Here is a 114,987-nt window from a genome sequence, read left to right as displayed (position 1 = left end):
GATAGGACATAAACACCAGGCATGAATAATCACTCAGATCACTATTTTTTTTGTAGCAGGAAATAATTACATGATGTGGAGACATGGAGGGAAGGGCTTTGGGGGGGGGGGAGACAGCAGGTGCTTTAGTCCACTGGCCTGAGATCGCATTGACCAAGGCTCATCCCACTGAATGCCAGCTCTCCTTTTTAGCATGGGCTTAATACTACTCAGACAACACAGGGTAAGGGTCAAAAAATACTTTATTGAACCACCAAACAGACAATAACATATAGAACAGTCCCAGCAAGATACCCAAGATGGTACAAAGTTACAGAGTTTAACCCTTCCGCTGACTCATCTGGATTAGAATTGCTCTGGCAAGCCAACCCCGATAGTTTTTGTTGCAGCTGCATGATTTACGCCTGCTAGGGAATCCCCACATTTGTTCAAGCTGTCTAGCAGCCGCAAATCATGCAGCTGCATCAACAAAAACTAAATCTCCAAGCACTCACAAATACTCAGAGACCATTTGAGCTTGCTCGGGAAAACCCGAGCAACGAGTATACTCGCTCATCACTATTAAATACCCAACAATGCAAGTTAATCTCATCACACATTCCTCTGGACCTGTGGGCGATGGCTTGAAGACCATTGTGAACTATATAAAGGGGATATGCCTCTCTATCGGGGTTGGCTTGCCAGAGCAATTCTAATCTGGATGTGTCAGTGGAAGGGTTCAACTCTGTAACTTTGTACCATCTTGGGTATCTTGCTGGGACTGTGCTATATGTTATTGTCTGTTTGGTGGTTCAATAAAGTATTGCCACACTGTTTTACCCTTACCCTCATCACTAGTATTTAATCAATCTGCATAGTTTGTCCTTCTGTTTTTTTGCAGGTCAACAAACTTGCTGGCCTGGTACAATGTGTAATAAACATTAACAAACATCTATTGTTCAATTACCCTACAGTCCATCAGTATGACTTTAAGCACATACACGAATGTAAAAGGTCTCACCTTCATGAGAATGAAACTTTGTATCATGCAATTTCCTCAACGCATATTCCATGTTTTCCTTACAAATAAACTCCACAATCTCCATGCCATCCTTGTGCAGACATCTCCAGCTTCTCTCATATGATCTTTTAGATCCTGTCAACTTACCAAGGGGGAAGCTCTGAGACAAGGTCTCTGTATTCAGTTCATAGGGAAATGGGTGTGTTCATCCAGCAGGGTCCTGCATATCCTCCCCCTGGTCTCCGACTTGACCTGGGAAACTCCTTACTTAATTGACGAGACCTGACTCCTATCCATGCGTCCCCACATGGCGTCCTCCGCATCCCGTGGTTCCTGGATTAAATCTGATCGAATGTCGTTGGCCTGGTATTAAATCCATAGAAGTTGGTACAGCTCCTGTAGTTGCCATTTCTTGTTGCGGATATACATCCACTCCGATCTTCTCAAGGCCAAGATGGTGCCGTCGGACATAGTGACATCCGAATCCTGCTGTGCATGCCTCATTAATTGTCTGCTGAGTCTATCTTTCTGCCTTTCTAGTTGTGGAACCTTGGATGGGGACTACAAACTCCCGTCCCCTGCAGCTCCCCCATATCTGTCGGGCTGAGTAGCAGCCCACTGGGGGTCAGCGAGTGCTCTAGTCTGCTGGTCTGAGATGGCATTACCCAGGGTCATCCCACTCAATGCCAGCTCTTCTTTTTACCATGGGCTTAATACTACTCAGACAACACAGGGTAAGGGTAAAACAGAGTGGCAATACTTTATTGAACCACCAAATCGACAAAAACATATAGAACAGACCTAGCAAAATACCCAAGATGGTGCAAAATTACAGAGTCTCCCCCTTCCGCTGACTCACCAGGATTAGAGCAGCTGTGGCTCTGCGGCTTCCAGGGCCGACTACCCCCTAACAGTGGCACCACGCTTTTGGCAGTCACCCACAGAGAGGTGGTAATGAAAAGCCATTGAGGCACATGGCTAAGCGACTGGATGGTCCCAATCTGGTTTCTTCGAACGTCTCCGTGGAGCCAGGTGACCGTCTAGTTCCAACCTGACTTCTCTGAACATATCCATGCGGGTCAGATGACCAGATGGTCCCAACCTGGTTTTCCCAAATGATTCCATGGTGTCAAGTGACCTGAGTGTCACAATTGTAGCTCCCACCACCTGGCCATGTGCATCAATGGACTGTCAGCTTCCTAAGTTTGTCGTTACCTCCTCTCTGTGGGTGCCCGCCAAAAGCGGCATGACATTGGTGAGGGTAGTCGGCACTGAAGCCCCGGATTTGCAGATTTGCAGCTGCTCTAATCCTGGCGAGTCAGAGGAAGGGTGAGACTCTGTAATTTTGCTCCATCTTGGGTATTTTGCCTGGTCTGTTCTATATGTTATTGTCTGATGGTTTAATAGAGTATTGCCACTCCGTGTCTCCACACATGACCTTCTAAAATACATAAAGGGAAATGTCCTCAGAAAATTACCTGTTGCTTCAACAAGTTTTTTTAAGCATGTCTTTTTTTTACTTTTGGTAATGTTTATTTTTCCATATCACAACATTTATTAAAGTTGAAGTTAGAAATCTAGCAATTTTCACATTGGCCACTTGGGCTTTGATAGACTCAGCTTTCAGCAGGCTCCTTAACACAAGAGGCAGAATTACAATGGACAAATAACATCTCACTTTACAGACACAATCCACCAATCACAATAGGTGGTGATCTCACAGCGGACCGTGCTCCCCTCCCTCCTCAATGACCTTTGCACACGCTCATTAGATGCTTCAATATAAAAAATAGGGTCAGAATCTGTTCATTGCTGCTAATGTACATGTGTTATTCCTGAAAGGACAGGAAGTTGGAGTCTAAAAAAAGCCTTAGTGGTCAGTGAGAAAATTGCAAGATTTATCATTTTTATTTGTGATATGGAAAAAATGTTTTTTTTTCTGATGACACGTTCCCTTCAGGGGGTTTATATCAAGGTTACAAAGTTATCACCTGTTCATAGGATCCGTGACAACTTGTTGATATCTGAGTGCTGTGATCAGCTGTCTCCACAGTTCTGTATACAATAAATAAAGAAGAGTTGCGAATGCAGAGACTTCGCTTTTTTCACTCACTGTTCTCTGGCCCAGAAGAGATCCCAGTGGTTGGACACTAACCAACACAAACCCATTAAATTAAAATTTGGTGGACATTGATGGGGGGGACATACCATATGTGCATTACAGTATGTCCAGCTGCAAATGGGCTCAGTAGGTAAGGAGGCTCAGGGAAGTAGATGCAGCTTGGGGCAGCACTGTGAAGAGGATGGGTAGGGTGGTAGACAGAGATGAGGGAGGAGATGTAGGGTGGTGCAGCACTGTGTAGGGGACATGTAGAATGTTAAACAAAGATGAGGAACAAATGTAGGGCGGTGCAGCACAATGGAGAGGATGGGTACGGTGGTAGACAGAGATGAGGAGGAGATGTAGGGTGGTGCAGCACTGTGGAGAGCGTAAGTAGGGTAGTAGACAGAGATCAGAGAAGAGATGTAGGGTGGTGCAGCACTGTGGAAAGAATGGGTTGGGTGGTAGACAGAGATGAGAGAGGCGATGTAAGGTGGTGCAGTACTGTGTAGGGGACAAGTAGATTGCTAGACAAAGATGAGGGGCAAATGTAGGGCGGTGCAGCACTATGGAGATGATTGGTAGGGTGGTAGACAGAGATTTGGAGAAGATGTAGTGTGGTGCAGCATTGTGGAGAGGACAGGTAATGTGGTATACAGAGATGAGGATGAGCAGTAGGGGTGGTACAGCACTGTGGAGAGGACAGGTGGTGTAGTAGACAGAGATGAGGAGATGTAGGGCAGTGCAGCACTGTGGCGAGGACAGGTAAGATGGTGGACAGAGATGAGGCGAAGTAGGGTGGTCCAGCACTGTGGAGAGGATGGGTAGGGTGGTAGACAGATGAGGAGATGTAGGGTGGTGCAGAACTGTGGAGTGTAGGGTTGAGCGAAATGGATCGGACATTTTCAAAAATCGCTGACTTTCGACAAAGTCGGGTTTTGTGAAACCCGACCCGATAATCGGCCATGCTGTTGGCGATCTTCGCACCAAAGTCGTGTTTCGTATGACGCTATATTCAGCGCTATTTCTCAGCCAATGAAGGTGGAGGCAGAGTGTGGGCAGCGTGATGACATAGGTCTCGGTCCCCACCATCTTAGAGAAGGGCATGACAGTGATTGGCTTGCTTTCTGCGACGTCACAGGGGCTATAAAGGGGCGTGCACGCCGACCGCCATCTTACTTCTGCCGATCTGAGCATAGGGAGAGGTTGCTGCAGCTTCGTCAGAAGCAGGGATATTGTTAGGGAGGAAATATTAACCCCCAAACCGCTTGTGCTGTAGCGATTTCCACTGTCCAACACCACCTTTTCTTTGCAGGGACAGTGGAGGCTAGATTTCTGTGCATCAGCTCTGTAGCTTATAAGGCTCCCTGATAGCTGCATTGCTGTTTGCACGCGTGCAAACCAACTGCTTTTTTAAAAGCAAAAATCCTGTTGCTCCTTTCTGCACAGTTCTATTGTTTATTTGTCCACACTTTTGTGTGCAGCAGTCCTTTTTATTGCTGGCTGCCATACTTGTCCTGAGATCATTGTAGGGAGATTGTTATTGTAGTACAGTTCCTTTTTTTTATATATATCTTCCAGCCACTTTCTGCCACTTACACTGTGTAGTGTAATACGGTGGGCCTGTTTTTTTTTTGCAGCAGTCTCCCACACATAAAAAGGGAGATTTATATTGCCACTAAGTGCATCTGCGTCCGTTCTGTTTGGCGTATATCTGCCAGCCCCTTTCTGCCACGTACACTGTGTAGTGTAATACAGTGGGCCTGAATTTTACAGCAGTGTCCCACACATAAAAAAGGAGATTAATATTGCCACTAAGTGCATCTGTGTCAGTTCTGTTTGGCGTATATCTGCCAGACACTTTCTGCCACTTATACCGTGTAGTGTAATACAGTGGGCCTGAATTTTGCAGCAGTCTCCCACACATAAAAAAGGAGATTAATATTGCCACTAAGTGCATCTGCGTCTGTTCTGTTTGGCGTATATCTGCCAGCCACTTTCTGCCACTTATACTGTGTAGTGTAATACAGTGGACCTGAATTTTGCAGCAGTGTCCCACTCATAAAAAGGGAGATTTATATAGCCACTAAGTGCATCTGCATCAGTTCTGTTTGGCGTATATCTGCCAGCCACTTTCTGCCACTTATACTGTGTAGTGTAATACAGTGGGCATGTTTATTTATTTGCAGGAGTCTCCCACACATAAAAAGGGAGATTTATATTGCCACTAAGTGCATCTGCGCCAGTTCTGTTTGGCGTATATCTGCCAGCCACTTTCTGCCACTTATACTGTGTAGTGTAATACAGTGGGCCTGTTTTTTATTTGCAGGAGTCTCCCACACATAAAAAGGGAGATTAATATCGCCATTAAGTGCATCTGCGTCCGTTCTGTTTGGCTTATATCTGCCAGCCACTTTCTGCCACTTATACTGTGTAATGTAATACAGTGGGCCTCTTTTTTATTTGCAGGAGTCTCCCACACATAAAAAGGGAGATTAATATTGCCACTAAGTGCATCTGTGTCAGTTCTGTTTGGCGTATATCTGCCAGCCACTTTCTGCCACTTATACTGTGTAGTGTAATACAGTGGGCCTGTTTTTTTTTTGCAAGAGTCTCCCACACATAAAAAGGGAGATTTATATTGCCACTAAGTGCATCTGCGTCAGTTCTGTTTGGCGTATATCTGCCAGACACTTTCTGCCACTTATACTGTGTAGTGTAATACAGTGGGCCTGTTTTTTTGTGTAAATCTTTTATTAACGCAAGTTGTATACATATATTCATTGTGATTCAAAACATTAATAGACATAAATATGGGTAAGACTTGATGTAGGCATTTTAAGCAATAAAATGCATTAAGGTTTGAAAAGTCTCATGTAATACAATTATTTCTAACGTCCTAGAATGAACATATGGAATCAACTGAATTTTAAGAACAGAGATAGCTATAACTTAATATCGAGTAATAACCGTGTATTAGCTTAAACTTAAACGTGATTATGTTTAAGAGAATATGAAGAAGGAAAGAGAAAGAGGAGAAAAAAGGGAAAGATGAAAGGAACAGGGGGGGGGGGAATTTGGGTTCCTGGTTTCTCGTCCACGATCAACCGTGTCCCATCCAAGATGTCAGATCCGAGGTCTCCCTGAAAATGATCCATGGAGACCATATATTCAGCACTTTGTCTAGGGCTCCCGTATCCTGCCCGATCAACTGCTCCATTCTATAGATATGGTTTAATTCTAAAACGAGATCAGCACGTGATGGGGATTTGGATTGTTTCCAGTACCTAGGTATTAAATTTCGTGCGGCTGTGAGGAAGTGTCTAAGAAGACCTCTCTTGAACCCGGCAATGGAGAGATCGCATATCGAAACAAGGCCAGCTCCATAGTCGGCTGTATACTGTAAAAGGATAATTTGTTGTGTAAATCAAAAACATCCTTCCAGAATTTATTAATGGGGGGGCAAGACCACCAAATGTGAGAATATGAACCCTTTTCCGTCCAGCATCTCCAGCATACATCTGGGATGGATGGAAACATGTTATGGATACTGTCTGGGCATCTGTACCACCGTGACAGTAGTTTGTAACTTCTCTCCTGGTGGTCGGCACACAGCGAAGATCTGGAAGTATGAAGAAGACACTTTGATCTATCCTCTTGTGATAAAATTTTGTTTAAATCATTTTCCCATTTCGTGAAGAAAGCAGGAGAGCCAGACGCGGATACCTGATGATCTTGGAACATCCTATACAGGAATGATACCGACCGTGTGGGAGGACCCACACCCAGGCATGCCGACTCAAAGGGAGTGAGGGGTCTAAATATTTTGGCCTGCCTAGAGATCACGTTAATGAAACTTTTGATCTGTTCATACAAAAACCATGAGTCAGGAGGTGTATCTGATTCAGCAAAGAGGGACTGAAGGGGTGTTATTGTAGATTGGGTAATATAATCGTAAACTATCGGATGACTGTCTCTGTGCTTGTGTAAGAAGAAGGTTTTGCCCTGTCCAGCCGGAAAGTCTAGGTTATCAATAATCGGGGTCATAGGGCCGGGCATTGAGGAAATATTGAGTTTTTGGCTGCCATTTTTGATGAATAGCGCTAAGTTTCTTGTGAGGAGGGGAAGGTCCTCTCTCCTTTCATGAGCGTTTTTCTTTTGCCAAATGGTGGTAATGGGATTGGTCGCCGAGAGTTTAAGTTCTAAGTTCACCCATTTTTTGTTGTGGGCTTGATGGAAAAGGTCCATAACACAGGTGCCCAGGGATGCATAGTTGTAAAGTTGGAAGTTTGGAAGCCCCAATCCCCCCACCTGTTTGGCCCTGCTCAGGAGTAGGTATGATATCCGTGCGCGTTTGCCAGACCAAATATACCGTGTGATCATGGCCTTAAGCCTGGAGAAAAAGGAGGGTGGGAGGGCTATAGGGATAGTCTGGAAGAAGTAGAGAAGACGTGGCAGCAAATCCATCTTAATGGAGTTTATTCTGCCTAGCCAGGATAAATGAAGTTTATTCCATCTTCCCAGGTCTAACTCCACTCTTCGGAGGGCCGGTCTGTAATTGGCGTCGTATAATTGTGATGATTTAGAGGTCAGTGTAATGCCCAGGTATTTGAGAGAATCTGTTCGCCATCTAAACGGAAAAGATGAGCTCAATTGGGAGACCAGGGAGGGCGAGAGAGAGACATTTAGAACTTCAGATTTATGAGAGTTTATCTTAAAATTACTCAGGAGTCCGAAACTCCGGAGCTCTGAGATGATATTGGGGATGGTGGTTATAGGGGAGGTGATATACACTAGCACGTCGTCTGCAAACAAGGCCAGTTTATGTTCTTCTGACCGAATCTCTATTCCCTTTATAGATGGATTATTGCGTATCGCGTTGGCTAAGTGCTCCATGGTTAAAACATATAGCAAGGGAGAGAGAGGACACCCCTGCCTGGTGCCATTGCGAATTTGTATAGGGTTAGACAGAGACCCGTTTACTTTGATCTGCGCCGAGGGAGCCTCATAGAGCGCCATGATACCTCTCAGCATCTTCTTTTTAAGCCCTATGCCCTCCAGAGCCCCGTGCATGAACTCCCACCCCACCCTATCGAATGCCTTCTCGGCATCAATTGAAAGTATACACATAGGATCGCCTTCTCTATTGGCCCTATCGATCAGAGAGATGGATCTTATGGTATTATCCCTTGCCTCTCTTCCCGGAACAAAACCAACCTGGTCCTGATTAATCAGATGGGGCAAGAGACTATTTAGCCTCTTGGCTATCATTTTGGCATAGATTTTGACGTCTATATTAATAAGTGAGATAGGACGATAGCTGCTACAAAGCGCAAGATCCCTCTCCGGCTTTGGAATGACCGTTATATGCGCAGCCAAGGCCTGTGGTGGAAATGACCCCCCCGATGCCACATAGTTACAAGAGGTTAGGAGCGGAGTACACAGCAAGTCTGAGAACTGTTTATAAAAACTAGCTGTGAAGCCGTCAGGTCCAGGGCTCTTCCCCTTCTTCAGGTCCCCAACCACTGCAGAAATCTCCTCCAGAGAGAAATCGTCCTCCAATCCCGCCAAGCACTCCTCCGAGACAGTAGGCAGTCGATTTAACTGGATATACGATTTAATTTTATCTCGAAGTAAGTGCGAGGGCAGATCGTTAAAATGGCCCTTTAAGTTATAGAGAGAGCTATAATAGTCATGAAAGCTAGCGAGTATGTCCTGTGTACTGTAAACTTTTTTATTCCTAGCGTTTTTAATGTATGGGATGAATGTTTGGGGACCTCGGGGGTGTAGGGCCCTTGACAAAAGCCTGCCACTTTTGTTGCCCAGATGGTAGAAGCGACTCTTTATCTTTTCTCTCAAGCACCGGGACTTTTGATCTAGGATAGTGAGTAACTTTTGTCTAGCCGTGGACAGGTCCGACAGGGTGGACGGGGAAAGGTCTTGTTTGTGTTTTGTTTCAAGTTTGAGAATCTGGGAGGACAACTCCGCAATTTCTGCAGTACGTTCTCTTTTAAGACGAGCACCATGTGATATAAACACACCTCTCAAGATACATTTTAGAGTCTCCCATTTAATTGAGGGGGGCGTGGGATCGTTGGCATGGTCCACCACGAAACCGGTAATGGAGCGCTTCACTTCTGAGACACAGATCGGATCCTGTAGGAGATTTTCATTTAATCTCCAGGAGAATCTGGATCTCGCAAAGGGGTCCATTTGCACTGTAAAATAGATAGGAGCGTGATCAGACCTCAAGATCGACCCCACGTCAGCCTCCACCCCGCTGTCTAGCAGGGAGTGAGAGACAAAGAAGTAATCAATTCTACTATATGTAGAGTACAATGGGGAATAGAAGCTATAGTCCCTCACGCCTGGGTGCAGCGCCCTCCACACGTCTATCAGCCGCAAATCACTCAGCTGCCTGTTGTGTATCCGCTTTTTGGGCTCCCCTGGTGGTTGCTGGTGGTACTGGTGACTTGTTTGCACTTTGCTTCTTCTGTTCACCTGCTTCCATCAGTGTTTGGGAGTTTCCTATTTAGCCTTGCTCTCCTGTCATTTCCTTGCCGGTCATCATTGTAACCAGAGCCTTCGGTTGCATGTTCCTGCTACTAGTCTGCTGATCAGCTAAGTGGACTTTGTCCTTTTGTTTTGTACCTTTTGTCCAGTTTGCAGTTTTTGTAATTCTCTGTAGCTGGAAGCTCTTGCGGGCTGAAATTGCCACTCCTGTGTCATGAGTTGACACAGGAGTCTTAAAGTAATTTCAGGATGGTTTTTGAAAGGGTTTTCAGTTGACCGTGAAGTCCTCTTTTGTATCCTTCTGCTATCTAGTAAGTGGACCTCTCTTTGCTAAATCTACTTTCATACTGTGTATGTCTTTTCCTCTTAATTCACCGTTATTACATGTGGGGGGCTGCTATCATCTTTTGGGGTATTTCCCTAGAGGTAAGCCAGGTCTGTTTCTTCCTCTATCAGGCGTAGTTAGTCCTCCGGCTGGCGCGTGGCATATAGGAAGCCGTAGGTATGCTCCCTGGCTACTGTTAGTTGTGTGGTAGATTTAGCTCACGGTCAACTCGAGTTTCCATCACCCGAGAGCTCGTTCGTTACTTATGTGTTTCTTACGTTCCCTTGCCATTGGGAACCATGACAGCTGCCTCCCCACTTTTTTGATAGAGGATACAGGGTATGAGGACTTACCTGACGACACGTCAAGCAGAGGATTCATTGGAAGATTGAAGTCGCCTCCGAGGATTATTGGAGCACCTCCAGCAAATCGTTCTAGAAGCCGTTTACATGTGAAACCGAATCTGTGCTGACCCTGATTAGGGAAGTAAACATTTGCCAATATGAGTTCGCGAGATCTCCAAGCCAGTTTCAAAAAGATAAATCTCCCTTCTGTATCAATTATGGAGTCCAGGACCTCCGGGAGGAAAGACTTATGGAAGCCGACAGACACCCCTTTAGATTTTGAGTGGGGATTGGTGCTGTGGAACCATTTGGGGTAGTGGTGCGATATGCAATTCGGAGTCACACCTGACTTAAAGTGAGTCTCCTGTAGCAATAATATTGAGACACGTTGCTTATGGCTAGAGTATAGTACCTGTCTTCTTTTTTCTGGTATATTGAGCCCCTTAACATTGAAGGAGCAAAATTTAATTCTAGCCATAATCAAGGTAATGGATGAACAGCAAACCGCGAGGACAACGAAACCAGGCCCAAAGGGGGTCCATGTGTGTTGTTTGGGTTGTAAGTGGGGTGAGGGGTTGGGAGGGGAGGACTAAGAAAAGAAGGAAAGAAAGACCTATATAGTTTAGATTAAGAAAGGAGGATGAGAGAATAGAAAGTGAACACCTAGATAAGGAAGTCTTAGTGCAGCAGCGCCTCTAGGTATCGCCGCTTGCACCAATTTGGGTGAGGTGGAGCCAGAAACGAAGTTCGGTCTCCAAGGCACCCCCCGGCTTAAAGAATAAATCAACAGTTGTGTAACATTATATAAAAACAAACATCAAGCATTTAGTAACTAAACCCATTTAGGTTAAGCTGTAACTTTAACCAGAAGATATAGATGGTATAGAAAGGAATTAGATCAATTAAACTCCAATATTATATTAGACAACATAGTGAACAAATAAATTTAACTTATGTGGAGTCAAGTAAATAATAAAACTCGGTAATTCCTGTAACAATCAAGCCCAGAAGTAGGGAGGTTGAATAGAATGTAGTAGAACAATGTAAGTCGTAATAAGGGTAGGTAGAACATCCAGAAAGAGATCTCAGGTCTGGTCAGGAGACGGATCATGTTTCTTATGTTGCTTAGCTCGCTGGACCCTTGACCATCTCGGTGAAATATCAGGGAGCTGAGGAGAGCTAGGCCAGTCAGGCAGGGCAGTCATTGGCAGATCAAAAGTACCTAGGAAATTGGGCAAGTCCCCCAGGTTGCGGAAGTTAGCTGTTTTCCCACCTTTGAAGGCGATCAGCTGAAACGGGAAACCCCATTTATAAGGGATGTCCTTTCCCTGGAGTAGAGATAGTAGTGGACGCAGAGCTCTTCTCAACTGTAGGGTCCGTCTGGATAAGTCTGATAGTATTAGAATCTGCGTTCCACAAAAATGAATTGAGCCCTTCTGTCTAGCAGCTAGCATTATGGATTCCTTGATTTTGTAATAATGTACTCTGCAGATGACGTCCCTGGGTCTGGAGTCTGATTGTGGTTTCGGGCCGAGGGACCTGTGGATTCGGTCAAATTCTATGGAGCCCGACCCATCGTCATTTAAGATTTCAAGAAATAGCTTCTGTACTGTGGGATCGAGTTCAGCTGAACCTATGGACTCCGGCAAACCACGTATCCTAATATTGTTGCGCCTATTGCGGTTCTCTAAATCCTCCATTCCAGATGCCAACTCCTCCAATCTCAGTGCATGACTTGATATGACCTCTCTATGGGTTTGCAGTTCTTGTAGTACAATATCCTGTCGTCACCTTCCTCAGATGCTCTTTCAGGTGAATTGTGAGGGGTCAGTGAGCCTTGTGAGGGCGAACGATCCCCAGAGACCTTAATGGAGGACTGGGACCTGGTGTTTCTGTGCTGCTTATTACCAGTGGGCCTGTTTTTTATTTGCAGGAGTCTCCCACACATAAAAAGGGAGATTTATATTGCCACTAAGTGCATCTGCGTTAGTTTTGTTTGGCGTATATCTGCCAGCCACTTTCTGCCACTTATACTGTGTAGTGTAATACAGTGGGCCTGTTTTTTATTTGCAGGAGTCTCCCACACATAAAAAGGGAGATTAATATTGCCATTAAGTGCATCTGCATCCGTTCTGTTTGGCATATATCTGCCAGCCACTTTCTGCCACTTATACTGTGTAGTGTAATACAGTGGGCCTGTTTTTTATTTGCAGGAGTCTCCCACACATAAAAAGGGAGATTAATATTGCCAGTAAGTGCATCTGCGTCCGTTCTGTTTGGCGTGTATCTGCCAGCCACTTTCTGCCACTTATACTGTGTAGTATAATACAGTGGGCCTGAATTTTGCAGCAGTCTCCCACACATAAAAAGGGAGATTTATTTTGCCACTAAGTGCATCTGCATCTGTTTTGTTTGGCGTATATATGTGCCAGTCAGTTTCTGCCACTTATACTGTGTAGTGTAATACAGTGGGCCTGTTTTTTATTTGCAGGAGTGTCCCACACATAAATAGGGAGATTAATATTGCCACAAAGTGCATCTGCGTCCGTTCTGTTTGGCGTATATCTGCCAGCCACTTTCTGCCACTTATACTGTGTAGTGTAATACAGTGGGCCTGTTTTTTATTTGCAGGAGTCTCCCACACATAAAAAGGGAGATTAATATTGCCACTAAGTGCATCTGTGTCTGTTCTGTTTGGCGTATATCTGCCAGCTACTTTCTGCCACTTATACTGTGTAGTGTAATACAGTGGGCCTGAATTTTGCAGCAGTGTCCCACACATAAAAAGATAGATTTATATTGCCACTAAGTGCATCTGCGTCAGTTCTGTTTGGCGTATATCTGCCAGCCACTTTCTGCCACTTATACTGCGTAGTGTAATACAGTGGGCCTGAATTTTGCAGCAGTGTCCCACACATAAAAAGGGAGATTTATATTGCCACTAAATGCATCTGCGTCCGTTCTGTTTGGCGTATAGCTGCCAGCCACTTTCTGCCACGTACACTGTGTAGTGTAATACAGTGGGCCTGATTTTTGCAGCAGTCTCCCACACATATAGAAAGGGAGATTTAAATTCACAACAAGTTTACATACACCTTCTACCTTGTTTTACAGTACCATATATCGGTTGTTACTTTGGTTACATTTTCCCAAGAATGAGGAAGTCTGGTGGATGAGGTCATGGCCGTGGGCGGTCATTGCCAGCTGGTAATGATGGTGGTGGTGGTGGAGCATCTGGTGGTAGTGGGAAAAGCAAAATAGCACCTAAGGCTCTAGTTGTTGAGCCAGCATCATCGTCTGGCTACACAAGGCCTTGAACGCTCCCTTTTCTGGGAGTAGGAAAACAGCAGCAGCCGTAGCAGCAGGAAAAAGTTTTGGCTTTCCTTGCTGACTCAGCCTCTAGCTCTTTCGCCTCCTCTTCGGAAAGTTCAAAATTTAAAAGCAGCGAGTCGTCAGTGGATGCTCCCAGTCAGGAACAAGTCGCTTTCTTGTGTCCTTCACCCAGAACAACAGTGAAGCATGCGTCAGGTGACACAACAGGTTACTCCATGGAGCTCTTTACACATACCGTGCCTGGATTAGAAAGGGAAATTGTTAACAGGCCATTACAAGATGAATCGGACATGGAGTGCACAGATGCACAGCCACAGCTAGATTATTATGCTGTTCCATTGACTCAGATCACATTATTGCCCTCGCAGTGTACTGAGCCAGAAACTGACCCTGATGAGACTATGGTGCCCCGTCCCGAATGCTATAGCACCTTACACGGTGACACAGAAGAAGGTGCACAGGACATTGAAGAGGAGGTGATAGATGACCCAGTTGTTGACCCCGATTGGCAGCCATTGGGGGAACAGGATGCTGCTGGCAGTAGCTCTGAAGCGGAGGAGTATGAGACGCAGCAGGCATCAACATCGCAACAGCTTTTATCTGGCAGGCCCGTATCTGGCCAAAACCGTGTGTCAAAACCAAAAACAGTTTTCGGACAGCGTGGCCATCCGGTGAATGTAGCACAGCGTGCAATGCCTGAAAAGGTATTCGATAGTAGGAAGAGTGCAGTCTGCCAATTTTTTAACCAAGATCCGAATGATCAGTGCAAAGTTATCTGTAAGAAATGCTCAAGGACCTTTAGCAGAGGGCAGAATGTCAAAAATTTAATTACAACGTGCATGCGTAGACATTCAACCAGCATGCACTTGCAAGCCTGGACTAACTACCAAACGTCCCGTAACATGAGTGCACCCGCTCTGCATGAAGCTAGTCAGCAACGCTACATTGCTTCCCTCACTGTAAGCCACCGTTTAGGACACCACCTGCAGCAAATGTGGAGGTATCGTTGCAAGGCCAAAGCAGTCAGGGTAATCACCAGGTTGTTGGTAGGAAACACTGTATGTAGGCCAACAGCAAGAATACCCTCACCAACCCTCTCTCAATCTGCCATGTCCACCACCACCCCCGCTAGTTCCACCATATGCAGCTCTCCAGTCCAGCTCACCCTACAAGAGACTTTCGTTAGGAAAAGGAAGTACTCATCCTCTCATCCGCGTACACAGGGTTTGAACGCCCACATTGATAGACTAACCTCGTTAGAGATGATGCCCTACCGTTTGGTTGAAAGCGAAGCTTTCAAAGCCCTGATGGCCTACGCAGTACCACGCTATGACCTACCCAGTCGACACTTCTTTGCGAGAAAAGCCATCCCAGCCCTCCACAAGCATGTCAAAGACCGCATTGTCCATGCACTCAGGCAATCAGTCAGTAGAAAGGTACACCTCACAACAGAAGCATGGACCAGTAGGCATGGCCAGGGATGTTACGTGTCCATCACGGCACACTGGGTTAATGTTTTGGATGCAGGGCCCACAGGGGACAGCCATAGTGGTTCAGTTCTGCCTAGCCCACGGTCTAGGAAACAGTTGGCTGTAAGCGTTCGCCACCCCTCCTCCTCCTCCTCCAGCAGAAGTGAAAGCTCGTCCACAGAGTGCAGTCGCACTACCATTCCATCCGCAGCTGCCAGTGTTGCACGCAAGGTGTCCCATTATGGAACAGCTAGTGGTAAGCGTCAGCAGGCTGTGTTGGAAATGAAGTGTTTGGGCAACAACAGACACACCGCGGAAGTTCTGGCTGAGTTCTTGCAGCAAGAAACTGAGTCATGGCTGGGCAGTGTACATCTTGAGGCAGGCAAGGTAGTCAGTGAAAACGGATGGAATTTTATGGCTGCCATAGCCCTTTCAGAACTGAAACACATACCTTGCCTCGCTCACACCTTGAACCTGGTGGTGCAGTGCTTCCTGAAAAGTTAGCAGGGGTTACCAGCCCTGCTCCTGTAGGTGAGAAGACTTTGCTCTCACATCCGCCGGTCGCTCGTACACATCGCTGAATCTTCCCCAGCAGTGCCTAATAATCGACGTTGCAACAAGGTGGAACTCCACACTGCACATGCTTCAGAGGCTGTGCGAACAGAGGCGTGCTGTAATGTATTTGTGGGAGGATACACATACACGGGCAGGAAGTTGGATGGCAGACATGGAGTTGTCAGGTGTGCAGTGGTCGAAGCTACAAGACCTCTGTCAAGTCCTTCAGTGTTTTGAGGAATGCACAGAGCTGGTAAGTGCAGACGACGCCATCATAAGCATGAGCATCCCACTAATTCGTCTGATGATGCAAAGTTTAATGCACATTAAGGAGCAGGAGTCTGCAGCCGAGGATGAGGGAAGCCTTCATGACAGTCAGCCATTGTCTGCTCAGGGAACTCTCCTGGACGAGGTGGCGGACGAAGAGGAGGAGGAGGAGGATGATGGGGATGAATATTTATGGGAGGAGGAAGCTTCTCAGGGGGCAATAGAAACTGGTGGCGTTGCAAGGTCAGGTTCAGGGTTTTTGTGGGAGACAAGTGATGTTGATTTGCCAGAAAGTGCTCCTCAACCCAGCACAAGCAGTGAATTGACACCTGGAACATTGGCCCACATGGCTGATTATGCCTTGCGTATCCTAAAAAGGGACACTGTTGTGAATTTGGATTCTGGGCTCCCCCGGTGGCCGTTTGTGGAATTGGACTTGTCATCCTCTTTCCTGTTTCACCTGGTTCCATCAGTAGTGGGTGTCGCTATTTAAGCTCATTTCTCTGGTGGTTTCTTGCCGGTCAACAATGTTATCTGATGCCTCTCAGTGCTTGTTCCTGCTTCTAGACAACTACTAGATAAGTTGGACTTTTGTCCATGTTTTGTTTTGCCTATTTGTTCCAGTTCACAGCTGAAGTTTTGTTACTGTGTCTGGAAAGCTCTCGTTGATCAGGGATTGCTACTCTGGCGTTATGAGTTAATGCCAGAGTTTAAGGTAATCTCTGGATGGTGTTTTGTTAGTGTTTTTCTGCTGACCATGAAAGTATACTATCTGTCTTCTGCTATCTAGTAAGCGGACCTCAAATTTGCTAAGACTATTTTCCTGCTGCGTTTGTTGTTTCATCTGAACTCACCGTCATTATATGTGGGGGGCTACTGTCTTCTTTGGAATATTTCTCTAGAGGTGAGCCAGGTCTTATATTTCCCTCTGCTAGCTATTTAGGTCTTAGGCCAGAGCTGGGCATCTAGCTATAAATAGGAAATGCTACCTGGCTATTTCTAGTTGCGCGGCAGGCTTAGTTCATGGTCAGTATAGTTCCATCTTCCGAGAGCTTGTCCCTCTATAGGCTTGCTATGATCTCTGCCTGCAGAGATCATGACAGTTTGACCGGCCAATAAAGTGTTAAAGACCCAGGTTGAGAAAGGAGAGTTATAAGAAGTCTGCTGGAATTTTTTTTTTTTTTTTTCCTCCAGTCTGCCTTGCTGCAGTCTTTTTTCTCTCTCTCCTCCTAATCTCTGTATGCTCTGTGTGCACCTGACAATAATGGATCTCCAGAGTGTAACTGCGGGTTTGAATAATCTCATCACGAAAGTACAAAATTTACAAGATTTTGTGGTACATGCTCCGGTATCTGAGCCGAGAATTCCTTTGCCGGAGTTCTTCACAGGGAATAGAGCTAGCTTCCAGAATTTCCGAAATAATTGTAAGCTTTATTTGTCCCTGAAGTCTCGTTCAGCTGGAGACCCTGCTCAGCAGGTTAGGATTGTGATTTCCTTGCTCAGGGGTGACCCTCAAGATTGGGCCTTCTCATTGCCAGCAGGGGATCCTGCGTTACGCGATGTGGATGCGTTTTTTCTGGCCTTGGGCTTGCTTTATGAGGAACCTCATTTGGAACTTCAGGCAGAAAAAACTTTGATGGCACTATCTCAGGGGCAAGACGAAGCTGAAGTTTTCTGCCAAAAATTCCGCAAATGGTCTGTGCTTACTCAGTGGAATGAGTGCGCCTTGGCGGCAACTTTCAGAGAAGGTCTCTCTGATGCCGTTAAGGATGTTATGGTGGGGTTCCCTTTGCCTGCAGGTCTGAATGAGTCCATGACAATGGCTATTCAGATTGATAGGCGTCTGCGGGAGCGCAAACCGGTGCACCATCTGGCGGTGTCTATGGAAAAGACGCCAGAAAGTATGCAGTGTGATAGAATTCTGTCCAGGAGCGAGCGACAGAATTTTAGACGGAAGAATGGATTGTGTTTCTATTGTGGGGATTCTACTCATGTTATATCAGCATGCTCTAGGCGTACAAAGAAGCTTGATAAGTCTGTTTCCATTGGCACCATTCAGTCTAAGTTTATTTTGTCTGTAACCCTGATTTGTTCTTTGTCATCCATTGCCACGGACGCCTATGTTGACTCTGGCGCCGCTCTGAGTCTTATGGATTGGTCCTTTGCCAATCGTTGTGGTTTTGATTTAGAGCCTTTGGAGACTCTTATTCCTCTGAAGGGGATTGACTCCACCCCATTGGCTAATAATAAACCACAATACTGGACACAAGTAACCATGCGTATCAATCCGGATCACCAGGAGATTATTCGTTTCCTGGTGCTGTATAATTTACATGACGATTTGGTACTGGGATTGCCATGGTTGCAGTCTCACAACCCAGTCTTGGACTGGAGAGCAATGTCTGTGTTGAGCTGGGGATGTAAGGGTATTCATGGGGACGTACCTTTGGTTTCTATTTCGTCGTCCATTCCCTCTGAAGTCCCTGAGTTCCTCTCTGATTATCAAGACGTCTTTGACGAACCCAAGCTTGGGTCGTTACCTCCGCACCGTGAGTGCGATTGTGCCATAGATTTGATACCGGGTTGTAAATATCCAAAGGGTCGTTTGTTTAATTTGTCTGTGCCGGAACATGCTGCTATGCGGGAATATATAAAGGAGTCTTTGGAAAAGGGACATATTCGTCCATCTTCTTCTCCCTTGGGAGCTGGGTTTTTCTTTGTCTCAAAAAAAGACGGCTCTTTGAGACCATGTATTGATTATCGGCTTCTGAATAAGATCACTGTTAAGTATCAATACCCATTGCCATTGCTTACTGATTTGTTTGCTCGTATAGAGGGTGCTAAGTGGTTCTCTAAAATTGATCTTCGTGGGGCGTATAATTTGGTGCGGATCAGGCAGGGGGATGAGTGGAAGACCGCATTTAATACGCCCGAGGGCCACTTTGAGTATTTGGTCATGCCTTTTGGTCTTTCTAATGCCCCTTCAGTTTTCCAGTCTTTTATGCATGATATTTTCCGCGATTTTCTGGATAAATTTATGATAATATATCTGGATGATATTCTCATTTTTTCTGATGACTGGGACTCTCATGTCCAGCAGGTCAGGAGAGTTTTTCAGGTTCTGCGGTCTAATTCTTTATGTGTGAAGGGGTCTAAGTGCGTTTTTGGGGTCCAGAAAATTTCCTTTTTGGGGTATATTTTTTCTCCCTCTTCCATTGAGATGGATCCCGTCAAGGTGCAAGCTATTTGTGACTGGACTCAGCCCTCCTCTCTTAAGGGTCTTCAGAGATTTTTGGGCTTTGCCAACTTTTACCGCCGATTTATTGCTGGTTTTTCGGATGTCGTTAAACCACTGACTGATTTGACCAGACAAGGCGCTGATGTTGCTAATTGGTCCCCTCATGCTGTAGAGGCCTTTCAGGAGCTTAAGCGCCGTTTTGCCTCTGCCCCTGTGTTGCGTCAGCCTGATGTGAATCTGCCTTTTCAGGTTGAGGTTGACGCTTCGGAGATCGGAGCTGGGGCAGTGTTGTCGCAGAAAGGTTCCGACTGCTCCGTCATTAGGCCTTGTGCCTTCTTTTCTCGCAAATTTTCGCCCGCAGAGCGGAATTATGATGTTGGGAATCGGGAGCTTTTGGCCATGAAGTGGGCGTTTGAGGAGTGGCGCCATTGGCTCGAGGGGGCTAGGCATCAGGTGGTGGTATTGACTGACCACAAAAATTTGATTTATCTTGAGACTGCCAGACGCCTGAATCCTAGACAGGCGCGCTGGTCTTTGTTTTTTTCTCGCTTTAATTTTGTGGTGTCATACCTACCGGGTTCTAAGAATGTTAAGGCAGATGCCCTTTCTAGGAGTTTTGACCCGGACTCTCCTGGTAATTCTGAACCCACAGGTATCCTTAGGAAGGGAGTAATTTTGTCGGCCGTTTCTCCTGATCTGCGGCGGTCCTTGCAAGAGTTTCAGGCGGATAGACCGGATCGTTGTCCGCCTGATAGACTGTTTGTTCCGGATGATTGGACCAGCAGAGTCATCTCTGAGGTACATTCTTCTGCATTGGCAGGTCATCCCGGAATTTTTGGTACCAGGGATTTGGTGGCAAGATCCTTCTGGTGGCCTTCCCTGTCTCGAGATGTGCGAGTCTTTGTGCAGTCATGTGACGTTTGTGCTCGGGCCAAGTCTTGTAGTTCTCGGGCTAGCGGACTGCTGTTGCCCTTGCCTATTCCTAAGAGGCCTTGGACACACATCTCGATGGATTTTATTTCAGATCTGCCTGTTTCCCAGAAGATGTCTGTCATCTGGGTGGTCTGTGACCGTTTCTCTAAAATGGTCCATTTGGTTCCTCTGCCCAAGTTGCCTTCTTCTTCTGAGTTGGTTCCTCTGTTTTTTCAGAATGTTGTCCGATTGCACGGTATTCCTGAGAATATTGTTTCTGACAGAGGTACCCAATTTGTGTCTAGATTTTGGCGGGCATTCTGTGCTAGGATGGGCATAGATTTGTCTTTTTCATCTGCTTTTCACCCTCAGACTAATGGCCAGACCGAGCGGACTAATCAGACCCTTGAGACATATCTGAGGTGTTTTGTCTCTGCTGACCAGGATGATTGGGTTGCTTTTTTGCCATTGGCAGAGTTCGCCCTCAATAATCGGGCCAGTTCTTCCACCTTGGTGTCCCCGTTTTTCTGTAATTCGGGGTTTCACCCTCGATTTTCCTCCGGTCAGGTGGAATCCTCGGATTGTCCTGGAGTGGATGCGGTGGTGGAGAGATTGCATCACATCTGGGGGCAGGTTATGGACAATTTGAAGTTGTCCCAGGAGAAGACTCAGCGTTTTGCCAACCGTCATCGTCGTGTTGGTTCTCGGCTTTTTGTTGGAGATTTAGTGTGGTTGTCTTCTCGTTTTGTCCCTATGAGGGTCTCTTCTCCTAAGTTTAAACCTCGGTTCATCGGCCCTTATAGAATATTGGAGATTCTTAATCCTGTTTCTTTCCGTTTGGACCTCCCTGCGTCCTTTTCCATTCATAACGTTTTTCATCGGTCGTTATTGCGCAGGTATGAGGTACCTGTTGTACCTTCAGTTGAGCCTCCTGCTCCGGTGTTGGTTGAGGGTGAGTTGGAGTACGTTGTGGAGAAAATTTTGGACTCTCGTGTTTCCAGACGGAAACTCCAGTATCTGGTCAACTGGAAGGGTTACGGCCAGGAGGATAATTCTTGGGTCAATGCATCTGATGTTCATGCTTCTGATCTTGTTCGTGCCTTCCATAGGGCTCATCCTGGTCGCCCTGGTGGATCTGGTGAGGGTTCGGTGCCCCCTCCTTGAGGGGGGGGGTACTGTTGTGAATTTGGATTCTGGGCTCCCCCGGTGGCCGCTTGTGGAATTGGACTTGTCATCCTCTTTCCTGTTTCACCTGGTTCCATCAGTAGTGGGTGTCGCTATTTAAGCTCATTTCTCTGGTGGTTTCTTGCCGGTCAACAATGTTATCTGATGCCTCTCAGTGCTTGTTCCTGCTTCTAGACAACTACTAGATAAGTTGGACTTTTGTCCATGTTTTGTTTTGCCTATTTGTTCCAGTTCACAGCTGAAGTTTTGTTACTGTGTCTGGAAAGCTCTCGTTGATCAGGGATTGCTACTCTGGCGTTATGAGTTAATGCCAGAGTTTAAGGTAATCTCTGGATGGTGTTTTGTTAGTGTTTTTCTGCTGACCATGAAAGTATACTATCTGTCTTCTGCTATCTAGTAAGCGGACCTCAAATTTGCTAAGACTATTTTCCTGCTGCGTTTGTTGTTTCATCTGAACTCACCGTCATTATATGTGGGGGGCTACTGTCTTCTTTGGAATATTTCTCTAGAGGTGAGCCAGGTCTTATATTTCCCTCTGCTAGCTATTTAGGTCTTAGGCCAGAGCTGGGCATCTAGCTATAAATAGGAAATGCTACCTGGCTATTTCTAGTTGCGCGGCAGGCTTAGTTCATGGTCAGTATAGTTCCATCTTCCGAGAGCTTGTCCCTCTATAGGCTTGCTATGATCTCTGCCTGCAGAGATCATGACAGGACCCCCGCATTATCAAAATGATGACCGATGACGATTACTGGTTGGCCTACCTCATGGATCCACGCTATAAAGGGAAATTGCAAAATATCATGCCACATGAGAACCTTGAGCAAATATTGGCTACCAAACAAGCAACTCTTGTAGACCGTTTGGTTCAGGCATTCCTAGCACACAGCGGCGGTGATGGTTCTCACACGAGCTGCAGGGGGCAACATGGCAGAGGTGTTAGAGGTGCACAAATCAGAAGTGGCGTTGGACAGAGGGGTTTTATGACCAGATTGTGGAGTGATTTCGCAATGACCGCAGACACGACAGGTACTGCTGCATCAATTCAAAGTGAATTTAACAGAAAAAAAGGGAGTTTTTATACGAATAAATATGTAGAAAAAGGAAGAAAATTACCAAATGAATAAATATAAAAATGTAAATTTTATTGTAACAATGATAAAAAACACATGACATATTTTAATACAAAGATGACAGGAAAAACCCTAGTAGCAAACATCCAGGTCACAGACAGAAAAGAAAAAGTAAAGAACACATCAGGGTATTATCACAAGTCAGCATAAGTATCAGCGCCAAAAGGCATGGTGTGACTATATTATATGGTTTAAAGGTCCATGTGGACATGCATCTCCCTAAGGGGGTATTCGGAGCCCCAGGCAGAGTAACTATTCCATCATGGGTAAGCAGTCTTGCATTAGGTAGGCACAGTAACTAGCTTCACGCATGGGAGATGCATGTCCACATGGACCTTTAAACCATATAATATAGTCACACCATGCCTTTTGGCGCTGATACTTATGCTGACTTGTGATAATACCCTGATGTGTTCTTTACTTTTTCTTTTCTGTCTGTGACCTGGATGTTTGCTACTAGGGTTTTTCCTGTCATCTTTGTATTAAAATATGTCATGTGTTTTTTATCATTGTTACAATAAAATTTACATTTTTATATTTATTCATTTGGTAATTTTCTTCCTTTTTCTACATATTTATTCGTATAAAAACTCCCTTTTTTTCTGTTAAATTAAGTTATTTGGAGTATACGTTACTAATTTCCATTTATATACATGGGTAAGGACAATCAACCGCTTACATTTACACACAGATGGTGTGGGGCCCATGTGATTTCTGTTGGTTTTATTTTATTATCAATTCAAAGTGACAGGAGACAGTATTTGTACAGTGTGGTTAAGAACTATTTTTCCTGCCTTATCGATGTTCTCCCTCACACGTCATTCCCCTTTGATTACTGGGCATCTGAAATAGACACCTGGCCTGAATTGGCAGAATATGCATTACAGTAGCTTGCTTGCCCAGCTGCTAGTGTGCTATCAGAAAGAGTATTCAGTGCTGCTGGTTCAATACTGACCGAAAAAAGGACTCGTCTGGCTGCCCAAAATGTTGATGATCTAACCTTCATTAAAATGAACCAATCATGGATTTCTAATTATTTTGCCCCACCTTCCCCTGCTGACACGTAGCTTTCCTGTAAAAAGGTCTTGCTTTTGGCCTCCTCTTACTGACTGCTCCAATTCCTCCATTTGCAGCTGCTGAATGTCCACCATAGGCCATTTTTACACCTCCTTAAATGGGCTGACTCCCCCACAGGGCCGTGGTCACCACTTGGCGCAAGCACCCATGCGAGTGCCGTTTGCCTGGACAGGTGGGTGTGCCCACCTTTGGCCGACGGCACTGGCACAGGGTCCCTCATAGTACAATGAAGTGTCTCTGGCGGTGGTGGTGCACACCCAATGTCAGACACACCATCGTAATATGAGAGGCCCTGGGCCAGTACCGCCGCCCACGAGAGAGTGTTCCCCCCCAGGTCAAACAGTGCTCTACCACTTGCAAAACTTACCTCTCCCGGCTCCACCACTGTGTAGTCTGTGCTGTTAAATCCTTCAATGGCACTGCCAATACAAATTTGTTGAAATGATAGATGATAGTAAAAATATACAGGGGCCCTGCCCTCCATTTGGACCTGTGAATACTGTGCGCGAACTACCACTGTCTGCTACTCAGCAGAGGAACCCACCCCTGTACCTAGCTTTGCCACCTGTTTATTTAGGAACATTTTTTTTGCAGACATTTAGCCCACTTTACTATTTTGGCCAACGTACTGTGTCAGCCACTTCTTCCAGTTGTCCTCCACTGAACAAAGCAGTGCCGCCAGTTTACTCCTGTTACCAGTTTAGAACTGCATTGAGCCTACTTTTTTATTTTAGGCCTACTAAGTCTGTCTGTCTCCTTGCAATCGTCCTCCGCTGACCAAACCAATGCTGCCTGTGTACCCCTGTAACCTATTTTAAACTGCATAGAGCCTACTTTTTTATTTTAGGCCTAGTAAGTCTGCTCCACTCCTTGCAATCGTCCTCCGCTGACCAAACCAATGCTGCCTGTGTACCCCTGTAACCTATTTTAAACTGCATAGAGCCTACTTTTTTTTATTTTAGGCCTAGTAAGTCTGCTCCACTCCTTGCAATCGTCCTCCGCTGACCAAACCAATGCTGCCTGTGTACCCCTGTAACCTATTTTAAACTGCATTGAGCCATTTTTTTTATTTTAGGCCTACTACCTGTGTCTGTCTGCGCCACTCAATACAGCTGTCCTCCACTGAACAAAGCTGAGCTTCAGTCTTCAGGCTTTCGGCCTATATTTTGAATATGAAACTGTATTTAGCCTACTAGTTTGGTTAGACCTACTAACGGTGTCTGCCGCTCCTTGCTTTTCTCCTCCACTGAACAAAGCTGAGCTTCAATCTTCAGGCTTTCGGCCTATATTTTGAATATAAAACTGCATTTGGCCTACTGGTTTGGTTAGACCTACTAACGGTGTCTGCCGCTCCTTGGTGTTCTCCTGTGCTTTTCTCCTGTGCTTCAATCTTCAGGCTTTCGGCCTATATTTTGAATATGAAACTGCATTTGGCCTACTAGTTTGGTTGGGCCTACTAACGGTGTCTGCCGCTCCTTGCTTTTCTCCTCCACTGAACAAAGCTGAGCTTCAATCTTCAGGCTTTCGGCCTATATTTTGAACATGAAACTGCATTTGGCCTACTAGTTTGGTTGGGCCCTACTAACGGTGTCTGCCGCTCCTTGCTTTTCTACTCCACTGAACAAAGCTGAGCTTCAATCTTCAGGCTTTCCGTCTATATTTTGCATATGAAACTGCATTTGGCCTACTAGTTTGGTTGGGCCCTACTTATGTCTGCTGCTCCTTGCTTTTCTCCTCCACTGAACAAAGCTGAGCTTCAATCTTCAGGTTTTCGGCCTATATTTTGAATATGAAACTGCATTTGGCCTACTAGTTTGGTTGGACCTACTAACGGTGTCTGCCGCTCCTTGGTGTTCTCCTGTGATTTTCTCATGTGCTTCAATCTTCAGGCTTTCGACCTATATTTTGAATATGAAACTGCATTTGGCCTACTAGTTTGGTTGGGCCTACTAACGGTGTCTGCCGCTCCTTGCTTTTCTCCTCCACTGAACAAAGCTGAGCTTCAATCTTCAGGCTTTCTGCCTATATTTTGAATATGAAACTGCATTTGGCCTACTAGTTTGGTTGGGCCCTACTAACGGTGTCTGCCGCTCCTTGCTTTTCTCCTCCACTGAACAAAGCTGAGCTTCAATCTTTAGGCTTTCGGCCTATATTTACAATATGAAACTGCATTTGGCCTACTAGTTTGGTTGGGCCCTACTAACGGTGTCTGCCGCTCCTTGCTTTTCTCCTCCACTGAACAAAGCTGAGCTTCAATCTTCAGGCTTTCGGCCTATATTTTGAATATGAAACTGCATTTGGCCTACTAGTTTGGTTGGGCCTACTAACGGTGTCTGTCGCTCCTTGCTTTTCTCCTCCACTGAACAAAGCTGAGCTTCAATCTTCAGGCTTTCGGCCAATATTTTGAATATGAAACTGCATTTGGCCTACTAGTTTGGTTGGGCCCTACTAACGGTGTCTGCCGCTCCTTGCTTTTCTACTCCACTAAACAAAGCTGAGCTTCAATCTTCAGGCTTTCCGTCTATATTTTGCATATGAAACTGCATTTGGCCTACTAGTTTGGTTGGGCCCTACTTATGATGTCTGCCGCTCCTTGCTTTTCTCCTCCACTGAACAAAGCTGAGCTTCAATCTTCAGGTTTTCGGCCTATATTTTGAATATGAAACTGCATTTGACCTACTAGTTTGGTTGGACCTACTAACGGTGTCTGCCGCTCCTTGGTGTTCTCCTGTGATTTTCTCATTTGCTTCAATCTTCAGGCTTTCGGCCTATATTTTGAATATGAAACTGCATTTGGCCTACTAGTTTGGTTGGGCCTACTAGCGGTGTCTGCCGCTCCTTGCTTTTCTCCTCCACTGAACAAAGCTGAGCTTCAATCTTCAGGCTTTCTGCCTATATTTTGAATATGAAACTGCATTTGGCCTACTAGTTTGGTTGGGCCCTACTAACGGTGTCTGCCGCTCCTTGCTTTTCTCCTCCACTGAATAAAGCTGAGCTTCAATCTTTAGGCTTTCGGCCTATATTTACAATATGAAACTGCATTTGGCCTAGTAGTTTGGTTGGGCCCTACTAACGGTGTCTGCCGCTCCTTGCCTTTCTCCTCCACTGAACAAAGCTGAGCTTCAATCTTCAGGCTTTCGGCCTATATTTTGAATATGAAACTGCATTTGGCCTACTAGTTTGGTTGGGCCTACTAACGGTGTCTGCCGCTCCTTGGTGTTCTCCTGTGCTTTTCTCCTGTGCTTCAATCTTCAGGCTTTCGGCCTATATTTTGAATATGAAACTGCATTTGGCCTACTAGTTTGGTTGGGCCTACTAACGGTGTCTGCCGCTCCTTGCTTTTCTCCTCCACTGAACAAAGCTGAGCTTCAATCTTCAGACTTTCAGCCTATATTTTGAATATGAAACTGCATTTGGCCAACTAGTTTGGTTGGGCCCTACTAACGGTGTCTGCCGCTCCTTGCTTTTCTCCTCCACTGAACAAAGCTGAGCTTCAATCTTCAGGCTTTCGGCCTATATTTTGAATATGAAACTGCATTTGGCCTACTAGTTTGGTTAGACCTACTAACGGTGTCTGCCGCTCCTTGGTGTTCTCCTGTGCTTTTCTCCTGTGCTTCAATCTTCAGGCTTTCGGCCTATATTTTGAATATGAAACTGCATTTGGCCTACTAGATTGGTTGGGCCTACTAACGGTGTCTGCCACTCCTTGGTGTTCTCCTGTGCTTTTCTCCTGTGCTTCAATCTTCAGGCTTTCGGCCTATATTTTGAATATGAAACTGCATTTAACCTACTAGTTTGGTTGGGCCCTACTAACGGTGTCTGCCGCTCCTTGCTTTTCTCCTCCACTGAACAAAGCTGAGCTTCAATCTTCAGGCTTTCGGCCTATATTTTGAATATGAAACTGCATTTGGCCTACTAGTTTGGTTAGACCTACTAACGGTGTCTGCCACTCCTTGGTGTTCTCCTGTGCTTTCCTCCTGTGCTTCAATCTTCAGGCTTTTGGCCTATATTTTGAATATGAAACTGCATTTGGCCTACTAGTTTGGTTGGGCCCTACTAACGGTGTCTGCCGTTCCTTGCTTTTCTCCTCCACTGAACAAAGCAGTGCCGCCTATTTACTCCTGTTACCAATTTTGAACGTCATTTGGCCCACTTTATTATTTGGCCCTACTAACTGTGTCTGCCACTCATTACAGTTATCCGCCACTGAACAAAGCAATGCCGCCTGGTTAGTCCTGTTACCAATTTTGAACTGCATTTAGTCCACTTTATTATTTGGGCCTATATCTGTGTTCCTCTTCATCCTGCCCATTGCCCAGCCTGTGCTAGATGAGTCTGCTGGTACATTGACCCAGACCACTACATTCCCCTTGCACTCTACACAGCCAGAATCTGACCCTGCTGAAAGTCAGGTTCCCCTTCCCGCATACTATACCACCTTACACGGGGACAAAGAGGAAGGTGCAGATGAAAGTGCAGGCTCCTTCATCAGGTGGGGGGGCATACTCATTGGCGACGTCACTGGCACAGGGCCCCTCATAGTACGCAAAAGTGTCTCTGCTGGTGGGAGGCGCCCCCGCCGTCAAACACACCGCCGTACTTTGAGGGGCCCTGTGCCAGTGACAATGCGAACGAGTGTGCCCCCTAATTGCTCAGGATCACAGCACTTGCAAAGTTGAAATACTTACCTCTCCCTGCTCCACCGCCGTGACGTAATTCGCGTTTCCTGGGCCCACGAAAAACTTGAGCCAGCCCTACCCCCCCACAACTTTAGCCAAATGACCCCCAATTTTCAATGCCTAACTATTATTATAAGGTAAATTAAGATTGACAAGCTTAAGTAACAAGAATTGATGTTTTTGGCATTAAAATGGGCACTGTAGGTGTTTTCCTGTCCTCCACTCACTGCCGACTTTGCTTCCCCATTGACTTGCATTGGGTTTCCTGTTTCAGTCGGATCCCCGACTTTTTGCAATAATCGGCTGATTTTACCCGACCTGACTTTTGACAAATTCGGGTTCCGCGAAACCCGACTCGATCCTAAATAAGTAAAAGTCGCTCAACTCTAGTGGAGAGTATGGGTATGGTGACAGACAGAGATGAGGAGATGTAAAGTGGTACAGCAGTTTGGAGAGGATGGGTAGGGTGGTAGACAGAGATGAGGAGATGTAGGATATTGCAGCAGTTTGTTTCTACCAAACAGTTCCACTTTGGTTTCATCAGACCACATGACATTCTCCCAATACTCTTCTGGATAATCCAAATGCTCTCTAGCAAACTTCAGATGGACCCGGACATGTACTGGCTCAAACAGGAGGACACATCTGCAGGATCTGAGACCCTGGTGGCGTAGTGTGTTACTGATGGTAGCCTTTGTTACGGTGGTCCCAGCTCTATGCAGGTCATTCACTAGGTCCCCCCATGTGGTTCTGGGATTTTTGCTCACCGTTCTTGTGATGATTTTGACCCCACAGGGTGAGATCTTGCGTGGAGCCCCAGATCGAGGGAGATTATCAGGGGTCTTGTATGTCTTCCATTTTCTTATTATTGCTCCCACAGTTGATTTCATCACACCGAGCTGCTAGCCTATTGCAGATTCAGTCTTCTCAGCCTGGTGCAGGGCTACAATTTTGTTTCTGGTGTCCTTCAACAGCTCTTTGGTCTTCACCATAGTGGAGTTTGGAGTGTGACTGTTTGAAGTTGTGGACAGGTGTCTTTTATACTGATAACAAGTTTAAACAGGAGCCATTACTACAGGTAATGAGTGGAGGACAGAGGAGCCTCTTAAAGAAGAAGTTGCAGGTCTGTGAGAGCCAGAAATCTTGCATGTTTTTAGGTGACCAAATACTTATTTTCCACCATAATTTGCAAAATAAATCTTCCCAAATCAGACAAGGTGATTTTCTGGATTTGTTTTTTCATTTTTCATTTTGACTCTCATATTTGTGGTTTACCTATGATGTCAACTACAGGCCTCTCTCATCTTATTAAGTGAGAGAACTTGCACAACTGGTGGCTGACTAAATACTTTTTTCTCCACTGTACATGGTGCAGGTGACATGAGCCACTGACTGAATATAAGGAGTGAATGAAAGATCTGAGACAGCAGTCCTGCTGCCTGGTAAGCACTGCACATAGAAATAGAAATACGAGATGCAGGCAGATCAGTACAGGAGGAATCCCAAGAAATTCAGTTTTGGAAAGATTACGTTTCACCTAGAAAGAGACCATGAAGTTAGAGACAGCAGACAGACAGTCACTGGGGTTCTGTAATAACCACTGAACAAGCTTGGGCTGGAGCGAGACATGTAAGAGGATCTCCTGCTGGAACAATATATGGACCCCCTATGATTGTGAGTCGAGAAATCCATCAGCTCTGCACCGTCTCATAGACAGTGAGCAACTGTTTATAAGGGTGGAGTCAGTTCCCTTACCTACTGAGCCACTGTGCATATGCACACTAGTATGTCTTTCCCTATCAAACTTCTGGATTTTCAGAATGTTTTCAAAACTTAAAAAGTCTGAAATCAATAATTGATGATAGCTAACCAAAATTACACAATCTCTAAAAGTCCCAATTTTCAGCAAATCCTTTAATTTCATTAAATTGATTGCATTTATTTGCTATAAAGTAATTTTCCATCCACACATAAAAGAAAAAAAAGCCACGGTATTAGGAAATACCTGACAGCCTTCGACTTGCAGAATTATTTTGACGTGTCTGGTGCTATCACTCGCGGCTTACTGCCTGCCATGACATCGAATTACATGTTACGACCCAGCGGGACTCTACGGTGGACTTGGTTCTAGAGCCGGACGATCTAGTATGGTGACTATTCCCGTGTGAGGAGCCTTGGGGCGTCACAGAAAGGGTTAACCCCATGTCATTTACTCCTTTGTCAGTGTCTTTCTCCCTTTTTCACCCCTGTCTACAAAGTTCTATTCTTTCCTGAAAGTGAGAACCTTGCTTCGGCTTCCCTCCCCCTCACCTCAGGTCATCTCATTTCTGCAGGAAAGAGAAACAAGCTCGAACTGAACAGGAAGCTCTCTCTCCATTTCACACTACCGGTTTGTGAGTTTTCGAGCAGATTTGTCTCTGTCCAGCTCTCTCCTTTCCTCACTGATGTGATTTTGAGGAGGAAGGATGTGTGAGGCAATCTCACATCTCCCCATATCTACTACTCGCCTATGTGAGGCTTGGTGACTGTCAGACTCCTACCCGTCAAGTCATGGGTTGCTGCAGTGTGACAGCGCGGGGTACCAAGGAGAACAGCAGTGATGGGCACGAGGAAGCAGAGTTGCTTCAAAAAGACGAAAGCAGGTACGTGTCCATTATCTTCTATCGGAGCATACTTTGCTTTTTTTCTGATGATTCCCATATGGTTGTAGCTAAGTTTAATATTTAACTCAACTCCTGGTACTTTACAGTAAATCTTCTGCGTTAAAAAAAGTTTTCCATTTTCAGAAAACCCCTGTGCCCAATCTACAGTTTATTTTAAAAATCAAGCTATGCTTTACTCACCCTCCCTGGGTCCAGTTCTGAGTCTCCATCGCTGCTCCCTGTGTCCAGTTCTGAGTCTCCATCGCTGCTCCCATGGGTCCAGTTCTGAGTCTCCATCGCTGCTCCCACTGGTCCAGTTCTGAGTCTCCATCGCCGCTCCCATGGGTCCAGTTCTGTGTCTCCATCGCTGCTCCCATTGGTCCAGTTCTGAGTCTCCATCACTGCTCCCTGGGTCCAGTTCTGAGTTTCCATTGCTGTTCCATTGGGTCCAGTTCTGAGTCTCCATCGCTGCTCCCATGGGTCCAGCTCCGAGTCTCCATCGCTGCTCCCATGAGTCCAGTTCTGAGTCTCCATTGCTGCTCCCATTGGTCCAGTTCTGAGTTTCCATCGCTCCTCCCATGGGTCCAGTTCTGAGTCTCCATCGCTGCTCCCATGGGTCCAGTTCTGAGTCTCCATCACTGCGCTCTGGGTCCAGATCTGAGTCTCCATCGCTGCTCCATGGGTCCAGTTCTGAGACTCTATCGCTGCTCACTGGGTCCAGTTCTGAGTTTCCATTGCTGCTCCCATGGGTCCAGTTCTGAGTCTCCATCGCTGCTCCTATGGGTCCAGTTCTGAGTCTTCATCGCTGCTTCCATGGGTCCAGTTCTGAGTCTCCATCGCTGCTCCCTGGGTCCAGTTCTGAGACTCCATCACTGCTCCCTGGGTCCAGTTCTGAGTCTCCATCGCTGCTCCCATGGGTCCAGTTCTGAGTTTCCATCGGTGCTCCCATGGGTACAGTTCTAAGTCTCCATCACTGCTCCCATGGGTACAGTTCTGAATCTCCATCACTGCTCGAATGGGTGCAGTTCTGAGTCTCCATTGCTGCTCCCACGGGTCCAGTTCTGAGTCTCCATCGCTGCTCCAATGGGTGCAGTTCTGAGACAACATTGCTGCTCCCACGGGTCCAGTTCTGAGTCTCCATCGCTGCTCCAATGGGTGCAGTTCTGAGACAACATTGCTGCTCCCATGGGTACAGTTCTGAGTCTCCATTGCTGCTCCAGTGGGTCCAGTTTTGAGTCTCCATCGCTACTCCCATGGGGTCCAGTTCTGAGTCTCCACCGCTGCTCCCTGGGTCCAGTTCTGAGTCTCCATCACTGCTCCCTGGGTCGAGTTCTGAGTCTCCATTGCTGCTCCCATGGGTACAGTTCTGAGTCTCCATCGCTGCTCCAATGGGTGCAGTTCTGAGTCTTCATCGTTGCTCCCATGGGTCCAGTTCTGAGTCTCCATCGGTGCTCCCATGGGTCCAGTTCTGAGTCTCCATCACTGCTCCCATGAGTCCAGTTCTGAGTCTCCACCGCTGCTCCCATGAGTCCAGTTCTGAATCTCCATCGCTGCTCCCTGGGTCGAGTTCTGAGTCTCTATTGCTGATCCCATGGGTACAGTCCTGAGTCTCCATCGCTGCTCCAATGGGTGCAGTTCTGAGTCTTCATCGTTGCTCCCAAGGGTCCAGTTCTAAGTCTGCATCGGTGCTCCCATGGGTACAGTTCTGAGTCTCCATTGCTGCTCCCATTAGTGATGTTACGTTGACTGTGCTGCAGGCTGCAGCCAATAACTGAGCTCGAATTAACGGCATGAGCAGATCAGATACGCTAAGCTCACTGATTGACCGCAGCGCTGTTGACGTGACGTTAGTGCTGCAGCCTGCAGACAATAACAGACACCAGGAGCAGTGACAGAGAGTCAGCGCTGGACTCGGCGAGAGTGAGTAAAGAAAAGTTTTTTGTTTTTTTTAAACAAACTGCAGCTGGGGAATATGGATTTCCAAAATTTGGAAAACCCCTTTAAATGAGGGGGATGGGCCCATTCTCGACCCTCACACCATCCAAATTCTTCCTCATTGCAGTTCTATGGAGAGGAGATGGAGGGGACACAGGATCATGTTCTGATCACTAATCAGACACTCATTACCTACCCAGTAGATGTTAATAATAATAAAAAACGGAATTTTCCTACTTTTTTATAGGAAACATATTAATAATATTAGTAAATATCATTACTTCCAATTCCGTGTCTTCCCGTTCCTCTGTCATTCCTCCTAGAAATTTATGAAAAGAAATAGACAACTGGGTGTTACCATTCTTCTTGTAAAAATAGGTGTGTCTTACACAGTCTAGTAAGGTAAGCACTGATTGGTCAATGTCAGATTGGGCAGGGTCAGACCCCCACTGGTACCACCCTGTTGTCAATGTATTTCTTTATTTCTAAGAGGAATATCAGAGGAACGGCTCAATGCAGAGCTCTAAGAAAAATTAATCTAGAATCATTATTCCATTAGGAATTCAAGTATTTAATAAAATAGGCATTTAAAGTGACAGATCCGTTTGTTTTTTGTTTTTCAGTGTGAATTTTCTTTCTTGATTTTGTCAGCGAGGCCATCATTGTAGAGTACATCACATTGATGTGCAGAGCAGAATCTTGTGCTGAAGATGTAGCAGAGCTGAGTTTGTTTTTTGACATGTAACATAATATGATAATGTGTCATCAGGTTACGTGGTCTTTTAAATGAGGGCATCTGTATAAAGGGCTATGCTGAATTGATGGCTCATACACTTTATTCATTGATATAAAACTTAAAAACAAGTAAAAACAGGGAGGAGACAATTTTACAATAAGATAGTGATACATTGCAGGGTTCCCTTGATGGAGCATCAGGCGAAACATGCATTTGGGGGAACGTTTATAATATAAAGTATTTTGCCTTATATTATTTTTGCGCATTTATTATCACATTATTACATTTATTCTTATGATTAGTTTATAATCATTTTGTTTTATATTTTGCCATTTTGTACAAGTTTTTCTTACATAATTCCAACATTCATACACTTCTTATAGCGTGTTGCTGTCTGTTTGTGAAGTATTTATGCTGATCTGATTTTGGGGCATTTGTTCCTTTTTGTGAATGATGAATATACTTTTTAAGAATTTTTTACTTGGTTGTTTTTTTAAATTTGTAGGACTATCACTTTTATTTTTACAAATAATCCTGAACTCTTGCAGTTTTCACTCTGAACACTTCAGTTAATCTAAGCAAATGCTTCCTGTTCTGCAGAGATCACTTTTTATTATGCTGCTTCTTTGAAGCTTCAGGAGGCTGTACAATATGCCCAGAAGATTTACCAATTCTTCAAAGGGTCCAAAAATTATCCCCTTTTTTGAGAGATTAGAACAAATTTCAGTAGAGGTGAAAAGATATAGATAATGTGATATTAAATATTCACACAGGTTATAAAATAGATCTCCTCTTCCTTCTCTCTGCACCATGACCTCTGCCCAGATCACAGAGCATGCCCACAAACACCCCCTCCATAAAAAGTCACTAAACATCTCCAGACTATTGTTTCCTATGGTCCATGTGACTCCTGTTAAGCAGATCTCTAGATTCTAATAATAGTTTAAAAAGATCAGAATAATAAAACAGACTCTTGTACAACTAGCAGGATACTTCTGGAGTATCATGGGGTGTCTGTTTACTTCAGCTGAATATGCCTAGGAGGAAAGTTAGTGTTCTTCATGTGACTGTGCCTCATTTCCTTGCCCTATTATGCAGAAGCCGTGATGGAGCATGTTGAACATTTGACCCTAGTACATCCATTCTTCTGAATTCTCCAGGAATCATGGCTATCATGATGACGATGTAATGGCTGACCTAGGACCGTTCATGGTACAGCCAGTACAGGAGTTCTGCTATCATACACACGAAACAGTTTGCAATTTACAAGATATTTCTGCAATTTCAGAAGTTTTACCGAGTATACAAAATGACACATTCTCGATTACACTGACCGCATCTCATACAGATAGGAAACAGTGGCCGCCCTGAACTCGCCTCGTGCTAAAGCTAGAAGATAACTATCACCCCACCCATCATGTCACAATGAAGCTACAGTACGGCTGGGGTGATTTCTGGGCAGAGGCGACTTGTTTGGCCATTTCTAGTAAGGATAGCTGTTGCTACTTTGTACTCTGTATCGTTAGTAGTGATGAGCAAGTATACTCGTTACTCGAGTTTCTCCGAGCATGTTTCCGAGCGTGGTCTCCGAGTATATCGGCACACTCGGAGATTTAGTTTTTGTCGACGCAGTTGCATGATTTGCTGCTGCTAGACAGCTTGAATATATCACAAAACCAAAATTTGGAGCATATAACCACAAAAAATGTATCATAAAAATGATGTATTTATTAGTACAATCAATTATGACACAATATTACAAGACAAATATTTAAAACAGAGCAATCAATTACAGTTAAGGGTGCACCAAAACTCAGTAATACCCCAGAAACAGATACCTGGACATGAGACTATCTCTTATGACCCACACATGGTCATGTATTCCATATATAATATAAAGTGGCAGTGCAATCTATCTTATCCATAAGTTAAAGTCTCCAAAATAGGGTAAATCACATTTAGTCTCTAGATTAGACTCCCATTACAGGGTTAAATTCCATTAGTCAGTGACCATATAGATATTATACCCCAAGTGAGGGGAGAGACATGAGACCACCCTCTAAATCATACCCATACCTGTGTCCATGGGGGTGACCACACGCCCCTACGCGCGTTTCACAACAGCTTCCTCAGGGGGCAGAGTGACAAAGCAAAGTCCCTGCTGTCTTCCTTAAATACGCTTCTAATTATCACATTTAATGGCGCATGTGGCCGAACAGGTGGGCGCAGCGACGCTGCATCACCCAGGCGCCAACATGGCGGTGCGGGTCACGTGGGAACTCCCCGATTACGTCACTGACCCACACACGACACCAATAGGCGCCGGACACGATGCAGCAACGGAGCACACGTCGGAGACATGCGCATCAGTGACACCACTGAAATATAGCTCCCCCGTTACTGCCGAATGGAGCTTGCTGTATCCATCAGAAGCATTAATAAAGGTGCAGGTGTCATTACATATATAATATTGATAGCAGAATCAGCAATAAGACCCATGAATATGTAAATACCTCCAATATGTTTCCGCATTGCAATGATTAATACTATTATTTAAAGTGACAGTGCATAAAAGTGACCGAGCAAAATTGATTATTTTTTTTTAATACATGTGGGGATTGCCTGTTTGTTAGGCAAAGAAAAAGTGTCCATCAGAATGTTGTCTCGGTTAGAATTTTTTTTTTTTAATTTACAGTATTGGAGAAAAGTTTTAGGCATGTGTCGATGTGACGTGACCGCAAGTATGCGATTTGTACACTTCCGGCCACATTCCGACTAGACGTGTCCACGCTGGCTCCATTCACTTATATCCAGTGAGGCTGCTTATGTCTAGTAGGCATGTGACTGCATGTATGCAAATTGTATACTTGCTTTCATGTGACCGCCTGTTTTCAGCAGCGGCACCTGAGAATCGTCACATCATGTGGTACACGCAGGTTGATGATTCAATTGTCTGCAGTCTCTTTTATTGACATTGGTTCTATGTTTGGGGTCAACGTCCTGCTGCAGAATAGATTTGTAGCCAATCAGACGCCTCCCAGATGGTACTGTATGAAGGATTTGTGTTATTATGATGTATGATGGATAAATGCAGGGGTGGACATATCACTGGTGCAACCTGTTTGTACGCACAGGGGCTCCAGAGGAAAGGGGGCTAGTGCCACCTCCACATACTATGATGAGCTACTAGTCTGCAAAGGGCCCATAAACTATTCTTGAACAGGGGCCCTCTCCTGTGTGTGTCCTCCATGGGTCAACGATATAATATGGATAGGTCCTCCAGAGTCAGATGCTCTCTGTAACCGCTCTCTATTCCGGCCAACAGATCCTGAACAATGGACCCCCCTTGAGCAAGTGCATGAAAAATGGGTATTCCTACACATTTAAAGGGGTACTCGTAAAAGTAACACATCAACTATCTACAGATTAGATAAATGGGTCTGAGACCTCCCACCGATCATGAGCTTGGGGGTTCCAAAATTTCCTGTGTGAATTCATCATTACTGAGCATGTGCGACTCTCAGTATTAACTCTCTATAACTCCTCTATGCAATTAGCAGATAGCCAATGGAACTGTGTAATGCTTCATTTACAAAGGGGATTTTGGGATCCCATCGTTATGATTTGTAGGGGTCCTATTGATCATATATACATATATGACTTGTCTGTGTACAGGTTATATATGTTATTTATGGGACAAATCATTTAAGGTGAACTGTTGTGATTGGGAACAAAAGTGGATTAATGTATTAAAGGGGATAGGGATGTAAGAAAGCAGAATGTCCCTTTACATTTTTTAATTCCAGGGGTTGTATCATCATCTCTAGTCTTTGGGATCCTCATCTGCCTCAGTTCATTTACCTCTTGCTGTAACCGATGATTGATCTCAGTTGTCTTGTCACGTCTGCAGCTCCTTTATTAGCGCTTTGTTTTACGGCGATACGACGCCGGCTTTATAGAACCATTTTTCATACGCGGATAATGAATTGTATGAATGTTAATTAAAGTAATAAATGTAACACTAATTACCGCCGAGCTCATTTATCCTGCTGATCAGCGACTCCGATAAAAGTGACGGAAGAGAAAGACGAGTTTCTCTTTTTGAGCTGAATTGTTATTTTTAGAGATAATTTATTTTATTATCCCCTCTGGGTGTTTCTGCAGTCACGGGGAAGAGCTGGAATCTCAAGTTACACGCAGCAGCAGCAGAAAGACATGGAAGGATTTACACTTTAGTTTCTTTTTGACTTGATACGCTTTTTAGGATTTTTTTTTTTTTTGCTGCTTATAATCTTAGAGGAAAGTTGGAATAAAACGAAAATTTTCCATCCTGCTGTGTAGAAATGAATATTCTACAAGAAGCGAAATAAATATTCCCAGCAAATCAAAAAAGCTGCTATCTGCCTGCCAGGTTTAAAGGAATTTTCCAGGCTTAGAAGAAAAGTCTGCAGGAACTCTGTGAATACAGTGGAAATTGCACTCGCTGCACAATGTCACCATTCAGTTACATAGAGTGCCGGCAGACTTTTCATTTCAAACTCCAATTTTCTGCCTCACTTCACAAATATCAAATTAAAGGTGCCTTTTGAAGTCTATGGAGGGGGAAGAAGGGAGGAGCACAGCAATGAAACATGCAAAGATGATGCTACTGCTTTCTAGTAAGTGTTTTATTTCAACCAGATGCTGGATTCACAGCTGCACAGCTTAATACTGCTGTATAATGTCCTCCATGCTGCTGCTACTTCTGAACATGTGCTACAAAGAAGCAGCAGATCAAGGATCAGTCATATCTGTGTGTGCTGTGTGCATCCATTTTTTCCAAATAATAGTAAGGGGTATGGTATCGCCAGTTTATCAATTTAATCATTTATATCTAGAGGAACACCAGAGGAATGGCACAGTGCTGAGTTCTAAAAAAATACTCTTCTTTTCATCGAGAATATGAGCATTTAACCCCTTCTTGATATATGACATACAGTTACGTCATATGTTAGGTTCCTGACTTTGATGCAGGTTTGAGCTCATATATTTCAAGGCAGATGATGACTGGTTTATTCAGCCATCATATGCCTAAAACAGCTGCGGGTGGTGTGGATCTCCACCAATGGCTGTTAACCTGTTAAATCTAGCTGTGTGATGAGTTTGCAGAGTGTTAATTGATAGCCATGACAGCTGGGGGTGTGCTGAAGACCCCTATGCCTGTAATTACGATACTCCTGTGAAAGCCATCGTTCAGCTAGCGTTCGTAGGAGATTGTGATTTTAGCTATACATAGCAGGCCTGATCAGATTATCATAGCTTGAAGTCCCCTGAGGGGACTATTAAATTCAATAAAAGGTGATAAAAAATGTTTTTAAAACTATGAAAAATAAAAATAATGCAAAAGTTCAAATCACCCCTCTTTTGTTCCATTAATAATAAAACAAAAGACAAATAAAAAAAACGCGTATCTGGTATCGCTGCGTTCAGAAATGTCCAATCTATCAAAATATAAAATAAATTAATTCGATCAGTAATCAGCGTAATGTGAAACCAATCGAAACGCCAGAATTACGGTGATCAAAATATCGATCTACCCCAAGATGGAGTCAATAAAAATATCAGCTCAGGCTGCAAAAATAATCCCTCATATAGCCCCATATACTGAAAATTGAAAATGTTACGGGTCTCGGAAAATCGCTGCAAAGGCAAAAAAATTATTTCACAGATTTCTGATTTTTTATTTTTTTTCACCACTCAAATGACTAAAGAAAAATGCATGTTTGGTGTCTGTGTACTCATACTCGCCTGAAGGATCATATTGCCAGGTCAGTTTTACCATATAGTGAACATGGTAAATAAAAAAATAAAAATAAAAAATATGAAATTGCACTTTTTTATTACAATTTCAAAACGCTTGGAATTTTTTTTGCCACTGTCCAGTGCATTACAAGATAAAACGAATGGTGTTATTCAAAAGTACAAATTATCCCGCAGAAAAACAAGCCCTATTAAAAAGTTATAGCTATTGGAAGAAGGGGAGGAAAATGCAAAAAAACAAAAAAAAGGAAAATAACTTGGCCATGGATGAGTTAATGATCAGAAGCGTTAATCTGGATCTTACCTTATTTCTTTGTTTTATAGGAAACCATCAGCAGTCAGCACACCATGCGGTCCGTCCTCTAATGGAGGTCCTTGCTGCATACCTCAAGATCTAGCTGTGAGTTAACTAAACATTTATCATAAAAAAAAAAGTCGTTTAATATTAAAGTTGTTGTCTGGTCAAGATATATTGATGACTTATCTATAGGAAAGATCGTCAAGAGGACTGGCGTATAGCAAATGTGGTGCCAATATTCAAAAAGGGGACAAAAACTGAACTCGATAATTATAGGCCAGTAAGCTTAACCTCTACTGTGGGTAAAATCCTGGAGGGCATTCTAAAGGATACTATACTGGAGTATCTGAAGAGGAATAACCTTATGACCCAGTATCAGCACGGGTTTACTAAGGACCTTTCCTGTCAGACTAATTTGATCAGCTTCTATGAAGAGTTAAGTTTCGGACTGGACCAAGGGAACCCAGTAGATGTAGTGTATATGGACGTTTCAAAAGCTTTTGATATGGTGCCACACAAAAGGTTGATACATAAAATGAGAATAATAGGGATAGGGGAAAATATGTGTAAGTGGGTTGAGAGCTGGCTCAGGGATAGGAAACAAAGGGTGGTTATTAATGGAGCACACTCGGACTGGGTCGCGGTTAGTAGTGGGGTACCACAGGGGTCAGTATTGGGCCCTCTTCTTTTTAACATATTTATTAATGAACTTGTAGGGGGCATTCAGAGTAGAATTTCAATATTTGCAGATGACACTAAACTCTGCAGGGTAATCAATACAGGGGAGGACAATTTTATATTACAGGATGATTTATGTAAACTAGAAGCTTGGGCTGATAAATGGCAAATGAGCTTTAATGGGGATAAATGTAAGGTCATGCACTTGGGTAGAAGTAATAAGATGTATAACTATGTGCTTAATTCTAAAACTCTGGGCAAAACCGTCAATGAAAAATACCTGGGTGTATGGGTGGATGACAAACTCATATTCAGTGGCCAGTGTCAGGCAGCTGCTACAAAGGCAAATAAAATAATGGGATGCTTTAAAAGAGGCATAGATGCTCATGAGGAGAACATAATTTTACCTCTATACAAGTCACTAGTTCGACCACACTTAGAATACTGTGCACAGTTCTGGTCTCCGGTGTATAAGAAAGACATAGCTGAACTGGAGCGAGTGCAGAGAAGAGCGACCAAGGTTATTAGAGGACTGGGGGGTCTGCAATACCAAGATAGGTTATTACACTTGGGGCTGTTTAGTTTGGAAAAGCGAAGACTAAGGGGTGATCTTATTTTAATGTATAAATATATGAGGGTACAGTACAAAGACCTTTCTGATGATCTTTTTAATCATAGACCTGAGACAGGGACAAGGGGGCATCCTCTACGTCTGGAGGAAAGAAGGTTTAAGCATAATAACAGATGCGGATTCTTTACTGTAAGAGCAGTGAGACTATGGAACTCTCTGCTGTATGATGTTGTAATGAGTGATTCATTACTTAAATTTAAGAGGGGACTGGATACCTTTCTGGAAAAGTCTAATGTTATAGGGTATATATACTAGATTCCTTGATAGGGCGTTGATCCAGGGAACTAGTCTGATTGCCGTATGTGGAGTCGGGAAGGAATTTTTTTCCCCAATGTGGAGCTTACTTTTTGCCACATGGGTTTTTTTTTGCCTTCCTCTGGATCAACATGTTAGGGCATGTTAGGTTAGGCTATGGGTTGAACTAGATGGACTTTTTATTATTATTGTTTATTTATATAGCACCATTAATTCCATGGTGCTGTACATGAGAAGGGGTTACATCAAAATACAAATATCACTTACAGTAAACAAAACTAACAATGACAGACTGGTACAGCGGGAAGAGGACCCTGCCCTTGCGGGCTTACAATCTACAGGATTATGGGGAAGGAGACAGTAGGTCGAGGGTTGCAGTAGCTCCAGTGGTGTTGAGGTGGCCGTGTAGTCTTTACAGGCTGTAAGCTTCTTTGAAGAGATGGGTTTTCAGGTTTCTTTTGAAGGATCCAAAAGTAGTGGATAACCGGATGTGTTGGGGCACTGAATTCCAGAGGATGGGTGATATTCGGGAGAAGTCTTGGATGCGATTGGGTGAGGAGCGAATAAGCGTGGAGGAGAGGAGGAGGTCTTGGGAGGACCGGAGATTACGTGAGGGAAGATATTGAGAGATTAGTGTGGAAATATACGGAGGAGAAAGATTATGGATGGCTTTGTAGGTCAGTGTTAGTAATTTAAACTGGATACGCTGAGAAATTGGGAGCCAGTGAAGGGATTTGCAAAGAGGGGAAGCAGGAGTGTAGCGAGGAGAGAGATTAATTAGACGGGCAGCAGAGTTAAGGATGGACTGGAGGGGTGCGAGAGTGTTAGAAGGTAGGCCACAGAGGAGTATGTTGCAGTAGTCGAGGCGGGAGATGATTAGGGCATGCACGAGCATTTTGGTAGAGTGTGGGTTGAGGAAAGGACGGATTCTGGAAATATTTTTGAGCTGGAGGTGACAGGAGGTGGCGAGAGCTTGGATGTGCGGTTAACATCTGAAGTCTTCCTTCAACCTTAATAACTATGTAACTATGTAACATGACAATGGTAGGAACATGATACCACGCATCTCCTTCGTTATTTCCTCCAGAGCTGTTCTGGGGTAACGGCTCGCGTCTTGACATCATGAATGATGTGGTGACCTTCCTCATCCTTGCACAGAACAGTCCTGATTCTCAACCAAGCTGGAAGTCCAAGGACTTCAGCTGGAGCGGTAGGGATCAGAAGTTATCACAAGTACTAGAGGGGTAACAGTGAGGAGTGGAAGGGCTGCAGAGGAGCGGTGAGGTTTGACTATTCTTTTATTTTTTACGTTTTGTGTTTATTATGCTCTTGGGTCTTAGGAGGCCCCAAAGTCTAATAAGGGATATTACATTTTTGGAAAATAACTTCTCTACTAATCAAATTTCCTTGGAATTCAAATTTTGCCTGATCGGCTCATCTCTATTGGAGACTTATTTTCAAGTCAAAAAGTAGCTCCTACCAGCCAATCCAATTATCTACAAACATCTGAAGGGCCATCACAGTGTAGAGGGATCATCATTATTCTCATCTGCACATGGAAAGATGAGAAACAATGGAATTAAACTGAAAGGGAGAAGATACAGATTGGATATTAGAAAAAACTTTTTGGCAGTGAGGGTGATCAATGAGTGGAACAGGCTGTCACGAGAGGTGGTGAGTTCTCCTTCAATGGAAGCCTTCAAACAGAGGCTGGACAGACATCTGTCTGAGATGGTTTAGTGACTTCTGCATTGAGCAAGGGGTTGGACATGATGACCCTGGAGGTCCCTTCCAACTCTAACATTCTAGGATCCAATGAAACCAGAGCCCCAGCTGTAGAGAGGACTGTTTGGGGGTTCTTGCCACTCATCAGTACAGAACAAGGAACTGATTGGCTGAAAGACATGTTATAGGGGGGATAAGAGCTCTCCAACTCAGCATGGAGACTTATAGAGGATATCCGGCCCAATGTGTATCTAGGGTCCCTCGAGATTAAGTTCTCTGATTTTTCAAAAATAAGTGAACCATAAAAAATGCTAGAATAATCCACAATGGGCTTTTGATCATCTTGAGCTCCTCAGTCTTCTCAGTCTTCCTCTTTTATTTCTGGTCAGGAAATATAACTAGGATGGTATAACGTACGGCACAATGTAAAACTTCCTCATCCCCAAAGTGACAGGCCCTGGGAGGATAACAATGCTGTGTCTGTCCTACATCCGAGCAAATATTTATCTAAGCCGCCTAAAGCCTAAACTTCATAAAGGCCTTTATGTAAAGTTTTCCCGGACACAGAAAACTTTTAGTGAAGAAAAGGGCGAGTGTGCGGTAGCAGAAGTGATCGTCGAAATACAAAGAAATAAAACCATCCTTTCATTCTGATTCCAAAGCGATATGTCAATAGTTGAGATTTCATTGTTTCTTCTGTCTGATCTGCATCAGTTTATTTGGCCTTTAAATGGAATCTGTCAGCAAGTTTTTTTTCAATGCAATCTGAGAGCAGCATGATGCAGGGACAGAGACCCTGATTCCAGCGATGTATCACTTAGTTTATAGGGTGATACAATCCCAGTTTTCTCTATGCCTGTGAGTCTATGGGTCGGTGAAAATCACGTACAGCACCTGGATGGCATCTGTGTGTATCTAGCACTGTAAAGTATAGGAGAAGCTTTGAGCTGTATTTATTAATGAATCTATCCGTATAAAACATGGATGACCCACTGAGGGTAAAAAAGGATATAAGGTTTGCAATTTACTGCTTGCTAAAATATTTAACCGCTTTAGAAATATTAACACTTTTCTCTCGTTTTTACATCTCGTTGCCTTGGAGACCGACCACCACTTCTAGACGGCAAAACATGCTCATTGCTTACAAACTGTTTTCTATTGAGCTTCTGACCGGTATTTTTGAAGTGCGATCAAGTGCGCCGTTTTCTCCTGAACCCGGTCAGCTTCAACGCAGTGTTTACAAGCTAGACATCAACGGTGGTCAGTAACCATGGCAACGTTCTGTAAACAAAAGGAAAGTGTTAATATCTCAAGAAGGGATGAACATTTTAAAGAGCAGTAAATTGCAAAAGTGCATTATCCAAAAGTATCTATTATTTATGAAAACGAGAATACCGCTTTGAGCAATGTACCACGTAGTTATCGCACCCATTGCCACGTTGTTTCTAAAGAAAAAGATAATTTCTGATTAAATCTTGTATTCAGGCTGACTCATTGGCAAAATATTAAGAAACTTCCGCATGGAAATGTTGAAATTCTGATAGTACGGGTTGATATTATTTTATTTCTCATTAAAGAGGCTGAATGGTTTAGAAACCCTATTTACATCACGCACCCTACCAGGGAATTCAGAGTTAATCTTTAGTTTAGGATCTTTATCCCTTGCGGAGTTATACGGTGTGTCAAAAATGATGTGTTTTCTAGTGGAAACCATTTCAGGACGCTCTCATTCTTAAAAAAAATTCTTAAAAAAAAGTTTAAAAAATTACGGCAAAACCACCAGTTGTGCTGGCAACCTGCGTACATAGCCAACGAGCGGAAACTCTCCAAATCCTTCTTGAAAACTCCTCAACAACTGTGTAGCTTTGCTCAGCTTCTGCTCCAAAAACTCTGCAAAAAGACCCCATTTAGAAGTTTTTTTCTTCCTGAAGAATTTTTTCTAGGTCAGATGTTTGATTTTTTTGTGTTTTCCATTAGGAGATGCTTCAAAGAACTGACACAAACCCTGTGTTTTCCTGCAGGCAACAAAGTGGTTTCAAAACATAAATTAATAGACGTGTCTTTCAAGCATTTTTTTTAGCAATTTTGTAGGCGTTTGTAATAAAAAAAAACCTCAGTGTGCACATTCCTTTACTCTGATTCCTAAAACTTCGACTCCAACATAAAAGGCTAAGTTCCTACGGTGGGAAAACACAACGGATTCTCTGTCACATACTCACTTGCGAAACCAACGCATTTCACAGTGACAACATTTGCATGAGATTTTTAGAAATCTCATAGACATGCTGCGAAATATATCCGCAACTTAAATTGACAGCAGCTTCCGGTTTGAGAAAGGCAGGAAGCCAATTTATTCTCGTGGCCATGAATTTCTAAATTTGCAGCTCAAAGGGATACTGTTCTGCTGCAGGAGGTCTGCAATGGAGATGCTAGGTGGGAGCTTCAAGATCTTGCACTGGTTGTATTGTACCAGGGGCGTGGAGGACAGTCATGCACAGCTTTCATCTAAACCTACTTCTTTCTGAGATTTGTGTAATTGTCACACCAATGACTAATGAATTTAATGACCGATATTAGATAAAGTCCCCAACCAAGATGTTTATCTTTCCGCAGATCCTGTCCCCTGGCAAAGCTGATATCCACACAATACACACACAGTATGTGTCTAAGGTCGGTAATAATCATTTGTAGAACTATCAATCACTGCAAGAAATTATAATTAAGAGTTTGTATGGTATTAAAACTAACAAACATTGTTACAAATCTCAAATTATGGGATTTACTAGACTATGTAGTTGTGGTGGAAATCCTTGAAAGAGGCAATTGACAGCCAAAGACATGCCGGAGAGGATAGAAAAAGCCCCGGTGACCAGATTTAAAGTGAAGTCATTATAAAAAATGACTTATTGTATCAATCATGTTTTTGTATTAAACGTATTATTTAAAAAATAATCAGCAATGTTTTTATTCAATTTGACAATCTGTATTAAAAAGAAAAAACATAGACATCTTGAAATTCTCACACTGGCCACTGGAGCTTTCTTAGACTCATACTTCCTTTTGTTTCAGGAAACAACACATGTACATTATTTATTTATTTATTATTTACATTAGCCACAATGGACAGACTTTATCCCTATCTCTTGTAGTGAGGCATCTAATGAACATAAGCAAAGTTCCCTATGTAGGGAGGGGGATGAGCAGTGACAATTGGGTTTGGTGGATCCTGTGTCATCACTTGCAGTAATTCAGCCTCTGATGATAAGGAAACTGCTGTGAGCTCTTCTTGAAAGGACTGGAAGCATGAGTCTAAAATTCCCCTGTGACCATTGTGAAAATTTCAAGATTAATTATAATTTTTTTAAAATAAAGATTGTGATATGAAAAAAATATTGTCAAAATAATTTAAAAAAAACCCTGAAACACTGAAATCTTATTTAAACAGTAGGTCATTTTATGATTAAAGCTTCCGTTAAAAAATGTGAACAATTTCTCTTACAATATTCCATTTCTTGAACCAACAGGGCTCCATAAATGGAGTTCACAAGGGTCACTATTTTGTTGGTTTCATTTTGGCAAATGTTATATTCTAGGACCGTGCTGGATGGTTCTAGATAGTGACTGAGATAGCGAGTGTCAGATCCAGAAGCATCTATCCTTGGACCACGTAGGGTAGCAGTATGGAGACACAATTGTACTGGTATTGGACCCATGGATCATTGCACATACAGTAGTTTAGCTTTTCAAAGTGTAGTTATCTACATGTATGGCAATGTTATTTATGTTCTTCATAAATTTCAAGACACATCTTCTGCTCTATCCTTTCCTGTTTTACTTATCTACAAACCATAAGTTTAAAACAATGTTCACACCCTTTTGACCAAAGAATGAGAGGCCGAAAGGCCCTAAATTACCAATAAACTCCAAGAGCTAAATCTCAACCTTCATCCTTGCCTAAACTTCAAAACTCCCATAACTGTACTTTTGGGTTGGACATGGGTCATCCCAGACTTAAACATCTCAGACCTCCTTCCAATCTAAAATACCCAACGACGACTCTCCCCTTTGTTAGATAACTGGAAAAGACCTGAAAACTTTCTATAGATTTCTCTCTATGTCCTTTCTCTCTTAAGGGTCATAAAATGGGTACATTCCCAAAAAATTCTGGTTTCAAATACAGCTCAACTCAAGCAGACCTAATGCATTAACTCTACGGGCTAAATCTCAACCTTCGTCCTAGTCTAGACTACAGAACTTCCATAACTGTTCTTTTGGGTTGGACATGGACCTAAACACCTCAGAACTCCTTCCATCCTAGGATATCCAATGAAGACTCTCTCCTTTATCAGATAAATAGAAAAGACCCTGAGATCTTTCCGTAGATTTTATTCCTTCCACTCTAAGGGTCATAAAATTCCTGGTCATGTGAGTCAAGAGGAAAGCACCTTAAAGGCATATACATGGCCCCACTGGGAAAGTCTACCATCTTCTTTTGGTCAGAAATGATCTTCACATCATTGCTGGTTACTGATTCCAGCTGCTCTATTTTGGAGCTCAGTTATTGTCAATGCATAGTAGAGAAGGTGGCTGGTTTAGCTACTGAAATGAGAACTCAGCCAGGCTCCTTCGTACTGATACCCTACTGATACAAGAGGTTCTCCCATATAATTACGCCTAAAGTAGGCTAAGTATTGCAACTTGTGGCCAGATGGTCTCAGCACCATGGTACTTGAGAGCCAATATTAGTCACCGCCCTTACCATGTGGTGCCTGTTGGGCAATCAGACTGGTGGGTGCCATGTTTAATAATTTCTTTACACTGTATTTGTCTTTGATTTGTTGCAGCCTATTCTATTTTGGGGGAGAACACGAGAAGAACTAAATCAGATCATTTTAATAGAGCCAATCCAAGGTTGGGAAGGTCAGGGAATCAGATCGTATGGAGATGTGGTCATGTCGTCGCTGGCTGTCATGCAGATCAGTCACACGGAGGTATTTTGTATTTTTTTATGGATGTTTTTTATTTGACCTGAATGATCGTGTTTGGTTTTATACCCCAAAAAGCAGGCATGTTGCTAGCACTGGGCTACCAGGGAAACAATTTAACTTGCCCAAGCTTTTTAGTGCACAAATAGGGCAGCAAACACAACCATTGCAAAGGTGATAGGAATCCTCCACTTTGTGTAAAATCAGTGCAGGGCAAGAAGACGAAGCTGAACATGAAGATCGCATGGCGTTCAGCTTTCTGTCAGGCTTTCAGGACACAGGGGACATCACTGGAGCTTGAAGATGTGTGAAAACCACTGGTCAAGTGTTAATTTGTCATCTACCCTAGACCACCCTGGAAAAAAGGAAACCCCTCCATTGACCTAGCACTGAGCAATAACATCTCAATTATTTTGGACTACCATTAACATTAACATCTCCACTTCCCTAGACCACCATGGAAGCTAGAATGAACAGCTTCACTATTCTAGTCCAACAAGGAACTACATATTAACTTCTCCATTACCTTACCATTACCATTGGAGTCATTAATCCCCCAATTATACAAGCCCAACAGAAAAGCTAACATTAATACTTCTACTTTCCTAAACCACCAAATAGTGTAGTATTAACCTTCTTATTACCTTTACCCCACAAGGAATGCAGGCATTAACCTCTCTATCACACTCGGCCACCAAGGACTCTGGCATTCCTTTCGCCACTATCTTAGACCACCAGGGATGTAGACCATTACCATCCACTACACTAACCCTCAATGCATTATTTCTCCACCACCCTTAGTAACCAGAGAACTGAGCTATAATGCCTCAATACAAATGTTAACTCCACACTACACTACCATAGATCACTAGGAAATATAGAATACACTTGCCTGTCACCCTAGACCACTAGGAAACTAATAATTAACTTCTAAATTATCCTAGACCAACAGGAAAACAGACTTTACAGTGTACATATTTTAGAAGTTGGCAAATGGATTCTAAATTAATTTCTCAATCTCAAAATTCTTAAATTATCGCCAAAGATCATTTATTATTCAAAAACAACAAATCATCTTACCTTGCCTCTCACCTGTACCAGCCGGAATTTGATCAACTATCCATGTACTCACATAGAATCTAGGGAAGCGACCATATATTCAAATACAATCTGCGTAAGTGTCCATGTACTCATGTAGAACCTGGGTGAGTGTCCATGTACTCAAATAGAATCTGGGGGAGAGTCCATGTACTCATGTAGAATCTGGGTGAGTGTCCATGTACTCAAATAGAATCTGGGGGAGAGTCCATGTACTCATGTAGAATCTGGGTGAATGTCCATGTACTCATGTAGAATCTGGGTGGGTGTCCATGTACTCAAATAGAATCTGGGGGAGAGTCCATGTACTCATGTAGAATCTGGGGGAGTGTCCATGTACTCATGTAGAATCTGGGGGAGTGTCCATGTACTCATGTAGAGTCTGGGGGAGTGTCCATGTAGTCAAATAGAATGTGGGGGAGTGTCCATGTACTCATGTAGAATCTTGGGGAGTGTCCATGTACTCATGTAGAATCTGGGAAAGTGTCCATGCACTTAAATAAAATCTAGGGGAGTGTTCATCTACTCAAATAGAATCTAGGGGAGTGTCTATGTGGTCAGATAGAATCTAGGGGAGTGTCCATGTAGTCACATAGAATCTAGGGGAGTTTCCATGTAGTCAAATAGAATCTAGGGGAGTGTCTATGTGGTCAAATAGAATCTAGGGGAGAGACCATGTACTCAAATAAAATCTGGGTGAGTGTCCATGTGCTCATGTAGAATCTGGGTGAGTGTCCATGTACTCAAATAGAATCTGGGGGAGAGTCCATGTACTCAAATAAAATCTGCGGGAGTGTCCATTTACTCATGTAGAATCTGGTGGAGTGTGCATGTACTCATGTAGAATCTGGGGGAGTGTCCATGTACTCATGTAGAGTCTGGGGGAGTGTCCATGTAGTCAAATAAAATCTGCGGGAGTGTCCATTTACTCATGTAGAATCTGGGGGAGTGTCCATGTACTCATGTAGAATCTGGGAAAGTGTCCATGCACTTAAATAAAATCTAGGGGAGTGTTCATCTACTCAAATAGAATCTAGGGGAGTGTCTATGTGGTCAAATAGAATCTAGGGGAGTTTCCATGTAGTGAAATAGAATCTAGGGGAGTGTCCATGTAGTCACATAGAATCTAGGGGAGTATCCATGTAGTCAAATCGAATCTAGGGGAGTGTTCATGTAGTCAAATCGAATCTAGGGGAGTGTCCATGTAGTCAAATCAAATCTAGGGGAGTGTCTATGTGGTCAAATAGAATCTAGGGGAGTGTCTATGTGGTCAAATAGAATCTAGGGGAGTGTCCATGTAGTCAAATAGAATCTAGGGGAGTGTCCATGTAGTCAAATAGAATCTAGGCGAGTGTACATCTACTCATGTAGAACCTGGGGGAGTGTCCATGTGGTCAAAGAGAATCTAGGGGAGCGTGCATGTACTCAAATAGAAACTTGGGGAGTTGCCATGTACTTACATAAAATCTAGGGGAATGTCCATGTACTCATGTAGAATTTGGTGGAGTGTTTGTGTACTTATATTGAATCTGGGGGAGAGTCCATGAACTTAAATAACAACTAGGGTAGTGTCCATGTACTCAAGTGGAATTTGGGGGAGTGTCAATGTACTCATGTAGAATTTGTGAGATTGTTCATGTACTCATATAGAATCTGGAGGAGTGTACATGTACTCATGTAGAATATGGGAGAGTGTCCATATACTTAAAATCTGGAGGACTATCCATGCACTCTTATAGAATATGGGGTAGGGTTTATGAAGTTAAATAGAATCAGCGAGAATGTCCATGTAACTCAGATAGAATCTGGGGAGTGTCCATGTCCTTAAATAGAATCTGGAGTAGTGTTCATGTACTCAAATAAAATTTGAAAGAGTGTCCATGTACTCATGTAGAATTTGGGGGAGTGTCCATGTACTTAAAGGGCACCTGTCACCCCGTTTTTTCCGTATGAGATAAAAATACTGTTAAATAGGGCCTGAGCTGTGCATTACAATAGTGTATTTTGTGGACCCCGATTCCCCACCTATGCTGCCAAAATACGTTACCAAAGTAGCCGTTTTCGCCTGTCAATCAGGCTGGTCTGGTCAAAAGGGCGTGGTGTCTTCCCCCAGATCTTGCTTAGTTTTCCGTTGGTGGCGTAGTGGTTTGCGCATGCCCAAGGTCCCAAATCCACTGCACAGGGGAGTTAAAAGAGCGCGATGTGCACTATTTCATTGGTGATCGGTGGGGGCGGCCATCTTCCTTTGGTTGCGCGTGCGCAGAAGCGGCGCTCTGCTGGCCGCGGCTTCAGAAAAATGGCCGCGGGATGCCGCGTGTGTGCAGATGGAGATCGCGGCGGCCATTTTCCTGAAGCAGAGTTCGCATCTCGGCTTCAGGAAAATGGCCGCCGCGATCTCCATCTGCACACGCGCGGCATCCCGCGGCCATTTTCCTGAAGCCGCGGCCAGCAGAGCGCCGCTTCTGCGCACGCGCGGCCAAAGGAAGATGGCCGCCCCCACCGATCACCAATGAAATAGTGCACATCGCGCTCTTTTATCTCCCCTGTGCAGTGGATTCGGGACCTTGGGCATGCGCAAACCACTACGCCACCAACGGAAAACTAAGCAAGATCTGGGGGAAGACACCACGCCCTTTTGACCAGACCAGCCTGATTGACAGGCGAAAACGGCTACTTTGGTAACGTATTTTGGCAGCATAGGTGGGGAATCGGGGTCCACAAAATACACTATTGTAATGCACAGCTCAGGCCCTATTTAACAGTATTTTTATCTCATACTGAAAAAACGGGGTGACAGGTGCCCTTTAAATAGACTCTGGGGGAGTGTCCATTTACTCATGTAGAACTTGGGGGAGTGTCCAAGTACTCATGTAGAATTTAGGGGAGTGTCCATGTACTTAAATAGAATCTGGGAGAGTGTCCATTTACTCGTGTAGAACTTGGGGGAGTGTCCAAGTAGTCATGTAGAATTTAAGGGAGTGTCCATGAACTCATTTAGAATCTGGGAGAGTGCTTGCGCTGACAAAGAAAAACATACCCCTGATGTATGTCTAGTGTAATTTGCATGCGGCGTCAGTGCTTTATTTCTCAGCACTAGCACTTTACAGATATCACATTTTTTATTGTACGAGGAGAGAACGTGTACAGCTGTACAATGAGCTTCATCAGTAAACTGGTCCTGACTCCTGACCAATTACATACTGATCTTCCAGTATCTGACACCTTTGTATTTTCTCTGCAGGAGATGTCGGAGTGCTTCATGGTTCTGTTTCCTCTGCACTTGTTAATTCTTTCCATGGATCATCGGGAGAGGAGATTTATATATCAGGTAAAGAACGATAAATGCTTGTAATAAATGCTTTTCCCTTTTAAGTCCCCATTATCTCAGAGAGGACGGGGCTCAGAAACCTGACACACTGAGCGTGCATGCCACTTCTTTTTTCAAGATGGGGTTAGAGCGCGGTCCCTGGATTTGAGACCCCCATTCTCGAGATCGCTGGTACCAGCACTTGGACTCCTGTGATTGGCAAGTTATCTCCTATCCTGTGGGTTGGGGATAACACGCTATCTTGGGAATTTTTCTGATCACAAACCATATTTTTTTGTCATATAAACTTGTGGAGTGATCCCAATACTAAAAAAAAGTGCAAGTCCAAAAAATGTAAAGGACACCTGTCATTTCACACAAAATCTGTTAAAAAAGCCCTAATCCTCCACGTCAAGTTAAAGGGAACCTGTCACCTGAATTTGGAGGGACCAGTTTTGGGTCATATGGGCAGGGTTTTCGGGTGTTTGATTCACCCTTTCCTTACCCGCTGGCTGCATGCTGGCTGCAATATTGGATTGAAGTTCATTCTCTGTCCTCCGGAGTACACGCCAGCGCAAGGCAATATTGCCTTGCGCTGGTGTGTACTACGGAGGACACAGCATGAACTTCAATCCAATATTGCGGCCAGCATGCAGCCAGCGGGTAAGGAAAGGGTGAATCAAACACCCGAAAACCCCGCCCATATGACCCAAAACTGGTCCCGCCAAATTCAGGTGACAGGTTCCCTTTAAAACTGTATTTGCTGAACATATCAGTCTAATATATCCTGATTCTCATGCTCTGTAACTTGACATCCACTATTGTTGAATGGGTGGCTCCTCCTTATCAGCATTCTACCAGCACTATAGGAGCTGGAACTTCTCTCATCTCCCAGGATAAATTGTACAGTCATAATTTATATTCCACTGTAATAATTAAAGTAGTCGCTTAAACAATAAATATATTTCTTGAATATTTCCTGACTGTCCAATTTTATTTTATTTTCAGGGACTACTCCCTCTATCAGGAATGTGTGTAGTCTGTGAACCGTCCAAAATTGGCTATAACTTTGAAGTCAGCGGTAAGTAATTTCACAATTTTTTTACTATAAAGATGGCAAAGCCATGAGCAAGAAGGTATACCAAGAGGCATATACTGAGTGATGGCTGCACCCAAAAGGATTCAGTACACTGCCTTATCTGTATACAATGGCCAAGGCATAATGTCATGGTGACACCTAGAGCCCACGAGCTGCCACCTATGCCCTTGTCCACATAAAGAGGGTCCTCTCCCACAAAAATATGGAAGGTGATGATGGAACAGAATCAATACGTTTACCGGAAAATGTCCTTTACGGCCAGATTCACAGATCCGCAATAATATGCCGAAAAATACTGATGTGTGAATATGGCCTAAAACGTTTATATCTTCCATTAAACTCTGTTGAGGTCCAATGATTGAGTCGCGCCAAGTGGCCTGTCTGAGCTCAAGGGAGAAGAGTCTTTGGATTTCAGCTTTGCAAAAGCACATACAAGAAGCGAACAGCCATTACTCTCCAGTTTCTCCAGCAATCAGCATTTTATCATATCTGGTGAGTTCACAGTGAGTAAAAATAAGGGGCCTATATAATTACAGCATTAGGGGTATTCCCATCTCCAAGATCCTATCCCAATATGTAGTAGGTGTAATAATAATAATATTAGCAAATATTTCCAGTTAGAAATGTAGTACAGTTCTTCTGATTCGCTATGTCTTTTTCCTCACGTGCAGGCATTGCAGAAACTTAGGTATCCATGGTTACAACCTCTAGAAACTAGCTGTCACTATATCAGTGGCCGTAAGCATGGATACATGAGGTTCTGCAATGCCTGCACATGAGAAAAGAGACAAGGCGAATCAGAAGAACTATACTACATTTCTAATTGGAGATATTTGCTGATATTACTATTACACCTACTACACATACACAGATGCCTAAAAGTTTACCGGCTCACAGAGAAATTCTGTGTAGTGCTGGGAAAGCTATACTCCTTAGCCAATCCTACATAAAGCACTCTAAGAAAAGGTAATAGAAATGCGTATCTTGGGACCACATCAAAGTAGCGCCCCGGTCACAGGACCTGGGAAAACATCGCCCACAAGGTTCATTTGAGAGCGACTCTGGTCATGAGATCGGGCGGCGTTTCCCAGGTCCTGTGGCCCGTCTGGATTAGCGGGGCAACGTGCATCGTTTTGGATGTGGACAGGTCCGTACTCATGGCAGATCACATTGGTGGATCCGGTCAGGGTGGAAGATGGGTCATGACTTGCCATTGGTAGAGGTGCATAAAAGCGGCGTGTATTCAAGTATAGGACCTCACTCTGAAAAATTAAAGATCTGGTGTGTATACGGTGACTGGTATACTGTTAATTTAGATAGTTGTAGTTGTAGAGTTGAGCGACTTTTACTTTTTTAAGATCGAGTCGGGTTTCGCGAAACCCGACTTTCTCAAAAGTCGGGTCGGATGAAATTGGCCGATTATTGCGAAAAGTCGGGGGCCGACTGAAACACGAAACTCAATGCAAGTCAATGGGGAAGCAAAGTCGGCAGTGAGTGGAGGACAGGAAAACACCTACAGTGGCCATTTTAATGCCAAAAACATCAATTTGTATTACTGAAGCTTGTCAATTTTAATTTACTTTATAATAATAATTAGGCATTGAAAACAGGGGGTCATTTGGCTAAAGTTGTGGGGGGGTAGGGCCGGCTCAAGATTTTTGTGGGCCCAGGAAACGCGGAATACGTCACGGCGGTGGAGCAGGGAGAGGTAAGTATTTCAACTTTGCAAGTGCTGTGATCCTGAGCAAGCAGGGGCGGCTGTTGTGAATTTGGATTCTGGGCTCCCCCGGTGGCCGCTTGTGGAATTGGACTTGTCATCCTCCTTCCTGTTTCACCTGGTTCCATCAGTAGTGGGTGTCGCTATTTAAGCTCATTTCTCTGGTGGTTTCTTGCCGGTCAACAATGTTATCTGATGCCTCTCAGTGCTTGTTCCTGCTTCTAGACAACTACTAGATAAGTTGGACTTTTGTCCATGTTTTGTTTTGCCTATTTGTTCCAGTTCACAGCTGAAGTTTTGTTACTGTGTCTGGAAAGCTCTCGTTGATCAGGGATTGCTACTCTGGCGTTATGAGTTAATGCCAGAGTTTAAGGTAATCTCTGGATGGTGTTTTGTTAGTGTTTTTCTGCTGACCATGAAAGTATACTATCTGTCTTCTGCTATCTAGTAAGCGGACCTCAAATTTGCTAAGACTATTTTCCTGCTGCGTTTGTTGTTTCATCTGAACTCACCGTCATTATATGTGGGGGGCTACTGTCTTCTTTGGAATATTTCTCTAGAGGTGAGCCAGGTCTTATATTTCCCTCTGCTAGCTATTTAGGTCTTAGGCCAGAGCTGGGCATCTAGCGATAAATAGGAAATGCTACCTGGCTATTTCTAGTTGCGCGGCAGGCTTAGTTCATGGTCAGTATAGTTCCATCTTCCGAGAGCTTGTCCCTCTATAGGCTTGCTATGATCTCTGCCTGCAGAGATCATGACAGTTTGACCGGCCCATAAAGTGTTAAAGACCCAGGTTGAGAAAGGAGAGTTATAAGAAGTCTGCTGGAATTTTTTTTTTTTTTTTCCTCCAGTCTGCCTTGCTGCAGTCTTTTTTCTCTCTCTCCTCCTAATCTCTGTATGGCTCTGTGTGCACCTGACAATAATGGATCTCCAGAGTGTAACTGCGGGTTTGAATAATCTCATCACGAAAGTACAAAATTTACAAGATTTTGTGGTACATGCTCCGGTATCTGAGCCGAGAATTCCTTTGCCGGAGTTCTTCACAGGGAATAGAGCTAGCTTCCAGAATTTCCGAAATAATTGTAAGCTTTATTTGTCCCTGAAGTCTCGTTCAGCTGGAGACCCTGCTCAGCAGGTTAGGATTGTGATTTCCTTGCTCAGGGGTGACCCTCAAGATTGGGCCTTCTCATTGCCAGCAGGGGATCCTGCGTTACGCGATGTGGATGCGTTTTTTCTGGCCTTGGGCTTGCTTTATGAGGAACCTCATTTGGAACTTCAGGCAGAAAAAACTTTGATGGCACTATCTCAGGGGCAAGACGAAGCTGAAGTTTTCTGCCAAAAATTCCGTAAATGGTCTGTGCTTACTCAGTGGAATGAGTGCGCCTTGGCGGCAACTTTCAGAGAAGGTCTCTCTGATGCCGTTAAGGATGTTATGGTGGGGTTCCCTGTGCCTGCAGGTCTGAATGAGTCCATGACAATGGCTATTCAGATTGATAGGCGTCTGCGGGAGCGCAAACCGGTGCACCATCTGGCGGTGTCTATGGAAAAGACGCCAGAAAGTATGCAGTGTGATAGAATTCTGTCCAGGAGCGAGCGACAGAATTTTAGACGGAAGAATGGATTGTGTTTCTATTGTGGGGATTCTACTCATGTTATATCAGCATGCTCTAGGCGTACAAAGAAGCTTGATAAGTCTGTTTCCATTGGCACCATTCAGTCTAAGTTTATTTTGTCTGTAACCCTGATTTGCTCTTTGTCATCCATTGCCACGGACGCCTATGTTGACTCTGGCGCCGCTCTGAGTCTTATGGATTGGTCCTTTGCCAATCGTTGTGGTTTTGATTTAGAGCCTTTGGAGACTCTTATTCCTCTGAAGGGGATTGACTCCACCCCATTGGCTAATAATAAACCACAATACTGGACACAAGTTACCATGCGTATCTATCCGGATCACCAGGAGATTATTCGTTTCCTGGTGCTGTATAATTTACATGACGATTTGGTACTGGGATTGCCATGGTTGCAGTCTCACAACCCAGTCTTGGACTGGAGAGCAATGTCTGTGTTGAGCTGGGGATGTAAGGGTATTCATGGGGACTTACCTTTGGTTTCTATTTCGTCGTCCATTCCCTCTGAAGTCCCTGAGTTCCTCTCTGATTATCAAGACGTCTTTGACGAACCCAAGCTTGGGTCGTTACCTCCGCACCGTGAGTGCGATTGTGCCATAGATTTGATACCGGGTTGTAAATATCCAAAGGGTCGTTTGTTTAATCTGTCTGTGCCGGAACATGCTGCTATGCGGGAATATATAAAGGAGTCTTTGGAAAAGGGACATATTCGTCCATCTTCTTCTCCCTTGGGAGCTGGGTTTTTCTTTGTCTCAAAAAAAAGACGGCTCTTTGAGACCATGTATTGATTATCGGCTTCTGAATAAGATCACTGTTAAGTATCAATACCCATTGCCATTGCTTACTGATTTGTTTGCTCGTATAGAAGGTGCTAAGTGGTTCTCTAAAATTGATCTTCGTGGGGCGTATAATTTGGTGCGGATCAGGCAGGGGGATGAGTGGAAGACCGCATTTAATACGCCCGAGGGCCACTTTGAGTATTTGGTCATGCCTTTTGGTCTTTCTAATGCCCCTTCAGTTTTCCAGTCTTTTATGCATGATATTTTCCGCGATTTTCTGGATAAATTTATGATAATATATCTGGATGATATTCTGATTTTTTCTGATGACTGGGACTCTCATGTCCAGCAGGTCAGGAGAGTTTTTCAGGTTCTGCGGTCTAATTCTTTATGTGTGAAGGGGTCTAAGTGCGATTTTGGGGTCCAGAAAATTTCTTTTTTGGGGTATATTTTTTCTCCCTCTTCCATTGAGATGGATCCCGTCAAGGTGCAAGCTATTTGTGACTGGACTCAGCCCTCCTCTCTTAAGGGTCTTCAGAGATTTTTGGGCTTTGCCAACTTTTACCGCCGATTTATTGCTGGTTTTTCGGATGTCGTTAAACCACTGACTGATTTGACCAGACAAGGCGCTGATGTTGCTAATTGGTCCCCTCATGCTGTAGAGGCCTTTCAGGAGCTTAAGCGCCGTTTTGCCTCTGCCCCTGTGTTGCGTCAGCCTGATGTGAATCTGCCTTTTCAGGTTGAGGTTGACGCTTCGGAGATCGGAGCTGGGGCAGTGTTGTCGCAGAAAGGTTCCGACTGCTCCGTCATTAGGCCTTGTGCCTTCTTTTCTCGCAAATTTTCGCCCGCAGAGCGGAATTATGATGTTGGGAATCGGGAGCTTTTGGCCATGAAGTGGGCGTTTGAGGAGTGGCGCCATTGGCTCGAGGGGGCTAGGCATCAGGTGGTGGTATTGACTGACCACAAAAATTTGATTTATCTTGAGACTGCCAGACGCCTGAATCCTAGACAGGCGCGCTGGTCTTTATTTTTTTCTCGCTTTAATTTTGTGGTGTCATACCTACCGGGTTCTAAGAATGTTAAGGCAGATGCCCTTTCTAGGAGTTTTGACCCGGACTCTCCTGGTAATTCTGAACCCACAGGTATCCTTAGGGAGGGAGTAATTTTGTCGGCCGTTTCTCCTGATCTGCGGCGGTTCTTGCAAGAGTTTCAGGCGGATAGACCGGATCGTTGTCCGCCTGATAGACTGTTTGTTCCGGATGATTGGACCAGCAGAGTCATCTCTGAGGTACATTCTTCTGCATTGGCAGGTCATCCCGGAATTTTTGGTACCAGGGATTTGGTGGCAAGATCCTTCTGGTGGCCTTCCCTGTCACGAGATGTGCGAGTCTTTGTGCAGTCATGTGACGTTTGTGCTCGGGCCAAGTCTTGTAGTTCTCGGGCTAGCGGACTGCTGTTGCCCTTGCCTATTCCTAAGAGGCCTTGGACACACATCTCGATGGATTTTATTTCAGATCTGCCTGTTTCCCAGAAGATGTCTGTCATCTGGGTGGTCTGTGACCGTTTCTCTAAAATGGTCCATTTGGTTCCTCTGCCCAAGTTGCCTTCTTCTTCTGAGTTGGTTCCTCTGTTTTTTCAGAATGTTGTCCGATTGCACGGTATTCCTGAGAATATTGTTTCTGACAGAGGTACCCAATTTGTGTCTAGATTTTGGCGGGCATTCTGTGCTAGGATGGGCATAGATTTGTCTTTTTCATCTGCTTTTCACCCTCAGACTAATGGCCAGACCGAGCGGACTAATCAGACCCTTGAGACATATCTGAGGTGTTTTGTCTCTGCTGACCAGGATGATTGGGTTGCTTTTTTGCCATTGGCAGAGTTCGCCCTCAATAATCGGGCCAGCTCTTCCACCTTGGTGTCCCCGTTTTTCTGTAATTCGGGGTTTCACCCTCGATTTTCCTCCGGTCAGGTGGAATCCTCGGATTGTCCTGGAGTGGATGCGGTGGTGGAGAGATTGCATCACATCTGGGGGCAGGTTATGGACAATTTGAAGTTGTCCCAGGAGAAGACTCAGCGTTTTGCCAACCGTCATCGTCGTGTTGGTTCTCGGCTTGGTGTTGGAGATTTGGTGTGGTTGTCTTCTCGTTTTGTCCCTATGAGGGTCTCTTCTCCTAAGTTTAAACCTCGGTTCATCGGCCCTTATAGAATATTGGAGATTCTTAATCCTGTTTCTTTCCGTTTGGACCTCCCTGCGTCCTTTTCCATTCATAACGTTTTTCATCGGTCGTTATTGCGCAGGTATGAGGTACCTGTTGTACCTTCAGTTGAGCCTCCTGCTCCGGTGTTGGTTGAGGGTGAGTTGGAGTACGTTGTGGAGAAAATTTTGGACTCTCGTGTTTCCAGACGGAGACTCCAGTATCTGGTCAACTGGAAGGGTTACGGCCAGGAGGATAATTCTTGGGTCAATGCATCTGATGTTCATGCTTCTGATCTTGTTCGTGCCTTCCATAGGGCTCATCCTGGTCGCCCTGGTGGATCTGGTGAGGGTTCGGTGCCCCCTCCTTGAGGGGGGGGTACTGTTGTGAATTTGGATTCTGGGCTCCCCCGGTGGCCGCTTGTGGAATTGGACTTGTCATCCTCCTTCCTGTTTCACCTGGTTCCATCAGTAGTGGGTGTCGCTATTTAAGCTCATTTCTCTGGTGGTTTCTTGCCGGTCAACAATGTTATCTGATGCCTCTCAGTGCTTGTTCCTGCTTCTAGACAACTACTAGATAAGTTGGACTTTTGTCCATGTTTTGTTTTGCCTATTTGTTCCAGTTCACAGCTGAAGTTTTGTTACTGTGTCTGGAAAGCTCTCGTTGATCAGGGATTGCTACTCTGGCGTTATGAGTTAATGCCAGAGTTTAAGGTAATCTCTGGATGGTGTTTTGTTAGTGTTTTTCTGCTGACCATGAAAGTATACTATCTGTCTTCTGCTATCTAGTAAGCGGACCTCAAATTTGCTAAGACTATTTTCCTGCTGCGTTTGTTGTTTCATCTGAACTCACCGTCATTATATGTGGGGGGCTACTGTCTTCTTTGGAATATTTCTCTAGAGGTGAGCCAGGTCTTATATTTCCCTCTGCTAGCTATTTAGGTCTTAGGCCAGAGCTGGGCATCTAGCGATAAATAGGAAATGCTACCTGGCTATTTCTAGTTGCGCGGCAGGCTTAGTTCATGGTCAGTATAGTTCCATCTTCCGAGAGCTTGTCCCTCTATAGGCTTGCTATGATCTCTGCCTGCAGAGATCATGACAGGCGGCCCACTAGTTGGCACTGGCACAGGGCCCCTCATAGTACGGTGGTGTGTTTGACGGCGGGCGGCACCTCCCACTGCCAGAGACACTTTTGCATACTATGAGGGGCCCTGTGCCAGTGCCAACGAGTATGCCCCCCTACCTGATGAAGGAACCTGCACTTTCATCTGCACCTTCCTCTTTGTCCCCGTGTAAGGTGGTATAGTATGCGGGAAGGGGAACCTGAATTTCAGCAGGGTCAGATTCTGGCTGTGCAGAGTGCAAGGGGAATGTAGTGGTCTGGGTCAATGTTCCAGCAGACTCATCTAGCAGTGGCTGGGCAATGGGCAGGATGAGGAGGAAACACAGATATAGGCCCAAAAAAGTAAGTAGGATAAATGCATTTCAAAATTGGTAACAGGACTAAACAGGCGGCATAGCTTTGTTGAGTGGAGGACAACTATAATGAGTGACACAGACAGACTTAGTAGGCCCAAATGATAAAGTAGGCTAAATGCAGTTCAAAATTGGTAACAGGAGTACACAGGCGGCATAGCTTTGTTCAGTGGATGACAACTGTAAAGAGTGGCTGACAAAGTTACTAGGCCCAAATAAGTAAGTAGGCTAAATGCAGTTCAAAATTAGTAACAGGAGTACACTGGCGGCATAGCTTTGTTAAGTGGAGGACAACTGTAAGGAGTGGCGCAGACAGACTTAGTAGGCCTAAAATAAAAAAGTAGGCTAAATAAATGCAGTTCAAAATTGGAAACAGGAGTACACAGGCGGCATAGCTTTGTTCAGTGGAGGACAACTGCAAGGAGTGGCGCAGACAGACTTAGTAGGCCTAAAATAAAAAAGTAGGCTCAAAGCAGTTCAAAATTGGTAACAGGAGTACAGAGACGGCATAGCTTTGTTCAGTGGAGGACAACTGTAAGGAGTGGCTGACACAGTTACTAGGCCCAAATAAGTAAGTAGGCTAAATGCAGTTCAAAATTGGAAACAGAAATACACAGGCGGCATAGCTTTGTTCAGTGGAGGACAACTGTAAGGAGTGGCGCAGACAGACTTAGTAGGCCTAAATGATAAAGTAGGCTAAATTCAGTTCAAAATTGGTAACAGTACACTGGCGGCATAGCTTTGTTCAGTGGAGGACAACTGTAAGGAGTGGATGACACAGTTACTAGGCTCAAATAAGTAAGTAGGATAAACGCAGTTCAAAATTGGAAACAGGAGTACACAGGCAGCATAGGTTTGTTCAGTGGAGGACAACTGTAAGGAGTGGCGTAGACAGACTTAGTAGGCCTAAAATAAAAAAGTAGGCTCAAAGCAGTTCAAAATTGGTAACAGGAGTAAACAGGCGGCATAGCTTTGTTCAGTGGAGGACAACTGTAAGGAGTGGCTGACACAGTTACTAGTCCCAAATAAGTAGGTAGGCTAAATGCACTTCAAAATTGGTAACAGGAGTCACAGGCGGCATAGCTTTGTTCAATGGAGGACAACTGTAAGGAGTGGCGCAGACAGACTTAGTAGGCCTAAAATAAAAAAGTAGGCTAAATGCAGTTCAAAATTGGAAACAGGAGTACACAGGCGGCATAGCTTTGTTCAGTGAAGGACAACTGTAAGGAGTGGCGCAGACAGACTTAGTAGGCCTTAAATAAAAAATTACCGTAGGCTAAATGCAGTAAAAAATTGGAAACAGGAGTACACAGGCGGCACAGCTTTGTTCAGTGGAGGACAACTGTAAGGAGTGGCTGACACAGTTACTAGGCCCAAATAAGTAAGTAGGCTAAATGCAGTTAAATATTGGAAACAGGAGTACACAGGCGGCATAGCTTTGTTCAGTGGAGGACAACTGTAACTAGTGGCGCAGACAGAAACAAGTAGGAGGCCTAAAATAAAAAAGTAGGCTCAAAGCAGTTCAAAATTGGTAACAGGTATAAACAGGCAGCATAGCTTTGTTCAGTGGAGGACAACTGCAAGGAGTGGCGCAGACAGACTTAGTAGGCCTAAAATAAAAAAGTAGGCTCAAAACAGTTCAAAATTGGTAACAGGAGTACACAGGCGGCATAGCTTTGTTCAGTGGAGGACAACTGTAAGTACTGGCGCAGACATACATAGTAGGCCTAAAATAAAAAAGTAGGCTAAATGCAGTTCAAAATTGGAAACAGGAGTACACAGGCCGCATAGCTTTGTTCAGTGGAGGACAACTGTAAGGAGTGGCTGACACAGTTACTAGGCCCAAAAAAGTAAGTAGGCTAAATGCAGTTCAAAATTGGAAACAGAAGTACACAGGCGGCATAGCTTTGTTCAGTGGAGGACAACTGTAAGGAGTGGCGCAGACAGACTTAGTAGGCCCAAATGATAAAGTAGGCTAAATTCAGTTCAAAATTGGTAACAGAAGTACACAGGCGGCATAGCTTTGTTCAGTGGAGGACAACTGTAAGGAGTGGCGCAGACAGACTTAGTAGGCCCAAATGATAAAGTAGGCTAAATTCAGTTCAAAATTGGTAACAGGAGTACACAGGCGGCATAGCTTTGTTCAGTGGAGGACAACTGTAAGTAGTGGCACAGACACACGTAGGAGGCCTAAAATAAAAAAGTAGGCTCAAAGCAGTTCAAAATTGGTAACAGGAGTACACAGGCGGTATAGGTTTGTTCAGTGGAGGACAACTGTCAGTACTGGCGCAGACATACTTAGTAGGCCTAAAATGAAAAAGTAGACTAAATGCAGTTCAAAATTGGAAACAGGAGTACACAGGCCGCATAGCTTTGTTCAGTGGAGGACAACTGTAAGGAGTGGCTGACACAGTTACTAGGCCCAAATAAGTAAGTAGGCTAAATGCAGTTCAAAATTGGAAACAGGAGTACACAGGCGGCATAGCTTTGTTCAGTGGAGGACAACTGTAAGTAGTGGCACAGACACACGTTGGAGGCCTAAAATAAAAAAGTAGGCTCAAAGCAGTTCAAAATTGGTAACAGGAGTACACAGGCGGCATAGGTTTGTTCAGTGGAGGACAACTGTAAGTACTGGCGCAGACATACTTAGTAGGCCTAAAATAAAAAAGTAGGCTAAATGCAGTTCAAAATTGGAAACAGAAGTACACAGGCGGCATAGCTTTGTTCAGTGGAGGACAACTGTAAGGAGTGGCACAGACAGACTTAGTAGGCCCAAATGATAAAGTAGGCTAAATTCAGTTCAAAATTGGTAACAGAAGTACACAGGCGGCATAGCTTTGTTCAGTGGAGGACAACTGTAAGGAGTGGCCGACACAGTTACTAGGCCCAAATAACTAAGTAGGCTAAATGCAGTTCAAAATTGGAAACAGGAGTACACAGGCGGCATAGCTTTGTTCAGTGGAGGACAACTGTAAGTAGTGGCACAAACACATGTAGGAGGCCTAAAATAAAAATGTAGGCTCAAAGCAGTTCAAAATTGGTAACAGGAATACACAGGCGGCATAGCTTTGTTCAGTGGAGGACAACTGTAAGGAGTGGCGCAGACAGACTTAGTAGGCCTAAAATAAAAAAGTAGGCTCAAAGCAGTTCAAAATTGGTAACAGGAATAAACAGGCGCCATAGCTTTGTTCAGTGGAGGATAACTGAAAGGAGTGGCTGACACAGTTACTAGGCCCAAATAAGTAAGTAGGCTAAATGCAGTTCAAAATTGGTAACAGGAGTACACAGGCGGCATAGCTTTGTTCAGTGGAGGACAACTGTAAGGACTGGCGCAGACAGACTAAGTAGGCCTAAAATAAAAAAGTAGGCTAAATGCAGTTCAAAATTGGAAACAGGAGTACACAGGCCACATAGCTTTGTTCAGTGGAGAACAACTGTAAGGAGTGGCTGACACAGTTACTAGGCCCAAATAAGTAAGTAGGCTAAATGCAGTTCAAAATTGGAAAAGGGAGTACACAGGCGGCATAGCTTTGTTCAGTGGAGGACAACTGTAAGGAGTGGCTGACACAGGTACTAGGCCCAAATAAGTAAGTAGGCTAAATGCAGTTCAAAATTCGAAACAGGAATACACAGGCGGCATAGCTTTGTTCAGTGGAGGACAACTGTAAGGATTCGCGCAGACAGACTTAGTAGGCCCAAATGATAACGTAGGCTAAATGCAGTTCAAAATTGGTAACAGAAGTACACAGGCGGCATAGCTTTATTCAGTGGAGGACAACTGTAAGGAGTGGCTGACGCAGTTACTAAGCCCAAATAAGTAAGTAGGCTAAATGCAGTTCAAAATTCGTAACAGGAGTACACAGGCAGCATAGTTTTGTTTAGTGGAGGACAACTGTAAGGATTGGCTGACACAGTTACTAGGCCCAAATAAGTAAGTAGGCTAAATGCAGTTCAAAATTGGTAACAGGAGTACAAAGGCGGCATAGCTTTGTTCAGTGGAGGACAACTGTAATGAGTGGCTGACACAGTTACTAGGCCCAAATAAGTAAGTAGGCTAAATGCAGTTCAAATTTGGAAACAGGAGTAAACAGGCGGCATAGCTTTGTTCATTGGGGACAACTGTATGAAGTGGCGCAGACAAACACAAGTAGTAGGCCTAAAATAAAAAAGTAGAATCAAAACAGTTCAAAATTGGTAACAGGAGTAAACAGGCAGCACAGCTTTGTTCAGTGGATGACAACTGAACGGAGAGGCGCAGACAGACTTAGTAGGCCTAAAATAAAAAAATAGGCTCCAAGCAGTTCAAAATTGGTAACAGGAGTAAACAGGCGGCATAGCTTTGTTCAGTGGAGGACAACTGTAAGGAGTGGCTGACACAGTTACTAGGCCCAAATAAGTAAGTAGGCTAAATCCAGTTCAAAATTGGAAACAGGAGTACACAGGCGGCATAGCTTTGTTCAGTGGAGGACAACTGTAAGGAGTGGCACAGTCAGACTTAGTAGGCCTAAAATAAAAAAGTAAGCTAAATACAGTTCAAAATTGGTAACAGGAGTACACAGGCAGAATAGCATTGTTCAGTGGAGAACAACTGCAAGGAGTGGCGCAGACAGACTTAGTAGGCCTAAAATAAAAAAGTAGGCTCAAAGCAGTTCAAAATTGGTAACAGGAGTACACAGACGGCATAGCTTTGTTCAGTGGAGGACAACTGTAAGTACTGGCGCAGACATACATAGTAGGCCTAAAATAAAAAAGTAGGCTAAATGCAGTTCAAAATTGGAAACAGGAGTACACAGGCCGCATAGCTTTGTTCAGTGGAGGACAACTGTAAGGAGTGGCTGACACAGTTACTAGGCCCAAATAAGTAAGTAGGCTAAATGCAGTTCAAAATTGGAAACAGAAATACACAGGCGGCATAGCTTTGTTCAGTGGAGGACAACTGTAAGGAGTGGCGCAGACAGACTTAGTAGGCCTAAATGATAAAGTAGGCTAAATTCAGTTCAAAATTGGTAACAGAAGTACACTGGCGGCATAGCTTTGTTCAGTGGAGGACAACTGTAAGGAGTGGATGACACAGTTACTAGGCTCAAATAAGTAAGTAGGATAAACGCAGTTCAAAATTGGAAACAGGAGTACACAGGCAGCATAGGTTTGTTCAGTGGAGGACAACTGTAAGGAGTGGCGTAGACAGACTTAGTAGGCCTAAAATAAAAAAGTAGGCTCAAAGCAGTTCAAAATTGGTAACAGGAGTACACAGGCGGCATAGCTTTGTTCAGTGGAGGACAACTGTAAGGAGTGGCTGACACAGTTACTAGTCCCAAATAAGTAGGTAGGCTAAATGCACTTCAAAATTGGTAACAGGAGTACACAGGCCGCATAGCTTTGTTCAGTGGAGGACAACTTTAAGGAGTGGCACAGTCAGACTTAGTAGGCATAAAATAAAAAAGTAGGCTAAATACAGTTCAAAATTGGTAACAGGAGTCACAGGCGGCATAGCTTTGTTCAATGGAGGACAACTGTAAGGAGTGGCGCAGACAGACTTAGTAGGCCTAAAATAAAAAAGTAGGCTAAATGCAGTTCAAAATTGGAAACAGGAGTACACAGGCGGCATAGATGTGTTCAGTGGAGGACAACAGGACAACTGTAAGTAGAGGCTGACACAGTTACTAGGCCCAAATAAGTAAGTAGGCAAAATACAGTTCAAAATTGGTAACAGGAGTAAACAGGCGGCATAGCTTTGTTCAGTGGAGGACACCTGTAAGGAGTGGCGCAGACAGACTTAGTAGGCCTAAAATAAAAAAGTAGGCTAAAAGCAGTTCAAAATTGGTAACAGGAGTACACAGGCGGCATAGCATTGTTCAGTGGAGGACAACTGTAAGGAGTGGCGCAGACAGACTTAGTAGGCCTAAAATAAAAAAGTAGGCTAAATGCAGTTCAAAATTGGAAACAGGAGTACACAGGCAGCATAACTTTGTTCAGTGGAGGACAACTATAAGGAGTGGCTGACACAGTTACTAAGCCCAAAAAAGTAAGTAGGCTAAATGCAGGTCAAAATTGGAAACAGGAGTACACAGGCGGCATAGCTTTGTTCAGTGGAGGACAACTGTAAGGAGTGGCGCAGACAGACACATGTAGTAGGCCTAAAATAAAAAAGTAGGCTCAAAGCAGTTCAAAATTGGTAACAGGAGTAAACAGGCGGCATAGCTTTGTTCAGTGGAGGACAACTGTAAGGAGTGGCGCAGAAAGACTTAGACCTAAAATAAAAAAGTAGGCTCAAAGCAGTTCAAAATTGGTAACAGAAGTAAACAGGCGGCATAGCTTTGTTCAGTGGAGGACAACTGTAAGTAGTGGCTGACACAGTTACTAGGCCCAAATAAGTAAGTATTCTAAATGCAGTTCAAAATTGGTAACAGGAGTAAACAGGCGGCATAGCTTTGTTCAGTGGAGGACAACTGTAAGGAGTGGCGCAGACAGACTTAGTAGGCCCAAATGATAAAGTAGGCTAAATGCAGTTCAAAATTGGTAGCAGGCGTACACAGGCGGTATAGCTTTGTTCAGTGGAGGACAACTGTAAGGAGTGGATGACACAGTTACTAGGCCCAAATAAGTAAATAGGCTAAATGCAGTTCAAAATTGGAAACAGGAGTACACAGGCGGCATAGCTTTGTTCAGTGAAGGACAACTGTAAGGAGTGGCGCAGACAGACTTAGTAGGCCTTAAATAAAAAAGTACCGTAGGCTAAATGCAGTAAAAAATTGGAAACAGGAGTACACAGGCGGCACAGCTTTGTTCAGTGGAGGACAACTGTAAGGAGTGGCTGACACAGTTACTAGGCCCAAATAAGTAAGTAGGCTAAATGCAGTTAAATATTGGAAACAGGAGTACACAGGCGGCATAGCTTTGTTCAGTGGAGGACAACTGTAACTAGTGGCGCAGACAGAAACAAGTAGGAGGCCTAAAATAAAAAAGTAGGCTCAAAGCAGTTCAAAATTGGTAACAGGTATAAACAGGCAGCATAGCTTTGTTCAGTGGAGGACAACTGCAAGGAGTGGCGCAGACAGACTTAGTAGGCCTAAAATAAAAAAGTAGGCTCAAAACAGTTCAAAATTGGTAACAGGAGTACACAGGCGGCATAGCTTTGTTCAGTGGAGGACAACTGTAAGTACTGGCGCAGACATACATAGTAGGCCTAAAATAAAAAAGTAGGCTAAATGCAGTTCAAAATTGGAAACAGGAGTACACAGGCCGCATATCTTTGTTCAGTGGAGGACAACTGTAAGGAGTGGCTGACACAGTTACTAGGCCCAAATAAGTAAGTAGGCTAAATGCAGTTCAAAATTGGAAACAGAAGTACACAGGCGGCATAGCTTTGTTCAGTGGAGGACAACTGTAAGGAGTGGCGCAGACAGACTTAGTAGGCCCAAATGATAAAGTAGGCTAAATTCAGTTCAAAATTGGTAACAGAAGTACACAGGCGGCATAGCTTTGTTCAGTGGAGGACAACTGTAAGGAGTGGCACAGACAGACTTAGTAGGCCCAAATGATAAAGTAGGCTAAATTCAGTTCAAAATTGGTAACAGGAGTACACAGGCGGCATAGCTTTGTTCAGTGGAGGACAACTGTAAGTAGTGGCACAGACACACGTAGGAGGCCTAAAATAAAAAAGTAGGCTCAAAGCAGTTCAAAATTGGTAACAGGAGTACACAGGCGGTATAGGTTTGTTCAGTGGAGGACAACTGTCAGTACTGGCGCAGACATACTTAGTAGGCCTAAAATAAAAAAGTAGACTAAATGCAGTTCAAAATTGGAAACAGGAGTACACAGGCCGCATAGCTTTGTTCAGTGGAGGACAACTGTAAGGAGTGGCTGACACAGTTACTAGGCCCAAATAAGTAAGTGGGCTAAATGCAGTTCAAAATTGGAAACAGGAGTACACAGGCGGCATAGCTTTGTTCAGTGGAGGACAACTGTAAGTAGTGGCACAGACACACGTTGGAGGCCTAAAATAAAAAAGTAGGCTCAAAGCAGTTTAAAATTGGTAACAGGAGTACACAGGCGGCATAGGTTTGTTCAGTGGAGGACAACTGTAAGTACTGGCGCAGACATACTTAGTAGGCCTAAAATAAAAAAGTAGGCTAAATGCAGTTCAAAATTGGAAACAGAAGTACACAGGCGGCATAGCTTTGTTCAGTGGAGGACAACTGTAAGGAGTGGCACAGACAGACTTAGTAGGCCCAAATGATAAAGTAGGCTATATTCAGTTCAAAATTGGTAACAGAAGTACACAGGCGGCATAGCTTTGTTCAGTGGAGGACAACTGTAAGGAGTGGCCGACACAGTTACTAGGCCCAAATAACTAAGTAGGCTAAATGCAGTTCAAAATTGGAAACAGGAGTACACAGGCGGCATAGCTTTGTTCAGTGGAGGACAACTGTAAGTAGTGGCACAGACACATGTAGGAGGCCTAAAATAAAAATGTAGGCTCAAAGCAGTTCAAAAAAGGTAACAGGAATACACAGGCGGCATAGCTTTGTTCAGTGGAGGACAACTGTAAGGAGTGGCGCAGACAGACTTAGTAGGCCTAAAATAAAAAAGTACGCTCAAAGCAGTTCAAAATTGGTAACAGGAATAAACAGGCGCCATAACTTTGTTCAGTGGAGGATAACTGAAAGGAGTGGCTGACACAGTTACTAGGCCCAAATAAGTAAGTAGGCTAAATGCAGTTCAAAATTGGTAACAGGAGTACACAGGCGGCATAGCTTTGTTCAGTGGAGGACAACTGTAAGGACTGGCGCAGACAGACTAAGTAGGCCTAAAATAAAAAAGTAGGCTAAATGCAGTTCAAAATTGGAAACAGGAGTACACAGGCCACATAGCTTTGTTCAGTGGAGAACAACTGTAAGGAGTGGCTGACACAGTTACTAGGCCCAAATAAGTAAGTAGGCTAAATGCAGTTCAAAATTGGAAAAGGGAGTACACAGGCGGCATAGCTTTGTTCAGTGGAGGACAACTGTAAGGAGTGGCTGACACAGGTACTAGGCCCAAATAAGTAAGTAGGCTAAATGCAGTTCAAAATTCGAAACAGGAATACACAGGCGGCATAGCTTTGTTCAGTGGAGGACAACTGTAAGGATTCGCGCAGACAGACTTAGTAGGCCCAAATGATAACGTAGGCTAAATGCAGTTCAAAATTGGTAACAGAAGTACACAGGCGGCATAGCTTTATTCAGTGGAGGACAACTGTAAGGAGTGGCTGACGCAGTTACTAAGCCCAAATAAGTAAGTAGGCTAAATGCAGTTCAAAATTCGTAACAGGAGTACACAGGCAGCATAGTTTTGTTTAGTGGAGGACAACTGTAAGGATTGGCTAACACAGTTACTAGGCCCAAATAAGTAAGTAGGCTAAATGCAGTTCAAAATTGGTAACAGGAGTACAAAGGCGGCATACCTTTGTTCAGTGGAGGACAACTGTAATGAGTGGCTGACACAGTTACTAGGCCCAAATAAGTAAGTAGGCTAAATGCAGTTCAAATCTGGAAACAGGAGTAAACAGGTGGCATAGCTTTGTTCATTGGGGACAACTGTATGAAGTGGCGCAGACAAACACAAGTAGTAGGCCTAAAATAAAAAAGTAGAATCAAAACAGTTCAAAATTGGTAACAGGAGTAAACAGGCAGCACAGCTTTGTTCAGTGGATGACAACTGAACGGAGAGGCGCAGACAGACTTAGTAGGCCTAAAATAAAAAAATAGGCTCCAAGCAGTTCAAAATTGGTAACAGGAGTAAACAGGCGGCATAGCTTTGTTCAGTGGAGGACAACTGTAAGGAGTGGCTGACACAGTTACTAGGCCCAAATAAGTAAGTAGGCTAAATCCAGTTCAAAATTGGAAACAGGAGTACACAGGCGGCATAGCTTTGTTCAGTGGAGGACAACTGTAAGGAGTGGCACAGTCAGACTTAGTAGGCCTAAAATAAAAAAGTAGGCTAAATACAGTTCAAAATTGGTAACAGGAGTACACAGGCAGAATAGCATTGTTCAGTGGAGAACAACTGCAAGGAGTGGCGCAGACAGACTTAGTAGGCCTAAAATAAAAAAGTAGGCTCAAAGCAGTTCAAAATTGGTAACAGGAGTAAACAGGCTCTATAGCTTTGTTCAGTGGAGGACAACTGTAAGGAGTGGCTGACACAGTTACTAGGCCCAAATAAGTAAGTAGGCTAAATGCAGTTCAAAATTGGTAACAGGATTAAACAGGCGGCATAGCTTTGTTCAGTGGAGGACAACTGTAAGGAGTGGCGCATACAGACTTAGTAGGCCCAAATGATAAAGTAGGCTAAATGCAGTTCAAAATTGTTAATAGGCGTACACAGGCGGCATAGCTTTGTTCAGTGGAGGACAACTGTAAGGAGTGGCTGACACAGTTACTAGGCCCAAATAAGTAAGTAGGCTAAATGCAGTTCAAAATTGGAAACAGGAGTACACAGGTGGCATAGCTTTGTTCAGTGGAGGACAACTGTAAGGAGTGGCGCAGACAGACTTAGTAGGCCTTAAATAAAAAAGTAGGCTAAATGCAGTAAAAAATTGGAAACAGTAGTACACAGGCGGCACAGCTTTGTTCAGTGGAGGACAACTGTAAGGAGTTGCTGACACAGTTACTAGGCCCAAATAAGTAAGTAGGCTAAATGCAGTTCAAAATTGGAAACAGGAATACACAGGCGGCATAGCTTTGTTCAGTGGAGGACAACTGTAAGGAGTGGCACAGTCAGATTTAGCAGGCCTAAAATAAAAAAAGTAGGCTAAATACAGTTCAAATTGGTAACAGGAGTACACAGGCGCAATAGCTTTGTTCAGTGGAGGACAACTGTAAGGAGTGGCGCAGACAGACTTAGTAGGCCTAAAATAAAATGTAGGCTAAATGCAGTTCAAAATTGGAAACAGGAGTACACAGGCGGCATAGATTTGTTCAGTGGAGGACAACTGTAAGTAGTGGTTGACACAGTTACTAGGCCCAAATAAGTAAGTAGGCTAAATGCAGTTCAAAATTGGTAACAGGATTAAACAGGCGGCATAGCTTTGTTCAGTGGAGGACAACTGTAAGGAGTGGCACAGACAGACTTAGTAGGCCCAAATGATAAAGTAGGCTAAATGCAGTTCAAAATTGTTAACAGGCGTACACAGGCGGCATAGCTTTGTTCAGTGGAGGACAACTGTAAGGAGTGGCTGACACAGTTACTAGGCCCAAATAAGTAAGTAGGCTAAATGCAGTTCAAAATTGGAAACAGGAGTACACAGGCGGCATAGCTTTGTTCAGTGGAGGACAACTGTAAGGAGTGGCGCAGACAGACTTAGTAGGCCTTAAATAAATAAGTAGGCTAAATGCAGTAAAAAATTGGAAACAGTAGTACACAGGCGGGACAGCTTTGTTCAGTGGAGGACAACTGTAAGGAGTTGCTGACACAGTTACTAGGCCCAATAAGTAAGTAGGCTAAATGCAGTTCAAAATTGGAAACAGGAGTACACAGGCGGCATAGCTTTGTTCAGTGGAGGACAACTGTAAGTAGTGGCGCAGACATACACAGGTAGGGGGCCTAAAATAAAAAAGTAGGCTCAAAGCAGTTCAAAATTGGTAACAGGTATAAACAGGCAGCATAGCTTTGTTCAGTGGAGGACAACTGCAAGGAGTGGCGCCGACAGACTTAGTAGGCCTAAAATAAAAAAGTAGGCTCAAAGCAGTTCAAAATTGGTAACAGGAGTACAGAGGCGGCATAGCTTTGTTCAGTGGAGGACAACTGTAAGTACTGGCGCAGACAGACTTAGTAGGCCTAAAATGAAAAAGTAGGCTAACTGCAGTTCAAAATTGGAAACAGGAGTACACAGGCCGCATAGCTTTGTTCAGTGGAGAACAACTGTAAGGAGTGGCTGACACAGTTACCAGGCTCAAATAAGTAAGTAGGCTAAATGCAGTTCAAAATTGGAAACAGGAGTACATAGGCGGCATAGCTTTGTTCAGTGGAGGACAACTGTAAGGAGTGGCTGACACAGTTACTAGGCCCAAATAAGTAAGTAGGCTAAATGCAGTTCAAAATTGGAAACAGAAGTACACAGGTGGCATAGCTTTGTTCAGTTTAGGACAACTGTAAAGAGTGGCGCAGACAGACTTAGTAGGCCCAAATGATAAAGTAGGCTAAATTCAGTTAAAAATTGGTAACAGAAGTACACAGGCGGCATAGCTTTGTTCAGTGGAGGACAACTGTAAGGAGTGGCTGACACAGTTACTAGGCCCAAATAAGTAAGTAGGCTAAATGCAGTGTAAAATTGGAAACAGGAGTACACAGGCGGCATAGCTTTGTTCAGTGGAGGACAACTGTAAGGAGTGGTTGACACAGTTACTAGGCCCAAATAAGTAAGTAGGCTAAATGCAGTTCAAAATTGGAAACAGAAGTACACAGGCGGCATAGCTTTGTTCAGTTTAGGACAACTGTAAAGAGTGGCGCAGACAGACTTAGTAGGCCCAAATGATAAAGTAGGCTAAATTCAGTTAAAAATTGGTAACAGAAGTACACAGGTGGCATAGCTTTGTTCAGTGGAGGACAACTGTAAGGAGTGGCTGACACAGTTACTAGGCCCAAATAAGTAAGTAGGCTAAATGCAGTGTAAAATTGGAAACAGGAGTACACAGGCGGCATAGCTTTGCTCAGTGGAGGACAACTGTAAGGAGTGGCTGACACAGTTACTAGGCCTAAATAAGTAAGTAGGCTAAATGCAGTTCAAAATTGGTAACAGGAGTACACAGGCGGCAAAGCTTTGTACAGTGGAGGACAACTGTAAGTAGTGGCGCAGACACAGGTAGGAGGCCTAAAATAAAAAAGTAGGCTCAGAGCAGTTCAAAATTTATAACAGGAATACACAGGCGGCATAGCTTTGTTCAGTGGAGGACAACTGTAAGGAGTGGCGCAGACAGACTTAGTAGGCCTAAAATAAAAAAGTAGGCTCAAAGCAGTTCAAAATTGGTAAAAGGAATAAACAGGCGCCATAGCTTTGTTCAGTGGAGGATAACTGTAAGGAGTGGCTGACACAGTTACTAGGCCCAAATAAGTAAGTAGGCTAAATGCAGTTCAAAATTGGTAACAGGAGTACACAGGTGGCATAGCTTTGTTCAGTGGAGGACAACTGTAAGGACTGGCGCAGACAAAGTAGGCCTAAAATAAAAAAGTAAGCTAAATGCAGTTCAAAATTGGAAACAGGAGTACACAGGCCGCATAGCTTTGTTCAGTGGAGAACAACTGTAAGGAGTGGTGCAGACAGACTTAGTAGGCCCAAATGATAACGTAGGCTAAATGCAGTTCAAAATTGGTAACAGAAGTACACAGGCGGCATAGCTTTGTTCAGTGGAGGACAACTGTAAGGAGTGGCTGACGCAGTTACTAGGCCCAAATAAGTAAGTAGGCTAAATGCAGTTCAAAATTGGAAACAGGAGTACACAGGCGGCATAGCTTTGTTCAGTGGAGGACACCTGTAATGAGTGGCTGGCATAGTTACTAGGCCCAAATAAGTAAGTAGGCTAAATGCAGTGCAAAATTGGTAACAGGAGTACACAGCCAGCATAGCTTTGTTTAGTGGAGGACAACTGTAAGGATTGGCTGACACAGTTACTAGGCCCAAATAAGTAAGTAGGCTAAATGCAGTTCAAAATTGGTAACAGCAGTACACAGGCGGCATAGCTTTGTTCAGTGGAGGACAACTGTAAGGAGTGGCTGACACAGTTACTAGGCCCAAATAAGTAAGTAGGTTAAATGCAGTTCAAATTTGGAAACAGGAGTAAACAGGCGGCATAGCTTTGTTCATTGGGGACAACTGAAAGGACTGGCGCAGACAGACTTATTAGGCCTAAAATAAAAAAGTAGAATCAAAACAGTTCAAAATTGGTAACAGGTGTACACAGGCAGCATAGCTTTGTTCAGTGGAGGACAACTGAAAGGAGAGGCGCAGACAGACTTAGTAGGCCTAAAATAAAAAAATAGGCTCCAAGCAGTTCAAAATTGGTAACAGGAGTAAACAGGCGGCATAGCTTTCTTTAGTGGAGGAAAACTGTAAGGAGTGGCTGACACAGTTACTAGGCCCAAATAAGTAAGTAGGCTAAATGCGGTTCAAAATTGGAAACAGGAGTACACAGGCGGCATAGGTTTGTTCAGTGGAGGACAACTGTAAGGAGTGGCTGACACAGTTTCTAGGCCCAAATAAGTAAGTAGGCTAAATGCAGTTCAAAATTGGAAACAGGAGTACACAGGCGGCATAGCTTTGTTCAGTGGAGGACAACTGTAAGCAGTGGCGCAGACTGAGTTAGTAGGCCTAAAATAAAAAAGTAGGCTAACTGCAGTTCAAAATTGGTAACAGGAGTACACAGGCGACATAGCTTTGTTCAGTGGAGGACAACTGTAAGGAGTGGCTGACACAGTTACTAGGCCCAAATAAGTAAGTAGGCTAAATGCAGTTCAAAATTGGAAACAGGAGTACACAGGCGGCATAGCTTTGTTCAGTGGAGGACAACTGTAAGGAGTGGCGCAGACAGACACAGTTAGTAGGCCTAAAACAAAAAAGTAGGCTAAATGTCTGTCTAAAAAAGTTCATAAATAAACAGGTGGCATAGCTAGGTACAGGGGTGGGCTCCTCTGCTGAGTAGCAGACAGTGGTAGTTGGCGCAAAGTATTAACCGGTCTAAATGGAGGCCAGGGCCCCTGTGTATTTTTACTATCATCTATCATTTCAACAAATTTGTATTGGCAGTGCCATTGAAGGATTTAACAGCACAGACTACACAGTGGTGGAGCCGGGAGAGGTAAGTTTTGCAAGTGGTAGAGCACTGTTCGAGCTGGGGGGGAATACTCTCTCGTGGGCGGCGGTACTGGCACAGGGCCCCTCATATTACGACGGTGTGTCTGACTTTGGTTGTGCACCACCACCGTCAAAGACACTTCATTGTACTATGAGGGACCCTGTGCCAGTGCCGTCGCCCAAGAGTGGGCACACCTACCTGTCCAGGCAAACGGCACTCGCACGGGTGCTTGCGCCAAGTGGTGACCACAGCCCTGTGGGGGGAGTCAGCCCATTTAGGGAGGTATAAAAAGGGCCTATGGTGGACATTCAGCAGCTGCAAATGGAGGAATTGGAGCAGTCAGTAAGAGGAGGCCAAAAGCAAGACATTTTTCAGGCAAGCTACGTGACAGCAGGGGAAGGTGGGGCCAAATAATTTGAAATTCATGATTTGTTCATTTTAGTTAGATCATCAACATTTCGGGTAGCCAGACGTGTCCTTTTTTCGGTCAGTATTGAACCAGCAGCACTGAAGACTCTTTCTGATAGCACACTAGCAGCTGGGCAAGCGAGCTCCTGTAATGCATATTCTGCCAATTCAGGCCAGGTGTCTATTTTAGATGCCCAGTAATCAAAGGAGAATGACGTGTGAGGGAGAACATCGATAAGGGAGGAAAAATAGTTCGTAACCATACTGGACAAATGCTGTCTCCTGTCACTTTGAATCGATACAGCAGTACCCGTCGTGTCAGCGATCATTGTGAAATCACTCCACAACCTGGTCATAAAACCCCTCTGTCCAACGCCACTTCGGATTTGTGCATCTCTAACACCTCTGCCATGTTGCCCTCTATGGCTTGTGTGAGAACCATCACCGCCGCTGTGTGCTGGGAATGCCTGAACCAAACGGTCTACAAGAGTTGCTTGTTTGGTAGCCAATATTTGCTCAAGGTTCTCATGTGGCATGATATTTTGTCATTTTCCTTTATATCGTGGATCCAGGAGGCAGGCCAACCAGTAATCGTCATCGGTCATCATTTTGATAATGCAGGGGTCCTTTTTTAGGATACGCAAGGCATACTCAGCCATGTGGAACAATGTTCCAGGTGTCAATTCACTGCTTGTGCTGGGTTGAGGAGCACTTTCCTGCACATCAACATCAGCATCACTACAAAATCCCTGTACCTGACCTTGCAACGCCACCAGTTTCTATTGCCCCCTGAGAAGCATCCTCCTCCCATAAATATTCATCCCCATCATCCTCCTCCTCCTCTTAGGTCTGCCACCTCATCCAGGAGAGTTCCCTGAGCAAGCAGACAATGGCTGACTGTCATCAAGGCTTCCCTCCTCCTCGGCTGCAGATGCCTGCTCCTTAACCCCTTCATGACCCAGCCTATTTTGACCTTAATGACCTGGCCATTTTGTGCAATTCTGACCAGTGTTCCTTTATGAGGTAATAACTCAGGAACGCTTCAACGGATCCTAGCGATTCTGAGATTTTTTTTCGTGACATATTGGGCTTTATGTTCGTGGTAAATTTAGGTCGATAATGTCTGCGTTTATTTGTGAAAAAAGCGGAAATTTGGCGAAAATTTTGAAAATTTTGCAATTTTCACATTTTGAATTTTTATTCTGTTAAACCAGAGAGTTATGTGACACAAAATAGTTAATAAATAACATTTCCCACATGTCTACTTTGCATCAGCACAATTTTGGAAACAAAATTTTTTTTTGCTAGGAAGTTATAAGGGTTAAAATTTGACCAGTGATTTCTCATTTTTACAACAAAATTTACAAAACCATTTTTTTTTAGGGACACCTCACATTTGAAGTCAGTTTGAGGGTTCTATATGGCTGAAAATACCCAAAAGTGACACCATTCTAAAAACTGCACCCCTCAAGGTGCTCAAAACCACATCCAAGAAGTTTGTTAACCCTTCAGGTGTTTCACAGCAGCAGAAGCAACATGGAAGGAAAAAATGAACATTTAACTTTTTAGTCACAAAAATTATATTTTAGCAACAATTTTTTATTTTCCCAAGGGTAAAAGGAGAAACTGGACCACGAAAGTTGTTGTCCAATTTTTCCTGAGTACGCTGATACCTCAAATGTGGGGGTAAACCACTGTTTGGGCGCACGGCAGGGCATGGAAGGGAAGGAGCGCCATTTGACTTTTTGAATGAAAAATTGGCTCCAATCTTTAGCGGACACCATGTCGCGTTTGGAGAACCCCCGTGTGCCTAAACATTGGAGCTCCCCCACAAGTGAGCCCATTTTGGAAACTAGACGCCCCAAGGAACTAATCTAGATGCACAGTGAGCACTTTAAACCCCCAGGCGCTTCACAAATTGATCCGTAAAAATGAAAAAGTACTTTTTTTTCACAAAAAAATTCTTTTAGCCTCAATTTTTTCATTTTCACATGGGCAACAGGATAAAATAGATCCTAAAATTTGTTGGGAAATTTCTCTTGAGTACACCGATACCTCATATGTGGGGGTAAACCACTGTTTGGGTACATGGTAAGGCTGGGAAGGGAAGGTAAGCCATTTGGGTTTTTGAATGGAAAGTTAGTTCCAATCATTAGCGGACACCATGTCGCGTTTGGAGAGCCCCTGTGTGCCTAAACATTGGAGCTCCCCCACAAGTGACCCCATTTTGGAAACTAGACCTCCCAAGGAACTAATCTAGATGTGTGTTGAGCACTTTGAACCCCAAAGTGCTTCACAGAAATTTATAACGCAGAGCCATGAAAATAAAAAATAATTTTTCTTTTCTCAAAAATGATTTTTTAGCCCACAATTTTTTATTTTCCCAAGAGTAACAGGAAAAATTTGACCCCAAAATTTGTTGTCCATTTTCTCCTGAGTACGCTGATACTCCATATGTGGGGGTAAACCACTGTTTGGGCACATGCCGGGGCTCGGAAATGAAGTAGTGATGTTTTGAAATACAGACTTTGATGGAATGCTCTGCGGTCATCACGTTGCGTTTGCAGAGCCCCTGATGTGCCTAAACAGTAGAAACCCCCCACAAGTGACCCCATTTTGGAAACTAGACCCTCAAAGGAACTTATCTAGATGTGTGGTGAGCACTTTGAACCCCCAAGTGCTTTACAGAAGTTTATAGCGCAGAGCCGTGAAAATAAAAAATAATTTTTCTTTCCTCAAAAATAATTTTTTAGCCCGCAATTTTTTATTTTCCCAAGGGTTACAGGAGAAATTGGACCCCAAAAGTTGTTGTCCAGTTTCTCCTGAGTACGCTGGTACCCCATATGTGGGGGTAAAGCACTGTTTGGGCACACGTCGGGGCTCAGAATGGAGAGAGCACCATTTGATTTTTTCAACGCAAGATTGGCTGGAATCAATGGTGGCGCCATGTCACGTTTGGAGACCCCCTGATGTGCCTAAACAGTGGAAACCCCTCAATTCTAACTCCAACACTAACCCCAACACACCCCTAACCCTAATCCCAAGCCTAACCCCAACACACCCCTAACCCTAGTCTTAACCCTAATTCCAACCATAACTCTAATTCCAACCCTAACCCTAAGGCTATATACCCACGTTGCGGATTTTTCCACACCGTTCTTGAAAAATCTGAAGGTAAAACGCACTGCGCTTTACCTGCAGATTTACCGCGGATTTCCAGTGTTTTTTGTGTGGATTTCACCTGCAGATTCCTATTATGTAGCAGGTGTAAAATGCTGCGGAATCCGCACAAAGAATTGACATGCTGCGGAAAATACAACGCAACATTTCCGTGCTGTATTTTCCGCACCATGGGCACAGCGGATTTGGTTTTCCATAGGTTTACGTGGTACTGTAAATGTGATGGAAAACTGCTACGAATCCACAGCGACCAATCCGCTGCGGATCCGCAGCCAAATCCTCACCGTGTGCACATAGCCTAATTCTAACCCTAATTCCAACCCTAGCCCTAATTCTAACCCTAACCCTAATTATAACCCTAATTGTAACCCTAACCCTAATTCTAACCCTAACCGTAATTCTAACCCTAACCCTAATTCTAACCCTAATTCTAGCCCTAGCCCTAATTGCAACCCTAGCCCTAAGTGCAACCCTAACCCTAAGTGAAACCCTAACCCTAAGTGCAACCCTAAGTGCAACCCTACCCCTAAGTGCAACCCTAACCCTAAGTGCAACCCTAAGTGCAACCCTAGCCCTAAGTGCAACCCTAGCCCTAAGTGCAACCCTAGCCCTAAGTGCAACCCTAAGTGCAACCCTATCCCTAAGTGCAACCCTATCCCTAAGTGCAACCCTAACCCTAAGTGCAACCCTAACCCTAAGTGCAACTCTAAGTGCAACCCTAACCCTAAGTGCAACCCTAAACCTACCCCTAACCCTAACCCTAACCCTACCCCTAACGGAAAAACAAAAATAAATATATTTTCAGTATTTTATTATTGTCCCTACCTATGGGGGTGATAAAGGGGGGTTATTTACTAATTTTTTTATTTTGATCGATATGATAGAACCTATCACAGCGATCAAAATGTACAGGGAATGAATCTGCCGGCTGGCAGATTCGGCGGGCATACTGCGCATGCGCCCGCCATTTTCCAAGATGGCGGCACCCATGCGAGAAGACCGAGGACACCAGGAGGGACACCGGGACTAGGTAAGTATGGGGGGGTGCGATCGGACAGCAGGGGGGGGGGCGGAGGGGAGGACGGGGGAGGGTCGGAGGGGAGAGGAAGGCGTTTAGGACAGGACGGAGGGGTAGGGAACACTGACGGCGGTTGAAGATCGCCGCAGTCAGTCGGTGGGGGGGCCAGATCGGGGTCTCCAGCCATGGCCGATGCTATAGCAGCATCGGCCATGGCTGGATTGAAATATTTCACCAATTTTCATAGGTGAAATATTACAGATTGCTCTGATTGGCTGTTTCACTTTCAACAGCCAATCAGAGCGATCGTAGCCCCTGGGCTGTAGTACCACTACCCCTGTCCCTGCATGTCGGGTGAAATTGGAGTTAGCCCTTTCACCCGATCTGCAGGGATGCGATCATTCTGTGACACAGCACATGCATCACAGGTCGGATTGGCACCGACTTTCATGACGCATACGCTGTGTCACAGGTCAGGAAGGGGTTAATGTGCGTCAAACTTTGCATCAGCAGACGCATTAGTGGGATGCTCATGCTTTTGATGGCGTCGTCTGCACTTACCAGCCGTGTGCATTCCTCAAAACACTGAAGGACTTGACAGAGGTCTTGTAGCTTCGACCACTGCACACCAGACAACTCCATGTCTGCCATCCAACTGCCTACCCGTGTATGTGTATCCTCCCACAAATACATTACAGCACGCCTCTGTTCGCACAGCCTCTGAAGCATGTGCAGTGTGGAGTTCCACCTTGTTGCAACGTCGATTATTAGGCGGTGCTGGGGAAGATTCAGCGATCGCTGATGGTTCAGCATACGGCTGGAGTGTACGGGCGACCGGCGGATGTGCGAGCAAAGTCTTCGCACCTTCAGGAGCAGGGCTGGTAACTCCGGATAATTTTTGAGGAAGCACTGCACCACCAGGTTCAAGGTGTGAGCCAGGCAAGGTATGTGTTTCAGTTCTGAAAGGGCTATGACAGCCATAAAATTCCTTCTGTTATCACTGACTACCTTGCCTGCCTCAAGATGTACACTGCCCAGCCATGACTGAGTTTCTTGCTGCAAGTACTCGGCCAGTACTTCCGCGGTGTGTCTGTTGTCGCCCAAACACTTCATTTCCAACACAGCCTGCTGACGCTTACCACTAGCTGTTCGATAATGGGACACCTCGTGTGCAACACTGGCAGCTTCGGAAGGAGTGGTCGTTCGACTGCGCTCTGTGGACGAGCTTTCGCTTCTGGAGGAGGAGGGGTAGCGAACGCCTACAGCCAACTATTTCCTAGACCGTGGGCTAGGCAGAACTGTCCCACTATGGCTGTCCCTTGTGGACCCTGCATCCACCACATTAACCCAGTGTGCCGTGATGGACACGTAACATCCCTGGCCATGCCTACTGGTCCATGCATCTGTTGTGAGGTGCGCCTTTCTACTGACTGATTGCCTGAGTGCATGGACAATGCGGTCTTTGACATGCTGGTGGAGGGCTGGGATGGCTTTTCTCGCAAAGAAGTGTCGACTCGGTAGGTCATAGTGTGGTACTGCGTAGGCCATCAGGGCTTTGAAAGCTTCACTTTCAACCAACCGGTAGGGCATCATCTCTAACGAGATTAGTCTAGCAATGTGGGCATTCAAACCCTGTGTACGCGGATGTGAGGATGAGTACTTCCTTTTCCTAACGAGAGTATCTTGTAGGGTGAGCTGGACTGGAGAGCTGCATATGGTGGAACTAGCGGTGGTCATGGTGGTGGTGGACATGGCGGATTGAGAGAGGGTTGGTGGTGGTATTCTTGATGTTGGCCTACATACAGTGTTTCCTACTAAAAACCTTGTGATTCCCTGACTGCTTTGGCCTTGCGACAATACCTCCACATTTGCTGCTGGTGGTGTCCTAACTGGTGGGCTTACAGTGAGGGAAGCAATGTAGCGTTGCTGACTACCTTGATTCTGAGCAGGTGCACCAACGGTACGGGATGTTTGGTAGTTAGTCCAGGCTTGCAAGTGCATGCTGGTTAAATGTCTACGCATGCACGTTGTATTTAAATTTTGGGGATTCTTTCCTCTGCTAAAGGTCTTTGAGCATTTCTTACAGATAACTTTGCACTGATCATTCGGATCTTGGTTAAAAAATTGCCACACTCCACTCGTCCTACTATGGAATACCTTTTCAGGCATTGCACGCTGTGCTACTTTCACTGGATGGCCACGCTGTCCTAGAACTGTTTTTTTTGGTTGACAAACGTTTTTGGCCTGATACGGGCCTGCCAGATGAAAGCTTTTGCGATGTGGATGGCTGCTGCGGATCATCCTCCTTCGCTTCTGAGCTACTGTCAGCGGCACCCTCTTCCCCCAATGGCTGCCAATCTGGGTCAACAACTGGGTCATCTATCACCTCCTCTTCAATGTCATGTGCACTTTTCTCTGTGTCACCGTGTACGGTGCTACAGCGTTCGGGACGGGGCACCATAGTCTCATCAGGGTCAGATTCTGGCTCAGTACACTGCGAGGGCAATGTAGTGATCTGAGTCAATGGAACAGCATAATTATCTAGCTGTGGCTGTGCATCAGTGCACTCCATGTCTGATTCATCTTGTAATGGGCTGTTAACAATTTCCCTTTCTAACCCAGGCACGGTATGTGTAAAGAGCTCCATGGAGTAACCTGTTGTGTCGCCTGACGCATCCTTCACTTTTGGTTTGGGTGAAGGACACAAGGAAGCGACTTGTTCCTGACCGGGAGCATCCACTGACGACTTGCTGCTTTTAAATTTGGAACTTTCTGAAGAGGAGGCGAAAGAGCTAGAGGCTGAGTCACCAAGGAAAGCCAAAACTTTTTCCTGCTGCTGCGGCTTTAAAAGCGGTTTTCCTTCTCCCAGATAAGGGAGCCTTCGAGGCCTTGTGTAGCCAGTAATGTTGAGCATTCCAATACCGCAAGTATCGGGTATCGGCCGATACTTGCGGTATCGGAATTCCGATACCGAGATCCGATACTTTTGTGGTATCGGGAATCGGTATCGGATCCATATTACTGTGTAAAATAAAGAATTAAAATAAAAAATATTGATATACTCACCTCTCCGGAGGCCCCTGGACATCACCGCTGGTAACCGGCAGCCTTCTTTGCTTAAAATGAGCGCATTTAGGGCCTTCCATGACATCACGGCTTCTGATTGGTCGCGTGCCACTCATGTGACCGCCACGCGACCAATCACAAACCGTGAAGTCATTCTCAAGCCCTAAACTGCTCATTCTAGGAATTTAGGACCTGAGAATGACGTCACGGCTTGTGATTGGTCGCGTGGCGGTCACATGAGCGGCACGCGACCAATCAGAAGCCGTGACGTCATGGAAGGCCCTAAACGCGCTCATTTTAAGCAAAGAAGGCTGCCGGTTACCAGTGGTGATGTCCAGGGGCCTCCGGAGAGGTGAGTATATCAATATTTTTTATTTTAATCCTTTATTTTACACAGTAATATGGATCCCAGGGCCTGAAGGAGAGTTTCATCTCCTTCAGACCCTGGGAACCATCAGGATACCTTCCGATACTTGGTGTCCCATTGACTTGTATTGGTATCGGGTATCGGTATCGGCGATATCCGATACTTTTCGGGTATCGGCCGATACTATCCGATACCGATACTTTCAAGTATCGGACGGTATCGCTCAACACTAGTAGCCAGACGATGACACTGGCTCAACACCTCCAGCCTTAGGTGCTATTTTGCTGTTCCCACTACCACCAGATGCTCCACCACCACCACCATCAGTATCAGCTGGCAACGACCGCCCATGGCCTCTTCCACCAAACTTCCTAATTGTTGGGAAAATCTAACCAAAATAATAACTGTTATATGGTACTGTAAAACAAGGTAGAAGGTGTATATAAACTTGTTGAGAATTTAAATCTCCCTTTTTATTTTTGGGAGATTGAACCAAAACTCAGGCCCAGTGTATAACACTACACAATGTAAGTGGCAGAACGTGGCTGGCAGATATACGACAAACAGAACTGATGTAGATCCACTTAGTGGCAATTTAAATCTCCCTTTTTTGGGGGAGAGACTGCACCAAAACTCAGGCCCAGTGTATTACACTACACAATGTAAGTGGCAGAACGTGGCTGGCAGATATACGACAAACAGAACTGACGTAGATCCACTTAGTGGCAATTTAAATCTCCCTTTTTTGGGGGAGAGACTGCACCAAAACTCAGGCCCAGTGTAAAACTACACAATGTACGTGGCAGAACGTGGCTGGAAGATATACGACAAACAGAACTGACATAGATCCACTTAGTGGCAATTTAAATCTCCCTTTTTTGGGGGGGAGACTGCACCAAAACTCAGGCCCAGTGTATTACACTACACAATGTAAGGGACAGAACGTGGCTGGCGATATACGACAAACAGAACTGACGTAGATCCACTTAGTGGTAATTTAAATCTCCCTTTTTTGGGGGGGAGACTGCACCAAAGCTGAGGCCCAGTGTATTACACTACACAATGTAAGTGGCAGAACGTGGCTGGCAGATATACGACAAACAGAACTGACGTAGATCCACTTCGTGGCAATTTAAATCTCCCTTTTTTGGGGGGGAGACTGCACCAAAACTCAGGCCCAGTGTATAACACTACACAATGTAAGTGGCAGAATGTGGCTGGCAGATATACGACAAACAGAACTGATGTAGATCCACTTAGTGGCAATTTAAATCTCCCTTTTTTGGGGGTGACACTGCACCAAAACTCAGGCCCAGTGTATTACACTACACAATGTAAGTGGCAGAACGTGGATGGCAGATGTACGACAAACAGAACTGACGTAGATCCACTTCGTGGCAATTTAAATCTCCCTTTTTTGGGGGGGTGACTGCACCAAAACTCGGGCCCAGTGTATAACACTACACAATGTAAGTGGCAGAATGTGGCTGGCAGATATACGACAAACAGAACTGATGTAGATCCACTTAGTGGCAATTTAAATCTTCCTTTTTTGGGGGGGAGACTGCACCAAAACTCAGGCCCAGTGTATTACACTACACAATGTAAGGGGCAGAACGTGGCTGGCGATATACGACAAACAGAACTGACGTAGATCCACTTAGTGGCAATTTAAATCTCCCTTTTTTTGGGGGGAGACCGCACCAAAGCTGAGGCCCAGTGTATTACACTACACAATGTAAGTGGCAGAATGTGGCTGGCAGATATACGACAAACAGAACTGATGTAGATCCACTTAGTGGCAATTTAAATCTCCCTTTTTTGGAGGTGACACTGCACCAAAACTCAGGCCCAGTGTATTACACTACACAATGTAAGTGGCAGAACGTGGCTGGCAGATATACGACAAACAGAACTGACGTAGATCCACTTCGTGGCAATTTAAATCTCCCTTTTTTGGGGGGGAGACTGCACCAAAACTCAGGCCCAGTGTATTACACTACACAATGTAAGTGGCAGAATGTGGCTGGCAGATATACGACAAACAGAACTGACGTAGATCCACTTAGTGGCAATTTAAATCTCCCTTTTTTTGGGGGGGGAGACTGCACCAGAACTCAGGCCCACTGTATTACACTACATAATGTAAGTGGCAGAATGTGGCTGGTAGATATACGACAAACAGAACTGACGTAGATCCACTTAGTGGCCATTTAAATATCCCTTTTTTTGGGGGGGAGACTGCACCAAAACTCAGGCCCAGTGTATAACGCTACACAATGTAAGTGGCAGAACGTGGCAGTAAGATATATAAAAATATCCAAGGACTGTAATACAATAACAATCTCCCTACAATGATCTCAGGACAAGTATGGCAGCCAGCAATAAAAAGGACTGCTGCACACAAAAGTGCACTGTGGACAAATAAACAAGATAACTGCAGAAAGGAGCAACAGGATTTTTGCTTTTAAAAAAGCAGTTGGTTTGCACAGCAGCGTACAAACAGCAATGCAGCTATCAGGGAGCCTTATAAGGCAGCCTAATAAGCTACAGAGCTGATGCACAAAGATATACCCTCCACTGTCCCTGCAAAACAAAGGTGGTGTTGGACAGTGGAAATCGCTACAGCACAAGCGGTTTGGGGGTTAATCTTCCCTCCCTAACTATATCCCTTCTTCTGACGAAGCTGCAGCAATCTCTCCCTATGCTAACATCGGCAGAAGTAAGATGGTGGTCGGTGTGCACGCCCCTTTATAGCCCCTGTGACGCCGCAGAAAGCAAGCCAATCACTGTCATGCCCTTCTCTAAGATGGTGGGGACTGAGACCTATGTCATCACGCTGCCCACACTCTGCATCCTCCTTCATTCCCTGAGAAATGGCGCTGAAAACGTCATATGAAACGCGACTGTGGCGCGAAGATCGCCGACCTCATGGCCGATCCCACACTAGGATCGGGTCGGGTTTCACGAAACCCGACTTTGCCGAAAGTCGGCGATTTTTCAATTTGACCAATCCGTTTCACTCAAACTTAGTTGTGTGTGTTAGAGTGACAACACCACCGGAAGAAGGCTAATCGGGGAAACGTACGTCGGGCTGTCTGGTATGCGCCGCGTCCTTACTACAGGGTGCATTTCTATTACCTTTCCTTATAGTGCTCTATGTAGGATTGGTTAAGGTGTATAGATTGCCCCGTACTACCCAGGTTTTGCCTGTGAGCCAGTAACCCTTTATCTGTGTATATATATATATATATATATATATATATATATATATATATATATATCGGTCTTAGCTTTTATGTATGTAATTTCGCCCTTCACCTGCACCTGCATATAGTTACCACTTTGGTACATACAAAGGGGCAAAAACTGAACTCGGTAATTATAGGCCAGTAAGCTTAACCTCTACTGTGGGTAAAATCCTGGAGGGCATTCTAAGGGATGCTATGCTGGAGTATCTGAAGAGGAATAACCTCATGACCCAGTATCAGCACGGGTTTACTAGGGACCGTTCATGTCAGACTAATTTGATCAGCTTCTATGAAGAGGCAAGTTCCGGACTGGACCAAGGGAACCCAGTGGACGTAGTATATATGGACTTTTCCAAAGCTTTTGATACGGTGCCACACAAAAGGTTGTTACATAAAATGAGAGTAATGGGGATAGGGGAAAATATGTGTAAGTGGGTTGAGAGCTGGCTCAGGGATAGGAAACAAAGGGTGGTTATTAATGGAGCACACTCGGACTGGGTCACGGTTAGCAGTGGGGTACCACAGGGGTCAGTATTGGGCCCTCTTCTTTTTAACATATTTATTAATGACCTTGTAGGGGGCATTCAGAGTAGAATTTCAATATTTGCAGATGACACTAAACTCTGCAGGGTAATCAATACAGGGGAGGACAATTTTATATTACAGGATGATTTATGTAAACTAGAAGCTTGGGCTGATAAATGGCAAATGAGCTTTAATGGGGATAAATGTAAGGTCATGCACTTGGGTAGAAGTAATAAGATGTATAACTATGTGCTTAATTCTAAAACTCTGGGCAAAACCGTCAATGAAAAAGACCTGGGTGTATGGGTGGATGACAAACTCATATTCAGTGGCCAGTGTCAGGCAGCTGCTACAAAGGCAAATAAAATAATGGGATGTATTAAAAGAGGCATAGATGCTCATGAGGAGAACATAATTTTACCTCTATACAAGTCACTAGTTCGACCACACTTAGAATACTGTGCACAGTTCTGGTCTCCGGTGTATAAGAAAGACATAGCTGAACTGGAGCGGGTGCAGAGAAGAGCGACCAAGGTTATTAGAGGACTGGGGGGTCTGCAATACCAAGATAGGTTATTACACTTGGGGCTATTTAGTTTGGAAAAACGAAGACTAAGGGGTGATCTTATTTTAATGTATAAATATATGAGGGGACAGTACAAAGACCTTTCTGGTGATCTTTTTAATCATAGACCTGAGACAGGGACAAGGGGGCATCCTCTACGTCTGGAGGAAAGAAGGTTTAAGCATAATAACAGACGCGGATTCTTTACTGTAAGAGCAGTGAGACTATGGAACTCTCTGCCGTATGATGTTGTAATGAGTGATTCATTAATTAAATTTAAGAGGGGACTGGATACCTTTCTGGAAAAGTATAATGTTACAGGGTATATACACTAGATTCCTTGATAGGGCGTTGATCCAGGGAACTAGTCTGATTGCCGTATGTGGAGTCGGGAAGGAATTTTTTTCCCCATGGTGGAGTTACTCTTTGCCACATGGGGTTTTTTTGCCTTCCCCTGGATCAACATGTTAGGGCATGTTAGGTTAGGCTATGGGTTGAACTAGATGGACTTACAGTCTTCCTTCAACCTTAATAACTATGTAACTATTAGATGAGACTGTGGCGCCACCTTGTGGTTTCCCACTTTTTAACTTTTCAATATTGTACGTTTTTGTATTTTGATATATTAATAAAATCTTTGGTCATCATTATGCAGTACATTTTGGTTCCTGTGTACAATTTTTTTTCTATATATGATTACACCTTGGTATGTACTGAACCAGTTATAAATGTTCATGTAGAAATGTGTTCTAGCATAATTTTTGGGCTTATTATTACTCATGATCAATGATGTAGTGCTTATGGACCTTCTCATGTACTATCAGCAAATTCCTATAGACAACAATGGGAAATGTATAATAACCTGGACGTGACTAAGTCTATGTGACAAGAGGAGAGATCCCTTGAGGGAATTGGGGATTTCATTTGTATGCAGCACTCCTACAGGCCAAATTTGGAATTACACGCAACCGCTTTTCATCCTGGCTAATCATTAATAGTGGATCGCCAATTATTACCCTTAGGATTACAAGGTCATTTGGAAATATATTTTCCAAGTCAGACAAACTTTTAATATCTGATGTAAGAGTTCTATTTATCATATAGTTACACAATTGTGAACTTTTTTTTGATCCTTCTATAAGATTCCCTGCGACCAATTATGGCAGAAGAGAGAATTGATCAAGTATTTGACGTCATGCCCCATCCAGAAATGGGAAGGGAAAGCCATCCACCACATGGGACCGGCGATTTTCTTATCCACAGTGCACGCAGCGCACACGATAGATGGAGTAGGTACAACTTTATACACTAGATCCATAACTACCCCCCTGAAGAAGCCTATTAAAACTGCGAAACCTCTTGAGAGGATCATACAGCAGAGTGTTTAAATAAGTTATTAAAGTATTGGTTTGGCTGCTGATAAAAAATAATAAAATAATAGCATATAATATCAGAAAAAGGAGCCAATGATAAAAGTGTAGCAATATTGCCAAAAAGAATTACATAATCATAAATAAATGATTTTGCTTCTATGAAAGGGAATGTCGCAACTTTGTGACAAGTAATTATGTTAGGAAGTATAATGAATCTAGTAGCTTATTTCTGGGCAGCAATCTTTAATATTGTGTGATCCTGATTAGTGCAGCAAAATTAGTACACCCTACTGAGCTGTATCACAGGGGAATTATAAATATAAATATGAATATTTGTATTTCTAATTATTTGTACCTAAAATATTTAGGTAAATTAGAATATGTAAGTATTTTTTTGGGAATAGTTTCTGTAGACCGTCACGACGTGACACCCGCAGAGGGTTTCCAGCCGTCCACCACAGCACCAGGGCACAGATTTGTTACAGGCTTTACAGCCATGGTGATTTCTACACCGCAAAATCTCCCTACACAGATTTGGCTTGAGAAAGGCATCTTGTTGACTGAAGTACAGTATATCTGTGCATACCAACGTTTTTGCTTTCTCCTTTGTATTTAGTGGATGGTTTGCCTCTTTGTTTCATTTTGAACACTGAACAATAAATTGTTACTAATAATTTATAACATATTCCCCAGGATTTTGAAGATCGCATTCTGGCGCTGTTCCCTGAAGACTTAGTGTTCCTCTCTGTTGATCTCCATAAAACATCAGTGACACATCAGGTAATCTCTCGTCTTCTGCTCTCCTGCGTCCTCCATTATATACTATATACCTTCACTCTGTTTATTGGTGATTTGTTCTGTTCAGCAATTAGAGAATCCGCATGAAAACTGATTTATGTTAAATATAAAAAAAAAAAAAAATGTTATGAATTGTTTGTTTTTCTTATTTTCCATATTACTATCGAGGTTAAAATAATCTTGAAATCATGCAGTTTTCACTAAGGTGACTATGCCCTATAATCTGCAGATACTAAAACCATTTCTATAAACTGTATTTAATACAAGATCATTCACGATAGGTGATATCACAGCTCACCTCCTCCTCCTATACAATGACTGATAACACCTCTATGAACAGTAGAGAACACAGGATCTACCATTCACAATAGGTGATGTCACAGCTCACCTCCTCCTCCTATACAATGACTGATAAAACCTCTATATACAGTAGATAACACAGAATTCACCATTCACAATAGGTGATTTCACAGCTCCCCTCCTCCTCCTGTACAATGACTGATAACACCTCTATATACAGCAGATAACACAGGATCCACCATTCACAATAGGTGATGTCACAGCTCACCTCCTCCTCCTGTACAATGACTGATAACGCCTCTATACAGTATATAGTACATAACACAGGATCCTCCATTCACAATAGATGATGTCACAGCTCACCTCCTCCTCCTGTACAATGACTGATAACACCTCTATATACAGTAGATAACACAGGATCCACCATTCACAATAGGTGATGTCACAGCTCATCTCCTCCTCCTGTACAATGACTGATAGTACCTCTATAATCAGTAGATAACACAGGATCCACCATTTACACTAGGTGAGTTCACAGCCCACCTCCTCCTCCTATACAATGAATGATAACACCTCTATATATAGCAGAGAACACAGGATCCAGCATTCACAATAGGTGATGTCACAGCTCACCTCCTCCCCTTCTGTACAATGACTGATAACACCTCTATATACAGTAGAGAACACAGGATCCAGCATTCACAATAGGGGATGTCACAACTCCCCTCCTCCTCCTGTACAATGACTGATAACACCTCTATATACAGCAGATAACACAGAATTCACCATTCACAATAGGTGATTTCACAGCTCCCCTCCTCCTCCTGTACAATGACTGATAACACCTCTATATACAGCAGATAACACAGGATCCACCATTCACAATAGGTGATATCACAGCTCACCTCCTCCTCCTGTACAATGACTGATAACACCTCTATACAGTATATAGTACATAACACAGGATCCTCCATTCACAGTAGATGATGTCACAGCTCTCCTCCTTTTGTGCAATGACTGATAACACCTCTATATACAGTAGAGAACACAGGATCCAGCATTCACAATAGGTGATGTCACAGCTCACCTCCTCCTCCTGTACAATGACTGATAACGCCTCTATATACAGTAGATAACACTGGACCCACCATTTACAATAGATGATGTCACAACTCACCTCCTCCTCCTGTACAATGACTGTTAACACCTCTATATACAGTAGATAACACAGGATCCACCATTCACAATAGGTGATGTCACAGCTCACCTCCTCCTCCTGTACAATAAATGATAACACCTCTATACAGTGCCTACAAGTAGTATTCAACCCCCTGCAGATTTAGCAGGTTTACACATTTGGAATTAACTTGGCATTGTGACATTTGGACTGTAGATCAGCCTGGAAGTGTGAAATGCACTGCAGCAAAAAAGAATGTTATTTCTTTGTTTATTTTTTTTTTAAATTGTGAAAAGTCTTTTCAGAGGGTCATTTATTATTCAACCCCTCAACCCACCAGAATTCTGTTTGGTTCCCCTAAAGTACTAAGAAGTAGTTCAGGCACAAAGAACAATGAGCTTCACATGTTTGGATTAATTATCTCTTTTTCCAGCCTTTTCTGACTATTTAAGACCCTCCCCAAACTTGTGAACAGCACTCATACATGGTCAACATGGGAAAGACAAAGGAGCATTCCAAGGCCATCAGAGACAAGATCGTGGAGGGTCACAAGGCTGGCAAGGGGTACAAAACCCTTTCCAAGGAGTTGGGCCTACCTGTCTCCACTGTTGGGAGCATCATCCGGAAGTGGAAGGCTTATGGAACTACTGTTAGCCTTCCATGGCCTGGACAGCCTTTGAAAGTTTCCTCCCGTGCCGAGGCCAGGCTTGTCCGAAGAGTCAAGGCTAACCCAAGGACAACAAGGAAGGAGCTCTGGGAAGATCTCATGGCAGTGGGGACATTGGTTTCAGTCAATACCATAAGTAACGTACTCCACCGCAATGGTCTCCGTTCCAGACAAGCCCGTAAGGTACCTTTACTTTCAAAGCGTCATGTCAAGGCTCGTCTACAGTTTGCTCATGATCAATTGGAGGACTCTGAGACTGACTGGTTCAAGGTTCTCTGGTCTGATGAGACCAAGATCGAGATCTTTGGTGCCAACCACACACGTGACGTTTGGAGACTGGATGGCACTGCATACGACCCCAAGAATACCATCCCTACAGTCAAGCATGGTGGTGGCAGCATCATGCTGTGGGGCTGCTTCTCAGCCAAGGGGCCTGGCCATCTGGTCCGCATCCATGGGAAGATGGATAGCACGGCCTACCTGGAGATTTTGGCCAAGAACCTCCGCTCCTCCATCAAGGATCTTAAGATGGGTCGTCATTTCATCTTCCAACAAGACAACGACCCAAAGCACATAGCCAAGAAACCAAGGCCTGGTTCAAGAGGCAAAAAATCAAGGTGTTGCAGTGGCCTAGTCAGTCTCCTGACCTTAACCCAATTGAAAACTTGTGGATGGAGCTCAAGATTAAAGTCCACATGAGACACCCAAAGAACCTAGATAACTTGGAGAAGATCTGCATGGAGGAGTGGGCCAAGATAACTTCAGAGACCTGTGCCGGCCTGATCAGGTCTTATAAAAGACGATTATTAGCTGTAATTGCAAACAAAGGTTATTCCACAAAATATTAAACCTAGGGGTTGAATAATAATTGACCCACACTTTTATGTTTAAAATTTATAAAAATTTAACTGAGCAACAAAACTTTTTGGTTTGTAAGATTTATGCATCTGTTAATAAATCCTGCTCTTGTTTGAAGTTTCAAGGCTCTAACTTATTTGCATCTTATTAAACCTGCTAAATCTGCAGGGGGTTGAATACTACTTGTAGGCACTGTATACAGTAGATAACACAGGATCCACCATTCACAATAGGTGATGTCACAGCTCACCTCCTCCTCTACAATGACTGATAACACCTCTATATACAGTAGATAACACAGAATCCACCATAAACAATAGGTGATATCACAGCTCTCCTCCTCCAATGAAAGTTCGGGCCCCCCATTGAGGTTCAGTTTCGGGTCCGGGGACTATTCTGGTACCCGAACCCGAATGTTTTGTAACTGTTCAGCTGAACCCGCCGGACCCGAACATCCAGGTGTCCACCCATCGCTATTTATTAGTCCTCTAGTGATAATCTCCTGCTGCTAAAACAGTGATTTTATTAAAACTGCACTAAGCAGCCCAGTAAGTGACACCACTGGAATCGGGATCTTTTTCTCTACATTATACTGCTTTCAGATTAGGTAGTAAAACCCTGGTGGTAGATTCCTTTTAATGGGCATTTAAACCCTAGAAATAGACTTTGGGGCCCATCCATGTGACCCATTGAAGAACTCTCCACTCCAGTTGAACTCTAAAGTTACAAGACAAGTGGAAGAAGTTGGGGATGTGGAGACTGAAGCGTCGTGTAAGTGGGAAACAATCACCAGACTCTTCTGATATCGCATTAACGGAGTGCCTTTTTTTTGGGGGGGCTCATCATCTTCAAAATATGTTCTTGCTTAATCCTAGAGTACACGATACGGGCCGCCATTGTCTGGATCATGAATGACTTTTCATTGGTAAATGGTGAGATGATGTCTCCTTCTGTCACAGGGTACTCTGCCACTGAACGCTATTCACATTGAGGAAAGCCTAGTTTGGAACGGGCGCCTGGAGTTCCTGATTGCGGGTAAGCTGACGGGGACTTTCATGACAAATATTTATAATGATACCATGAAAGAGAGTAAACTACTAGGATTATAGAAAATTATTGCAAATATTCACAAGGAGTGTTACTTTATGAGGTGTAGGGTCTTCACCTAGCAGTGGTCCTCCATGTCATTGTTATAAAAAAAACCCTGTTCCAGATACTTATACGTTGTCCCAACGAGACAGGCCTCAAATTCTAGTTGGCCATGTTTAGTCACCTGGATCTTCTGTCACACCATAGACCCCTCACTTTCATATGGCAGATGCACTGTTAGGGTGACAGCGGGTGAATCCTCACCCTTTCTAACCACTTAGGGACTCTGGTCTCAGTCATTACAATGGGGTGTTACAGATGACACCCTCTGCAGATGGTCAGGACACAACTCTTGAGCCCACACTACACTCTTACCATATTGGTATGGCATGATGCATGAACTACCTCCTCTCCAGGATATACTATAATGGCTGAAGGCGATAAAGAGGTTAAAACAGATCCCTAATATAGAACTTGGGGCTTTATAAGAAGGAATTAAATATAGCTCTACCATAGGAAAATTTCTAATTGGCCACAGTCAAAATGTGGGCACCATCTTTCTTCCTCCAGTTCTTAAAACTACATGTTGGAGACTTCATTTTATACAGGGTGGGCCATTTATATGGATACACCTGGGTGGGCCATGTATATGGATACACCTAAAGAAAATGAGAATGGGTGCTGATATCAATTTCCTGTTTGTGGCATATTAGCATATGGGAGGGGGAAAACTTTTCAAGATGGGTGGTGACCATGGCGGCCATTTTGAATTCGGCCATTTTTGAATGCAACTTTATAAATGGCCCAACCAGGTGTATCCATATAAATGGCCCACCCTGTAGACAAGACAGTGGTTACACAATATGGACCACCATTTATTAAAAAAGATTCATAGTAACAGCAAAAAAGTCTAAAAATGTTAAATACATTTTTTTAGGTGATCTTATGGAACCCATATTAATTTCCTGTATTACTCCTGAAGATTACACTCAATGGATTTTCCATTTACAGAAGGTACTTATTGAACTTTTCTCAATACATTTGATAATTTCTTAAAGTTAGTTACTCTCGGTATGACAACTCACTTGGTTTTAATGAGAATTAACAGAGTTTCGGGGCCCAAATACAGTATCGGGGCTCCAGGAGTTCTACGTCCCACATTAACTTTACTATTTATGTAGAATGTAAATTTTATCAGCAGTAATCACAATTTTAATGTTAAATATTTTAATATATTGTGGCAACACTAAATTTACCACTGTTGTCTTGCAGCCTCGTCATATCCATTGTGGTGTCGCCCTACACCCACTTCCTTCTGTGCCACCTAAATATAGAAGATAAGGAAAGATTCGAGGACATCCAGTCATCACGAACTGACTTTTGTCCTAAATGTCAGCTCGTTGCTAAGACTATAGGATGAGGAACCCATAACTTTCCCGTCGTTCACGAGTCATCTGGATACTGAACGATTTGCTGTAGCTTTGTCTATTTTTAATTGATCAAGAATGCTGAGTAAAACATAAGCAAAAAGGACAAGTCAAAAAGGCAAGACACAATGAGGCATGAAAGCATATTTGTAGCAAAAATACCCAAAGAAATCTTTGGAACATATGAGCCGAGACTGCATCTGTGTTCTTCACCAAACATGACTTAGGTTTCTGAAGAACAAGTAATAGAAATGTGCTTATATGAGACATTTTGACTCACTAGATGGAGGTCATATTGTAAAAAATTTAATTCTTAAGGTCCCCATATATAAACAGTAAAGAGAAGTCATCCAAGCCTGCCAATTTTTTCTGAACCGAATGACTATCTGATATGTATCGAGACCTCATGACTCTACTTCAGGTGATGATTTGAAAGAAGAATCGAACATATTGAAATTCAACATCAGATCTTTTTGTTACCCCTAGAGAAAAGGTGCTGCCACCGATGTCTGGCAGCAACTTCTTCACCTCTGTCCTGTTGGGAACATAAAGACACTTAGCCAAACTAAACTGGAAAAGTCTGGAGGAATAGCTCTTGGTTGGATGAGAGTGTTCAGAAGTGTATAGGAACATTTACTTGTCTTCTCAAAATCATTATGAAGGCATGAGATCAATTTCATAGGTCCTACACCTCAAGGGTTTTTAACTAAATATTAGTCCAAAGTCATTACTAAGGCTTCAGGATGTATGTTATATGTCCGGAGTCATTACAAAGGTTAGAGGTGTATGCTATAGCTGCACAGTCATTATGAAGGCTTGAAGGTCTACGCTATTAGTCCAGAGTAATTTCAAAGGATGAAGGCACATGCTGTAGCTCCATAGTCATTATGAAGGCTTGAAGGTGTATTCTATAAGTCCGGGGAAATTACAAGGGCTTGAAGGTGTAATCTATAGCTCGATAGTAATTATGAAGGCTTCAAGGTGTATGCTATAGTTACAGAGTCATCAACAAGGCTTGAAGGTGCATGCCATAGGTCCAGACTCATTACGAAGGCTTGGAGGAGTATGCTATAGGCCCAGAGTCATTATGAAGGCTTGAATGTGTATGCTATAGTTAAAGAGCCATTACCAAGGCTTGAAGGTGCATGATATAGGTCCAGAGTCATTACAAAGGCTTGAAGGTGTTATGCGTGCTATGGGTTCAGAGTCATTATGAAGGCTTGAAGGTGTACACTAAAGATCCAACGTTATTACCAAGGCTTGAAGGTGTATGTTATAGGTCCAGAGTCATTCCGAAAGCTTGAGGGTATTTGCCATAGAAAAAAAGTAATTTTCTCAGAATGTGATCAGTGCAGTTTACTGTATTTTCCACATGTCCAACTAATAAGATAATTTGGTCTTGAATGTCATCTCCATATTCTCAGTTGGAACGAAGATCACATTCATACTTATGATTACTAGCTAATGCTTTTTTTTGCATAGCATGGGAGGTACATAACGATTTGAAAACAAAATTTTTTAATGTGCATGAGTTATTGAGCAATTCCCAGCCTACAAGTCTTACATTACTAGGGTGATATCTGGAGAGGAGATACATGATTAAATAAGGAATTTGCCCATATACATGCCAAGAACCAAGCCATCACAGTGGCCAGATTACCATCTCAGATCATCCAGTGACGATTTATGGACCAGATTGAATTTTAATATTTTTCCTACATACCGTAAATGTTTAAGCTAAAGCATGAAATAAAAAGACTCAGGGAATAAAATAATAGCTTTCTGTATGATCAATAGAGTCATAGATCTTACTTACCACAATATATGTTCTCTGTCATAGTGAGCAACAATATTACGTCAGCTTTTATTTTTTGGCATTGGTCAAATCCAAGTTTAGTAGCTACTGGATTGTATGACTGACCGCCGATGTTCAAGCTCTTTATTATGGTCAAGAATGCAAAGGTTTCAGGTGTTAGGTTACATATCAATAGTCAACATCAGCCATCTTGTAGAACAGTGAAAATGTTTTTCGTTGTTTCTTATTCGTTTTAGAAAAATATTTATTTACTGACTTTTTGTTTTTTTTTGCAACTTTGTAAATAATAACTAGTTTTCACTGTTTTCTGTAGCCATTATTTTTCTCTTCGTGTTTGATAAAATGTATATTTTTCTCATGTTTGCTACTCATTGGAAACTATGAAGTGCTAGAATTTACTCTGTAAAGTTTGATATTTTAATTCAGTGAGTCCTATGAATGCACTACAAAATGCAGCAAAAAAACTGAGTATACAAATCCCAAAAATCATAATAATCATCACAAGAAATACTTTATTTTTACAAAAATACATATCAGTACATAATAAATATTGTCACCATACAGGTAGGAGATACGGAAGAGAACCTGAAGGTAAGCTGGTTCAGGTGGGAGGAACAAAGTACATCCAGGGCCAGCACACAAATAGCACTTATACTATTCCAAGTATTGCACACATAACACAGGAGATATCATTGTAGTAAAGGGGTGCCGAAGGCAATATCCCACATAGCACTCCTTAGTCAATTAGTAATCTAAGCATGCTTACCCATAGCGTGAAAGGACGGCTCTCCCACTTGCCCCAGCAGCCCCCTGACGCGCGTTTCACGGTCAAGCTTTCTCAAAAGGGGTTGAACATTGACCACTCTGATACCCTTAAATAATCCACAAACCGGAACTGCCGCTGATTAATGGCGCCTGCGCACCAGAGACCAGGCTCCACAACCCCCATAGCCGTCACCATCATGTGCGCATGCGGCGAAAAACCGCCAGGTGACGTCATCTGACATGCGCACATGAAGGAAGAAGATAGCCGCTGGAGAGGTGAAGTATGCTGGAATCCTACTGCGCTTGCGCACTCACAGCGGCCATTTTTCTGTAGCCCATAGGGGCGGCCATCATACAGAGGATAAGGCATAGATCTGTATACAGAGATAAAATACACTGCCATAGTACTACCCATACACACTCCTAGCGGGCATTATTTATAAGCCCATGGAAACGGCCATCTGACAAGGGATCGAATGAAAGTCTGCATACAATGACCTCCTCCCGGACCATTTAACATATTTACATAATTAAGACATGTTCAGTGCAATTATATCATAACAAAACACACAAAAAACATGATAAAACAATCATCCAAAGATGTGACAAACATTGCTAAAGTGACAAAAGTGCACTGTACTAACATGGTATAAATCACTAAAAAAAGTGTGATACAGGATAAAAAGGAGAAAGCTTCCTTTAGATAATAAAGTGACTGAAGTGTGATATATGAAGTATATAAAGGTGACAATTCTGAGTTAGAAAAGAGTGGTGGATATAACGATAGACACATCCTTTTTATTCATCCTGATATTCAGGGAGGCAGACAAATCCAGAACGGAGCAACGATGATCTCAAGAAGCCGGGCCATACAGCGTGAATGTTTGATATGAACTGATGTACAACATCATAAATGTGCCTCACCGGGCCTACAAATCATGAAATATGCTTGGAATTACGGCAGGTAGGAGGTCGTTTGAAAGGCTCTCAACCAGTAGTTATAGACTATCCACGTGGCCACTGGATCAGGATTTTGCCCTTCGATTCATTCATCTCTAGTTCTAAGCAAAATAAAAAGTATTTTGGATGTGTTTGAAACTACATGCTTCTTATCTATGTTGGCACCTGACAAGTGTTGTGTATGAAGGATGCTGGATACCTCTCTCAGTTTTTTAGGCAAGCTAATGGCAAGCTCCTTCTCTGTCTCTGTATCAGCTGTGATAGACTTGTAGACTGGCTTAGATAAAATATACTGATCCAGATTGCCAGCCCTTTTCATACTAGTCACCAAGACAGAGAAGAAGTGAGTGGATCCAACTACGGTAAGTAAGCGACGTTGCCTTGAAGTTATAGACACCCACACCTATGGTCTTATTGTCTTTGTATAGTGCTTTTTGTTTGGGAATTTCCTGTTTCTAAATTATACATTGAAGGTTAAATTTTATTAGAATCTCTCCATTCTGATAAGATAACTATATTCTGAGAAAATTGATTCTGACAGCTCTAGTTGGTATCCTCTGCTGTACATCTGTTTCTGGTCATATAAAGACAGTTTACCTCCACATAAGGACTAACCTATGTATTTTAGTGCAATACAACCCATAATAATACAGTTATACCATTACCAAACATTACCAAACAGCGTTGTCTGAGTAGAATTATGCCCATGATAAAAGGAGAGCCCTGGTCCATGAGGTTTCCAGCTAGCGTACTAGAGTACCCACAGACCCCCAAGTCTGCACATTTTGGTGGCAGCAGAGTGAATGTATAATTGCAACAAGAAATGGCAACAACAGGAGCTGTGCCAGCTTCAAATTGAATGCTGGGCCACTAATCTGATTTAATCCATGAACCATAGGGTGCATTGTACGCCATATGTGGACGCAATTGATACAATTGGTTCTCGTCAATTTCATGTGGACTTCATTTGCAAGGAATAAATGAAATATGCTCTGAGGAAACTGGATTATACAATGTTTTGTTCTCATCAAGGTGAGACCTCTTACATGTATGTCTGTGCTTAAAGACATGCTGATGGACTATCACATCTGGCTAATTAAGATGGGGGAGCAAAGTGGCGACCCAGTATTTTATTTTAATTATCCAGATGTCTATTTTCAGTAAGCCAGGAGTCATAGACTTCTATCGTTATGTTGACTCTTCTTGTAGGTTGAATTAATATTTTTAAATTGATGAATGGGTTTCATTTACCTCTTATATCAGCTCCTACACTTTATTGTACTGTTATCTTTGCAAAACAGTGATGCAGGGTCACTGAACAATGATATTTGCTGATATGCTGATTGCACATTTACTAGGCCATGCCATTTGTTGACTTGAAAACATTGAAGGATAAACTAAATAATCAAATAATGCGAGTCTCTCTCATCACCCCTTCCCCTTGACCTGTGAATAATTGCTTGAAGAACAGCTGTGAACTATAAAAAGGGGATATGCCTCTGTAACAAGATACATACAGACATCCAAGAGATCCAAAAAACCATAGACTCTTTACAAAACCACAGCCAGGAACACTCTGCAGGATAGCTGCCAGATCATGGCTCCATCACGAGAGACATAGGATGCCAGCTTAAAAGACCACAGCCCCGGCTGAAAGAATACAGATCTTCTCCATTGATCACTAATAAACCCATGGATATGTTTGGGGTAGTCAGTATTTGGACCCACTGGTCACTTGAGCCCCATGGATACATTTGGGAAAGCCAGGATTGGTATCCACTGGTCATTTGGCACCATGGAGATGTTCGGAGAAGCCAATTTGTGACTCTCCGGTCAACTGGCTTTGTACCTCAATGAACTTTCAGCTTCCTATTTTGATTTTATCATTATATACCCTTATGTGTATGTTTCTATTTCTCAGGACTGGAGTTATGGGTTGTCTTTCAGGGCTTTCAGGCAGTCATCCCTTTAAAGCTTTTCTCAGACAACATACCATTCATCTGTATAAGAAATAGAGGTTGTGTGTCCCTTTAATTTGCCAACAATGTGACTACTTTTCCTGAATTCAGCGTGTGTATGTCCTCAGTATGGCAGAGCTCTTAGTTCTTTGTAGCCTCAGATCAGCTATGATAATATTTTAGCCAAGGATTAACAAGGACTCTTCAATGGAGTTGAGCGACTTTTACTTTTTTAGGATCGAGTCGGGTTTCGCGAAACCCAACTTTCTCAAAAGTCGGGTTGGGTGAAATCAGCCGATTATTGCGAAAAGTCAGGGGCCGACCGAAACACGAAACCCAATGCAAGTCAATGGGGAATCAAAGTCGGCAGTGAGTGGAGGACAGGAAAACACCTACAGTGCCCATTTTAATGCCAAAAACATCAATTCTTGTTACTTAAGCTGGTCAATCTTAATTTACCTTATAATAATAGTTAGGCTTTAAAAATTGGGGGTAATTTGGCTAAAGTTGTGGGGGGGTAGGGCTGGCTCAAGTTTTTCGTGGGCCCAGGAAACAAGGACTATGTCACGGCGGTGGAGCAGGGAGAGGTAAGTATTTAAACTTTGCAAGTGCTGTGATCCTGAGCAAGCAGGGGGGCCCACTCGTTCGCATTGGCAATGGCACAGGGCCCCTCAAAGTACGGTGGTGTGTTTGATGGTGGGGGCGCCTCCCACCGGCAGAGACACTTTTGCGTACTATGAGGGGCCCTGTGCCAGTGACGTCGCCAACGAGTTTGCCCCCCCACCTGATGAAGGAACCTGCACTTTCATCTGCACCTTCCTTTTTGTCCCCGTGTAAGGTGGTACAGTATGCGGGAAGGGGAACCAGACTTTCAGCAGGGTTAGATACTGGCTGTGTAGAGTGCAAGGGGAATGTAGTGGTCTGGGTCAATGTACCAGCAGACTCATCTAGCAGTGGCTGGGCAATGGGCAGGATGAGGAGGAAATACAGATATAGGCCCAAATAATAAAGTAGGCTAAATGCAGTTCAAAATTGGTAACAGGACTAAACATGTGGCATTGCTTTGTTCAGTGGAGGAAAACTGTAATGAGTGGCAGACACAGTTAGTAGGCCCAAGTAATAAAGTGGGCCAAATGCAGTTCAAAATTGGTAACAGGAGTAAACAGGCGGCACTGCTTTGTTCAGTGGAGGAGAACAACAAGCAGCGGCAGACACCGTTAGCAGGCCCAATCAAACAAGTAGGCCTAATGCAGTTTAATATTTGATATAGGCTGAAAATTGAAGCTCAGCATTGTTCAGTGGGGGAGAGAAGCAAGGAGCGGCAGACACCGTTAGTAGGCCCAACCGAACAAGTAGGCCAAATGCAGTTTAATATTTGATATAGGATGAAAATTGAAGCTCAGCTTTGTTCAGTGGAGGAGAAAAGCAAGGAGCGGCAGACACGGTTAGTAGGCCCAACCAAACAAGTAGGCCAAATGCAGTTTAATATTTGATATAGGCTGAAAATTGAAGCCCAGCTTTGTTCAGTGGAGGAGAAAAGCAAGGAGCGGCAGACACCGTTAGTAGGCCCAACCAAACAAGTAGGCCAAATGCAGTTTAATATTTGATATAGGCTGAAAATTGAAGCTCAGCTTTGTTCAGTGGAGGAGAAAAGCAAGGAGCGGCAGACACCATTAGTAGGCCCAACCAAACAAGTAGGCCAAATGCAGTTTAATATTTGATATAGGCTGAAAATTGAAGCTCAGCTTTGTTCAGTGGAGGAGAAAAGCAAGGAGCGGCAGACACCGTTAGTAGGCCCAACCAAACAAGTAGGCCTAATGCAGTTTAATATTTGATGTAGGATGAAAATTGAAGTTCAGCTTTGTTCAGTGGAGGAGAAAAGCAAGGAGCGGCAGACACCATTAGTAGGCCCAACCAAACAAGTAGGCCAAATGCAGTTTAATATTTGATATAGGATGAAAATTGAAGCTTAGCTTTGGTCAGTGGAGGAGAAAAGCAAGGAGCGGCAGACACCGTTAGTAGGCCCAACCAAACAAGTAGGCCAAATGCAGTTTAATATTTGATATAATTAACAAACAATTCAAGGTAAAGGATACACAGAACTGCACGTGTACTCGAATAGTTGGTATATATTTGTACGTACGCATGTACCCTAAACTATGGACATAATACCGGGCAACTCGGAAAGTTGATATACAAAAACAAAGGACAAAAACCGAACTAATGCTTAAATAAATAGAATTTATTTTGAAAAAATAATAACACTACATAAATTGGTAGGGGGGGGGGGGGGAAAGAAACCAAAAAGTGGGGCACAAACGGAGATGCAGCAGCATATAACACACAGTCCCAGAATATTACAGTACTGACATAATATGAATAAATAAATAAATAAATAAATAAATGCATATATATCATTAAAAATAGGACTGGTAAATCTTAATGTTACTCTATTTATAACAGCATAAAGTGCAAAAAGAAATATATACCAATGTGCAAAGATAAGTGCAAATACAAAGTGCACAGGTGCAAACATAAGCTGCTGGAGTAACTAATTAATGCAGGTAACTGCTATCTGGTATATAGTATATAGTATATTGGGCACTAATACAAGTATCATTCCAAGTAACACCCATAAATGGTTAAATATTTTACGTATATAACAATCAGTGTAAGGGGTAAAGGAAAGTGCCCAGAGCAGGATTTACCTGGAATGCTGCTGTCTCCTGGATGTGCCGGTCCCCGACGCGCGTTTCGGCGCAAGCCTTCGTCAGGGAAGGCTTGCGCCGAAACGCGCGTCGGGGACCGGCACATCCAGGAGACAGCAGCATTCCAGGTAAATCCTGCTCTGGGCACTTTCCTTTACCCCTTACACTGATTGTTATATACGTAAAATATTTAACCATTTATGGGTGTTACTTGGAATGATACTTGTATTAGTGCCCAATATACTATATACTATATACCAGATAGCAGTTACCTGCATTAATTAGTTACTCCAGCAGCTTATGTTTGCACCTGTGCACTTTGTATTTGCACTTATCTTTGCACTTTGGTATATATTTCTTTTTGCACTTTATGCTGTTATAAATAGAGTAACATTAAGATTTACCAGTCCTATTTTTAATGATATATATGCATTTATTTATTTATTTATTCATATTATGTCAGTACTGTAATATTCTGGGACTGTGTGTTATATGCTGCTGCATCTCCGTTTGTGCCCCACTTTTTGGTTTCTTTTTCCCCCCCCCTACCAATTTATGTAGTGTTATTATTTTTTCAAAATAAATTCTATTTATTTGGGCATTAGTTCGGTTTTTGTCCTTTGTTTTTGTAATATTTGATATAGGATGAAAATTGAAGCTCAGCTTTGTTTAGTGGAGGAGAACAACAAGCAGAGGCAGACACCGTTAGTAGGCCCAACCAAACAAGTAAGCCAAATGCAGTTTAATATTCGAAACAGGATGAAAATTGAGGCTCAGCTTTGTTCAGTGGAGGGCAGCTGTATTGAGTGGCGCAGACAGACACATGTAGTAGGCCTAAAATAAAAAGTAGGCTAAATGCAGTTCAAAATTGGTAACTGGAGTAAACAGGCGGCATAGCTTTGTGCAGTGGAGGACAGCTCTAATGAGTGGCGCAGACACAGTTTATAGGCCCACATTAAAAAAGTTGGCTCCAAGCAGTTCAAAAATGGAAACAGGAGTAAACAGGCGGCATAGGTTTGTTCAGTGGAGGACAATTGTAAGGAGTGGCACAGACAGACACATATAGTAGGCCTAAAATAAAAAAGTAGGCTCAATGCAGTTCAAAACTGGTAACAGGAGTAAACTGGCGGCATAGGTTTGTTCAGCGGAGGACGATTGTAATGAGTGGCGCAGACAGACTTAGTAGGTCTAAAATAAAAAAGTAGGCTCAATGCAGTTTAAAATTGGTTACAGGGATACACAGGCGGCATAGTTTTGTTCAGCGCAGGACGATTGTAATGAGTGGCGCAGACAGACTTAGTAGGCCTAAAATAAAAAAGTAGGCTCAATGCAGTTTAAAATTGGTTACAGGGGTACACAGGCGGCATAGGTTTGTTCAGCGGCAGACGATTGTAATGAGTGGCGCAGAAAGACTTAGTAGGCCTAAAATAAAAAAGTAGGCTCAATGCAGTTCAAAACTGGTTACAGGAGTACACAGGCAGCATAGCTTTGTTCAGTGGAGGACAACTGTAAGGAGTGGCTGACACAGTTAGTAGGCCAAAATAATAAAGTGAGGTAAATGTCTGCCAAAATTTTTTTCATAAATAAACAGGTGGCATAGCTACGTACAGGCGTGGGCTCCTCTGCTGAGTAGCAGACATTGGTAGTTGGCGCAAAGTATTAACTGGTCTAAATGGAGGCCAGGGCCCCTGTATATTTTTACTATCATCTATCATTTCAATAAATTAGTATTGGCAGTGCCATTGAAGGATTTAACAGCACAGACTACACAGTGGTGGAGCCGGGAGAGGTAAGTAATGCAAGTGGTAGAGCACTGTTCGAGCTGGGGGGGAACACTCCCTCATGGGCGGCGGTACTGGCACAGGGCCCCTCATATTAAGACGGTGTGTCTGACGTTGGTTGTGCATCATCACCGTCAGGGACACTTCATTGTACTATGAGGGACCCTGTGCAGGTGCCGTCGCCCAAGAGTGGGCACACCCACCTGTCCAGGAAAACGGCACTCGCACGGGTGCTTGCGCTAGGTGGTGACCACGGCCCTGTGGGGGGAGTCAGCCCATTTAGGGAGGTAAAAAAATGGCCTATGGTGGACATTCAGCAGCTGCAAATGGAGGAATTGGAGCAGTCAGTAACAGGAGGCCAAAAGCAAGACATTTTTCAGGCAAGCTACGTGTCAGCAGGGGAAGGTGGGGCAAAATAATTTGAAATCCATGATTGGTTCATTTTAATGAAGGTTAGATCATCAACATTTTGGGTAGCCAGACGAGTCCTTTTTTCGGTCAGTATTGAACCAGCAGCACTGAAGACTCTTTCTGATAGCACACTAGCAGCTGGGCAAGCGAGCTCCTGTAATGCATATTCTGCCAATTCAGGCCAGGTGTCTATTTTAGATGCCCAGTAATCAAAGGGGAATGAAGTGTGAGGCAGAACATCGATAAGGGAGGAAAAATAGTTCTTAACCACACTGTACAAATACTGTCTCCTGTCACTTTGAATCAATGCAGCAGTACCTGTCGTGTCTGCGGTCATTGCGAATTCACTCCACAACCTGGTCATAAAACCCCTCTGTTCAACGCCATTTCTGATTTGTGCACCTCTATCACCTCTGCCATGTTGCCCCCTACAGCTCGTGTGAGAAGCATCACCGCCGCTGTGTGCTGGGAATGCCTGAACCAAACGGTCTACAAGAGTTGCTTGTTTAGTAGCCAATATTTGCTCAAGGTTCTCATGTGGATTGATATTTTGTAATTTCCCTTTATATCGTGGATCCAGGAGACAGGCCAACCAGTAATCGTCATCGGTAATCATTTTTATAATGCGGGGGTCCCTTTTTAGGATACGCAAGGCATAATCAGCCATGTGGGCCAATGTTCCAGGTGTCAATTCACTGCTTGTGCTGGGTTGAGGAGCATTTTCTTGCAAATCAACATCACTTGTCTCCCGCAAAAACCCTGTACCTGACCTTGCAACGCTACCAGTTTCTATTGCCCCCGAGAAGCATCCTCCTCCCATAAATATTCATCCCCATCCTCCTCCTCCTCCTCTTCGTCCGCCACCTCGTCCAGGAGAGTTCCCTGAGCAGACAATGGCTGACTGTCATCAAGGCTTTCCTCATCCTCGGCTGCAGATGCCTGCTCCTTAATGTGCGTCAAACTTCGCATCAGCAGACGCATTAGTGGGATGCTCATGCTTATGATGGCGTCGTCTGCACTTACCAGCCGTGTGCATTCCTCAAAACACTGAAGGACTTGACAGAGGTCTTGTAGCTTCGACCACTGCACACCTGACAACTCCATGTCTGCCATCCAACTGCCTGCCTGTGTATGTGTATTATCCCACAAATACATTACAGCACGCCTCTGTTCGCACAGCCTCTGAAGCATGTGCAGCGTGGAGTTCCACCTTGTTGCAACGTCGATTATTAGGCGGTGCTGGGGAAGATTCAGCGATCGCTGATGGTTCTGCATACGGCTGGAGTGTACGGGCGACCGGCGGAGCAAAGTGTGAGCAAAGTCTTCGCACCTTCAGGAGCAGGGCTGGTAACCCCGGATAACTTTTCAGGAAGCACTGCACCACCAGTTTCAAGGTGTGAGCCAGGCAAGGTATGTGTTTCAGTTCTGAAAGGGCTATGGCAGCCATAAAATTCCTTCCGTTATCACTGACTACCTTGCCTGTCTCAAGATGTACACTGCCCAGCAATGACTGAGTTTCTTGTTGCAAGTACTCGGACAGTACTTCCGCGGTGTGTCTGTTGTCGCCCAAACACTTCATTTCCAACACAGCCTGCTGACGCTTGCCACTAGCTGTTCCATAATGTGACACCTCGTGTGCAACACTGGCAGCTGCGGATGGAGTGGTAGGGCGATTGCGCTCTGTGGACGAGCTTTCGCTTCTGGAGGAGGAGGAGGAGGGGTGTCGAACGCCTACTGCCAACTGTTTCCTAGACCGTGGGCTAGGCAGAACTGTCCCACTATGGCTGTCCCCTGTGGACCCTGCATCCACCACATTAACCCAGTGCGCCGTGATGGACACGTAACGTCCCTGGCCATGCCTACTGGTCCATGCATCTGTTGTGAGGTGCACCTTTCTACTGACTGATTGCCTGAGTGCATGGACAATGCAGTCTTTGACATGCTGGTGGAGGGCTGGGATGGCTTTTCTCGCAAAGAAGTGTCGACTGGGTGGGTCATAGCATGGTACTGCATAGGCCATCAGGGCTTTGAAAGCTTCGCTTTCAACCAACCGGTAGGGCATCATCTCTAACGAGATTAGTCTAGCAATGTAGGCGTTCAAACCCTGTGTACGTGGATGAGAGGATGAGTACTTCCTTTTCCTAACGAGAGTCTCTTGTAGGGTGAGCAGGACTGGAGAGCTGCATATGGTGGAACTAGCGGTGGTGGTGGTGGTGGACATGGCGGATTGAGAGAGGGTTGGTGATGGTATTCTCGATGTTGGCCTACATACAGTGTTTCCTACCAATAACCTTGTGATTCCCTGGCTGCTTTGGCCTTGCGATGATACCTCCACATTTGCTGCTGGTGGTGTCCTAACTGGTGGGCTTACAGTGAGGGAAGCAATGTAGCATTGCTGACTACCTTCATTCTGACCAGGTGCACCAACGGTATGGGACGTTTGGTAATTAGTCCAGGCTTGCAAGTGCATGCTGCTTAAATGTCTAAGCATGCACGTTGTATTTAAATTTTGGACATTCTTCCCTGTGCTAAAGGTCTTTGAGCATTTCTTACAGATAACTTTGCACTGATCATTCGGATCTTGGTTAAAAAACTCCCACACTGCACTCTTCCTACTATCAAATACCTTTTCAAGCATTGCACGCTGTCCTACTTTCACTGGATGGTCACGCTTTCCTAAAAGTGTTTTTGGTTTTGTCAAACGTTTTTGGCCAGATACGGGCCTGCCAGATGAAAGCTGTTGCGATGTAGATGCCTGCTGCGGATCATCCTCCTCCTCCACTTCAGAGCTACTGCCAGCGGCACCCTCTTCCCCCAATGGCTGCCAATCTGGGTCAACAACTGGGTCATCTATCACTTCCTCTTCAATGTCCTGTTCACCTTCTTCTGTGTCACCGTGTAAGGTGCTATGGCGTTCGGGACGGGGCACCATAGTCTCATTAGGGTCACATTCTGGCTCAGTATACTGCGAGGGCAATGTAGTGATCTGAGTCAATGGAACAGCATAATAATCTAGCTGTTTTTGTGCATCTGTGCACTCCATGTCCGATTCATCTTGTAATGGGCTGTTAACAATTTCCCTTTCTAACCCTGGCACGTTATGTGTAAAGAGCTCCATGGAGTAAACTGTAGTGTCGCCTGCCGCATCCTTTAATTTTTACTTTGGGTGAAGGACACAAGGAAGCGACTTGTTCCTGACCGGGAGCATCCACTGACGACTCGCTACTTTTATATTTCGAACTTTCTGAAGAGGAGGCGAAAGAGCTAGAGGCTGAGTCAGCAATGAAAGCCAAAACTTGTTCCTGCTGCTCCGGCTTTAAAAGCGGTTTTCCTACTCCCAGATAATTGAGCCTTCGAGGCCTTGTGTAGCCAGACGATGATGCTGGCTCAACAACTCGAGCCTTAGGCCTCTTTCACACACTTCAGCCTTATGGCGTCAGTTTGAAACTGCCATTTTCGTCAAATAGCGGATCTGACATTTTTTTTGTCAGATCCACTATTTTCCCATAGACATGCATTAGCGACGGATTGTAGCGGATGGTCGTCCGTTCCATCTGCCATGTGACGGATCCGTCGAGATTTGGCGGACTTCATCTAGACATTGACGGACATTATAACGTTTAGATCTGCACCGAAATGGCGGTTCGCGACGAATCCGTCGCGTCCGCCATTCCATAGAATGGCCGCCTATGGGCGACGGATTAGTCGCGACAGTCATTTCGGCGGATCCGTCGCCCCAATCCGCTTTTTCAATTGCGCATGCTCCAAAAAGTAGATACTTTTCCCAGACAACCCCCAAGTAACGGATCCGTCAAAAAGACGGATCCGTTAGAACCGTTTTCTCAACAATTGTGACGGATCCATCGATCCGTCACTATGTCGGAGCAGACTGACGCCAAACAACTGAAGTGTGAAAGAAGCCTTAGGTGCTATTTTGCTTTTCCCACTACCACCAGATGCTCCACCACCACCACCATCATTACCAGCTGGCAACGACTGCCCACGGCCTCTTCCACCAGACTTCCTCATTTTTGGGAAAATGTAACCAAATTAACAACCGTTATATGGTACTGTAAAACAAGGTAGAAGGTGTATATAAACTTGTTGAGAATTTAAATCTCCCTTTTTTTTGGGGGGGAGACTGCAGCAAAAAACAGGCCCTGTGTATTACACTACACAATGTAAAAGGCAGAACGTGGCTGGCAGATATACAACAAACAGAACTGATGTAGATCCACTTAGTGGCGATTTAAATCTCCCTTTTTTTGGGGGGGGGGAGACTGCAGCAAACAACAGGCCCTGTGTATTACACTATACAAGGTAAGTGGCAGAACGTGGCTGGAAGGTATACGACAAACAGAACTGACGAATATAAACTTGTTGGAAATTTAAATCTCCCTTTTTTTGTGGGAGAGACTGGAGCAAAAAACAGGCCCAGTGTATTACACTTAGTGTTGAGCATTCTGATACCGCAAGTATCGGGTATCGGCCGATACTTTCGGTATCGGAATTCCGATACCAAGATCCGATACTTTTGTGGTATCGGGAATCGGAATCGGAAGTTCCCAGTGTATGGTTCCCAGGGTCTGAAGGAGAGGAAACTCTCCTTCAGGCCCTGGGATCCATATCCATGTAAAAAATAAAGAGTTAAAATAAAAAATAGGGATATACTCACCCTCTGACGCGCCCTGGTAGTAACCGGCAGCCTGCTTTGCTTAAAATGAGCGCGTTCAGCACCTTCCATGATGTCACGGCTTCTGATTGGTCGCGTGCCGCTCATGTGACCGCCACGCGACCAATCACAAGCCGCGACGTCATTCTCAGGCCCTAAACTCCTCATTCTAGGAATTTAGGACCTGAGAATGACGTCGCGGCTTGTGATTAGTCACGTGGCGGTCACATGAGCGGCACGCGACCAATCAGAAGCCGTGACGTCATGGAAGGTGCTGAACGCGCTCATTTTAAGCAAAGCAGGCTGCCGGTTAACAGCGGTAAGGTGCAGGGGCCTCCGGACGGGTGAGTATATCAATATTTTTTATTTTAATTCTTTATTTTACACATTAATATGGATCCCAGGGCCTAAAGGAGAGTTTCCTCTCCTTCAGACCCTGGGAACCATCAGGATACCTTCTGATATTTGGTGTCCCATTGAGTTGTATTGGTATCGGGTATCGGTATCGGCGATATCCGATACTTTTCGGGTATCGGCCGATACTATCCGATACCGATACTTTCAAGTATCGGACGGTATCGCTCAACACTAATTACACTACACAATGTAAAAGGCAGAACATGGCTGGTAGATATACGACAAACAGAACTGACGTAGATCCACTTAGTGGCAATTTAAATCTCCCTTTTTTTTGGGGGGGGAGACTGCACCAAAACTCAGGCCCTGTGTATTACACTATAAAATGTAAGTGGCAGAACGTGGCTGGAAGATATATACAAAAAAACAAAAACAAAAAAAAAACGACTGTACTACAATTTCAATCTCCCTACAATGATCTCAGGACAAGTATGGCAGCCAGCAATAAAAAGGACTGCTGCACACAAAAGTGTGGACAAATAAACAATAGAACTGTGCAGAAAGGAGCAACAGGATTTTTGCTTAAAAAAGCAGTTGGTTTGCACAGCGGCATACAAACAGCAATGCAGCTATCAGGGAGCCTTACAAGGCAGCCTAATAAGCTACAGAGCTGATGCACAAAAATCTAGCCTCCACTGTCCCTGCAAAGAAAAGGTGGTGTTAGACAGTGGAAATCGCTACAGCACAAGCGGTTTGGGGCTTAATCTTCCCTCCCTAAGTATATCCCTGCTTCTGACGAAGCTGCAGCAACCTCTCCCTATGCTCAGATCGGCAGAAATAAGATGGTGGTCGGCGTGCACGCCCCCTTTATAGCCCCTGTGACGCTGCAGAAAGCAAGCCAATCAGTGTCATGCCCTTCTCTAAGATGGTGGGGACCGAGACCTATGTCATCACGTTGCCCACACTCTGCGTCCTCCTTCATTGGCTGAGAAATGGCGCTGAACGCATCATACGAAATGCAACTTTGGCGCGAAGATCGCCGACCGCATGGCCGATCCCACACCGAAAGTCGGCGATTTTTGAATTTGTCAGATCCATTTAGCTCAACCCTACTCTTCAAGTTGTAGCACAATATGAAAACAGTAGGCACAAAGATTGAATGTTACCAGATTTCTTTTAATTACATTTTATATACATAAAAAAGAAAAAGTAATACACAAGTTAAAAAAAATAAAAAACACAATAAAACACTTTGCCTCAACCCATTGTCTACCTTTTTTTTACCCGATACTATGAATTAATTTATCAATATGACAAAATAGTTCGGCAGTTTACTTTTTTTATTTTAGTATAAATTTCCAAAAAGTTAAAGGTGAAAAAACTGAAAAACAAATGACATACAAAATAATTATTTAGAATATAAAACAAAAAAAGTTAAGGCCAATAAAATACCACATGTGCAAAACTCAAAAAGTGAATCATGATTAAAGGATACCTCTAATGATCCACTTCAACTACACAGGAGATCTACCTGAAAGGGTAAAATCAAAGTTAATAATGTACAATTAAATTAAGAGTATTCTCCGAGTTGTGTTAGGAATTCCATCTGCATGTTGTACTTTCATTTCGGAATTGGACATAGTTAAATGAGATTAGAATTAATGCAGTCCTTTACTTTCTCCCTGCTTATGTGTAAACAGTGACCATGACTGGACTGCAACTTAACTACACATGAAATAAATCAGACATCTTCCTCTTAGTGAATTAAGAAGAAGAATGAAGACTGAGCTTTAAGGGTATCCAAAACCAAAACCAAAATATATACTGTGTATGGGTACGTAAGTGCACTGTGAAATTTTCAATTTTCAGTGGAGTAGTCTAGGCTATGCATTAGGTTAGTAATACCCACTTGGGAGCTGCTCACTACTTTCATTTCACTATGAGTCATAGTAGGAGGAGATTTAACTTATTGCAGCACTTTACTTTCTCCCTGCTAAGATACAAAGGATGTAGAAACAGTGACTGAGACTGGACTATAGCTCAACATCATGTCTAACAAATGCAACATCTTCCTGTTAGTGGATCAGGAAGAAGAAACATGAAGATCACAGCCTGAAACCAAAGCTTTTGAAGAGGAAGTTTTTTCCATCTATACTGGATATGGGTATCTAGGAGCACTACGAAAACTTTCCGTCATGCTGCTGCAATGCAGGTCGGTGTAGTCTTCACTAGATGCAGTAGAGAGGAAGCAGGTCTGCACCTAAACAAAGCTATCCTGCAGTGCAGCAGTGAGGCTACCACAGGTGGCAGCAGAATAGTCAAAACAAACCTGGTCAAATCCTAGACTGCAGCGCAGTATCAAAAGAATAAGCAAACTTGCGGTCAGAGACAAGCCAGGGGGTCAGTAACGGTCAGGAGCAGATAAGACAAAGGACAGAAACAGGTCAGGATACAAGCCAAGTCAAACCAGGGAGTCTGCACACCAACGGAAAACACTGAATCAAGACAGGAACAGGGGACAACAGAGAGACAGTTTAGACAGCAAACGCAGCAGGACAAATCAGAGCAATCAGAGTCAGCTACAGCAGCACTAGGCAGAAACTATAACTGACAATATGTGCAGGACACAGTGGGGCTAAATAGCCAACCTGAGACCAGACTGAGGCTGAGAAAAGGTAACCTCTGACATGATCAGACCGGGAAAAGGGAAGACAGGACTCAAAACCCGGTCCAGATCATGACACTTTCACTGGAGTTGTCTTATTTGTTAGGTTATTTATATCCACTTGCATGTTGCTCACTCCTTCTATTCCAGCATAAGGCATAGTAGGAGGAGATTTGAATTATGGCAGCCCTTTACTTTCTCCCTGCTAAGATACAGAGAATGTAGAATGTCCAGCTCAACTGTATCTGTAATAAACCAGACAGCTTCCTGCTAGTGAATTAATAAAAAGTAGAATAGGAAGATTGCAGTTTAAAGACTGATCTTTGAAGGGGTCTTCACTGGAGATGTCCAAGTGTGAACCATGAAGCATTATTTTAAGGGGGTATGTACTAATTTTGAAGACACAAAACAGGGACAAACAAGTAGCTAACAACACTGTCATTTTTGCATTATGATCATACAGTAGTCTACAACTAGTTGGTGAGTAGCTTTCACCCATGGCGGATAAAACAAAATGCAATTTTTTTTGGAGAAAATGTCAAGTGGAAAAGTAGTTTCCATTCCATCTTCACTTGAAATAAACCTATGCAACCACAATATTCCACTAGAACCGTTCACTGTTCTCGAACATTGAGTATTTTTGCATTTGCATATTTTCCTAAAGACTGTCCAGTAGGCATTACATCACATGCAAAGAATCAGTTCGAAGAAACATGGTCAATTTGTCATTGTTTCTAGCTCTGAAGTCCTCTTGATTGATTCACTAGACATCAAGCTTATGTACTAGGCCATTTCCATGTTCTTCTCCATGTTCTTCTTCTGGATATTGACAGCTCCAGGAATCTGTGTCTTCCTTAGCATTCTTATTAACGATGATGTGAGGTGGG

General features: G+C 43.9%; 2 protein-coding genes across 4 annotated transcripts in view; one reads left to right on the top strand and one right to left on the bottom strand.

Moving 5' to 3' along the window:
• Positions 1 to 30,182: 30,182 nt before the first annotated feature.
• Positions 30,183 to 98,128, top strand: LOC143764440 (putative pleckstrin homology domain-containing family N member 1). Of its 3 annotated transcripts, none has more exons than XR_013213193.1 (13): positions 30,183 to 30,278; positions 30,462 to 30,770; positions 39,565 to 39,640; positions 45,441 to 45,497; positions 47,672 to 47,818; positions 52,152 to 52,238; positions 53,226 to 53,298; positions 53,666 to 53,808; positions 89,461 to 89,607; positions 90,385 to 90,471; positions 94,367 to 94,526; positions 95,518 to 95,594; positions 95,853 to 98,128. XR_013213193.1 is itself a non-coding variant. In XM_077249997.1 (13 exons), the coding sequence occupies exons 2-13, from the start codon at positions 30,679 to 30,681 to the stop codon at positions 95,919 to 95,921; spliced, it is 1,131 nt and encodes a 376-aa protein (XP_077106112.1). In that variant the 5' UTR covers positions 30,183 to 30,278; positions 30,462 to 30,678; the 3' UTR covers positions 95,922 to 98,128. The 3 variants fall into 3 exon arrangements, 2 of the variants coding, with proteins under 2 accessions (XP_077106112.1, XP_077106113.1); XM_077249997.1 differs by having other exon boundaries at positions 94,451 to 94,526; XM_077249998.1 differs by having other exon boundaries at positions 30,236 to 30,273; positions 94,451 to 94,526.
• Positions 98,129 to 112,592: 14,464 nt separating this feature from the next.
• The window catches only part of TNFRSF18 (TNF receptor superfamily member 18), a 21,870-nt gene continuing 19,475 nt past the window's right edge, over positions 112,593 to 114,987 (bottom strand). The window contains exon 6 of the mRNA XM_077257452.1: positions 112,593 to 114,987. This exon is cut by the window's right edge and continues 10 nt beyond it. Within this exon, the coding sequence (XP_077113567.1) occupies positions 114,864 to 114,987 (124 nt within the window). The 3' untranslated portion in view covers positions 112,593 to 114,863.

The sequence above is a fragment of the Ranitomeya variabilis genome, chromosome 4, assembly GCF_051348905.1.
Source record: "Ranitomeya variabilis isolate aRanVar5 chromosome 4, aRanVar5.hap1, whole genome shotgun sequence".
NCBI classification, from domain to species: Eukaryota; Metazoa; Chordata; class Amphibia; order Anura; family Dendrobatidae; genus Ranitomeya; species Ranitomeya variabilis.
This window is presented reverse-complemented; position numbering and strand designations above follow the sequence as displayed.

What these genes read in the sequence shown, in the direction of transcription:
- LOC143764440 (XM_077249997.1), top strand. Translation starts at nt 30,679, where the DNA reads ATGGGTTGCTGCAGTGTGACAGCGCGGGGTACCAAGGAGAACAGCAGT. An exon ending in CTTCAAAAAGACGAAAGCAG is followed by an intron (nt 30,771 to 39,564) that starts GTACGTGTCCAT and finishes TTTGTTTTATAG; the next exon opens with GAAACCATCAGCAGTCAGCA. An exon ending in CAGCGCACACGATAGATGGA is followed by an intron (nt 89,608 to 90,384) that starts GTAGGTACAACT and finishes CATATTCCCCAG; the next exon opens with GATTTTGAAGATCGCATTCT.